General features: G+C 41.4%; 1 protein-coding gene across 2 annotated transcripts; it reads right to left on the reverse strand.

The window, feature by feature from the left end:
• Nucleotides 1-12,919: 12,919 nt before the first annotated feature.
• On the reverse strand, nucleotides 12,920-101,991 carry prickle2b (prickle homolog 2b). 2 transcript variants are annotated; one of them, XM_044349105.1, is made up of 9 exons: nucleotides 101,787-101,991; nucleotides 100,462-100,547; nucleotides 27,029-27,212; nucleotides 21,973-22,086; nucleotides 20,500-20,637; nucleotides 18,056-18,259; nucleotides 17,234-17,420; nucleotides 14,619-15,509; nucleotides 12,920-14,501 (listed from the first exon to the last, which is right to left on the reverse strand). In XM_044349105.1, the coding sequence occupies exons 1-9, from the start codon at nucleotides 101,826-101,828 to the stop codon at nucleotides 13,555-13,557; spliced, it is 2,793 nt and encodes a 930-aa protein (XP_044205040.1). In that variant the 5' UTR covers nucleotides 101,829-101,991; the 3' UTR covers nucleotides 12,920-13,554. The 2 variants fall into 2 exon arrangements, with proteins under 2 accessions (XP_044205040.1, XP_044205041.1); XM_044349106.1 differs by lacking the exons at nucleotides 100,462-100,547; nucleotides 101,787-101,991 and adding an exon at nucleotides 33,546-34,046.
• Nucleotides 101,992-105,394: the final 3,403 nt, after the last annotated feature.

Below are 105,394 nucleotides of genomic sequence, written 5' to 3' on the forward strand. Positions count from 1 at the left end.
TCCATAGGGTTTAATATGACATTGGTCCACCCTTTGCAACTATAACAGCTTCAACCCTTCTGGGAAGGCTTTCCACAGGGTTTAGGAGTGTGTTTATGGGAATTTTTGACCATTCTTCCAGAAGCGCATTTGTGAGGTCACACTCTGATGTTGGAAGAGAAGGCCTGGCTCTCAGTCTCCGCTCTAATTCATCCCAAAGGTGTTCTATCGGGTTGAGGTCAGGACTCTGTGCAAGCCAGTCAAGTTCATCCACACCAAACTCTCTCATCCATGTCTTTATGGACCTTGCTTTGTGCACTGGTGCACAGTCATGTTGGAACAGGAAGGGGCCATCCCCACACTGTTCCCACAAAGTTGGGAGCATGGAATTGTCCAAAATCTCTTGGTATGCTGAAGTATTCAGAGTTCCTTTCACTGGAACTAAGGGGCCAAGCCCAGCTCCTGAAAAACAACCCCACACCATAATCCCCCCTCCACCAAACTTTACACTTGGCACAGTGCAGTCAGACAAGTACCGTTCTCCTGGCAACCGCCAAACCCAGACTTGTCCATCAGATCGCTAGATGGTGAAGTGCGATTTGTCACTCCAGAGAATGCGTCTCCACTGCTCTAGAGTCCAGTGACGGTGTGCTTTACACCACTGCATCTGACGTTTGCATTGCACTTGGTGATGTATGGCTTGGATGCAGCTGCTCGGCCATGGAAACCCATTCCATGAAGCTCTCTATGCACTGTTCTTGAGCTAATCTGAAGGCCACATGAAGTTTGGAGGTCTGTAGCGATTGACTCTGCAGAAATGTGGTGACCTCTGCGCACTATGCGCATCCGCTGACCTCGCTCTGTCATTTTACGTGGCCTACCACTTCGTGGCTTAGTTGCTGTCATTCCCAATAGCTTCCACTTTGTTATAATATCACTGACAGTTGACTGTGAAATATTTAGGAGCGAGGAAATTTCCCGACTGGACTTGTTGCACAAGTGGCATCCTATCACAGTATCCCACTGGAATTCACTGAGCTCCTGAGAGCGACCCATTCTTTCACAAATGTTTGTAGAAACAGTCTGCATGCCTTGGTGCTTGATTTTATACACCTGTGGCCATGGAAGTGATTGGAACACCTGATTTCAATTATTTGGATGGGTGAGTGAATACTTTTGGCAATATAGTGTATATCCCAAAAGGACGAGCGCCAGACGACTCTGATTCTCCTTTGTTGTCAGATTAAAACTCATACTATACAGAACATGTAACTAATATCATCCAATAACATCTAATTACTCAGTATTCAGGTAACAGCAGAGATAAGATAATAAAATGACAATATACATCCATGGAATGACTAAATGCTCCATTTACTTAATAACTTTCTGTTTAAATATAGTGTGGAAGTATCATATTTGAATTTTGTCTGAGTAATTTACATTTAAATGTACATTCAAATGTGTAATGATGTTGACTATTCATACAGTAGAGATAATTGTAACAAGATGCTGGAGCTCATCACAGAAGTCCTTCAGTCTTTAGTCTGTCATCCTCTGTAATATCTGACACTACTGTAGATAGAAAAAAAGGATAAACAGACTCATCATCTACTTTTAAAGAGCAGAGTGGAAGAATTGTCATTACATATTCATGAAAAAAGTTGACAGTTTTGTTCAGTTTGACTTTCTTTTGCACCTCAACGAAAGTTAATTAGTGCTTTAAACATAATTTTACTCAATTTTATTAATATTTCTGTAATTATTCCTCCTGTAAACAGAAAGCAACCAGTTCTTGATCATTAGAGAGTCATTGCATCTGTGCTGACATGTAGGTTACCCATACCTGACACACATTTAACTGCACCTGCAGCTGCAATGTGTTTGTCACTAAGAGGTCAGCAGTTTCCCTCCTTCAGTCTTCCAGCAATAAATCATCCACTGCTCCCTTTTGCCCCTTGTAGCTGTGTTGTCTGGTCTTTGACCAATGCAGGGTATGAAATAAAAAAAGTTCCACTACACCACTCTTACCATGCTATCACCATTCATTTCTCTTTCTTTGTCTCTCCCAGGGCTTGTTGATTGAGCTCACAGTGAGCTGGCAATTTATTTTCGTTGGAGGTCTATGGGGACATGTTGGCAACCTTGGTGTTAATCACTGACACACTCACACTGAAGCTCAACTGTTTTTTCTTTACTCTTAGAATCTGTCATATTGTTAAAGTGAAACACTTTTGCTGAACTGATGCCACTGCAGCAGGAAGTGACAGTGGGATAATGCCAAACTACTACTTCTGCTTCTGCTACTGGTTTACTGGAACTGGTTGCTATTGTAACAGTGGCACAAGTGGAAAAGAGTCAGAAAATGTCTGTAATGTCAGTAATGTCTGAAGTTTGCGAACATTAGCTACTGGTCATACCAGACCTATAGGCTGTAGGAGCAAAGTATTGAGTATTGAATTGAGTATCGGTGCATTTTATTGCTTCTGAATTCAACATTTCATTTGTAAGAGGAATAATGTGCTATTTGTTCTCTCAATAGTTACAGAGTCTAGCTTTAAAGTAGGCAGTGTCTCTGATGCATGTACACCTTAAAGCCAGACTATGTAACTTTTACAGAACAGCTACTGCTGTAGCTACAACAGTAATGGGATCATGCTAAATACAAAACTAGCATTTAACTAAAATGCTTAGCTATTGTAACAGTATTGCAAGCAGAGACGAATCATAAAATCAACAAACCAACTCAGTAACATCTATTATACAGCAATATCTATCTAAAGTTTGCTAATGTTTGTCACTGTTAGCTACTGTTAGACCAGAACAAGTAAGGCTGTGGCAGCAAAAGCCCTGAGTATAGGGCTGCAACTAATGACTATTTTCAATATTGATTAATCAATTAGTTGTTTGATCTATAAAATGTCAGAAAATGGTGAAACATGTCGATCACTGTTTCCCAAAGCCCAAAATGGCGTTCTCAGATGTCTTGTTTTGTCCCGACCAACAGTCCACAATCAAAGATATTCCGTTTACTGTCATAGAGGACTAATCAAACCAGAAAATACTGAAATTTGAGAAACTGGAATCAGAGAATTTAGACATTTCTTTAAAAAAAAATTGACTCCAAGCGATTCATTGATTATCCAAAATAGTTGCCAATTAATTTAATAGTTGATAACTAATCAATTAATTGACTAATTATTGCAGCTCTGCCTGACTGTATTGAATTGAGCAATGGTGTGTTTAATTACTTATGAATTCAAAATTTCATTTGCAAGACGAATTTTGTTTTGTTTTTTTTTTGTCTCAGAAGGCAGTGTCTGTGTTTATATTGTACCTCCAACTTTTGCTGCGTGCCAGTCTTCTTTGCTTACGTTGTGTCAGCACATTTATTGTATATTTATGTGGTCTTTGCAAGTACACTTGAAGTCAGAATTGCCAAGTGGACATTTTCCACCTCCGGAAAATTTTCAACACTTTTTGTGCTTTCCTCTTATGTTATCCTGTAGTCTCTTGTCTTTTCAGCATCATTAGTGTGAGTTCTGCTAAGTCCTAGGCTCCTTGCCTCCAGTTGGCTCTTTCAGTAGCTCATTGGCTATAATGATATATATTTGAAGGTCTCTCCTGCCTTATCACTAGCCAACAGCTGCCAGCAACCACAGGGTCTTCATTAGCCGCTGAACACACTCTGCCCACAGTTCAGCACTCCGGGGATGCGAGCTGTGATTGACAGGATCTTGGCTGGGCTGATCTTCCTGTACTGATGTCCTGCTGTGCCTTGTTATCACTGAAGGAGGATTAACTGGAGGATTAATTGGATTGAACGGTTTACTCTTGCAGACCTGGCTAGTCTCTGCATCCATTCTGTGTTGTTTTATAGGTGCCAAAATACAAAATAATGGCACAGATGATAAACAAAAGTAAAAAATAAATTGATTTTGGTCCAAGACAATCACAATTAAACATAAAAGCACTCAGGTTTATTATATTATATATATTATATTAGGTATATTATACATGTATCTGGGTCTCAGTGGCCTCAGTTTGCTGACACAGCTGTAATGGCTGACTTACATCAACAGATGGCGATGTTCATCTTCTGCAGAGATGCACTAGGACAGCAAACACTGATCAAGCCCTCACAGCATGCACTCACAAAACAATAACTGTAGCCCATAGCAACCATGACAAATTAATTTAAATTGGTGCTCTCACAGGTCCAGGCTCATGCATACTTTTACCTCAATGTATACTGATAAGGAGAGGCTGAAAGAGGCTGATCTAAAGTAAGAGTAGCTATAATTTCTATTTTAACATTTAATAGGTTTTACCTTACATTTTGTGGCCTGTTTAAACTCTGTAATTTCTTGCTTCTGGCACTACACAGGGAAATTATGTCTTTGCTACACACGACATACTGAGCAGAGTTTGCTTGACTTTTGTTACCGTAAAAATGCTACTTTTAGCATCTCCACACCAAGCACCAGTACCTGAAAATGATATTTAAGTAGTTTACCATTCACAAATGTAGACACCCTATCCAGCCTCTCAACATTTTATCTATATATTATTTGATAATTTGTATCTAATTGAAAAACCAACATTAGAAGACTGTGTCCTGGGTCATACCTTGAAAACAGGATTTTACATTGTCTAAAGGTATTTCTAGGCCTTTCATATCTTTCACTAAGACTCTGACAAAAAGTAAAATCCTCCTCCAGTGGTGCATGCATAGCAAAGAAAAGGTGAAACGAGGGCCATTATTCTTCTGTCTCTCCGCCTGGCAACACTGAGCTCACAAGCAGCGCTGCAAATCAGAGAGGAGTGAACATGGTTGGATGTATTACAGATTAAATGAGTCACTGTTTCACAAGTCTCAAGTTGTACATTGGTCTACTTGGATGATTTCTGGACATGCAATAACTGTGCTGATTTCTCCAGTGACCAGGCCTACACACGCTGCTCTGTGTATGCCATGTGAATATGATTAATAAATGAAATGATGTCAGTTAGAGAAAAGACTGCTCAAAAATTCCACCTGATTAAATTGTCCATTGTGTCTGAAAATTATGTCTGAGTGGTAGAGAATGAGTAGCAGATGCCAGGAGAATTATCAGGTCATACTGACACTACTCAGTGGCCTTAGCGAAGGCTTGTGCAACTTGAGTCTATACCATCGAAACCATTCCTGCAGTTATATGTAACAAAGCAATTGGGCTGTTTATTTATTTGTACATCAGGTTTCTACACAGCTACAGGGCAGTCATGACTATTGTACTGTCCTCATAATAAACCGTTACAATAAACAATACACATACTGTAGTTAAAACATGCGGCAGCCTTATATTCAGCCTGAATGGCCCTTTTGTTGCCACTCTATTTGAATCACTTGACAACATTTGAGATGTGGGCAGTGTTTCAGACATCTGCCACCAGGCTACACATTCGGAGGTTGATTTAACAAGTGAAATGCATTGTGATAAGCCTACGGGGAGAGGCCCCCCACTGTGGTCTCATCCTGCAGGAGCCTAGGGGCTGGAGTTGGGTCATCAGGTAGAATTTGACTCACCTGCTCTGACTGCCTGTAAGAGGTTATTTTCTCTTTTACTTAGTAAAATAAACTTTTTTAATTACAACTCATTACCGTCATTACATTCATTACAGTCATTACAGTCTAATAAAAGGTGACCCTTATTCTGGTAAAATGACTCATTACTAAATATAACAAGCAGTAGCTAAAGACCATTGTTTGTAAAAATATAACTACTATTGAAGATATGATCATCCTAAAATACTGAATAATACATTTAATAAAGGTCCCCCTCCACTCAAAAATGTGTTTTTCTTCTTTTTTCTTCACTTGGATGTTTGAACTTCATTGTGCAGTAATTGTTGAATATTTGTATATTCATAGATTTTCAATGGGGGAGAAGAAGTAGATGCAATTTTAAGAAATTTTAATTATGTAATTGACCTTTTTCGTGGAAAAACCATGCTAGATACAAATGATTAGTACAAGAACAGTATTTTAATGTCTTAAATCATCTTTAAATACAGAAACATCACACATTGTTTTTTTTATATATTCCACCCATAACTTTTTTCAAACACCTGTAGTCTACTACAACTACAATTGCAAATGTTATAAGATAAATTAGATAAAAAATGTCCCATTTGTCTCTATTTAAATCTCAGTATAATGGTGATTTGTCAGTCTCGGGGAGTCTTGGAAAAATACAGCGCTGTAAAGTCAACATCACAGACCTCGTCTGTCTCATTTACAGCTGGAGGAATAATCAGTCCATCCATCATCTCTGCTAAACAGACAGAGAGAAAGAGAGAGAGAGAGAGAGAGAGATACATACATAGGGGTAAAGTTATTTAACATAAATCTGTTGATCCTTTGTCCTAATGCTATGTCAGCTTTCATGCTAATAACACATGCTGAACTGGGTGGGGGGCAGAAAAAGAGAGAAAAGAAAGAAAAAGGCAGGAAATAAGTGAATACACACAACAGACAGTTAAGTGATTGAATAGGAAACACTGAAACAAATCAAATGAATGCTGTCCTGCATTAAATGTAACTAGCTGTGGTGATTTCATACAGGTGGCACACATATGGGACCCCTCCTGGGACCTGAGCTTGTTAATGAGTCACAGCAAGGAGGGGCGGAGTGGGCTGATATCATGAACCAGACGGAGCCCTCTGGCAGCGCAGCATCGAGGTACCCATCATGCCACTTTCCATTATGGCAAGGTGCCCCTGAGGGCCGTTGGGTCTGCGGATTAACCCAAACCTGGCAGCATTTTATGGTACCACATGTCAGACAGAGCAAACACTAAAAATTAATTGTTATTATTTTCTGTCACAATCAGGCCTAATGAGGGCCCCCATAGAGACTTATTATAAGCTCTAATTAATGGTACAGAGTGTGTGTCATAACTCATATTTATTTGATTATTATTAAACTTAGCAAAATGTCAAGTCCATTGAAGTGGGGATTAGTTTGAGAAGTGAAGTTGAGTCGGATATAAAATGTTGACCGTTCACAGTAGAGGCCAAAGGTCATACTTAAGTGGGTGAGAATGCATTTTGAGATTAGAGGGTTTAGTTGAGGTCTACAAGTCTAATACTGTGCTTGACTACTTATTTCACTGTTCTTTTTTTGTTGCAGTCATTTGGGAGTTGCTTGAATATGAACAGCAGGGAACTTGTTGGAAATAATTACATTTGGGTCTGCTATGCAGGTTGTCTGTTGCAAAGTAGGACGTCAAAGCAGGAGGAGAAAGGAGAGGAGAGGAGAGGAGAGGAGAGGAGAGGAAAGGAGAGGAGAGGAGAGGCAGATGGACAGCACGGTGTAACTGTCACACAATATTAACACATCCACTTCAAGAGAGGAGTGAGCCTCTCACACAGGACAGTGTAACTTAATTGCTAAAACAGAGGGGGTTCTGTGAGTGGGCGATCCAGGAGGAAAATCCCCTGCTGCCCTCATGACCCTATGTGCAATGGGTGGGACTTTCTGGTACATTACTAAATTGGTTTGAATCCTACTTAAAGGACAGGGACTACTTTGTGTCTATAGGTAATTACACATCTGAGCAGACAAAAAGGACATGTGGAGTTCCCCAAGGCTCCATTCTGGGGCCTCTTCTGTTCAACATCTACATGCTTCCACTGGCTCAGTTTGTGAAAAACAACAAAATATGTTACTATAATTATGCAGATGACACACAACTTTACATACCTAAATCACCAGAGGTTCACTGCAAGCACTGAGTAAGTGCATTGAGCAAATCAATGATTGGATGTGCCAGAATCTTTTTCAATTAAACAAAAACAAATCTGAAGTAAATGTTTTTGGAGCTGAGGAAGAACAATTAAAAGTAACCAATGAGCTTCAATCAGTAATGTTAAAAACCACAAACCAAGGCAGAAATCTTAGTGTAGTCATGGACTCAGACCTGAATTTCAACAGCCACATTAAGACAATTACAAAGTCAGCCTATTATCGCCTGAAGAATATATCAAGAATTAAAGGACTTATGTCTCAGCAGGATTTGGAAAAACTTGTCCATGCATTTATCTTCAGTCGACTCAACTACTGTAACAGTGTCTTTACAGGTCTCCCTGAAAAATCGATCAGACAGCTGCAGCTGATTCAGAATGCTGTGTCTCGAGTCCTCACTAAGACTAAGAAAGTGGATCATATCACTCCAGTTCTCAGATCTTTACAGTGGCTTCCTGTCTGTCAAAAAAATATATTTTAAAATACCACTGGTTGTTTACAAAGCACTGAATGGTTTAGAGCCAAAATACATTTCTGATCTGCTCCTACATTATGAACCATCCAGACCTCTCAGGTTGTCTGGGACAGGTCTGCTTTCTGTACCCGGAGTCAAAACTAAACCTGGAGAAGCAGTGTTCATTTTTTATGCTCCACATATCTGGAACAAACTTCCAGAAAACTGCAGGTCTGCTGCAACTCTGAAGGCCTTTGTGTTTGCTGCTTCCTTTTGTTAAATCAAATTTGAGGCTTTTAATTAATATCTTACACTACACTGTAACTTTTACTTTCCTGTTTTATCTGTCTTATTCTATTTTACCTTATTTTTATTTTTCATTCAACTCTTTTAATTGTATTTAAATGTCTTTTTAGATTGGGTTATGTTGCGTTCACATTTTGTCTTGATGCCTTTTATGTTTTATGTAAAGCACTTTGAATCACCTTGTTGAAATGTGCTATACAAATAAACTTGCCTTGCCTTGTGAGCCATATGGAGCGAATGTCCCTGACATATCTGGACATAGTGTCAGAATACAGAATCACACCTTAGGGAAGATAAAAAGATTCACAAACGCTGATAATGATTTTTTCCCCCAAAAAATTCTAAATTTGAAAAATGGCTGCATTTAACCTTTAGATGTTTAATCTCTATTCACCTTGACAAAGGGATTTTCATTAAACATCAGATTGCAGTGCAGGTTGGGTAAAACTGTGATAGCTGTGTTTTGGTGCATTCTTGCCGTTGTAATTGAACACACATGATGAGGCTGAAGGAGGGGAGACTGCTGGTAAGGCCTCAGTCAGTCCTGTCATGCGTCTCCTATTCACCAGTCCAGTCTGTGTGTCTGTGTGTGTGTGGAGGGAGAATTTGTGTGTACTTGCGTGCCTATGAGAGCAAGCTGCTTGTGTGTCTATGTGTGCGATAACACACCATTGGCATTCTTCATTTGTAAATAATTGAATCCGGCTATTTTAGTTTGCTCAGAGCGCAGCTGTAATTTGCAGCCGTTCTGCTCTTAAGGACCGGTAATTATGGCTTTTAGAGTCTCCCAAAACAACTCAAACAGCTTCAACTCATGACAGCTGTGCATCTGGGCCTTCACACACACAGCCACACACACACAAACACATGTGTGGCTGTTAATTAAACTGGTACATTTTCCAACTGAAGTGGATTTTAATACACAGGTAATACTGAATCCCACTTGGTAAAAATTGGCACTCAGATGGAAAGATTTATGTGAATTGTGTCACACAGTGTCTGTATTTGAGGGGGATTAAAGATGCAGCAAGGTAAAACGATAAGTAGATAACATTTTGTATGCATATCAGATCATTGTAACACTAACAAGCAAGGTTTGACTGAACCTTAAGTCCCCCTGCATTCAAAACGGAGTTTTGGTTATTGTTACTTCACTTGTTTTGATTACACTGTGCAGAATGATGTATGTGCAGAGTTTGACACTAGAAAGCTGTTTTCACATTCAAAGATGGAAAGTTTCTGTGTGCTCACCTTAAATCTGAGTTAAAGGCGGGTAACTACGAGCATGATTCGTGACATCACAATTAGTTTGGAGCCAATCATAGTCCAGTATGCAACTTACACAAGTGTGATGTAGAAACTTAAAACCTCATGCACTAAGAATGGACTTTTCAGTGAAGTGAGAGACATCTGGTATCCAGCAGAGCAATATTTGCTTATTCATATATTCAGGATTTTTAAATTAGGGGGAAGGAGGATGCGTCATTTTAAGGATTTTAACGAGGTATTTGAACTTTTTTGTGGAAAAAAATTCAAAGCAGAGTATTTTTATATATCTTAAAACATGTCTGGAGGAGATCTTTAAGGAGGACCTCTGTCTATTTTCACATTGTCACCTGATTTACTTGTTGTTTATCCAGCACAGACTCATACCTCAGAGTTAATGAAAGCATGGGCGTCATTTCTCCAGACACTGGCTACTCTGTCAGGCCTTAATAAACCAGACTGCAGTAAATGTAATTCAATGGAGGATTACTGTGGGAGGAAAAAATAGACATAAACAAAATTAGCTAAGATTCCTCAACCTGTTTATGTAATATAACAACCTGCAGTGCAGTGTTGTCACATGCACACATTTTGTTCCATGTTATGATATTAGTTAAAGAAAAGCTAAAAGTCTAGTTTTGTTTTCTTGGATACTGAATTATCCTCCAAAATGCTTTGTCACTAGTCTAAACAGAAAGCTGCTTTCCCAGAATAAGAATCTGAGGACATAGTTAAAATCAACCTACAGGGAATAACACTGAACTGTGTTTCCACACAACAGTAGTCTCTCATTGTACAGAGCTCCATTACAAATCTCACTAGTTATTTAAAGTGTAATTACTGGTAACCTTTGTAAATTAAATTCTAATTAAAATATGTTTGTTTACATTTTAGACAGCTCTTATGTTTTATATAAATACACTATTTTACAAGTTTACCAACTTTTTATTACACAATTGTCAGTATAAATGAGGCACATTATATTTTGGACTGGCAGAGAGGAATAAAGAGAAGAGAAGGCACAAGTTGAAAAGATGTATGTTTTCATGTTTTTCCTCTCAAAGGTTACACACTGGAAAATGTTCAAGTCAAAGAATGAATGATATATGGTTTGCTTTACTTTCACTGAATCAAACAAGGTGTTTGACACTTGGTGGATTATCTCTTATTGGAATGAGCAGTGTCATTTTGGGTGGGGAATTTTAAATTTGGACAGAAAAGTAGCTTTCTATCATTAATGGCCCATGATTAGGAAACAATAAAACCTCTTTTTCTATTGACAATGTCAGTAGACTGTTAGCTCTTTGTGCTGCAAGTTAATCCTGACAGTACCTAAACACTCGTGGATCTCATTTACTTGCAGTCAGAGCATGGCTGACAATACGATTGTCACAACTGGAAGCATCCACGCGAACTCAAGGATTATCCCCTCGCCATCCGTTACCTTGAATATGGCATAGTCCAGGAAGCATATGGCTGCAATCTGTGGCACCCCTCACTGTATGGCCTCCATTTGCTTTTAATTAAACACATGGAGAAGCCACACACACACACTGGGATAAGTCTTGGCAAGTGACTAATAAAGAAACAAACCGATATAGGCTATGTTAATGTTGATGTAAGAACAATAATAGGCGCATTACTGAGGACGGAGGCTGGTGTGTGTTTTATTGTATGTCTCATTACACTCGGAGATGATGATTACAGTGAGACACATCCCAACTTTCAGCTGATGTGACTAGCATTGTGCAGCAGTTGCAGTTTGAAGACTTGCTAACAGCAGGGGAAATCCACATTTACAGACCAAGTCATCAGCAGTCTGACATAATGTATCTCACATGTTTATGCAGCTGGTTTTACCCTATCATGGCTGACTAAATGAGGACTCTTTTCCTACCCGTCTGGGAGCTATCCGAGCGTCCCAGAGTAAACATGAAAACTGGAGCACACGCCTTGGAAGTTGAGGTTAGGTGAAATAAACTTACTAATGTGCCAATCATGTCAACAGCATTAGCGCTTCAACGCCTCTAATCAAGAGATTGGCGTTCACACACCTTGCTCCAAACATATGTGTGTGTGTGTGGATTAGGGGGGCTAGTGGCAGTAATCCCCTGACCACATGGACGTCAGAGTCAATCCAATTTACAGTATGACACTTCTTAACGCGTACAGATACAACCTGTTATACTGTACATGCCAATAAATGTATGCCAATCTTAGTGGCTACTAGCTAGTGAAAACTAACAATTTATAAAATTGGGTTGCACCATTAAAACTTGAGGAACATGTAAATCGGATGCTGGGAAACATCTGTAACGCCATGAAATGCGATCAAAATCAACTGTAAACAGGAAGTCACTTCAGATTTAATAGTATTCTTACAGTTCAGAAAGAGTAGAAAATATCTGATCATGCTAATATTATTAGCATATTTCGTAATTTGAGATATATTGAGTTGTTTTTGTGAAATTTAAATTAAAAACTTCCTCACTTTAAATTGTTTGTTACACACCATTTTTAATCAAGTGTCAACTATATCTTCCTCCTTTACCCTTCACTCTAAATGGGAAATGGGAAGCTAATATTAGCTTTGTCAGTTGGTTCAGTTAGCTACATAACAGTTATACCTGGCAGTTACAAGTTGTAAATACTAAGTAATATTAAGTAACAACTAATCTCTACATAAGAACTCATTTGTGTTGTGCAACTCACTGTAATTTAGTGATACATAAATCTCCACTGAAGTTATAACTAGGCTAAGGGTGAACCTACTGATTGCGGGTGCAACTGGCCTCAGATTTTAATACCTAAAGCCCTGGACCCAATTGTCAGCAGTTCCTGACTTTTAAGGGCTGATACAATAAACCAGAGGTTCACTGAAGCACTTTATGTCTTCAGGATAACTGAGCCATATAGGTTTGAATGTGACTGCACTCATTACCATACAAGTATACAGTATATTAACAATCCAGTGGAGGGTAACTCTCTAATCAACCTCTACAACACATTATCATTCATTTATGCATTAAACAGATGGAGTAGGTGACTGTTATGCACACTTGTACAGACCAGACATATGTGTTGTCATTCTCTAGAGAGAAACACCAGCTGTCAGTCAAATCACTCACTGAAATACTCCTTTATTCCAAATGCAGGACCAGGTCAGCCAAATAAAACATGCATAAGTTGTTTTTGTCATTTTCTATCTCTACATTATAGATATTTAATACATAAATGATTCTATCCATACAAAATATAAAAATATGTGCTGCCTCATTTACAACCATATTTACACTGACTTCCTTAACTTAAGTGAAATTATTAATTCATTTATCTATGTACATACTATGAACTGAATACAATAGTACAGTATATCCTATATCTAAATCACATTGCATGAAAAAGCTACTGTACCAAACCGACTACCTTGCACACTTGTTTGCTGCATGGAAGTGATGATAAAAAAATTGCACATCAGCTTTTGATAAATGTTGTGACTTGATACAACTGCGCATGTAACTGTTGTAGCCTTAATACTCAGGAGATATTCCGAAACATTAAAATGAACAAACATGCAAACACTGGTGCTTTTTCACTGTTTACCGACTGTAATTCATCACTGACTTTCAATTACATGATATTCAACACTCAACAACACTGAATAAATGGACTGGGTGTTTGTTTTTTTGTTCCAGGTGGAGGATGTTAGTGTACACAAGCTGGACAATGAGTCATTTCTTTTTATCAGATGTCAGGATGTTAGGAAATAATGCAGTTCTTGCTTTTTCTGCGTTTGCGAGTATGTAACTGCCCACTACGGTTGGGTCCTCCCATCCCTGTGTTGTACTTATGGACAAGCTCCTGGTTGCTGAGGTAGCGCAGCTGGATGGGTCTGGGGATTGGCTCACCCAGAAAGTAACCTTCATCCTCTGATTCGGAGGATGAAGAGCAGGTGGAGCACCAGTCATCATCATCATAATCATCCCAGGAGTACTGGTTCAAGCCTGTGCGCCGGCTAGCCCCGGGGTTTTGAAGCGTCAGATCTGAAGTGGTCCTGGGGCACTGCCTGAAGAGTTGGGGCTGGTATCTTCCTCCTCCTCCTCCTACTCCAAACTGATCCCTGGCGCTCCTTGGTGGAGGGAAACGGTCGTAATCCTCACAGACACGCAGCTGTGGTCTTTCTTGAGGTCTCGCCCTCCGCTCTGCCACTAAGTGGAGAGCGTTTTCTGAACGAGAACGCCGTGATCTCCGAGAGCGGTGGTGGTGGCGGCGCCTCTGGGGAGTCTCCTCCTGTGCATCTACCCGGATACTCGCTCCCCTTCCGCCTACTCCTCCTACACCACCTCCCACCCTGCGCTCACTAATGGGTGGCAGACGGGCGGCATTGGCGCTGCTCACCAAACTAACTCTATCCTCCTCCTGGAAGGTGAAGCCAGGCGGTAAATGAGTCATGCCCATACCCACACCCATGCCAGAGGGGTCGCAGTACTGCACCTGGTACTGGGAGGACCTGGGGGGATCCATTTCCATGTAGGGCTGATTGGCTGTGAGGCTGTGAAGAGACTCAGAGCTACGAAACTGCACAGAGGAGTTGAGGGTTCCCATGTTGCTTTTCTCTGACACATTCATTCCAGAGTCTTTGCTCAGGTCTGGCATGGAGAAACGAGAAAGGTGCTCCTGACGCTTTCCTCCATCAGCTGAGTTGCCTGTAAGGAAATAGAGTTGAATTAAGGTCAACTTCACCTTTTATTGATTGAATCCCACTGTTGCTAGAGAAAACATCTTAAAAAAATAAGAGGTCTGATGACTTCTACTATACCCACCTGTGGTGTTGGACAGGGCAAGGGACTCCATGGATCCTCTTGGGGTCTGCTCTAGAGGGGTCAGTTGCTCAGTGAAGTTAAGTGCATTGATGGGGTTCCTGCTTCTTGCAACCTGGGTTGGTGCTGGAGGCCCTGCATCTCTTTCCCGGTCCCTCTGGAAGCCATGCAGACTGATCGAGCGCTTGTCTGAGGAGAAGCCGTTGTTGTGCTGAGAGCAATGAGACACCTCGGTGAAGCTCTTCTGGGTCCTCAGCTTGGGTGGATAGTACTCCTCTGGACCTGGCTGTTGGAACCATGTTTCATTCAGAGAATGGCCCTTCATAGCTGAGACGGGTGGTCTCTTTAAACCTCCGTTCTCCTTGATCCTGTGATCCTGCTGTTGATTGTTCTGTCCAGTGCAGGCGGGGTTATAAGAAGTCCTGACATTGCACTGACTGAGGAGCTGAAGAGGGGTGGGGTTGGCAATTGGGTCTGTTTGGGATTCATAATTGTAACCATCACCTGCTTGCTTTTGATTCTGCCAGGCAGGTGGCTCACGAGTTAAACTGGGGGTTTGGCTGGAGAGACTCAGAAGATCCATTTGTAAAGACAGTGGGTCCACCTCCCCTGAAAATCTCTCTGTCTGCACTCCACCCCCTCCTCCACCACTCTTTCCTGCCTTGGAGCTGCGTCTGGACTCTCTGGTTGAGCGAGCGCTTTGGAAGGCAGAGTCAGAGGAGTCTGAGCCATTGGGCTCCTCCCCCAGACTGCAGGAGCGGGAGCAGAAAATTTGACCCTGCTTGGGCAGGAAGGGACGACCCAGCAGGGAGTGTTTACAGCGGGCGCAGCAAAAGCAGTCCTCTGTGGCATGCCAGTGCTGCCCATCATACGTCATCTGGCCTTGGTCAATGCCTGCAAGAAAGATAAACAGCACATTAATCCACAGGGTTTACGTAAAATGACAGATTGTGGGACTCGTATAAATGTACAATTAAAATACAAAACACCATGTCTTTATCAAAGAGCTTGAAATTAAAAATTTTAATGTCCTTATTAAAAATGCAGTTTTAAGTGAAAATAGAAGCATATTACAAGTTGCTTGTTGAGTGAAAAAACAGAGTTAGAATCTGTAACTTAACTGCACTTGAGGGAAAACTCTTTATGGAACTGGTCCAGCACTGAATAAACATATTGCATTTTGAGCGTGTTTGCAGTTGTCACAGAGGGAAAGAAAACCAGCTACAGTGGAAACTGCTTACAGTGATCACAGTTACAGTGATCCACTGATTATAAGGATCAAAAAGCTTGGGACAGAATCATTCTTATACAAATGCTGTTATATACAAATAATTTGCTTATACTAACCAACTGATCTGCTTACAGTATTCATTTTGGGTCTTTTCACACATGACAACACATGGAAAAAAAATGTAAAACTACAATAATTACATATTTTTTTACTTTACTTAACGGCTGTGGCACTATTGCCTCGTGTGCACATTGAAATCATAATGGGAAAAAAAGTAATTTCCTCTAAATGAAGAAAACAGTCTCCTCAAAGCTTATGACAATAAAAGGGATGAAAGAAATCTAAGGAAAGCATCACCACTCTCTTCATCTGTTCTGCCGCCGGGGAAAAGAAGGAACTTGTCATTGGCAAAAGTCAGAACCCCCACTGCGTTTGAAACAGCTGTTCTGTATTTTGAAACAGTCAATAAAATTCAGTAAATAGCAAAGCTGTCTATTTCATTACTTTATATTCATGTAGGCTAATAAATATACAAATATCAATTAGATGGTAATCTGCATGAGAAATAAAGAAAAAGAAAAAAAATGTGTGATCAATTTGACCCGGACAGACGTGATCACTGTAAGTGGTTTCCACTGTATTTGGTAATGGCTGCCATCTGGTTCGAGCTTGTTTTCTGATGGTTTCAATTTATAATCAGTTGTGTTTTTTAGCCAAATACTTTTCTATATCCTGTTTGACAAATAATTACAAAGCAAATTTGTTGAACGGTATGTGCCAAAATCACACCTGGGTATCCTGCTGGGACACAAACACACACGCACATTTCTTAACAGGAGGTGGCATAGGGCCAAGAGGTGCTAATATGAAGCTTTCCTGCTGAAAAATATCCCAGTATCTCAGTGAGTTTGCCTATTTAACACTATAGTGTTCTCGGGTTGTGAGATGATTACATTTGTATTTAACTGACACTTGGTGCATGTGTCTGTGATAAAAAACAGATCCATGTCTTTGCCCCAGGTTAGTTTCACGCTGCGCATATATACTATACATATTTCTGTACTCTGTAAGCTAAGTCATCTCTGTGGTCCTTTGCTATTTTGCCTTAAATGCATGACCACAGATGACATCATTCAGTGATAAATTGCTAAAACCAGGCCACATCCTTTCTACTGTAACTCTTTCTCCTTTGTGTTACTCATTATTAAAAATGAGGTCACTCTTTCATCCTCCTTAAAAAAAATCAGCCCAATCCCCTTTCACTTTTTTTCCCCATCCATGTATCTAGCATTATCATATCATTTTTTGTGATTCCTTTGCGAAACCTGCTGGTGATTAATGCAGTTTATATTAACAGTGGCAGATGCGGGGTAGCAGTGCAGCATACCAATATGTTCCCCACAGGAGTCACAGTACTCGGCGTAGAGGGACTCGAAGCAGGAGCAGCAGTAAGGCCGTCCCTCCTTCATGATGTAGCGCTGGCCCCCCAGCACCGTCTCGCACTCGAAACAGCAGAAGTGCTTCATGTGCCAGTGACGCCCCTCTGCCTCGGTGCACTCATCCGCCAAGATGATCTAAGAAGGGAAAGATAAGAAAGAATATCGTTTATCACTGGTCCATGGAAGTAAAACCTCAGATAGGTTATTACTGTGTGCTGAATGACAGGACAAAGGCTCGGGTCGCCCTCCCTCCCCCTCCATACGCACCACTTTCTCCTCTGCAGCTTAGTACTCTTAGATCATCCTCTTTGTCGCTGAATTGTGTAGGAGGCTAATGTGTGTGGGGAGTTGGAGAAATCTAGATAGTGCATTTACTTTTAATTACACTGATGTTAAAACACAGGGGTGCTTTTTAAGCACTAACAGCGTCCTTGTCCCCATTAAGAGAGAGAGAGACTAAGTCAGTGTAAATGGCTGGGAGCTCAAGATATTGAGGGCTGACCCCATTAGACTGGAAAAAAACCTTGCATGTGTTTAACTGTGACAGTGTGTGTTGGCCAGCAAAGCCTGTGAGCATCATATGACAGCAGTTTGGTGTGTATGTAGGCATGCATATGTGCTGAATGCGGGCGTGTAAATACTTTATAAATAGCTCTACAGACTCCGTCGCGCATTACTGGCACAGTATGTTCAAGCAGGTGATATTTGTATCTGTTAACACATGATCATCCATGTGCAGGCATGAGTGTGCGCATGTGACAGGCGTCTACCTCATCGCAGGCAGTGCAGCGCGGCTTCAGTCTCTCAGCGTGGTGCCGGCCGCAGTAGATCTTCCCGTCCTGGTAAAAGTAGATGAGATCCACCAGGAGTTCATTGCACATGCTGCACACGAAGCAGGCAGGGTGCCAACACACGCCATGACCAGCCCGGGACGCAAACACAGCAATGTCGCCACCATTTATCTGGCCTCCACACTGTAAGGAGATGGAAGAAGAGAATTTTTGAGACACCAAAAAATATCACTATGTAGATACCGTAAACTCAGGGTATTGGGCGATACCAAGTACCAACTGGATACCATGTAACATGAGACTGTACATCATATTAAAAATAAGTGGAGATGCTCACACACCAACATTTTTTAAAGCTTGTGCAATATCTAGAAAGTTAATCATGAGGTGTTACTACTATTTCTTTATAACAGTGACTACGAAACTAAATTATTTCAAGTCATGTGACGTCCACCAGCCAAGAATGACTTATCCCTCGACAGTTAGTAAAGAGGAAACAGCTGTAAAACATCCGATATAGTTTTTTTTCCTGAGTGTCACAAACACTCCAAAATGATTGATTCTATTATTACAAATTTGATCCATTGGGGGCATTTATATGTGTGGGGGGGCAGCCAGCTGGGGATATAGAGCTGAAACTATTATTCAATTAATCAATTAGTTTATTGACACAAGTTTAATTTGCAACACTTAAGTTAAGTGATTGATCATTTAAGTAATTTTTCAAGCAAAAACTTCCTGGTTCCAGCTTCTTAAAATGTGAGGATGCATGAAGGTGAGTGCACTCGGTGAGGAATGTTCATTGGAATGAATAGAGCACCACAGAAACACAGTATCCAGTTTTCTTAGTGCATCCATGGTTCAAAGGTCCCATGAAACAGTATCATTACTTGTGGATGTGATGGAATTCCTGTTAAATCAAGCAGTTGGTGCGGAGCATTAGACAGTGAGGGTTAGTCAGTTAATCAGTTATAGAGAACAAATTGGTGATTTGATAAGAAGGGCAGAGAGGTAAGAATTTTTTAGTTACAGCTGGTAGTGCAGCATAAGGCCACCACTGATGCACACATTTCCAAGAAGTTTCAAGCGCACATTTCCTGAGATCTTTAATGAGGTCAGTAATGGTGCAGATAACGATCCAGTGTATCAGATTGATGCAGAGCTATCTGTAACACAGTTTTGCATGAACACTAAATTGAGAGCACAAGGGTGTGTTTATGTGTGTGGCACAGGAAGGAAAGCTAAGACAGACAGGGGAAGTTGAACGGCTGCTGGAGGACATTGGCGGGGCAAAGGGGAGGAATAAAAATGGAGAGATATATGGGAGGATAAAAAGGAGAGTGAGATCAGCACGGAGGTGCAAAGGCAGAGAAGGCGGAGAGATAAATGACAGGGAGTGCTAAGGAGAAGGGGGGAAAGGTCAGGTAGGCAAAGTAGATTTAGAGGGGTGGGAAGATGGAGACAGAGGGAGAGTTACAATCAGGTTATCTAACTAGCACACAGGCTATTGCTGCAAGGAGGCTAAAGAGGGGGGCAGCGGGGTGGGGAATTCAATCAATACACAGTCTCTCAACAATCTGCTCCTTCACGTGTGTGTGTGTGTCTGTGTGTGTTTGTGTGTGTGCGCTGTGGCTGTCTCCTGAGCGAACATGAAACACAAGCTGTAAAGCAGCTATACACCTGGGGCACCAACACAACAGAGAGCAGCTCCACTTGCTGTACACAATAACAAATGGCTAGCGGATGCTGAAGTGCGCTAGTTTGTTGTTAAAAGAAGACTCTCCATTGCACTCTGTAGTCCTATAAGGCCATTACAAGAGTACAAGTAGACAAAACATTAATATTTGATGGGACACTGGGCAGTGATGGAAGATATAGGGCCGTTTTAAACTGTTACTCAGTTCTCTGAGGCATTATATAAAGCTATGTTTAAAGACAAAGGACTACCGGGATTGTTTGAGTGTGACAGCTCATATGGCAGCAGGAAGAATGAGACATGACACACATAAAGAGACAAAGACACAAACACACCAACTCAAGACCCTATAAAAAGCAAGACTTCCATAACGCATTGAGGCGAGATTGACAAGGTCACTACCATGTTATAAAAGCAGACGACTGTTGCATCTCTGCCCTTTTATATGTCAAGATAAAGCACCTCTCATACATCATAACAAAAGCCTGAAATGCCAGCAGGCTGTTGAGTATGTCTGTCCCACGATTCATTGCTTTCATTCCACTAGCCACATGACACGTCTCTGATCTTGTCACACTTAATTCACTCTTGTCACGAGACGCGACACTGAAATGACATTTAGTAGAGAAATGACAGGCCATTCTCAGATCATCTTTGATCTTGTTATATCTCCTTCCTGTTGGGGAAACCATGCAAAAATGATGTTTTTGATGTTCTTGTTAGCTACCTGCTCACAGATCGCCCCCGTCATTGTCACAGGGAATGGCCGGACGTTGCCTCGGCCCAGGTTTTCTCGTTTCCGTTGGTTACTGAAGAGCTTCAGTTCTCGCTTCTCCTCATCGTCCAGACTGTTACAGTAGCGTACCTGAACACACACACACACGTAAAATCACATGAAAAGACCAAAATCAACAATGCATTAGTCTATCTCTGAATACTTTGATGACTTCCCTACCCTCTTTGTGGCTCTAAGACCCAAGTACATTTGTTCATTCTGAAGACAAAATCTTTAAAAATGACGTCACCAATATATAGTTTCAGTTTAAAAACATTTTTAATACTTCTTTAACACAGCTGGGCACTGTAGTTTTTAGCAAACATTACTCAAACAAGAATAAATAGTTTATTTGTTGGGGACAATTTCATCCAGAATGGTGTATGTTGTATCAACTCAAGATAAACTACAGTACCCATGTTCATGAAGGAACATGTCACCCAGTGTTTTTAAAGCTAGGGCTGGTGATGTATTTTAGAAGCATTTTTTGTTATATTTGTTGAAATTCTTTGTATATCCCAACAGCAACCAATAAATCAAATGACAATAAAAAGAAAAAAATCCAGTATCTGTAGCTGGCGCAGGCCTGTAATAATTCTACCTGCTGGTCAACCTACATACTGCCTACCTGTGCGCACTCTACCTGTGCAAGTTTGGAGCCCAGGTGAGTGCTGGGATACCGACGGATAGGAAGTGACGGGACTGCATGAATTGCAGAAGGAGAGAAGAAAAAGACGGAAATCTCAACAGAAAGCAGAATGAAAAGCAACATGCGATCATCGTACTGTTGCCTGTAGTGTGGGGAAAAACTGAGCAGCGTACAAGACTTCAGTGGAAGTGAACTCAGCTCCCAGAAGTGATATCACTCGAATTCAAGCAAGGAGATGGGACACTCATTACTTTTGTGGCATACTTCAAACCGTTAGAGAAGTGGTCCTGTTTACCGTTTACGTGCATATGCCCGTGCTCGTCTGGTGGGAGGGGCTTAGGACAGAGAGGAAAGGGGGGAGAGCTGCAGGGGAAGAGCTTTATTTTCAAATTCTGGCTTTTTTTTTTTTTTTGCCTTTTCCAGAACACTACCTACCCCGGCTTTAACTGTCAAATGAATTCCCTGCTAAATAAAACAACCCAAACCTTAACCCTAAAGGCTGCTTCTCAGTGATAGTACAATCATACTAATATCTTAATCGTGGAAATGCTTCATTGATGTAAAAAAAAACTTCAATAGACAGTTACACACGCATAAACACTTCACTATCTCATTCCCGCCCATTAAGAAGACAGACTCCATTTTTCTTGTGTGTCTCCTCCCTGCTCCCCTCTTATCTCTGTATTGCCCTCAAGGAGGGGAGGAAGAGAGAGATAGATGGGTGGATAGATGGATGGATGAAGGTGATGGGGGAGGGGGGAAGTTTGGACTCTCACCTCATTGTCGTGGGGCGGTAGCTGATGGAGCAGCTGTTTGATGCGGTATTTCTCTCCTGGGCTGTTCACATAGGGCACCTTGTCCTCAGGCAGGGAGCTGTAGTACTGATGAACCTGACAAAGAGAAAAGGGGATGTATTAGGAGCTTAAACACACCTGTAATATGCGAAGTAGATTGCATATTATTGCTGCTAATAATTATCGTTTAATCACTCAATCATTATTTTGATTTATTAATTAACATTTTTGTCTATAAAATATCAGAAAATAAGGATAAATGTCCATCAAGAGTTCTCCAAGTCCAAGATATCACCTTCTAATTTTTTTTTTTGTCTGTTCAACAGTGGAATAACCAAAAGGGATAATGATATTAGAAAAACTGCAAATGCTCAAATTGAAGAAAGTGGCATTTTTATCTGATAAATTAAACAACATGATTAACTGATTATTAAAAATGTCCGATTAACCATCTCAGTACTAAATGGTTCAACCTTACCAAGACAAAATTAACAAGATCAAAAAGCGGGAGTGACCAACACACATACATTCACACACACACACACACTTAAAATCACTTTGATTTATGGCCCACCAGTGGAGACTTAATGGAACCTCACCTCTCCATCTCTGCACATCGACATGGGAATGTATTACTGACCTGTCAAATGTGCACACACTCTTGCACACGTACACACACAAGGGCAAACAAGTGATTAACACATATGCATGTAGCAGTGTGTGTGCATGCCAATGCGTGCGACAGCAGGATTAATACTAATCTGGCCATTCCAAATTACTCGGACATTCTTTACATTAAAGAGGCAGACAATGAATCTCTGTGTTATTTATTGCAGTCTTTCTATTGCACTGTAACAGGGGGCCGGGGTATAACAGAGGTCAGGCAGTCAGTGGGTGGGTGGGTGTGGGGGGGTGAGAGGGGGGTTGGGGTGGGGTGGTGGGGGGGGGGGGAGCATGAAAGCCATGGGATTTTAAAGGGAGATTTGAAGACAAAGGTCAAATAAAGAGAAGGGGAGGTGTGGAGAGAAAAATAAAGACAGAATGAAAATGTTCACAGACAGAGAGAGAGTGCAAGTAATAGTAAAGAGAACGAGAAAAATGTGATGAGATGAACAAAAAAAGAAAGATTGGGAGATAAAGCAAAGACTTGGAATGTAAAGAGAGAAAACATGATCGATACCTGCTGACTGGGTCACAGCAATCTTAATAACATATCTGTCTGTTGAATGGATCTACTGACTAGAGGCCATCAGCTTTGTCCTTGGCAGCAACACACAGTCTGTCACACAGATTAACTTGAACAATGCATTATGCATTGACTTAAAAACAACATCTACACAACCAATGCTTTTTTACAACATCCAAAATCATACCTCTTGAACAAATGTCTCATATCTCAAAGTTTAATTGTCCTGCAGTTGTAGCGTCACATTCTGTATCAAGGGCAGCGTGGAGTCTGTATTTCCTTTAAGTAGCCTTATACAAGCATGTTTATTGTTGTGTTGAATTTATAGCAGGAGCCTCTTGTTGTAAGTGTAACCTAATTCCTTCTGCTCTGCTTTTGTTGGCTTCTACCAGTGTTGGCGAGGGACACAGGATCTGTGTCCAGCAGCACGGCTCAGGACGCCCGGAGGGGATCTAGGAATTGTCCATGAAAGACTGACTGTGGTCAAGCACAGATAAATCACACAGCTCCTATATGCACATAAGGAAAACACACACACATGCTACCAGATGCACACACACACCCACACACCTAATGATAAATTACAAAACACGCTTCCAACCACAACAGGGTTACAATCTGGAGGTGAAAGGCACATTGCCCTGAGGAAAAATAAGGACGGATACGCACACGCATGCACACACGCAGAACATAATGGACACATGATTGCAGCAAGAGCCAGGAGGAGCAGCTTGTGATAATAACTGTAATCGAAAGCAGGCGAAACTAAAGACAGGGCAGAATTTGGAACTGTACTGAAAGGAGTGTTTTTAAAAGCTGAAGCAAATGGTAGGACTTTGCAAACTGAGTGACAAGAGTGATCGCTTCACACAGCTGGTTTCTATTGCTCTTGATGGCCAGACAGCCAGAGGAAAATACACCACCAGGCACCAGTCCTGACATTCTCTCAACAAGCCACTTTACAGTGGTTAGTGGACACAGATATTATATTGTTGAGAAAACACTGGTAGCCAAAGCCAAACATGGTGGGAAAGATGGTGTTTTCATAGTGGAGGGAGCAGATTTAATGGCTGTGTTTTCATTCTCTGTCCATCTTTGCTGAGATGCACAAAAGGCCTGAAATGGGTTAATTTAGCATGAAATACAAGCTTCTTTTCAACTACAGGTGCCATATTAAGAAGAGACTACAGCCATGCTAGCGGTGAGGTTGTGCTTAGGCACTGTGGCGCTTTGAGCTTAATGCTAACATCATCATGCTAGCATGCTCACAAAAACAATGCTAACATGCTGGTGTTAAGCATATAATGTTTACAACTGTCATTAGTATCCATCCAATAGTAGTTGAGACATCACTCAAAACTACAAATGTCAACCTGCTGGTGATGCAAGAGCAACAATTAGGATTCATCCTCTGGGGACCATGGATATCTGTACAAAATCTAGTGTTGATCCATCAAATAGTTCTTGACCAAAGTGGTGGACTGGCCAACTGACATTTCCGTTCCTTGAATCATGATGCTAGCATGGATATAAATATGTCGTGATTTTCAACCTAAAAGTGCTCAGTGTGTCTCACAATCTCTTTTTATAGCTTTATCATCTAACTCTCATTCACAGCTACTGGTTGTAATCAGGTCCAGTCAGTGGCTGACAGGCTTTTATAGTCTTTAAACTCTGATTGGTATGGCTCTAATTGTCCTAAGATCCATTCTGGAACAGCTCAAACTATCCTCAGGTATCTTTCAGACTGGGTCTTTGTTGTTTGAAAGTTAATTTATTCATATCTGAGCTGCGGGACCATTTGAGAAACTGGAAAGACCTCCTGCTTGCATGAATAACCCTGAACTGAATTTCTATTCAAATATTGCATATATGAGTGGTTTGAAAAAGCATACTTCATGTTCAACTGCAAATTAAAATCAGATCCTGGTAGATGCTGAGCAGAGTCTGCACATTACACTGTAGCTACGTGATGGTTGAAAAAACAAACAAAAAAACACCAGTTACAGGCCACTGCTGAGTAACATTCTTGGCCTTGACAAGCTGCGACTTGGCAACATCTAAGAATTTTATTTGAGAGGGATGGAGAGCTGAGAGCGAGGGGAGACAGTGGGAGAGAGAATATTGGCAGGCTCTCCTGCACACTGCAGCTCAATAACATCTCCAACACACTCAATAATGAAAGATGTCTGTATGTCAGCAATACGTTAGTGAAACGCAGTTGAGGTTGAGACAATCCCTTACTTTTTGTAAACATGTTGGATGAAATCCACAGACACACACACACACACACACACACACACACACACACATATACATAGGAATTTAAGAGTTCCAACTAAGTGCTGATGTTTCTGACTTATCCCTCATAATCCCTCAGATATATCTGATTGAATGATGCATTTCTGGTCTGAAATCTCTCTACAGAGTGGTGACTTTACACCACTGCCGGCTAAATAGTAGACTCATACAGAACATCGCCTCCCTAGGGGAAACCTAAACCCACCGTTTAGATCCTGGAGATTAGCTTTGTGTTCACCATCTCCCTCGCTTATCACTCTATCTCTACCTCATGTGGAGGAAGTGCTGGGCGATGAAAAGTCCCACATCAGGCATACTTCTGCTCCTCTATGAGACGTCACACAATATGTTTCCACAGCCTGAATGACTTGGATAGAATTGAATTGCTAAGGACACCTCATGAAACTTGATAGACTCAGTTGTCACGTGGGTTGTTATAAATGCTCCTAATTGTCACAATTTTTCCACCACTTCTGATTGTTTGACTTAATAATTAAAAGCCAAGAACAGCAATAAATCAGGTATTTTCAGGGTGGTTTAGCGTTGTGCTGTTGTGATGAAGCACAGCCCATTTTCCATAATAGCCTGACTGCTCCTGAGGTCATATCGCCACTAGACGAGAAGCTAATTGACTTCAGGGTTAGATGTGTGACCCTGGAGGGAGATGAAAAATAGCTGTGCTCCATCCTCAGAGGTGAAAACAGGGGGCTGTGCCAACATTGTATTGACCAGTTCATTGCTCTCAGCTCATCAACAAAATGAAACCTGCTTCTATAAACACTTCTATTGTCCTACAAAACTGGATACCCCCCCAAATGTGCACACCAACGACTCAATGGAGTATTGTAAAAGAGGATTTTCTTGGATGTGCACAGGCCCATTTAATATGTTTGTGTATTACACAAGCTTAGCTGAACCGCTATGAGGGCAATGAAACCTACTGTAAACATGTTTGCAGGCAGAATGAACTGGAGATTAATTTGACTGCAGGAGCAACATAATCCTTGTTATCCATTAGCCCGCAGAAGGCAAAGTCAGCGTAACTGGTGAGCTATCATATGGGGAGATGCAGGTCTAATGGACCTGCAAAAATACAATTCGTAAAAATGATTTATATCAGAAAATGTCTGACCAAGGAACAAGTAAACAGAACTAGGAATCGGACCAGGCTTTCCTGCCAGCTTTCAGTACTTGGCAGTTTTTGATACTCACTGCTATGGAAACGTTTTGGTCGGTACTCAAAAAGTATTAAGATTTCATAACCAGCCTTAGTAAAGTGTAAATGCAACATGATCTGTGTCTGAGAGACCTGAATTGCAGATTCACTCTGTTCTTCACACTTAATCTGGAAACTACAAACACCTGGCAGAAACTGCATAAAGCTGCAAGCTGAAAAGCCTAAGTCTGAGGCCCAGTAAAAGAAGTTTAATCATTTTTCTCTTGTTTAGCCATTGTTCAGCCATTTAATGCACTTTTGGAGAACATTCTAGAGATACTACTAACGTGAATGGAAACTTTTGACTCGTGTCGTCCAATGTGAGTGTGATGTACCTGCTCAGGTTTGAGCCCTGGTGGTACCCAGGCGTACTCCTCCAGGGCACAGCCGGAGTCGTCGTCTGAGGTAGAGTTCCTCTGGAAGTCATACATCAGCTTGGTGACCGTCTTCTCCATTTCTACAGGCATGGCTGTCACTGCATGCTCCTCACGACGACACTTACAGTGCACACAGATCTTCCTACCATGGATGAACAGAGACAAATAACAGCCATTAGGATGATAGACAACAAAGAACATCTGCAGTGCCAACAACATAAGTAGACTACAATGTTGCCCAACAGGCACATATTAATGAAAGATTGAAGAGAATAAGAGTGCCTGATCACAAATAAGGACCCTTTAAATAAATCTGTTCAAAACTGTGATTTGTGGTTTGACAGGTCATAATATTTCAGAATCCACACCATTAGGGTGAAAACAAACACTCAGTCTAATAAATCATTGTGTAAATAGAACTACATCTAGGGTGATAGGGTTTAGAAACAGGATGTCATGCCGCAGTTGCTGTTTGGGCCATTAATCACAGAAAATACAAACAACCCATATTGCTTTTTTCAAAGGAAACCACCTGTGAAAAAAGTAAAATATCATCCAACCTACTTAGTTGATGGCATAGTAAAGCCCAACTGAAAATTCTTTAAAACCCTTGACTTTTGCTCAAAACCAGATGGGGCCTCTACCCATAAGGGATGTGAACTCTACATAGTTCAAAGGTCAAGGCTTCCCACTGCACTTCTCACAGTATAATGTGAGTGTCACAAATACAATGCTCAACAATCCTCTGAGGTATCAAGAACAAGGATATAATCACAAACAGGCTATGGAAATTAGCAGAATCCAGCCAGTGACAGTGATGGAAAGCAGTACTGTACAAACAACCCAACACACACACTTCTCTATGTACAAGGTTAGCATGAAACATTAGCAGATGCTAAGCCAGGACAGTGCTCCACTCTCATTAGTCAAGCGGACCCACCCAGCTGTAAAATGGAAAGTATCAATGTTTGAGTTTCCAAAGAAAAGATGGTTGGGAGTGTTTGTCACTGACACTCCTCCTCCCCCCTGCTCTTTCATCTCCAGGCCTGTCCAGAGAGTCATAAAGACAGTTGTTATATTTCATAGACTCAAACAACTATTCTGCAGTGTTGTTTTAAGAAATAATGGGATTAACAGCCAAGAATGACTCCTTGGAGAATGACAGAAGCTGTGAGACATCTCACAAAAAGCAGAGCAGGATGTGGGTTAAATACCTCAGTGCATGGATTAAAATAAAAATATATTCCACCTTCACTAGCTCATGATGATGGGGAGGAGACACTGCATACCAGCTCCACCAGAACTGACGGGACTACTTGTGCAACACACGCCTAGTTACAAAAATTCAGAGATGCACGACCAAGCGCTGCAACAGTTTGCGGAGCCTTCGCGCTTGACGTGAAAGATGCATTGATGTAATTTTTGGTGCACGCACACTCGTCTTGGAGACACTGCGTTGAGCATAAACCTAGCTTAAGCCCCCACACGAAGGGGAAACTCTTCTGGGTGGCCAGAAGGTTGCATCCCACTAACCCTTGCTGCCCCTCAGGCGGCCAAAACAGAGAGACAATCCCATTACCTTCCCAGATGGACGCCTGCCTGTCTGACAGACAGCCCTATGGAGGAGCTTAAGCACACTCAGGACACTGTTTGACAGACTGACAGCTTGGTTGGCTGAGGATCTGCTAGTGTAAAGTGCTTGGAGTGAAGACAACACCATGTGGAGAGCTGGCCGAGCCTTACCTTGTCTCTTGTTCAAAAGAGCACTTGTTGTCCAAGGTTTAGTCTTGGTTAACAAAGCACTTCAGTGTATTTGGCTTAGCACTGATGGATTTTGATGATAGAGTGGACACTGGAAATACTTGGAAACATCTTGTAGCAGTCTAAATAAACATCCCACTGACATGCCTCAACTGGTCATATGACATGTAATCCTTAAAAAGAAAACATACAAATATATAGGTCTAAAGTTGGATGAAATCTCCATCACCACTTGAGATTCCTTACCATCCACCAAAACCCTAACAGCCTATTACTGTCAGCTCAATCTTTCAACATTGCCATGAGCAGAAAGGCAGACCTCTGCAACTTCTGCTGTCATGGTGTCAAACTGACTCCACAGACATTAGCAAACCACATGAAGTGGCCAGATATGACTTCCATGAATATTGACGGATATGATAAATGGAGCCATGATACAGCTCAGACAGACAAAGTCGTCAAGTAGCTGTCAAGCACGCTGAGTGTTAGGAGGGGGTTTGGAAAATCCCTGTCCCAGTGGTATAATGCTATAGCCAGGGGCAACACAGCTCGGCTCATTACAGCCCAGCATCTTCACCATTATTACTAATTTAACGCTGATTAACTGGTTCACACACACACACACACACACACACACACACACACACACACACACAAATCACATGTATCTACAAGAACACACTTGCTGCTTGGATAGAAGAATGAGAATGATGAGTCAGAGTGCAAAATGATGGCACCAAAAAAGATTAAGCACATATGTACACTTCTCTCGCTCTTCTGACATGCTGCCAGGTGTTTGGCAGTTATTTCTGCCTTGGGGTGAGGAGGGGCTCTTGGAGATAAGAGCATACAAATAGCCAGAAGGAGCAGAGTGGACCTGAAGGAAAGCATTTCACACTGCATTCTTCTGAGAGGACACATCACAACCTCACACTTTGCCTCCAAGTTTAACTCCACAGAGACTGTAACAGGCGGAGAAGCTTGCAACCTTTACAGCAATGCACCTCTCCAAACCCACTCTCCAAATCCAGATGTGTGATGACCTTTCCCAAGTGATTCACCTCACAAACATCTGATCTCCCTACATCAGTGCTGGCAGAGATACTGTAAGTCTACAGGGGCCTGTTGCTCCTTCCCTCCCCTTCTATCCTCATGATTTACAACACGCTTCATGCACATGCCTGGGATTTCCCCTCCACTGAAACTAAATCCCCGAGCTTCCCCTTGTAATCTACATGATTTCAATTACGAGAGATTTGGGGACTATGGTAATACAAGTCAAGTACATCACAGACGCCTCATAAATGACTGCGAGGTAAAGCACAGGAAGTAAAGAGGCTTGTTTTCTCTTGTGATTGAACTTTTACATCCCCGGGGAGATGTAAATGCTGACTTATCATTGGCCAGTTGGAGTGTGAGGTTTGTTCAAGACCTGGGGGGTATGTTGTTAGATAGTAATCCCTGTGACCATGTTATCAGTGGGCAATCATTCACCGTTTCGGGTTAATTATCATCGTCCCGTTCCTCTAGATTAGTCCTGTAACCCAGGTAACTGGTTGTTTTAATACGTAACTAGTGTCTGATAGGCCCTCTGACAGTCTTTGGCCAAACAACAGACAGTAGTTTGGCCAAACAAGTTGTCTTAAAACATGGATGAAATCTTTGTAAATGTGCTTCAAAGCAGAAATATTAATAAAACCAATCAATTTTATTGATTAAAGATAACAGTCAGGGAGCTATCAAAAAGTAAACTTATAGAAATCATCTTTTCCTCAGAGAGAAAGGATTAGGGGTAGGGTAGGGTTAGAATAAGAAGACTATTCAACACGAGCTTTAGAAAAACATTTGATTCAACTTTATTCAGGAGCCAGTAGTAGAAGTACAGCCTTGGAGGGTTTTGAAGCAGAAGTCTAATTCCACATTCATTCCTGAGCAACTCCCAAAACCGCTGCAGCTTTTCCATGGCATCACTCTAGATGGTCAGATTAAAATCCCATCTTTAAATGACAGCTCTGCACAAAAGCGGAAGACGGATGACAAGAGAGGAGAGCACAGAGGACAGAACAGCTGGGTGTACACTGCAGCCAAGTCTTTTTTTCTTGCCTCTGCTTTTGTTTTCTTTGGAAGAAGTGGGGGAGAGGAGGACAGACTCTTTTCTCTTTAATGTCCTTTTCACTTGGTGGATGCAACGTTTCCGTTCAGTGTTTTGAAGCTGTTTTGGGAATTTTCAGGGGCTTTAATGAACAGCTCTGTTTTCACAAATTACCAAAGTACAGGAATACAAAGTCCCTGGGCTCCATGTTGACTTCAGAGCCATTAGGATTTAATCACAGTTAAACATGACTGGAGGTGTTCCCGACAAGAATCAGGCTCGACAAAGACGTTTTCCATTAGCGGCCAATTAGCAAGAACCAGATGCAACGTGTTCCAGAGGACAGAGATTAGGCCTGCATTCACCTGTCATAACAAATTATAGACAGCCAAAGTCTTGTCCTTGTTTCAGTCTAGCCTCTGGTCCACTAGCCTTGACCAGCTATTGGTTATTCTACTCTAAAAAGCATATAAATGCCTTTGAATTTTAACCAAACTATTAACAATATTTCACAAGCATTCAACAATGACAGCTCCCTTGAGTTTTGTAAAGGGGGACTCCACCAATTTCACACACAAAAATAACCATGATGATGTCATCTGGGTTACCTCAGATTGGGTTTGTGACTTTTTTAAAAATTTTTTTAAAGAAAGCCTGTGTCACTAACTGGAGGCAGTGGGATCTAGGCAGGGGGATCTAATGATACTGACTTGTATTATGGGAAATGTAGGATCCAGTGTTTTTGGAGTTTGACCCATATTGAGGACAAACTGTTGCTTCAAGTTTGACCATTCTTTTATTAACATGTCTCTTGCAAGTCATCTAGACTTTATAGAAGTGCATCACTAAATTGCTGGAGTAATGTAATAGTGCCCTTTACACTCAACCATTGTTAGCATTTTTGTTGCCCAATACAGCAGATAGCCATTTAATGTAGAAAACAGACAAAAGCTAGTGGAACAAGAGCTAACCGAAGACAATACAACAATATAATGCAACCAGTAACTGGTGAGTGCAGGTAGGTAAACATACACCAAATGAGTATACACACATGCACATAGATGTACACACATATAAACATAGACTCATGAGGACAAAAACTCCATCTGTATTCAACAGTCACAGCATTTATAACTAAGAAGAATTTATAGATCTGCAAGAGACAGAGCTTTTTTCTTCTCTCTGCTCCAGTGAGGTAATTGAAAAAGCTCTGAGTATCATAATTTCCCCTTCTCTCTTTCTAAGAATTAAACTGTACAAGATTTTTGTGGCAAGTGGGAAGGAGAGAGAATTTTACTTAACATCAAACTGGGACGCTTTTCAACCAGAGATACACTATACTTGAGGCTGGATCACATTACTTATTCATTCAGCACTGACTTGTTCCACAAAGTGACACTACTTTGGATGGGAACAGAGGGAGTCATGGAAGGGACGAGCTTCCAGCACAACCTCACACTGCAGACTTCAGACCATACTTAAGACTCTGGTAACTGATATGCTGCCAGATCAATAGCTAATATACTAACCAGCAACATTTATTGAAAGACTACATGTAGCTTATGAAACATTTCAGAAGAAAACATCAAAGCAAATCCAATCCGGCCCCTCTAGGACTTGTATTGGAATATTATTCTGGATTTTGTTGGACTGTGTCAGTGGGAAAAAGCAGTAACCAATACAGCACTGACATTTTTCCAGAGGCAGTTGTGCATGTCAGAAATAACGGTGGTCTGTCAGTTCAGTTAATGTGTCTTCTGCGGAGGCCAATGATACTGCAGCCAGCTGCTGGAGTCACATCATTCATTATTCCCCCGTCAGTCCATTCATGTGCTAATCCACTGACCCTTTACACTGCTAAAAAAGTAGCCATCTGAACGGGTCAATTAGCCTGTGTTGAGTCTTGTAATGTTCTCCTTAAAACAACTGCCACGAAGCCAAGAGTATGCCACTTGTTTCCAAACTCCTACAAATAACCAGCCGAATTTTATCTGGACGGACTCAACTAATGACAACACAATGAGACTTAACTGGCGGAGCATATTGAAACAAGCTTATTTGGAGGAAATAAATAAATACATAAATACAAATAGGATTTTTTTTTCTCAGAAGAGAGTTTATTTACGAAGCAATGTGAAATCCATATGGCACAGAGGCTGCACAACAAAGACTTTCTGGCTAGAAAGCGCACAGTAGCCTGACCATTGCGCTCCAGGGGGTGGGGTGGGGGATATAAACCAGCGTCCATAGAGGGAGATAGCTACAGCACAAGTCCAACAATCCCGCATCTGGGTGTTAAATCTTTATCCAAATAACACCCCGTTTTAGGTCATGAATGGGTGAAGTGTCTGTACAGGGATACAACTTGATTAAATCTCGGAGAAAGCAAAAACTCAGTTAAAAAAACAACTCAGTGACCTTTTAATTAGACAACGGCAACTCAGTGGACTGGATTAAAGCCCGTTGAACGTGCTTTAAAATTCAGTCCAATGAGTTTGAGTCTTTTAGCAGATTTGTGACACACTTCTCTCCTTCCATTACGCACTTAAAGCCACGAAATGGATCATTGGTCGCGCCATCTAAACAGCTCCAAAACAACAGAAAACACGATCCGCTGCTTACCTTCTTACAAACTGCGGCGGAGGGAAGCCATAGCCCTGACCTCGGTGCTGGTTGCGGTGCTGGAGGTTTTAAAACACGTCTTCCTCATTGCAGAAATTGTCACACCACTCCAACGCCGCAGCTTTGCCACGAAAACACCCCGCTCTCAGCCGCTGCGTGGTGTCTGCACCCCTCCACTACATCTATCCCCTGCGTTTAAAAGCCTTTTGTCAACCCCCTGCCCTCTCCGCAAACACATTCAGGAGTTCTGCAAACGAGGAGAAAGCGTAAACGAAGAGCCAACTTTAAGTGCGTAAAAACAAATCCCCTTTTCGCAGCAAGCCACAGATCCAAACCAGAGCGCAGATCCCGCCGAAATGTTTTCAATCCCAACGAATAAAACAGAGATCTCCTTTGGTAGTGAGGTCAAACACGGCTGCCGAGTCTGAGAGAGAATCCGTGCGGACTTTCGGTGCGTAAAGACACGGAGCGCTACAGCTTCTCCGCTCGCTGACCGACCCACTGAATAACAGCGCTTTAATCCTTACCCTGTGTCAAGCCAGTATAAATAACATCATCATCATTTCCGGTTTAAACCTTCACAATAAAGGCAGCAATGTCAGAAGCTTGTTATTTTTGTTTATATTGCATTCTAAAAAAGTATTGTGATATATTTTCTATACAATTACCACACACACATAATTACACGTTCTGTCTTATGTCAAATTATATATATAAATACATTTCTGAGAAAATATTAATTATATTTTTAAATAAACACATTAAAAGAAAGAATTCTGTCCAGAACTATCTGTGAATGAATTTAGAGTTTGTTGCAAAAGATGTTGCAAACCCCTTCTGCTAAGGAAGACCCTGACATGTGGTTGAAAGCTCTGGAAAAAGCTATTTGGACCATGAGATTTTTTTTCAAAAGGTTAACAATGAACTTTTATGATCAACTATAAATAAATCTGCAGCTAGAAAGTGGATCTTGAGTTATTTGTTTAACTGATTTTTGTCAGATTTATTTTTATTGAATATCCTACTTAACCATAAAAATCCACATAAAATTCTTTATAGGCCTAATGGTAATTTAAAAAGCAATGTCTGTTCACTCTGAAAACATCAGCTTTAACTAATGTTATACTCTAAATAGTGCAAAAATTCCCACAGGCTACACAATCAGATCACTATCACTGAGCGTTAGAGGACCATGCCAGTGATCTTGCATGTTTTATCACATTTATTTCAAGTCATTAAATATTTCACATGTATATGATCTTTACAACCCATTTTGCGTAATATATTTCTAAAGCTTTTGTTTGAAGGCACAGTTGCTTACTTCCTTTCTTATTCTGGGCCTTCTCTGGTTGAATTGACACACACGCGGAGGGAGAGAGAGCGACCCCTCTCTTCTCTCCTCCCCGCATACTAATATCCCGGGGTGATGTCAGCAAGTCAGCGTCCCAACACTGGTGTAATTAGCAGCGCGAATGACTGGTGCTCTGGCAAGATTTGCATGTGAATTAAACCATTTCCCTGAATCAACTGGCTGGGGGGGGGGGGGGGGGAAGAAGAGACAGAGAGAGGGAGAGGAGGGGAGAGGGGAGCCCTAGGGTGCTGACCTGCATGGGGAAACGGAGAGGTGAGCCCCTGTAAACAAAACAGTGCTGTTTGAATGGACATAAGCTGGAGAAAAGACAAAAGGCTTACAGACCGATGAAAATCCACTGAATGAAAAACAAATGTAAAGCCAATTTAACTAAAACCATTTTCCAAGTCAGTGAGCGTTTATAGGCTGATTTGTTATTTGCTAAAGATTAATGAACAATGGAGCTTACAATCACTTGACTCTAATCTTTGTAATACACTTTTATTTTTAAGTTATTACAAGTACAAAAGACTTCCCCCGACAATACTGCTGACCAAAACACAGTCAGATATGAGGAAAATGTCAATTAAATCAAGGGACTGATGTTGATACGATCAACTCGTGGAGTCAGTTAGCTCAGCCATTAGCGACAACATAAACAACACAATTGTTCCCTAACTGATTACCACCATCTCAGCTATTTTGGTTCCTTCTTAATCTCTCAAACACTTGCTTGGCAATAAGCTCTATAATGCTATCTCGCCTCTCTTGTTCCTACAATGAGTGGTAGGAGTATTGAACAACGTCCCACTGCCGCTCCTCATCTGCTTATTTTGTGTAACGCACAATGTGTCAAGAAACAGGGAAAACATCCAAAGCCGGAAAAAAATAAGTTCTCTGGCAATCAAAGCTTAACAGATTTGTGGCAGATTTCAAAAGGCAACTTGGAGGACAGATAGAATGAAAGTGGGTTAGAGAATAATTAAATCAAGATTTGTGTATGTTTTTCCCAAAGTGCACTGCTGCTGCCTGTTGGCCAAACACAGGTTAAAAAAAAGAGATGCGGAAAGGAAAATAAAAAAGCTTGCTTTGAAATAATGTCTGCAAAGCTGCATGAGGAAGAATTTTTTGCTGCTGCTGCTGAAAACAGCCGGCAGCTCTGAACGACCTCCTAAGTTTTTGAGGACAGTGCTGCAGTCTCTTTTCTCCTTTCAGGAACTGTTCCTTTGGCTTCCCTTGAGTCAGACTAAAGCTCTGCTTTTCTTTTTAGTGAAAGCTTTCTTTCTGCCCTGGATTCTCCTCTCACACGTGGCGGGGCAACTCTCGCTAAGTCTCATACATAGGAACGTAATCGCGGCCTCTTTACAAACACAAGAATATCAATTGCAGCTCAGGCTCTACTTACGGGCTATCCACAGGATTTTACAAGGAGCCCTAAGTGACAGTGTCCTCGGCCTGCAGCAACCACAGAATGGGTAAACTGGTTCAGGGCCAGCCATTTCCCCCAAAAAATCATTCCCTTTTCCCCAATAAACTGTTCCCTGACCTACAGTGAGCTGTTTTAAATGCCACAAGAGGACTGAATAAAAGCATAGAGGCCAGCTTGGGGGACATACCACAGATAGCATTGCCTACATGGACTCTTGGCATGCACAGAGAGCCTCTGCTTGGTAATTTTAGACAGTGAGCTAAACAGGTTTACTCCCTTCCGAAGCATGCATAAGCATATTGAGGCTTTTGTCTCTACCAACGCACAGGATGAGCGATATTGTAAATACATGTTCCCCCAGGGGCTGAGAGCCCATCTGAAGTATGCAAAAAGTTGTACTGCCTCAAAGGATCTTATCCTCCAAGAACATTATTCACGTCTTACCAGGGAAGGAACTGATTTATATACAGTCTGATATGGTCAGAAAAACACTCCTGATAAATCAATGCCTTTATCTCGATTTGAGATGTAGCCAACATCTCAACATGGCCTCCACATCTTTATTTCTCATCTGCTTTTTTAGGAACGCCAGTCTCCTCTCCTTTCATGTGGCAAATGCTGATGGCTATCACTCTAGAGTCAACACACAAGGCAGCTGGGACCAACCCCAACAGCTGATAGCCAAGACATGTTGGGAGGGAGGGAGACTACTTCCTCTTCCATATATATTTTCTTGCCACTGCTGGAAAGGGTTTCTCAAGCAAATTTCAGATTACTCAAAGTATTCACACTGCCCAAAATCTGGTTCCCTGACTGGCTGCCCAACTGTGTTCCAGACCCTTAAACTTACTGGTGGCGGCCATGATGTTGGGGGCAGGGTAATGTTGTCACACCATGTAAACCATATAACATTCCTCAGCAACCAGATCTGTGCTGGGCAATTGAGAAGGGTGTTGAGCAGCAAGGGTTTGAGGTTTGAGTGGAACAGAAGTGACCAAAACTAAGGCCCTCTGGTATTCTAATGGTTAAGGTGCTTAACTGCAAAGTTCCTGGTTCGATTTCAGCGGGGGGAGCTTTATTCATGTCATATACCCATCTCTTTTCCTTCTTTTTCTGTCTGCCTCTTTACTATCTGCTTCTCAATAAAGGCAAAAATGTAAGACAAATAATCTTGAAAAACGACCAAAATTGTTGTCATTATTGTTCCGTAAAAAGATCTGAAGTAAAGTTTGTAAGTAAAATGCCTATAGATAGGCAAAGATTAGTTCACCAGAACCACAAAGCAAATTGGCAACAAGTTGAAAATTAACTTAAAAAAGACAACAGGAAGTATTAAGTGTCAGTATGCTTAAAACGCTCACATCCAGGTTCAAAGAAGAGGAATCACCAGACAGTATACAGGGTCACTGGTTTTCTCAGGAGAAGCCTGACATTCAGTGAGAGGGGGGCTTTTTGGGGTTGGATGGTGTCATTTTGAAAACACACTACCACCATGACCTACAATAACAGTTCTTTGGCTGAACTACTTTGCCCAGAAAGCAGATTTAGTGTGACATAAGACTGGGGGCTCACTATGGGTCCTCTACTCAAGCGCCCCTCTGTACCCATGTTCCCAGCAGATAAGTGGCCATTATTCATCCCGTGTTGAACATTAACTGGATTAATTCTGCATGAGTTGAAGGGTGAAATAGTATTTGTCCAAAGGGAGGGAAATGGCAAGGAAATGAGGAGAGTAGCCAGCTTGGCTGAAATTCTAATTAGCTTGGGGGTTCGTTAGCACACAAACTCGACTCTTGCTGCAGAGGCCTTGCTGATTCAGAGGCCTGGGTAAGCCATTAAGCCACAGAGGGGAAAATAGAGGGAGACAGTGAGGAAGAAAAAGAGAGAGAGAAAGAGTATGGACACTTGGTCTCACGCATAAAGGCCCAGGGCAAGGAGGTGACCTTGTGGAGTGACTCCTCAAGGGGACTGGAGCTATTTCTGCCCCTCCTGGCCCACTTACACAAGGGCTCTTCAGCACAGAGGAAAAACACACTCCTAGCCCTCCACCTCCGTCTATCCATCAGACCATCCATCTCCACTGCAGACAGCGCTCTCCAGGGCGACGCAGTTCAATTTCCAGCTTGCTGTGCCCAACAACGGCGGTTTGTCAATGAGCTTTTCTCTGCCGTACTGTACATGTGGATTCTGATTCAAAACATAACTAGGTCATGAGGTAGTTTAAAAAAAGGAAGAGGGAGGAAGAGTTGTAGTAAAGAAATACTGTAGTGGATGCAGTGGGATATGAGGAATGGCAAATAAGAGACAATGAAAAATGAGTTTAGATGTTATTATTCCTGTGTCTGTGCCTGAGAACTAAAGAGACATTTGCAAGATGAGATCTAGCTTTTTGAGTGCTCAACCTACCCATCTGTCCTGAAAATGATTAAAAAATGTTGTGAAGTAATATACAAAATCTCTCATTTATCTCCAAGCAACACATAAAGCCACAGCAGCTCTGAGACAGAATGATCCTGTGGCTCCATGAATGAACCACCCACCTCCTAACTTCCCACACTCAGCACCCTGCAGCCATTTTTCTGACTCAACTCTCTCATTCAGCCTCCACTGATGTTCCTCTTCCTCACCTTGTCATCATGACCCAGATGAGTGGCGTGGGTGACAATGCTAATTTGCTGACTCTCCCTCTCAGTCTCTGTCAGTGCAGGTTTTTGTTTCATTCACTTCACTATAAGTTTCTGTCAGTTAAATCTCTTTCTGGTGCTATTTCTAACAAATCACCTTGCAGCCCTCGCCCGCAGCCACAATCACATGCCAACTGACCAGATGTTCCATCGTTAATAATGAATATTAGCATACTCATTAGTTGGACCACAATTGTGGGGTAGCAGCCACAGTCTTGATATATGATCTTATTCTCAAGGCTGCATAAAGCCATGCCAACACAAAAGCCTTTATGTGGAGTTTGAGGCTTTGTACGCAGTGTTCTTTAGAAAGATGCCGGGTAAAACCAATATATCCAGTTGGGGGGAGAAAGTGCAACAAAAGCAACACATGTTGAATGTGTATTTGGCTGGTAAGCCTCTGGAGCAAGCCTGAATATCTAAAATAGTCAGTGTTTGCAAAAAATATTCTATGCCTAGGTGGTTGTCTGCACTCCACTTTCTCGAGAGCTCTCCTGTAATGGTTTAAGCTCAAACTTTTAGTTAAATAAACTCCAACGCTCAGCCATGCCAGGTTTAAATATTTAGCTTTAGAGGAGTTGTGGGTAGAGCAGTGACAGACGGGATCAGTCCATCAAACAGAGTTTGGCCTGAGGGCGTTTGATCCACTCTACTAGAAAAATGTACATGAACACAGGGCTGTGCCTATGTAAAACTACACCATGAGTTTGGTTTGCAATTTGTTATCAACACAATTCAGCTGGATGGAAGAAAGAGATTCTTTCAGCACGCCAACTGGACGTCTGAGTTTTCCCATCATGAAACCAGCCAGTGTTTATGTGTGTGGCTTTGGGTAAAGTAATAAATGACAACAAAAATACTTAAACATGAGTCGTGATAGTCAAGTGGAAATATACAGTCAGGTTTAATTTGATCTATTTATACTGTACCTACAGACTAACTACAGGCAGCAGCAGCATGTTTGTGGTGGGAGGAGCAGCGCTGGCATTGTTCAAAGCTTTCTAGCCTTTCTATGAAGAGCATCTAATTAGCGACTGAAGTTGAAGGACGATTTTGCTTCACATTGATGACACTCGCACACAAACAGACTGATCTGTGGCCACAGGCATACAAGACACACAGAGTCTGGTAAGCGAATCAGTAATGGGGATGGGGAGGGTGTAGATATGGGGCCTAAATGAACCACATCCTGACTCTTCAGAGACATTGGAAAATATCGAAACATAACCTGTGCATTTTCTTTTAACACCTGTAGCGTTCTGATGCATTAAAAAAATCTGATCACTCTTAAGTCCCTGAAATCTTGGTTTCAAATCTTTCTTTATAACATGAAATATTTGTGACTAAATAATCAACAACCATAGTTAAAGTTGACATTCTTAGATATTATTTATTAAGATTTCGCTCAAAAAACTTGTTTCATCAGGACTGTGAGGGTGTGGTTTGATCAGATTTGATTGACATAGTGGTCTGGCAACATACAGTAAGCAATCAATACAACTTCATCATCATATTGATTCAAATGTTGCTAAATCTTGATTGATGCGTTGAAGTTTGTGACATCACCTTTTCACAACTGAGCCCTGCCCACTTCACACCAGTGAAAAGATCTCAGTCACATACAAAACACATACGGTCTCTCTCGTGAAAAAAAATCTGTCATGACATTGTGTGTTCATGTAGGATACCATCACAGAAGAAGCAGATTGAGAAAATATGGTTATATTTATATGTCAGGGCCTTTAAATTTTCATTACTTTATTAAAATGACATTTTTCTGGAGCCTTTGTGTCCTCTAAGGTGATATTGCAGCCAACTGAGACACACACAGACAGAAAAACTCAAATGTATTCAAGACTATGTGGATCCGGTGGTAGATGGTAGCAGGTTGTCGCTTTCCTTCTAGTTCAAATTGCCACCTGTCACCCCAATAATCCAGCTAAGAGTGTTTGAATAGTTATTATCTCATTGCGTTTATATACATCAGGGTACCGGAGAAAGGAAGTAAATGCACTGTGTGACAAGAAAGAGATAATCTCTGGATGAGGTCATGTCATTGTCTAAATGATGAACAGATGAATCTGAAAAAATACATAAGGAGATTAAACTCAATCTGATTTCAGACTAAGCAAGTCACTTAAACTAATAGACTGGTAAAACCACAGAAAACATATTCTGAAAGCCTACGAAGATTCTTCAACAGTCTGTTTTCATCCAATGGCAGTGTTTCATTTAGAAATGATTCTTCCCAAACAGGTTTAAGCTATTTAATTTGCCCCTTATTGCATCTTGTTACACTGTTTACCCTAACAAAGGGGGATGGAGGCTGAGCAGATCTCTCTCACACACACACACACACTAAACACACCATGTCCACATCAATAAGGCCACTGCTGCCCTTTCTCTATAGGGTCTTGAGGGTCTGTGGAGGTTATGGATTGGAGGAGAAATTGCCATTTCCAGGACGTGACAGACTTGCGGCGTGGGCCGATAAAGATGGTGAACCCAGGGCTTTATTGACTGATCGCTGCTGAGAGCTGAGACTGTAGGCAGCAAACACACACAAAGACAGACACGAATGAGAAGGCACAGGAGGAGGAATGAGTCACGTTGAGCGATCCACACCCACTGCCATCACACTTACACAAAATCCCATTTAACGATTTTTATCAAATCAAGGTCAAACTTTCAGAGTGAACACATCTCTGAGGAAATACAGACCGTCAATCCATCACTTCTCATGCCTTTTAAAGATGCACTGTAGGCTTGTTTTGAATACCAAGTCTAAGCAAACTTATTCACAAGGTAGTGCCATAGAAGTCTCTATCCATCTCTAGCCTTTTCTTCTCCCACTTTATTCCCCACTTACTGCTGCTCCCCTACGTTCCCTTTTTAAAGCATGGCCCATTAGGAAGCAGTGAAAGAGAGCAGTGCCCTGAGAGAAACTAAATCACTCCGGCCCACTGCTGTTTACACCAGACCCGGCCCGCTGCTTGAGCCGCTGTTTATTTGAACTGTGAACCACCGTGCGAGGTGTGTGTGAAAGAAAAAGTGTAAGCGTGTGTGTGTGTGTAAGAGAAAGAGAGAGCATGTGTACTGCAGAACCGGGGAGGGGAGGGGATGGGGGGGAGAGGTTCCACACAAAACCCAGTGTCTCGCCCTCCGATTTCTTTCACACCTCTCTTAACACCCTTTTCACAGCGTATTCATTTGCCCCGCGGGCTCCTGGCGCTCCTCAAGTTCTCCAGGCCACAGACAGGCCTCTGTGTAGCCCGGTTGGAGCTGTACCACTCAGGCATAGGGATTCTGAAAACAGACCTCTTACACCCCCCATGGTGCTCCAGACACAATAATGTCCTTCTCCTGACCCACATATGACATCACAGCCTGGTTCTCACACATTCACATATGCTCACACACACAATCAGACAGAAAACATCCAGCCACTCTTGCTAAAAAGCACACGCACAAGCAAGAACGCATGCAAATGAATGCTTGGTTCTGTATTGATGGACATTACCAATCAAAGCAGGCTCTAAGGTGATGCACACACACACACACACCTTGGGGGAACAGTAAAGTTAGTGTGGGATCAGTTAAAACTGTCCAAGGCAGGAGTATAGGATAAGAAGACCTGAGCATCAATGAAGCCACTGTTTAAAAAGTGCAGACTGACTGGAAGAACGAAGAGGAATATGAAAAGCTGCCAAGTATTCAGACACGAGAACAAGGACACACACTGAGGAGGCACACACATACACACACGAAATAAGAACACAAATATACCAACACACATGCACAGAAAGCTGGGCTTATCTAATTGCTGGGTGAATGTACTGAAAGACTGTATTTACTTATTGGTAGTATTTTTTTTCTAGGAGACTAGCTGTTGCTCTTTTAGTTCCATTTATGTGCGGGTGGTAATGAATTAGCAGCACAGGCGTCACTGGTCATAAACACGCCATTCATTCTTATGATCACATCATCAAACTGACAATAAAGATGATGTAACATCAGTTTTTTGTGGGGCACGGACATTTAAAAGACCACAGGAGAAGAGAAGAAAAGTAGCAGCCAAAGTTTGAGTTAAAAGGATGACAAATAATCATGAGTGTCAATTCCCTTAAGAATATTCACAACAGCTCAGGAATGAGCCAAAGGCCTTTTAAATCACTGACTTTTGCTTATTTCATGGAAAAAAATACTGCAGTTGCTCCCTGAAGCATGGAACAGCTAATCTATGTGTATCGTTCTTCTCGCCTCTGTTGCTGGACTCCACATGTGTTGCTGGCAGCGGCTGCACATAAACAAACTTTTCAGCCAGACAGAAACATACAGAGAGATAGTGCAAACACATGCTCACGCACAGGGCAGGAGGGCAGACGTGTGCCAAAAAGCATGTGTACAGGCTTGCACACACAACCATGCAAAAAAAACCCATCAGTGTCTTTACAAGCTACTGTTCTCTAAAAATTCATGCCCATCAGCAATAGTTAGCATGACGGAGAGTGACATACTAATCTGTGAAAAGGCACTGTCGATATCCGCCATGTCTAATCACATCACAGCACTGCAGCTCAAGTATGTTTGCTGCTTGTTCTGGCTCCCCTCTGGTATCTGGGGCAGCGTACCAGCGAGCAGAGTAAACTCTGGACAGGAAAGGCTGCTCTGTGTGTGTTTGAGAGTGTCAGTGTGTGTGTGTGTATATGCATGCCAAGACTGTGCCAGCCACAAGACTGATGCTGGCGTCAGAATGAATCACATACAGTCTGCTATTCCTTCCCTGCAGCACACCAAGAGGGTAGCTGGGAGAAAAGAGAGCGAGAGAAAGAGAGATCATAAAAACAGATCATAAAAAGCAACATCAATGGGTGATAGACCAAGCAAGAGAGGGAAACATAAAAAGGGAGTGTGAAAAACAGGAGGGCTTATGAGACAAAGGTTGAGAGGGAAACACAATGAGGAAGAAAAAACACACACACACGACAGGGAGGGAGACCACATGGTATCACCAAGCTCATCCATCTGCAGCCAAGCTACATGCCAATACATTCAATCATTCTTTGGATATGACCTATGGATTTGTCTAGTCGTTGGTTCACCCTCCATTATATGCAAACCTTCTGATGGCATATGAGAAGGACCTTGATTAGACAGATTTTCTACCGGTCTGATCCATCACACTCCCACACAAGGCTGCTACAATAGCATCAACCAATAAATGGGTAAGATACTTTCTGCAGTCCTTTCAACCATGCACCCATTTGTGTTAATCTGATGGCAATTTAACACGTTGATCTCATGTCTGAATAAGCTCCTGAATCATTTTTACATAAAAGTCACAACAGCAATCTCACAAGGTCAAACCTTTCGTGTCACTTTCAACACAACACAAGTCTGAAGTAACTGCCGTCCCATTATAGGGACAAGTATATAGCATGGACTTATGCCACATACCACAGCGTTTATAGCTTAAGCTAGTTTGCTGGTTTCGTCCCTAGATGGGGTTTTAAAATATATAAAACTCAACAGTTAAATACATATGAAACTGCACAGGACTCGACAATACATTACAACACAAAACTCAGCAAGTACATACAAAGCAGCACGAAAGACAAACATACCATAAAAGTTTCATAAAACAACAAGCACCAGATTACTCATGACTGATCCCTCTTTAAGAGCTGTTTTCAGTTTGAGTTTAAAATGTTCCCAGTCATGATCCATTTTGAGTTCTGTGGGTAAAGAGTTCCACATGTTGATCCCCCGAACAGAAAAAGCTGTCTGTCCAAATGAGGATTTACGAAAGGGCTCCTTACAATCCCCAGTAGACGCGCCTCGTGTTACTGAGCCAGAAGCCCTGAGAGGTACCACCAGGTCACTGAGCATCTGGGAAGCCTGGTAATTAAGTCATTTATAGATGAGTTTAAGGTTAGCAAATTTAAAAAAATTATCAAAACTTAACATATTTTAACTTTTTTTTTAATTTAAAGGCTGCAGCAGCACAAGGTAAAGCATAAAGCAAGAGAGTGTGCCTATTTGCCTTTTGAGATCAATTAATACAGATAGCTCAAAGACCTACTGTGACTTGAGCTGCAACAATTAGTCTATTGACAGAAAATTAATCACCAACTATTTTGATTATCAATTCATCATTTTGAGTCATTTTTAAGAAAAAATGCCAAAATTCTGTGGCTCCATCTTCTCAAATGTGAATATTTTCTGGCTTCTTTGGTTTTCTATGATAACTAACTGAATATCTTTGGGTTGCGGACTGTTGATCAGAACAAAACAAGACATTTTAGGTTGCATCTTTAGCTTTGGGTAACAATTGGCATTTCTGACATTTTATAGACCAAACAACTAAATGACGATTAATCAAGGAAATAACCAACAGATTAATTGATAAGGAAAAATTATTGTTAGTTGCAGCCCTAATTGTGACTGATTAGTGTAGTATGTTCCCAGCTGGCTAGCATATAGAGGTTAGCCCATCAGCTACAGTGCCTCACTAGCCAGCCTTGTGAGTAGTCCCTACGCCACCAAGCTTCAAGCACTGCTTATTTCACAAGGATGCATGGACGAACATGCAATCAGCCACCTTCTGGTGTGACCAGTTCTTATTCAAACTGAGTCTTCAGTCAATATGGCCAATAGTAGGCTTCCAGCCTCAAAGCCGCCCCCTTTGCTCAGAGACCTAGCAAAAAACCTGGCATTGATATCTATTGATCATGAGCTACTTTGCATTTAGCAGCTGTAACTGACCCTGCTTGTCCATCTGATCCTCCAAAGTCCAGAGATCTGACCAGCAGTGAAATCTATTGATTACACATAAAAACAACAGTATTTCAACTGATCCTATTGGGACGGACTTTAATTTTCTCAAACAATATCTGATCAATGCACAGCAGGGTTCAGTGAGAATAATCACCAGCTTTCCCTGGATCTTAATTGGAAAATGAATAGATACATAGACATAAACAATAGGTTATAAAAATGTCTCCCATGTTGGGAAGCGGATATGAGAGAGCACAATTTTTGATGACATAGCACAGATCTCGGTGTGCAGACAGCACGGCCTGAACAACACATGAACTCCAAGCATCTGGGACACATTTAGCACCCATGTGCAATGTATTACATATTTCTGGAAACAAAGCCACGCTCGAGTCTGTAATCTGTTGATGGGAATTTATTCCGTTGTTCATGGTTTGGTTTGTTGTGACTTCAGTGTGGTAAGCAAGGTTTTTCTGAGGAAGGCTGACAAAGAATGACTGAGAGGTAAGGGAGGAGGAATGAAGCAGATGCTGAATAAATAAAATATAGGAGAGTCAGCCAAAAGATTACAAATCAACTAAGCAACAAACAATCCAACGAAGTCAGTGTAGCTCCTCCACTGCCAGGCTTTTCACACTCCCAGAATTCTTAGCTATAAATTACTATTTTAGAGCAGAGGGGTGAAATTCATCACCCTCCTGGTCGGCAGGCTGGGTAAACTTTAGAGATCCTGTGTCGGCCTGGAAACTCTGATCATCAACTTGAAGAGTCCTGGCTAACTTGGCAGTGATGTGGCTGCCACCTGCAGCACTGCAATGACCTTCAACAGGAAGAGGACAACAAGAGTTTAAAGCACTAGAAGATAAACAGTGCTTGCAGTTTTACAGGGGTTATGTGTCGGACTATTCCTTGGCCAGACAGAGACAGGCTAGCTGCTTCCTCCTGCTTCAAGTCTTTATGTTAAGCTAAGCTATTGTCTCCTGGCTCCAGTGTCATATGTACTGTACAGACATGAGAGTGGTATCAATCTTCTCATCTAACTTTCGGCAAGAATGCAAATACGTGTGTTTTGCAAAATGTCAAACTATCCCTTTAATTAAAAAAAAACATTATACTGCACAGTAATGATAGCATTCATTTACTCATTCATCTACCCTTAAGCTCTAATACTACTACGATATGATCTTATTTTTCCATTACGCCACCAAAATTGGAGATCGTATCCACCCTTCAAATTTGAACCTTAGGATAACTTTCCCTTGCTTGCTCTGCTTCATGAATAATCACAAAGGCTATATAAAATTGAAGGCCAATGTTTTTGAAGTTCTTACTGAATAAATTCCAAGCAGAGGACATACTTTTTATACATTTTTGGTGCCATTTTTCCACCTATGCTTGGTAAGTGAGAAGACAGTGAGTGCCTTTGAAAATAGTGGGATGTGACTTGGAGAATTCAAACATTTTTTGCTGAAGCTGCATCAGTCATTCATTACACTTCTCTGAGTATACTGAATATATTACCATTCAATGCTGTTAATAATGAGCAAAAACAGCATGAATCCAAAAGTGCTTGGATCTTCCGCTGACCCAAAGCCATTATAAAACCTAATAGGCAGCACACAAACCAACAAAGAACAAAAACATGGCTTTAATAAACCTAGTTAACATGAAACTTTAAAACGGCCCGCCCAGCCCCCGTCTAAACCTCAGCGCAAACCTCAGTCAGCCTCTGTTTAGAATCTGCACCCTATCGTAGCTCGCTACTGTGTCCAATGGCTTTCTAGGCAGAACGCTAACCAGCCAGGCGGTGGTGAGGCTACTGGCCAAGCAGCCACTTGTTAGGTCTGTGGGGTTAGACAACCACATCTGGTCTGCCTGCACCCACTTAGAGCCCCACCATGGTCTACTGTTCAGCCAAACCTCAGAGGTCAAGGACACAACCAGCGAGTGGGTGTGTTTTCAGTGCATGTGTCTATGTGTATATACTCCTCACCCTCCCATACATCCTACAGAAATGGTAAATGGATGTAAATATGAAGCAGTTGTGCTCTACCCTAAATAAGTATAAACTATTCATTTAAATGCCAGATTAAAGATTGCCTCCTCTTTTTTTTCTTTTTAGAGGGACCTGAATTTATTTGGGCTGAGTTGAGGCAAAAGGTGAATAAAGAGTGGCCCGAAGGCACCAATGCAGAATGGGATCAAAATAACTGAAAGTATTCATGAAGGTGAGATATTGCGAATTCTGGCCTTGAGCTTTTTCCCCCCTAAGCGCTTCGTCACAATGCAAATGCCACCACCTGACATCATAAATCTGATGTAATGAAAGACGCCAGCAAGCAACAGCTTCATCTGACACACTCAGATGTGAAAATTATAATAAAAAGCCCATCTGTCTGATATCTGTCATAAAACCTGCAGCTTAAATCTGATGCTGGCACTGATCAGAGCTGATGGTAATTACTGTGTGTAGTCATGTCTGTGTTCAAGTGATTCATCCGTTATCTGGCTCTGGATGACACTAGCATAGTTACAGTAAGAGCATGACGATTGCGTCATGATGGTGACAAAGACAGGACGTACCACTGTGTTTCTGTCACCATCAGACTTTAAGCCTCTGTTCTCTGAAAGAGTCTAGCAAAGACTGACACACTTTAAGACATACTTGAACATGATGTGGAATACAAATTCGCATATGCTTTTATTTACTTATGTCTAACTGTAACCAAGTAAAACTAGACCCAGGTGCCAACAAACATCAATCTTAGAGCAACTTTGGAATGACAATTTAGTTTCACATAAAAGAAAGCAAAATGATATTTTCAAAAGATTTCATACTTATTTTTTTTTGTTTTCCAAAAACTTTCTGTTCTCATTACCACCTGCAATTTAATTTTTGCAGTTTGTGAGTGTTTTAGTATGCATTCTTATGTTTATTTACATGTTGTCACTTTTCCAGTGTAAACACACTACTGTACATACTGGAACCAATAAATCGTCCTGGCCAATGTTAGCTTATTGCAGGTATAACAATAATAAGAATAAGAATAAGAATAAGAAGAAGAATAAGAAGAAGAAGAAGAAGAAGAGCTTTATTTATATAGCACTTTTCAAAACACAGCTACAAAGTGCTTTACAATAAAAACAGAACACATTTAAAGTGCAAAAACAAACTAAAAGCCATAAAAACTAAACACACATAGAGCAAAATGAACTAAAATGCCATAATATATAATGAAATCACTGAAAAGCAATTTTAAACAAGTGGGGTTTTAACAGTGATTTAAAAGATGAGACAGTTAGGAGCCCTGACTGCAAAGGCTCTATCCACTTTATGTATCAATCTGGAGCTTGGAACATCAAGACGCAACGTATTCGATGATCTCAGAGAGCGGGTAGGGACATAGGGCAATAAGAGATCTGATAGATAGCCTGGGGCATGGCCTCTCAGGGCTTTGTAAGTAATCAATAAAATGTTAAAATCTATTCTTAAGCAATGGGTAGCCAGTGTAGGGAAGCCAGGATCGGTGAAATGTGATCGTTTCCGAGACTGAGTTAAAATCCTGGCAGCAGAGTTTTGGATGAGCTGGAGGCAGGAAAAGGATTTTTTTCTGATGCCAGAGAGCAGGGAGTTAAAGTAGTCCAGTCGACTGGTTATGAAAGTGTGAATGATAGTTTCCAGATTTTTGGCAGAAAGAAATGGTCTAATCCTTGAAATGTTTCTGAGATGATAAAGACACCAAGATTGACACCAAGATTTCTGCAATGTGAGTTATTGAATGAAATAATGAACCAAGACTTTTTTTGGTTGTTTTCACTATCTTGATTTACGACTAATATTTCTGTCTTATCAGCATTTAGCTGCAGGAAATTTGATCCTCGATGTATATGTCATCTGATGGGTAACAAAAAATTGCATTTCAGAGATGCCAAAGATTTGTTTGTGGTCATTAAGAAACAGTGTTACCATAGAGGGCTGGATATACTCCAGTAAAAACACAGCAGACATGGACACATGTCTGTTTTTACTGAATTAAGTGTCTGCATATAAAGATGTCTTCAAACGATTGTTGTCATGTACAGTCCATGGCATCATAAATCTTGGGCTGAATGAGGATGGTCTATATGGACTGTCTCAGACCCTCATAGGCAAATATGGCCATAATTTGAACTTTGCATAGTTTGTCCACCAAAGATCACCAGCTAGTATATTTTTCAACTTAAAATGTCCTGCACCATACATATCTTGGTCACAATTATTTTAAAAAAAACATGTATCTATCCATATCGATGTAATTGGAGAAACAGGGGGAGAAATGCAGCCTCAAATAATCTAGTATCAGTCTGCCACCACCAAAAATAATATCACTACTGCAGATGTGAGTGTGTTTGTTTGAACAATCAGCAGTCTACTGTACTCTGTGACAATGGTGCAGTACATTTGGCTACTAATCAGCACATGCGGTATCTGAACGGCACTGCACTGGCATGTTAGTCAAATGTTGCTATGTTCACCTCACCTGAGCTTGGCTGAAAGAGACAACACAGGAACAAACTGCACAGAACAGCAGGCTATAGGCCAGGAATGTTGTGTGAAATAAAAGGATATTTTTAGAATGACAGAGATGCAGTGACCAGAATTGGACTCTGTCACTGCACAGATTGTGAACAATTAAGCCGAGAAGCAGGTGGTCGCTAATGTGTCATATCTAAACAGACATAAAATCTGGCATTGGAAGATACATAAGCAAAGTATGGCACAAGCTATTTTGTGCCAAAAAATGGTGGCACTGAAGACAATGCTTCAACAAGCAGTAGTTAAGGATGTGTTTGTCACAGCAGGGTATCAGATGGCAATAATGTCAATTCTGGTTTCTGTTTTTGACTTTGAAGTGAGAAGCTTGTCTGATGTAAAAAAGCTCCAGGTGGTTACATCGTTGATTAGTGTGGAAACTGACAGATTTGGGTTAAATAAGATGCTTGGAGGAGAAATGTATGCCAGAAGAGAGCATTTGCATCTTTGTGCCTGCAGGTACACGTGAGGGAAATGGCCTCGGTGTGATTGTGTGTGGATTTGTGAGAACTGCAAGGGGAGCGAGAGATGGAGAGCACAATTGAGATAAATAAAGGACACGACTGAGAAGCAGAGATTCACATTCACCATTGCACCCATTGCACCATCTCAATGTCTTTCTTTACACAAAACCACCCGCCTGCCACACAGCAGCACACATGTACACACACACACACACACACACACGGATAAACATGTATGGAGACAGAGGAAGGGAGGTTATAATCGCTCACAAATGGAGGCCACAAAACACTCCAGCAGCTCCAATGAAAGAAGCGACAAGTGTACTTTCAATAAATCGACTTCTGGCCAAACATGAGGGCTGTGTTCCGTGGGAGTCTCAACCAGTATGTCGTGTTTGTTCCTTGCAACATCGACTTTCTCTGCAGGAGCCGTGTAGCCCGCCGCAATACTCCTCCAATGACTTGGGGACAGATAAGTGACAGATTCAATGAGCAACAGTACACATGATTGTATTGTATGTGTGTGTGTGTATGGAGGAGGGGAGGAACTTGTGCCACATACCAGAGCATCTAACTTTATTATACATGATTAATTAATAGCCTGACTCTGTTTCCTATTATCTGTATGCTTATGTGTGGGGGTCTTCAGCCACATGCTGCGCTGTGCGGGGGGTGCGGTTTGCTCCGATTACATCAGAGCCGGGGCCACAAGGGATAATTTTAATGACCAAAAAACAAAATCTCCCATGATGCCATATCGCCTGCAGAGACAACTACTACCAGATAAACAAGCTATACAATAGAAAGAAGCAGAAAACACACATTTTCCACATAAGCACAAACAGATTCATATTTTGAAGTCAAAGACACACATCCAGAAGTGTCTCCTTCTGTTTTGTAGGAGTGGGATGTAGTGTGTGTGTGCCTGTGTGTGTATGAAGATAGTGTAGGGGGGGTTATCCAAAAGCAACAAGTTGGAGGTCATTGTCCAGCTTCAAAGGAGTCACCCAACCCCTCTGTCTTTACGTGCTGTTTTACGATGCAGAGGCAGACAGGAACCGCAGAGTTTCTGGCGTAGCGTATGTGTGTGTTTCATCAGGAGCAGGCACCGTCTTGGATGGAGGGATGGATGGATGGAGGGAGGGGATGGAAGGGGGATGGGCAGAGGAGGAGGGGAAACCAAACTTTTCCCCCTAACTAACATTGACCCGGAGCAAACAGTGGAGCCCTTTTTGACTTCTGAGTGGGGGGCTGGGGGTTAAAGGCAGTGACCGCTTTTACACCTCGATGTCACCAGCATTCGCAAGAGTGTGTGTTTGTGTTTGAGGTGCTGAGGTGCAACTATAAGAGCTTTGCAACTGTGAGAAAATGCAGACGGAGAGCAAGGGAAGAGGAAGGGATGGAGACGCAACATTTTGAGCCTTATTTAAAAAGTCGCACAGTTTTGTCACACGGCAGTGGGCGTATGAAGATAAGAGCCTACCAAAGCAAGGGACTGGGGCTATCTAATCTGCAGTGTGGGCTTTGTTAGAGACTGTGGGAACATTCAGGGGTGGTCTGAAAATCTTTGCTTTTCTGGAAAGTCAAATCTGCTGTCTGAGACTTAATAATGGGGCTCAAAATGCAGCACTGAGGGCTACAGGTCATTAATAGGCTAGGATGCTGCGTTACTAATTCATATACAGAAATGCCTCTGAAAATGCACACGCGCACACACACACACACACACACACAAACAATATGTCCGTACTAAATTCCAGCACAAAATAGCAGAAACAGTATTTTATAGCATGCATACTATGAATATATTAATTAATTAGTTTAGTCATTCATTCATATATGTAAACACACAAACACACAACCAATGTGTACAGACCAAACACCACCACATGGCAAACACAATGACCCGGCCCTCCACACACACAAACACACAAACACACGCACACACACACACACATAAAAAGGCATCCAAAAACTCTCCCCTAAACACTAGCGATGACTTCAGTAGTTTATGTGTGCATCTTTGTGTCTCTAAATAAGCATTCACATGTTCATTGTCTGCTTGTATGTCTGTGTGTGTGTGTGTGTGTGTGTGTGTGTGTGTGTGTGTGTGCGTGTAACTGTGCTGTGTCTCGCAGGATCGCAGCAAGGTCTGCACTAAGCATTTATGAGCTAATTAAGGTCTGGCCAGGACTGGAAAGCTGGTGATAAGGCCTGTCTCCGGCCCTCTCATTAATGTTACACGCTCCGCTGGGGTTACACACACACACACACACACAAACACACAAACACACGCACACACACACAGACATAGGAAAAGTCTGTCCTCCAAAACAACAGTGGCAGCACTATTCACTCATAATTAAGCAGGATTCCAGACTGATTTCTCAGATTTTGCCATTTGGGAGCCTGACTGGGAATTCTTAATAAGTGAGAGAAACTGGAAGAGGAAATAAGTAAAGGAAGCGATAGTGTTGCGTTCAAGGCTAAACTTATACCACTAGAGTGACGGCCAAATTCAGTTAAATGTATTAATTACTTTCACCAGACTTGCATTCATACACACACACGATCACCTTCCCACAACTGCACCCACAAGCCTCTTTCTCCGTCTCTCTTTCTGTCAGGCTCTCCTCGAAGCTTGATCATTTCCACTCTTCATCTCATTCTTCTGCTCGACATTCCTTTGTATGTGATCACCACTGATGTTTATCTCTCACTCGGTTTGCTCCCTCCTCCTGCTTCAACAAATCAAACAAAACCCAACATACAAACTCTCCTTGTAAAAGAGACATGACAAAACCTCAACAATCCACTGTGACAGCAGCAGAGGGTATGTTTATGCATGTGTGTTTGTTCTGTGGCATTCCTTTTTGTATAGATTAGGCAAAACACAGCGGGAGTAGACATGGATCACAGACTGCCAGGAGTTGATCCCTAAACCATTAGTGGGTAAATTATAAAAGACAGCAAGAAAGAAGAGAAATTTTGAAGATGAAGGAATGTGGCAGGAAAAATCAGCTTGCAGCAGTGGAGGAGAAACAAGTTACAGAGAACTGCATGTAGGCTGAGTTGCTGGAAAGATGACTTGTTTGGAACAAGACCAATCTACAGGATGTCTGACTGTATGAAGCTGAGCCAAAACACACACACACATACACACACACAGGCAACACTCCAGTGACCTCCACCACCCTGAACATGATAAGCCAGGCCACGCTCTACTTCTGACTGTGTGTGTGTTTGTGTTTATTTGTGTGTGTTACAGAGAAACAAAAAGTGTGAAAGGAAATACACAAACCAGAAGTGCGTGCAGTCGTGTATTTCAGAATGCATTTGTGCCTGTGTGCACATTACATACTATTCATGCCTTGTATGTTATATTATGCAGGAAAGAAGCTCCTTCAGATGAACAGGCCACAGCGGAGCAGCAGCTGCAGAGTATGGACCAGCAGAGAGAAGACTCCAGTCTACTGCTGCCCTGCTTATAATCAGGTCTACTCAACAAAGCCATGACTTGAAACAATAATCTATAGACATTTCAGCAGTTTTAGCAATCTCTACTGGCAATTATTGTAACATTTACTTTATCCTTTTACATCTGCTGTTTCAGAGACGGCATCAGCATTTTCATTTACACTTAGCCACATATGTGTACAGTTGCCTATGTATATATTTTTTATTTTTACTTAGCCACATATATGCTTCCCTGTTTCAATCTGTCTTGATTTTACCAAGCAACAAATCAAGGTCAGCCCCAGTCCGGCCCAGAGGTTGCGGATGATGCACCTGAAGCTGTTTGGTACCAGCAAAAAAACATCAGAAGAAGAGTAACTTGTGCACTTCAGCTGTTTAGTTAACAGTTTAGTTAGCAAGCTATCAGCTATCCATAAGCTAGCAAACACAAGGATGAATCATATTTTTGAACTACAAGCGAGACTCCACAGGCTCTCACCTAAACAGATCAGTCGGTGGCTGCACTGATCAGGGATCAGATAACGCTACAGCTCAGTGCACTTTCGGTATGATCTTGTGTTTAAATCACTGGAGACATTTTTTCCTTTCACTTCAGTGAAACAGAGAGAACACTGGCTAATATCAGTATAACTTCAGCTGCTGCTATTACAAGGGACAGACCCTGTAGAGGCTACCTCCACAGATTTCTTAGTCACGTAGTTACACCAATCATGAGCCACATCTAGGACACACACTGTTGAGGCCTTTAATTCCAACATGGGGACAGAATTATCTTTCAAGTGACAAACTACATACTGCTCTGTGACATACTGTCTGCCCACAGTGCACACTAAATATGGTTAAATATAATATACATACTGCAATTTGCCTTAGAACATGGGCACAGAAATAGTGAGAGATACTGTGGATAGTTATACACAGACAAAGAGAGTAAGAGAGAGATCCATCGCCCCTGTCCTACTTTCCACTACGTCTCTCTCTCTCTCTCTCTCTCTCTCTCTCTCTCTCTCTCTCTCTCTCTCTCTCTCTCTCTCTCTCTCTCTCTCTCTCTCTCTCTCTCTCTCTCTCTCTCTCCTCTCTCTCTCTCTCTCTCTCTCCCTCTCTCTCTCTCTCTCTCTCTCTCCCTCTCCCTCTCCCTCTCCCTCTCACAGATCCAGTCTTTTGGGACGAATCAGTGAAAAACAGCCTGTCAGCAAAGTTCAGGCTATACACCCAGTGCTGTTTCCTCCTAATTCAAAGCTTCCCCTCTGCAACACTAGAAATAGAGGGTAGCAAAAATCCATTTTCCATTGCAGATAATGATTCACAGGACTTGCAAGGCTGGAATGCTTTAACAGCGAAGGTTACAAAACTGGTCATTTACGAAAGAATCATTTGTAATTCATGGATCAATAATATCAAACAGTAGTTAAAACAGAAGTTAGTTTTCTATAGAAAGGTGTTAAAGAGATGTTTGAGGGGTGAATGTTTGGTTTCGGCCATCTGACAGAAAGATGCAGACGTTGCACAATCTAGGAGGCAGGCAACCACACGCAACAACACCGGTGGAAAAAGACACTTTCAGATTCCTCTGAAGTGAATTTTAGGAGAAGATCTACACTACAGGCGATTGCGGCTGATATGCACTATTTTTCACCTCTAAAAACAACATCCTGCTTTGTTTCTGGGTGGGCTTTGCTGATACAGAACACAGAAGAAGAAAAAATGGGACACACATGTAGTACAATGACTCTGTAATCTTGCTGTTACTGTTTGCTGTGTGTTTCATGTGCAAATATCTGGGTATGATGCAAGGAGCTCTTCATTTTTTTAATGTCTTTATACAGTTCACACAAATCCACACACACTCAGGTCATACAGACATTCTTTACTCTTGGTCCCTTCCACTCTAGTGTTTTTTTAGGAGAGCTGTATGGTTGTGGTTTGGCCTCTGCACTGTTGGATGACATCTCGGCCAGCCAGATGTCTGCACGTCAGAGGATGAGTCAAGATTTGCTTTGGAACTTATTGGCTTGAAGTTGAAGTTTCGTGCCTATGGCAGAAAAAAATGTAGAAACAAATGCATTCATGGTAAGTGTCTGCTAATCTGTTTTAGTGTTGAGCGCTGAGCGTGCAGACACATGTATAGACATATGCAAGGGGGGAGGGGAAGAATATTTACTGCTAGCCATTGTCTTCTCTGCAAACTGAAGATGTATTGTCTGTGCGCTGGTGACAAACTGGCAGGCTGAGATTTCGGTGACAGCGGTGGAAACCACAGGACAGCAGGACTTGTTTACTGCAGAGGAGGAATTTACCGTTTGTCTTAACTTCCATCACTCGGTGTGTGTGTGTGTGCGTGTGTGTGTGGACAACCACAGCGTCTTGAGTATTACCAGCCTGTCATACTGAACAATAGGTTGTTTTACAAAACCCACACTGCACACTCCAGAAACAGAATGTAGGTAGAAATGTGTTTCTTAGTGTGTGTGTATGTGTGTGTGTGTGCGTGATGGGTATACAGTGGGTGGTAGCAAGAGACAGATCATTTGTCATTAGTTCCTGTGTGTAAATTTGTGTGAGCTTTGCAATGCAGGAGCTTGTCACAGACTCCTTGTGTGTGCGCACGCATGTGTGTAGATCATCCAAACTTCCCTCTGTGTGTGTGTGTGTTCTCCTTGGCATGATTGAGCGAGTCCCGCGGCCGTGCCAAGGCTGCGGTTATTCTCCAGCCAGAGGCAGAAGCAGAGGAGCACAGATACTTCATTATGGGCTCATTCATCACCCCTGGGACAGCTTGGCACCGCTCTCCATCCCCCTGCTTCTCCTCCCACCTCCCTCTAACTTCGTCCCTCATTCCTCTCTACTTACAGCTGCACAGGTCCCTCACTCAGCATCTCCTCTTCCTCTTTCACCTCATCCCCCTCCTTCAGCGCACATTTACATCTCTCTACCTCCCCTTCTTCTTTCCTCTGGTCAGATACTTCCTCTCTTGCTCTGCTCGCTTGCTTTGCTTCAGTATTTTTGTGCTCTAACTTTACTTACCTTTGTCTAACCTTCACTCTATCCCCTTTTTCTCTTTTTTAATTAACTGTCTCTAATCCTCCATGTCCCGCTGTCTTGACCCATCCTCCCCAGCTTTCATTAACGCCCTTCTCTCCCTCTTCTCTCCCTCTTCCCATAAATGGTTCATTTTTCATTCCTATTACTCCTCCTGCTCCTCCTATAACTGATCTGTGGCCTGTATTAACTCAGTTTTGGCCCTCACTGCCCTCTCGTCTGCTCTCACTAGGCATTGCATGCAAGTGGGGAGATGACTGGAGATCCATGGATGCATAATGGCGTGTATGTATGTGTGTGTGTGTGTGTGTGTGTGTGTGTGTGTGTGTGTGTGTTAAAGTGATAAATCTTGAGATTTTCATGAAATAAAATACTATTATGGTCTGCATTTTGTCTGCAATAGCCATTCAATGTATTTATGTTCAGTAATTCCTGTGCTGGATTGCTTACCAAAGCACAGGGGATTCACAGAAAATGATGCACCCATTTAATTCAGCACAGTTTTATCTCAATGATAAGAGCTTCATTTTAAACTCTCTTAACACCATGTTAGAGCTGTATTAAGTTACTGCTAATGCAAACCAAACATTTTCTGCAGCTGCTTTACATCAAAACATTCAACTGGTGAAACTCTATTTTTTTTTTTTTTTTTTGTTAATGTAAAGCAGCCACAAGAAACACAATGTATTTGTACTTGGAGTCTTGTCACAGTGAGAAAAAATAGTTGCAACATGTAACTCCCCCTAAAACAGACATTAGAACATTTTTACATTTTTGTTTGTGTACAAATTAAACAAACAAGATACAATGTGTTAATTAATGAGCTTCAGTGGTGTTGTCAGGGGAATTTTTCAACTTTCTAGAGAGGCAGGCTAGCTGCTTTCAGTCTTCATGGTAAGCAAAGCTAATTGCTTCCTGGCCCTATATATATATATATATATATATACATAACACACAAACATAAGTGGTAGCAAGCTTCTCACCAAACTCTCTGAAAGAAAGCAAAAAAAGCATATTTCCCAGAATGTCGAACTATTCCTTTAAGAGTTATTTGGATGCCTTAGGATTATATCATTAACACCTGGGAGGGCTTCAATCTTTTTCCAGGCATTAAAAGCAAAGAGCAACCTACAGCACAGAATCTGGTGCTTGGCCCTTGTCAGTGCTTTTCCTAACCCCCTGAATGTACACTATGTGTGTGTGTGTGTGTGCGTGCACGCATGTGTCTGTGTGTTTGGACCACACGAGTGAGGAGCCCTACCTGCTGTCCCATATGGTTGGCATTCAGCCTAATTAAAGCTTTTGTTGCCCCACAAACTCGGTATATTACCATAAGTGCTCCCCGAAGTCCTGTATTTATGGCAACTTGGCATTATAAACAAGGATAAAAGGAGAGCAGAGACAAGTCTGATTTCTCTGCACGTCGCCATAGAGACAGAGGAAAAGCTCCCAGGCAACACAGCAGCTAACCAGCGATGCCAGCTTACATGCCCACGTTATGACCGTAAATACTGCCACTGTCATGTTAAGTGGTTTGATTTCACCTTTAATCATCTTTTAGTCAAGACTTCTGGTCATTTTATAAGATTGAAACCCACATTTAAATGCATTCATATCACAACAAATCATTACGATATTTGAATAGAACCAAATCAAGGGTTTTTTAGAGGATTAACTGATGTGCCTCTACCTATCTTGCGCTTGCCATCAATGACACTGATCAAGCTGACAGTTATATAGTGTACACAGCACTCCTCTCTAGCCTTCTCCACTCTCTATGCTTATCCCACATAGCAGTCATACCTCTGGGACTAGCTCAGGGTGACCCGAGCAGTAGACATATGACACTGAAACATTAACACATGACCCTGAGCTTGCTGGCTGAGGTCAATGCAGAGAAGCCACCCTCACACAGCCTGAATAATGACCATCCTACACTAGACGTACCAGGTGAGAACCACAAATGAAGATTGAAAGCTCAGTGAATTGGCAAACCTAGAGGAACTGCCATCAACCCGGCTAGTGGCATGAAAAACATTGCTCTTGCTGTAATTCAGTTCATAATTATCCTCCATCAGGACTTTAATGAACTGTGTGAGAGCTGGCACTTCCTCTGCTCGCAGTGAAACCAAAAATAGCTCTGTTTTGTGTGGCGCATGCAGCAGATGGATCAAAAACAAAGAATTTCCACTGCCAAATTTTCCACCCTGAAACTTTTCCACAGACAGAGGTGGCGTGTTGGGGCTCTGTGTTCCTGACCAAACATAATGGAAAACATGGGAGGTGTGGAACAAAATCAAATTATCTTTACACCGTGGCTCAGCTGTGCATCTCATTTCCTTATTAACCCTCGCAGGAGATCTAAGGCCACTCCGCAACCAATGAAACTCCAATCCATCTCTTCGTGTGTAATGAGCGCTACAGGACTTGGAGGCAGCGCCTCAGCTAAATGAACACTACTCAGGCACTTTCACCGCAATGTCAAGAGATGGTGAAAGTAGATAGGTGAGGAACAACATCTGGAGCCTCTTTGATCCCTGATGACTCTACGTGGGAGAGAAAAGGGATGAGAAAAAAAAAGGAAAGACAGGCCGAGTCTGAACATATTTCTCTCTTTGTGCATGTGTGTTATCAAACACAGAAATGACTCGAGTGACGAGACCATCCGCAGTTGAAAATACAGCATAAGGCAAAAACTCATTTCCTCCCTTGTCAGCAGAAAAGTTCAAGCAGAAAAAGTTCAACTAGGGGATACAGAGGGCCCCAACTTTTCACCCAGTCACCCCACGATGACTGCATCCCTAAAAACTGCTGCTGTAAGACCTTTTTAAAATGTTTCAATACTGTGTTTACAAAAAAAATGTTTGCGAACCTTGAACAGAGCACTATTGTTGCATCCAGGTCTGAGCATGACAATGACTTGATTTCCATGAGATTTTTATGGTGATAGACTTAATCTTTGTAACCTAATCAAGGTTTGAGGCAGTAAACAGCAAGAAAATGAGAAAAGCGGGTGAGGTTGTGGCTGGAATCGTAGGAAATGGAGAATGCTCTTCTGGCTAACTTAACTGACAGCATTTTGACATGAGATTCTGCTACAGTGAGGCGTGTTGTTAAGATGCGTGGTTTGGCTGACATACGACAAGAGGGTCACATTCTTTGTAGAGACGCCCCCTCACTCACTCCTTCTACAGTTTCACTCTTATTTCATTTTCACTTCCTCCTCATCTTACCAGTCTTTTATGGTTTCATGGATTCCATCATGGTCCATTTTTTCTTTCTCTGACCCGATTCCTCTTATTCCCAAGCCACTCTATATCTGTCTCCCTGCCTCTCCATCTTCCTCTGTCACACTCCTCCCCCCTAATCACTCCCATCACTCTCTTGTGAAGGGGGGGTGGTAGGGAAGCAGGCTCTTATGTTTGATTGACAGGTCCTGAGTGCAGACACGTCCCTGTGGCCGACCTTATCACTGGCCAAGCTTGGCAGAGTTGAGTGGCAGCCTGTTTTTTCTGGCTGCACTTTTTTGCCTCTGGTAGTCTCCAGAGCTCTGTCTATGTATGTGTGTGTGTGTGTGTGTGTGTGTGTGCGTGTGCGTGTGCATTCAGACACATCTGAGACCAGGCCAGTCGGATAAAATGTCTAAGTACACAGCGGACTATAATTGCAATCTGTTGTCTAATTCAAATTAGGCTGGTACTGATTCATCTTTCTAATTGAAATGACCTTCGAATGTCATTCAGTGACTTCAGAGGCTGAAAAAGCTTTTGTGTCAGTGTGAGCCCCCCCATGGAGTCTATCATAACTGTGACACAACCCAGTTACCCAGTTTCTCTGCTATTTCATTCAAGTTTCATTGTAACCGGTCTGATTCCTCAGACAGCCAGCTAGAGAGTGCACCTCTGGCTAAAACTCATGTCCCAAGACTGATGTTGTCTGGCATTATATGGAGATAAAGTACAGATCCAGTACTGTCCCATGATCCATAGGTAGAGACAGTAATGATGCAACAAAAAAGAAGGGAAGAGGAGGAGAAGACACAGATAAACTATGCAAAGGAGCTCGTTTTTCATCTCTTCCCTTCAAAGCCATCAGCCAAATTGCCCTACATTCGTATAATAAATACAATCTTGTCCGCTGTCAAATTATAGCTCAATTTTTGGAGGAACAAAGGCTTGGTAATTGAAATCTACTTTCTCTTTAAAAAGGCTCCTTGCACTAGGCTAAATTGCCAGGTGATGACATCTCTATCTGAGTATGTGAGGAATATTGTGGGAGGTGAAAATTCACAGCTAAAACATGAAGCCTTATAAAGTTGAATCTTCACAATAACAGATCCTGGATTGTTGGTCACTTAACATATCTGATACTGATCAAAGAAAGAGGAGGAAAAAATGGTGCAACAGCGATAGTGCTGTGGTAAAAGGTTTCTGGAGCTAAAGCAATGAGACAAACAGAAATGAGTGGCATGATTATAGCCTTTTTAGAGATTCAGATGATGAAACATCATTAGGATTAAGATCAATGGGACTGATCAATGCAGATCTAAGTTGACACGCCACTGTGAGCCAGCTCCTTGACATCGATTGCTTCGCAGCACACAAATGCAGGCAGTAAGTCTGGCAGCGGGGAGAAGGATGGGGGTGGGTGGAGGAGAGCACTCGCTTACCAAATCAATTGCCACACTCACCTCCTGAGGAGCAACTAAAGATCCACTTGCAGAATCTAATTCATTCATCCCTCTGTTTTCCACCCCCCCCTCTCCCCTCTCCCCGACTCCTAATGTTCACCTTCCTTCTGCTTTAGTGAGCTCAGCAGATTTTAGTCTGTCTTTAGTCCGGAGAAACTTTGAAGTGGGGGATGTTTGTCTTGAGGTCTGGAAGGAAGTGGTAGTAGGATGAGAGGACCGGTCGTTCCACAACTGTCAACAAAACCATTTCATCTAGTAATTCCACTGATAATATGATATTCCAACACACAGAAAAATACACAATATGTTTCCTAGCAACACATTTAGACAGTCTAAATTAGTCAACGCAGAGGCCGTTTTTTTGTAGGTGTTGTCGCTGTGGGTGGGTCCTTGCAGTCCAGGTGCAGAGAAACTACGAGCAGCATGTGGCGCAGGAAGAGCATGGAGCTGCAGCACAAAATCCAAGCCTCTTTTTTCCCCCCTCCCCTTGTTAGTCTTTTACCAGCCTCTCACACAAGGGTGCCATCAACAGAGCTGGCAGCATGTCTGTGTGGAATGCACTCTGGCAATTTACGGACACACTCACGCGGTCAATAAAGACTGCTGAGCCAGCGCTGGATCTCGCACATGTAAACTGTTCTTAAACTTGTCACATCTGACATGATTTGAGGCAGAACATGCACCGGAGACCCACCAATACTGTCTGGTAGATGTGTATGTGATTAAACTTGCAGAACTGACATATATAGGCATGCGTTAAGACAGTCACACAAACACACAGACCCAAGCACACCCCCTGACACAGGCAGACCCAAACACATATAGAGTCTGGCAGACAATAGTCTGGACGCTGCCTGGATCTGACAGCCTAATATAGGTGTCCGGGTTAAAAATAAAAAGGGGAAGGCATGTTGCACAGCTGTGAGATGCAGGGAGATTTGTGTGCTGTCAGCCCACTTAAATCACAACAGCTGAGATGACAAGGTGTTGCTTCTCAACTGCATTTTCCTCTTCTCCCTTCTGTCTTTCACTTGCTTTTTTATTCCCCTGTCCTTCTAACTCAGTCCATCACTCCATCCACTTTCAGCCATTTTCATCCTCTCCCTTTCTCTCCTGACACACATTTTCTCACTTCCATCTTTTTTTTCCTCCCCTTGTCTAAAGATAAAGCCACCCACTCTTGACAACTATGTTGGCAGCCCAACAAAGCAGCACCCAAGGGAACGGAAAGACAAGATGTGAGTGACGCTTTTACTCAGTCGTCACTAGTCAGTCGTAATTCACTGTAAAAATCACAGAGACGCATTTGCACACTAACTTGCAGGCACAGTCACTTGAAATTATGCTCACACTTGTGAAATGACACAGATACAGGCAGACATAAAACACACGTGCTCTATATATTGCCGAAATCGTCATGGTATGCATGCCCTCCCAAAATTAAAACATTCCATAATGTCTAAATTGTCAAGATAAGTCAACAGCGTCCTTAAGAAAACTAACCAATGACTGGGGCGATATATCCAGACCGAAGGTGTCAAAATGCTGAATTTACACCACCCAGGGGAAAAATCTTGACACCCTGCCAAAGACAACTCTTCTCCACCAATCAGTTCCTCAGAAGCCAGCATGAACAAATCAGCAGCTGAATGAAAAGGATGAAAATGTTTAAAAGTTACTCACCGCTTCCCGCTTCCCCCCTGGCTGTGCTGGGAATGAGGCGGAGGGGGGAAGAAACACACTAAACGACAAGAGGATCTCGGGTGGGGGGGGGGGGGGGGGGGGGGGGGGGGGGGGGGGGCAGAGAGAGCAGCAGCAGTGCGGCAGCCTGGAGCAAACACTTTCAACGGCTTTCCTTAATTGAAAAAGTCTGTTTTCATCTCTCTCAGATCAGTGAGTGCAGAGGAGAGGAGAGGGAATAGAAATGATTGCCATGAGCTGAGGTGATGAGGAGGGGAAGAGTGATCCTGCTTGCAGATGGGCAGCAGGGTGAGAGCGGTGAGTGTGAGCAAAAGACCAAGAGGAAGTGAAGGAACGACAGAGTTTTTCAACAGACGAATGCAATCAGGGGTGACCACCAAGCTGGTTGCTGAGAGGGCAAACAGCCCACAACATTAACCCCTCCCACCGCCTGCCAACAGCAGTCAGCGTTTTTTCCTAAGCCCCTTCCCCTCTTGCACTTAGCCCATAAATGTTCTGGTAACTTTCTGTGCTGACATCACGTGGAAAAAGGAAGCAAAGTTGACTTTCCACGTAAGAAGTTTTGCGACAATTTGCAGAAAAAAGTGTGTGAACGTCACTTCCACAAATCTTAAACCAAGATTCTAATGTAAAAAAAAAGCAGTAACATTGCTGGGTAGAGCATGAAAACAGCTAAGACATTATTAAATAGGATGTTTTCTTGGTGAGAGCAGGCAATCACAAGATGTGTGAGAGAAGATTCCTGATTGTGGGAAAGTCAAACATCCAAGACTTGAGTTTGTTGAGTTCTGTGATCTGTCATACAGAGGACTAATATCTACTGAGACCAGTAGAAATTTTGCCTTTTGACTGTTTCTTTAGAAGTAGGCATTCCTTCAAAAAACTTTAATTCCTTTGAAGTAATGGTTGAACATTTGGGGAAATATGCTTGTTCACTTTCTTACAGAGTTAGACGTGAAGATACCGCTGTCATGTCTGTGCGCTAAGTATGAAGATAGAGCTGGGAGACAGTTTATATTATATATATACAGACACACACACACACATTATATATATATATATATATATATATATATATATATATATATATATATATATATATATATATATATATATATATATATATATATATATATATATATATATATATATATATATATATATATATATATATATATATATATATATATATATATATATATATATATATACATACACTAGTCGCCAAACAGCACTGGATTCACAAATAAAGTTGTGGAGAAAAACAATCCAGAATACAAATAATAAGCAAATGCGGTTGCTTTTGTAGAGACGAATTTAGCCAGAAATTACTCTGGCTAACTTCCTGGTTTTTTTAATGTATGTGGTACCACATGAATGCATCAGACTGGTAGACTTTGGCAGTAGTATTATTGTGCAAAAACAGCGCACAGCAGCTCAGTATTTAAGCCTGAAGGCATGAATATTATAGTTAAAGTATCCTGCATGTATGAGCAAAAACTGTGTTTCACTGAATTGAATTTCAATGCAAATTAGGTGTCTTCAGCTGTACACTGACTGAAAATCAAGTTCAGTACTAGTGTAGTATTCCCTCTACTGCAGTCAATCAGTCTGTTCTCCGTCCTGTGAATCCACAGGGGCAGCAGTCTATGGAAACATCTGCTAGAGCACTTCTGAAAGCCCTCCTCTGTAAAAGCTGGGCTAATGTACATTCAGTGAGCAGCGGATAACTTAAATCAGCCCAAGTCGACTGCGACCTTGTAATGGGTCTGTGGATGCCAAATTCTAAACTAACCATAGCCCAAAATGGCCGACTCTGAAGGGAGGTTTCCCCCGATCCCTCCATGCCAGTCATATGTCAAATAAATACAGGAAGAGGAACAGTGAGGGAGAGAGTGAACACAGGAAAGGGCGATCTATCTCTTCGCAGTCCGAGGTTGAGGTTTCTGGCACTGTCAGCAACTGTGAAGTGGGCAGAATGTCATTGCTTCTTCTGTGGTGCTCTCACTGTGCACCTACTGTTCTCAGGAGAGTGGGATAGCCAGACACACAGCTGTAAATCTAGAGGGATTTATGGAGAACAAGCAGAGCTGCAGCCGAGAGAGGAGGCTCCTGTTCACACCTGACAACAAAGACGTGTTGTTTCTGCTGAGTATATGCACAGGTACATAACATTTACATATGCTTGCAAGCACACACACACACACACACAAAAACAAGACAAAGAGACTCAGACACAAAGAATTCCTCCCCATAAACATGCACTTATGTCCGCACAATGCCAGAGTCGCCAGCCTTAATAACACACAATTTTCACAACATTTATGTAGATTAAATCAGTTACAGGCAACAAGCCACAATGTCTCGTGTTTCTTGTCCTGCTACTATGGAAACTGAACTGCCGCAGCTCACATCACTCAAATCCGATACAAAAGTCTACCATCATGCTAAAAATATGCTGAGAATCACCCTGCTGTGGCAGGGACAATTGGTCCCATTTGTACAGAAGAAAATAGCAGAAATGACCAAGAAAACGGCCCCACCTGACTGCATGCAAGAGTTATCTAGCGACAAAAAAGTCCTCACACCTCAATTTTCCTAATGACCAACCTAATGCTTTCAAAAAAATGAGACCATTTGTCACTGTTAAAAAACAGACATGCGTGAAGAGGGCCTGAGGTGCGTCCAGGAGGAGAGAAGGAAAAAAAAAAACACCCCCTTGTCCCTCCATCCTCACACAGACAGGATAAGTCATGGACTCATCTTCTTCTTCCCTTCAAGAACAAATGAAGTTATAAATCAATCCCACGGTCCCACAGAGAGAGGGAAGACAGGGCCAGAGGCACACAGAAAGCATAGCTGAGGTGCCCAAAAAACACTGCAACAACAAAAGCTGATTGTTTTAGGAAAGATGCCTCCGGCACAGTTAGTAGACAACTGATTCTGCATACACAAATCTACATATCTGCTGTGCATTTATTCACCATGATGTATTGAAGAGCTTTATTACATTACAATGATTCCAACATCATGGTAGAAAAACACGTCAACAATTTCTAACTTGGAGAACACACACACACACACCACACACACACACACACACACACACACAGCGAGGTGCAGAGCTTCAATGCAACAATGACAAACCTACAGAAAATCATGATCCATTTCTGCAGCTCCATCCAGCTCTATGAAGCTTTTTGACCATCTTTTAGCTCATTGTTTTGTTTTTTATGACCTGCAACTTTTAATGTTTGATTCACTCTCACTGCTCTGAAAATGTCGTTTCCAGACACAAGCGGGCAGCTATTTTCAGTCAAAAAGCTCTGATAAATCCACTGAACGTAACCTGCCCAACACCAAACAACAGACAGATGAAGTTAGTGACTAGCCAAGAAAATGTGTTCTCTCTCATTTGCATGCAAATATACACAGCAGGTTGCTGTAAAATCTAATGAGGTCTAAATCTGCCTTATGTGTTGTTGCTGAGTTATTGTGTGCATGTGAATGTGTCTACAATCTGACACCACTATGATGGGATAAGGTTATCATGAAGAGACAAAAAGACAGTGCAGCTGTCAGAATAGCAAAATGAACCATTACAATCACTATATACAGTAGATTTGCGTTTCATTTCAACAGTCAGAATGATGTACAGACCTTTTTGATGACATCTATGCTATTGTAGAGAAAAGAGGAAAAGTGGTACAAAAATGATCAGTTGCCATGCCTACCTGTGGGACTCAGTCTGTCTTGGTAGACTTACTTAGAGACAAAGAATGAGACGACTATACAGAAAGTAGTTGTCATACAAAGAGAGCTGCAGCAATTTCAGTCACTTGTGAGGTCATTGTGTAATGATGAAAATGGGCTTTGGCTAATTACAGACAGAAAGGAGAATGAGGGAATCAAAATGATTGTCTGCCTGTAAGAGGAACACTCCCTTCCCAAAAATCCTCAGATAGAAATGGATTCTCTTACATTAGAAATAAAGACAACCTTGCAACAAGGAAAACATTTAAACCACGGCGAGGCTTCCATCCGAAATGTCTGCTTCATGAAATCAATGAAGTCTGCATGTGCGTCGTCTAGACACTCTCCAAGGCCACGCTTATCACATGTAGCCACAAAAAGTCCTGGAATTTGTCTTGTGACCTGGGATGTCCATACAACTCACCAGTGAACTCATCATCTCATGGTTTCTGGCTGTCAGTTTGCTCGGCTTATTAGCTTGGCTGCGTTTCTCTCTCAGACAACGTGATGGGTGATGAGAGCTCGCGGCGAGGCCGAAGACCACGAGCTGAGCTTCGGCCAAGAACGATGCAGAAAGAGAAAAAAAGCCGAAGGGGGGTAGAAAAAAAAAAAAAGAAGAGAGACAGATTGAAATATTTGTGCTTATGTTTGAAGGAGAATAAAAGCAAAGAGTGGTGTGAGGAGGGAGAGAGGAAAATAAATGGACTGTGCGGCTGGGAGAGAAGTCAAGAGACTGAAATAGAGAGGGATGAGAAGAAGGAGTTTGCACCCGTTCTTCTCTTCTCTCTGGCCTGGCAGTCAGCCTTTTGGCAGGACCTATGGTATCCATTGCATATGGGTAACCCTGTAGACACACAAAAGAAGCAAAGCTAAAGCAACACTGCAAACTTTCAGGGGATTTTCGAGGCAGGGTGCTTTTTTCATGAAAACAAAGTCTGAAGCATTGCACCGCAGCTAACCAAGAAGCCAAGATTGGCCGTTATTAGACAGAATAATTTTCACAGCTGTTTCCGATCTGTTTGTGCTTCACGTGGACCGTGAAGAGGGGAGAGGAATGGAAAAGTAAGGAAATGTAAGGAAAGGAGGAGAGAAAGAGACAGGAGGGATGAAAGAGAAGAGATGCTGTCTGTCACTTTGATAATAATCCAATAGCCAATCACTATTTAACTCCACATATACACACAAGAGTCCTCCAGGAGTTAACAACGTCCATAGTGAGCTCTTGAGGGCCAATCCTACTACTTAGAGAGAGGCTTGGATTTCACAATTCCCAGCTGTTTCACTTGCACAAGTAAAGCCCATGAAAATTCCTTTTTACAATAAGCAGGCATCGCTGTGGATACACAAACACACACACACAAATTGACACACACACACACACATAATGGAGAATGTGCTCAAGACAGTGGGACATCAAGCCATTAAGTTCATGAGAGGTCTTGTTTCCTCTCCATCTTTTAATCCCTTCCTCTCTCCTTTCGTCTCATTTTTCAATCTGTTCCTTTCTCATTCTCTCAATGGATTTTAAATCTCTGAGGAATAGTGGACACACACACACACACACTTTCATAGTCTCCCCAGTTAGACACTGTGTCATTATTAACTGTCCAATCCACCTCCAGCAAAGTACACACAAGTTAATAACCTGCGCATGGTCGGCGCTGTCAGTCAAACCAAACAGAAAGACAGAACATTAGAATAAGGCAAACACCAGCTGTCAGTTTGATGATAAAGACTTGCTGTAATACGTTTAGTAGAATTATCTTTTTTTTTTTTATTAGGTATGGAGAGAGCAAGAGGTGAATGTAGAGAACTTATCTGCAGCAGCTACAATAAGGAACAAGTGAATACAGATTTCCGGTTAACATATTTTAAAACACACTTTTCAGGAAGTGCAAGGGGACACAACAAGAAATACATTTTTCCATTTATACCATTTAACAAAAAATGAGAGATGAAAAAGGGAAAAAAAACGTGTTTGGTTGCTCTCTTTTGCTTGCGACTGAAACACTCATTCTTCTAATTTTCTACTATAGGAGTAACTGTAAGTCAAAGACAATCTGGCCTGTTAGCATAAGCAGTAATAACTACTAATGCTTCAGTGGACAAGACTAAAGGCATCAGTATGCTTCAACAGAAATGTTTATTGGATGGTCAAACAGCATTTGAAACACCCTCCCCACACACCTTTCAGACATCAGAGTTGGGAGGGGCTGCGTCCGCCAATTTTTCTAACTCTCCGAAACCAACAGTCCAGCGTGGAGGTGAGAAAGTATGCAGGGTTTGACCTTCTCCCATCTCACTAGATCTTTTAGAGCATAATCTGGCACAAGGAGTCTACAGTCATGCTAGCTCTTCTGTTAGGCTGTAGATAGGCACAGCGGTGCTTTGAGATAAATGCTTATGTCAACAAAAAAATCAGGGGATCAACAGTCATTATGATTCATTGTTTGAGAACCATGGATGTCTGTACAAATTTTAATGGTAATCCATCAAGTAGATGTTAACATATTTCTGTCTGGACCAAAGTTGTGGCCCAAGTGAAACCTTTAAAGCTCCTTTTAGCCCGTTTTAAGAAGACTGTCTGTACTAAAGCAACTGCCAAATGAATCAGATTCTGGTCAGGGTCATTGCATCATCAACCATCTAAAACTCCTCAGCGGGAGTCCTGAAGACACACACACAATCTCCCACATATAAACACACACACTCATATGTGCACACACTTAGCTGAGTAATCAACCACTGGCTGTGATAGCAGACAGTCTATCATTTCATGTTGGGCATTAAACACACCATCTCATCACTGACAGAGAGGGACTAAGACAGTATGCATTGAAACTCACACACCCACACACATTCAAACCCTAACTGGGCCATGTCTGATGAAGGCCATGACCTGAGTGAACCCTGACCTGTTTGGATTATCTATGTGAGGGGTCACGTTTCTGTGTGTGTGTGCATGCATGCGCATGTGTGTCATAGTGACGCACACACATAGTCACCTCTTTCTGAATAATGCCTGAGTGATGTAAGCATCTCTCAGTAAAACTGTAATGCATGAGGTCTAAACAGATTTTTTTCCAATTTCTCCATAAAAGAGTTGCATTTGTGTCATCTGCAAACAGTGTGTTCATCTGTGTAAGGTTGTGTGTGTGTGTGTACAGCTGTGGTTCGGCGTGGGCGAGATGCTGCCTTTGTTTATCACCACAGCCTCATTGATGAACTGTGGCTGAAAGCTTCATGCCATGCAAATCCTAACAACGAGAACTCTCCCTCCTCAGTCCTGGGAGGGAGAAAAATGGGTGGAAATGTCCTTCAATAACGAGTTCCAAGTGTAACACTTTAAAGCTAAATCTCTCACAATACACCCAACACATGCTTTACTCTACAGTTTCATTAAAAAATCATCTCCTCCCTTTCTCATGTGCCCAAACAAACATGATCATAAATGGAGAGCAAGGCGGAGTTGCACAAAAGATCCCACAAAATGGAAGCCCTCCCTTTGTGGTGACTGTGGCTTCACAATATGGGATTGCTGGAGTGTTTCCAAAACAGGCGCGTGGCCCCTGTTCTGACAACAGCTGAGGCCCCGCGCCCCCCCAACACCACCACCAACCCACCATGCACACATACTCACAAACACACACAAGGTCTCCCGGGACCAGCTCTGTGTGACACAGTGACACAATCAATCAGTGGATATTGCTTCTATTGACAGTCCCCAGAAGAGTCTCCTTCTGTTTGATGATCTCTGTCTCTCCTTGTTTTTGTCCTTCTATCTTTCTTTTTACTTTGCTCTTTGGTCTTCGGTTCCTTCATCCTTCTTGCAATCTTTTCGAGACCTTTGAGTCCGTATCCATTTTCTTTTCACTCTTTCATCCTGAACTTCTCTCTCTGTCACCACCATCCACTCTGCAAACCCTTCTTTCTTTTTCATTTCCGCTGCCATTTGAAGAAAACACCAAACACAACCACACAGAGGAGCACACACACACAAACCTACAAGAACAATTCATTGATCCTTGCCCCTAACACAATCAGACAACACAAAATGATTTCTTCCTTTGGAGGGTAAGAATGAAGGGATGGGGAGGGGAGTCACACCACAAGGGCTCATGCATATTTCATATCTACTATGATACACTTTCGGGTCCATGCATAATGCAGACACTGTTTAAGGATGAGCGTTGGGGGCAGGGGGGAATTTAAGTTTGGGAAATGAAATGGAAAATGAGATGGCATCAGCTAACGGCCCATCACTCCATAATTTGAACGCATTGTGTCTGCACACAAACACCTGACATCCTGACTCAAAGTTTACCTCCAAGCCATTCATCAGAACAAAGAGTAGATGGTCGACTGATCTGAACTGATTCTTATATTGTAATCTGAAGGAGACTTCACATATGGTGTACAAGATGTTAACTGGATCATATGTATTCAGTGGAAAATGGGCAAATGTCAATGATTCCTGTTGTGGAGCAACAACAAAATCTGCAGCTTTTGTGTAGAAGTTGTTAGCTGTAGCATTTTCTATTTGATTAAAACCATGATATCGGTGGCTCTAGGGATGGCAATGATGGTCAGTTGATCGGTCCACTTTGGTCCAGACTGAAATATCTCAAAAACTATTGGACAGATTAAAATTTTGTAAAGACATTCATGGTACCCAGAGGATGAATCCTACATTTCCTCTAGCGCCACCAGCAGGTCAACATTTTACTTTATCAACTTAACTTTGGTTTATGACCAAATACTTACAAGACTAAAGACAATGTCCATCAGACTCAGCTGTACTTTGTGCTTATTGCTGATTAGCAAATGTTAGCATCCTAACAGTAAGATGGTGATCATGCTAAACAATGCCTGCTATATCACTGTGTTAGCTTTATCATTGTAAGTAGCCTATGTTAGCATGCTGACTTTAGCATTTAGCTCAAGGCACCGCTGTGCCTAAGTACAGCCTCACAGCAGTTAATTGTAGCCTCAAGTCTTGTTAAAGGATAATTCTGGTTTATTTCAACTTTGGTCTTAATAGGCCATCATTCCTAAGTCAGAAGGGCAAGAAACACAAGCCCCAATGTTATCTTAATTTGTGCTGAAGCAAAAGGCAAACAGCTAACTCATGTGGTTAAACTGTTAACTTGTTAACAAAGTGTATGATCATCTGTCTGCATGTTTCTTGCCTGCTGGACTTCATTGCAACAATGTCACTGTGCCAGATCTCAACTGTTAGTGCGTATAATGTTATCATACCTGACAGAAATGATAACCAAAAACAACAAAAATAAGACCAAAGTTGTAATAAAATGGATATCCTTTAGTAGAGAGAGATGAAGCACTGCAGAAAAACAGAGAAAATATCAAATTCCCTTAGAAGTGGCTAATGCTCTTCTTCCCAGAATTCTCCTTATGTGTGAAATCCAGTTCCAGTTAACCAGATGTCCTACATCAGCCTCTCTGTGAGGAAGCCAAGTCACTTGTCCCATCAGCAATGCTTTAAAGGCATATGGTCTGAACATCCTCTCTATTCTGACATTCAACAGAAGACTATAAGTAAAAAGGGGTCAATCTCTTCATAGTAAAAGGAGGAAATCTCTTTACTGGCTTTAACAGAAAGTCACTAAAGTGTCTAATTCCTCTCTATTTTATCAGTGAGATGTAAACGTAGTCAGGAAACAGAGTCAAAGTGGATACTGAAGGAAGACAAGAGTTTAAGACGGTCTATCACTCAGATGGAAACAAGGCAATAAGCTTTCTGGCAGCAGGCTGGCAGTTTAACGAGGCTTGATGTTGGCCTTCCTCTTTCTTTATAGCCTCACTTTCCCAACATTTCTCAATGAGGGATTCTCTCACTCTCCCTGTTTCCATATTTCTTTGGCTTCCTCCTTCCATTTCTATTGCTCTTTGTTCTCTCTTTCTGCGTGATCCGCTTTTTTGAGTGATTTCTAGTTATTTCTCTTTGAATCCAAACCTCCTTCTTCCTCCCTCTCTACAGCCCCATCCTTCAATCCAGATGCACAACGCATGGAGAAAATACCGGAGATGCGTTTCCATGCGCCACTAGGGATGTCCACAATCCAATTCCAGTCAAACAGATGTCATATATCAGCCTCTCTCTCTGAGGAAGCCACGCTAAGAGACAGAAAGGGAGGGAGGGAGAGGGGAGGAACAAAGGAATGATCAGGGAGTCTTTTGAAAGGCAGCAGGCAGCTCAAAGTCAGACCCCACATGCTACAATATAAGCACACACACAAACAGTAGGATTGTAACAATGGTGAGGATGTGGTTACCACACCATTAAGCAACCTCCCTACTACCTGTATATCATCTTCTTCTTACACACCACTACTTTTCCTCCCCTTCATCCCTCCCACTGTCTCCAGACTTTCTCAGGAAGACAATAAAGAACGTAATTTGCAGTGAACTTACCTACTTTTCCATTGAGAGACTACACATTGTGCTTTTGCTTTCAGGCTAAAAGGCACCATAAAGGTTGTCAGATGGGCTCATTATGATTAGTTGGTGCTGAGCAGAAGCCATGAGTCACAATGGAGGGAGGGGGTTGGCTGGCTATAGACTGTGGTTAGATAGATAGATAGCTAGATAAATGGACATATAAATGACCCTCATACATGTGGTGTTAACATGCATCTCGGTAAATTAGATTCTAATTAGATAGTGGAGAAATGCATTAAATCCAGCTATAAATTAATTCAAGAAACTCCCATGATCAGATTATCCAAGCATACTTGAGAAGCAGTCAGGGGTATATTTGCCAATATTAGAAATTAAGTGTTTTCTTAAAATGTCACACTGTGCTAAATTCATAAACAAGACTAAATGAGGCATAAAAACAAGCCTCAGCTAGTCTACAGCTACAGAGCTGCTCTCTGAGGCTGTATTTAAGCACAGCGTGGCTTTGACCTAAATGCCAACATCAATATGCTAACATGCTAATGTTTAGCAGATATAATTTTACCATGTTCACCATTTTGGTTTATGTTAGCACGTTTGCTAATTAGCATTGATGTAAAGATATTGTTCAGCCAAGGTTGATTTTAAAATCATTAGTTTTGCAAGTATTGGAAAAATTACAAATTTTACCTGATGATGGCACCACATTTATTTCAGTCGAATCGAAGTGGTGGACCGACCAACACTGACATCCCAAGAGCCACGCCATGGATGTATTAAGGAGAACTGGATACCACATTCAAAGATGGCGCCCTTTCATCATTAAACGTTGCTTAGTGGAGCATGAAGCTTATGGGCTTCCTCACACTTCCACTTTTTGGGCCCATGCCATGCGTACTAGAGTCCTTCTTCAGCACGTCTGAGACTTCTACTGGACCATGCGGCTCTTTTAGACTTTCCAAATGTTACTGGACCGAATGAATCAAATTACGATAGTGACATGAATCATTTTGCGGGGGTTGTGATGTTCATACAAAATTATTCACTGTTTTCCAGCCGCTCCTTTTGCAATGATTGTGTTTGAGAAAAATGCTTTTTGGGCCAGAGAGCATCACATGAAGGACCCGCAACTTGTAATTACACGGTTCAGCCATTATGTCAAATTGGCTTCACATCTCGGCGCTGTTCCTGGAGGCTTGAGCCACGCCATATGGATGGCTAAAAAGGTCTCACACATCAGACCAAAAGAGATGAAATAAAAAATATGATCAAGTAACCCAAGGATGTGAACAACACCCAATCATCCACATTAGCAATGTAATAATGACTCAAATTTCAGCCATGCATATGCGGCCAGAGGCTCCGGTTTCCTCCCACAGTCCAGTGACATGCAAGGAGGAGGGGAAATGGAAAATATTATTTTTTTCTCTGAGTATATGTGTTTTTCTGTCTGTGTTGCTACATAATGCATGCTTCAACAGGCTCCACTCCTCAAATAACCTGAACAGCAATACAGATAACGAATGGATGAATGTAAACATAATTCAAGTACAATAGTTCAAGACCAAATCTGGATATGATGGATGAATAATGGATGGACTGAGTGTGACTTGTGTTATAAATCTAAGATCTTGCGGTAAATGAACTCAGATTAATTCTGAACATTACCTTGACAACCCACTGGGCTCAAAATGTACTGTACATGACATAAGAAGATAATTACAAAATGTAGAAATAAAAGACATCAATTATGCAGTCATGTCACATTATTGTGCACTCAATGACCAACGTCCGTATATTGGAATATCATGAAAAATAGATTATGTCACTGAATGTGACATCTAACAAATCAACATTCATAAACAGCTAAATGTAGCATAGTCTGACCTGTCAGCAAAAAACTGTATCACTTCACATGAAATTCAACTCTGAGCTGATATTCTTATCTGAAATGAACATCAGGACTTTGACTGGCAGCTAGGTAGGCCAAGAGGAGAGGAGAGTTTTGGTGTCTGTCAAAGTATAACAGTGATTATAATTCCTCCCGTTCTCGCTACCCCTCCCTCACATTCAGTGTCCCTCTGTTTCTTTCCATCCACCCTTTTATCCTCCCTTCCTTGCCTCTCTTTCTCCCTTTCTCACTGTCTCTGTGCTGGTGTCCTATATGTGTCCAGGCTTTGCTGTTCATGATTCAGGGCTTCTATCTGCCTAAGACGATTCCCTTGTGGTGCCATGAAGCAAGACAGAGAGGGGAGGGGAGAAAAAATCTCATTAAAAAAGGGATCATCTGCTGTCAACTACTGGCCCGGCCCCAGACAAGCTCGGACACAGAGAAAATACAAATGGCCAGAAAGACCCACCAGTATGGAGTGCTGCTATGCTGCACACTGCTTTGTGTCAGGTGTATATTGGATGGTCCAGTTTATTAAAGAACAAAGACTAGAAACCCTCAAAACAATGGAACATATGAAAATCTGGAAGTAACTGCCATCAATGTTTTCTGTTAATATGCACCAAAATACATTGGGGACAGTCAGAAAAATGAAATGAGATGCGTGAGAACAAAGGATTTGAATGAACACTGGTCACTGAACACTTTACTCTAAAACTCTATGGATCAGAAAATGAAAGACGGAAAAAGTGTTTTTAATTCTGTGGAAAGCAGTGAAGCTTGTGCAAATTAATTGCTTGATTTGAGGCACTGGTAGAAATTGGATACTTTATTAGATCTCACATGGAGCTGCATATAAACAGAAGAAAGAGATGAGAGGAGAGCAGTAATTGTATTAGGGCTGCAACTAGCTATTTTCATTATTGATTAATCTATCAATTACGTTTTAGTTAAAAAAAAAAAATCAAAGCTATTAAATTTGCAATGGTAAGAAATGAAGGAAAGCACGCTAATACTGCACACTTATTCAGGTCTTCTGTGGCTCTGGAGGAGCTTTCCCAAGTTTGAAAAAAATAACCCTGATGATTATCTTGACCTGGTTTTGAGACTTTGAATTCTTCTATCTTATTCATCGTAGTTGAATTTACTATTTCCTTAAATTTAATCAAATTAGTTAAATGTAATTATCTAATCTAATTACATTTTTATTTAATTAAATATCATTATTTAATTAAATTTAATGTATTTAAATTCAAGTAACTTAATTTAATTTATTAATTCAAGTACTTATTTTCATTAAATGTAATACATTTAATCTCTTATTCAATTTAATTACTTAAATTTAATTCTATATAACTTAGTTAATTTAACTGTATTTAGCTCATTTGAATTTAAATTAAATTATATCAATCCATTAAATTATTTTATTCTATTTAAGTAAGATCAATAGATTCAAATTCAATGCAATGTTATGTAATATAATTAATAATTTAATTAAATTATTTTTATTTGATTTGATTCAATTATTTAATGTATTAACTTTTGATTAAGTTAACACCTTTTAATTATTTATTTATCTAAATCAAATTGAATTGATTAATCTAAAATTGTATCATTTCATTTTTAATTCATTTCGATTCATTACATTTTCAAATTTTTAATCTAACTTAATCTAATATAATCCAAATGAAGTTCCTTTCCACACTCATATGGACTGAATATTGATCACTGTAGACATAGTGAGTAGATTCATTAGAAACATGATGTCATCCTCCGCCCTTCTCTTAGTCCAGGAGTTCTCTCAGTTCTTTGGTAAAAGTTGCTCTCAGCTGATTTGTGAATGGCTCTTAAGGGGAAACTTATCATAGGAACTTTTAGCACCATTTGGGAGGATTCCTTATAGTAAAATAAAACACAATGTGAATATACCAGGATCCTGGAACTGGCAGACCTGTATAGAACGCAGCAATTAAAGTTATTAATTACACCTGTGTTATTCTGTTATTGACGATGAGTTTCGATAACTTTCTGTCAGTCAGTTAACTGTTTCAGCAAAAATTAAAGTGACTTCATCACAGCACTGAGTAAGAGCTTTTTCAGTAGATTAGATACAACAGATCAATTATTTAGTCTTAAAGATGTTTACTGTCTTGTTTAATTTCAGTTATCTCACACTCTCTTTCCCTCAGTCACTATTCACACAGTCTGAACTCTTCACTTTACAGCTCGTACCTCTACACATGAAAATAAAATGCCTTTGATCATTTACTGATTGTAAAGTCAGACTATAAAAAATGAACTCTAATTATATATTTTCTGCCAAGTCTTGCATTTCTCCTCTTTTTTCCTCTTTCTGCATGCTAGTATTGTAGAAGAAAGAGCCTCTTCAAACCAAAAATAATCTTCAAAATCCGCCTTGCTGCCCTATTTTCTAAATGATACTATCCACACCACTTGCATTGCAAATTTTCACCTGAAAAAGGTTGCCTCATCCCAAAAAAAAATATTCCTTTCTGAAATTCAGCACTCATTAACTGAAATTAAAGTGAGGTTTCCTTTTGCACTACAAAGGTTGGAAACATGAGGATGTAAATCAATGCAAAAGTGCAAACAGGAGATCAAGAGAGAAAGAGAGGGAAAGAGAAAGAGGAAGAGGGACTTCAAAGTGTTGCTGCATGGAAAAATAATCATTCCTTCTGGTGGTGCAACAGGTCACCATTTTTGTGTACAAAGACCACCTGGAAACCCAGCGGATATCCTCACACACAGACACACTTTTTCCTCACTGTCTTATTCCCTCTCCCTCCCTCTCCTTTCTTGTGGAAAGTAGCAACTCTCGAGAGTTTACCCCGCTGAAATTCCCTGCCTCTGCATCTTCTCAAACTCGTCCAGTGATGATGTGACCTCTCCTCCCCGGTGTCTCCCAGTCAAGCCTCATTTCCCATACATCAAAACCCCACCCCTGTGAGCTGTTCTGGTCAGACAAACCAGCGCTCCTGTGAGGTGGTTTAATTCGAGTCGACGTTCTAATAAAGCCAGAACACTCTATGGGTTTGGCAGAGTGCAGGCATCCACAGAAACCCCAGCTGGTTTCCCACCTACAACTCTTGATTCCACCCTTCTTTAACCAGGAAACTGTACAATGTTCAGAGCTCCAGACAGGCCCGCATAGCAGATGAATCTCGTGCGGCTGGTTAAATCCAATCTAGCAGATTAATGCTAGTTAATGAGGACAGCAAACCTTCCCACCTTCCCTTAGAAACTGCAGTATAACAGGCAGATGTAGAGCGCATGTCACACAGTTTATATTAGCAGCTTGGAAGAAGTTATCTTGTGAGGCAGCTGGATTTGCAAGATCACGACATCTTGTCAGGCCTCAAATTTTGTGCTTGTGTCTGAACCGCCGGTGGTTCTGACCAATTAGTGTCCTATGAGGATTCTCATAGGACATTCAAAATCAGGCTGTCTTGCAAGGTAAAATGGTAAAAGATAGTGATAGACAGATGGTTCATCCAATCACCTGCCAAGAATTTTTTTAAGGTGCCTGCCCTTTTCCAGACAGTTGCCAAGGACAACTTCTCAGATGGTTTGTTTCACAGAACCATCTGAGAAGAAGAAGGTTATGGAAGAAGAGAAATGGAATCAAGGTCAGGCAGGTTTGGCTGTGTGTGTGTGTATGTGTGTGTGTGTGTGTGTGTGTGTGTGTGTGTGTGTGTGTGTGTGTGCGCACACGCTGCATCAGTGTGCATGGAACATTAGCCAATATGTATGTCTGTGCATGTGTGTGTATGCACCATATGGAGAATAAATTAGACACCACACAAATCACTGAGAAGTCTGGTGTGTTGAGCAGGACTGGCCTTGGATGCTTCTCCAGCTGTGGGATTTGAATAATGCTGAGAGGAACTGTCCATACCTGCCAGAGACTGTAGTGCTATTGTGTCAAGGCAGGATGTTCTGTATAGTGTTTCTGAAGTGGGAAGGAATACGTGTTCACTTTCACCTCGCCTTCAACTTCTTAAGTGAAATACAGTCACAACAAGGGCTGAAAAAGTGCACGGCTATCCACATTTGCTTCTTCCAAATGTTTCATGCCAGATGTGTCCTCTCATTGAGAAAGTTTATTAAATATTTCTTAAGAGCACATAAAGGAAAAGAGAAGCTGTCAACATCCTACACAGCAGCTCAGGACAGGACCTCATATTATGCCCGCCTCCACACTTCCACAACTCTGTTTCAACCTTTTTCCATTAAGGAGCTAAGAGACTGCCTCCCAAAAGGAATAAATTGATGCTGTCGCAATTGAAACCTATTTCAGGACAAAAATTGCTGTGAAATGGGATGACTCATGCCACAAAGACCGTCAGAAATATCACTGGGAATAGTTGAAGAACAAGCTGTTGTGACGCAGAGAGCAGAAAGAGAGAACGACAGCATCAGAGTGGGTGTAAAAATACACCAGCTTGCCTTGAAGTGAAGAAATGATATTTTTTTCTGCATGACGACAGGGGAGAGAATAAACATGGCTCATTGAGGCTTTTGACCTCAGTCTATATAAAAACATCTGAATATAAAATAAAAGAGTCTGGTGAAGGCTTTTCAAATTAATGGCTCTGATTATCCATTGACTGGACCCAGGGTCTGATTGCTCTTAATAAGCAGACCGAGTAGACAATATGGAAATGTTACCAACTCTGGACTCCTAATAATCAGGTTAGCTTGCCGTGGTTAATCATCTGGGAAAAGTCAAGGTCATGTTGAAACCTAGAACACAGAAAAAAAGTGTTTTCAGAGGTTCTGTGTTGTGTGCCAAGAGGTGTTTGTGTGATTTATTGTCCATTACTGGATCACACTGCACTGCAGCTTTTCTAACTAAATAATCTATATACAAACTCCAAATAAACAGCTGTGCCTGCTCTAAATAAAGAACGAAACTACTGCCGGTGAATCAATTGTTAGCCTTCCTATAAAAAAAAAGTCATATTGAGCTCTGGTACTGGTCTGGTTTATAAGCAGTTTTGAGGTGTGGTCATGTTATCAATGATCTTTCTGGGAATATGAAGATATAATCTTGTGATATATATATATATATATATTAACATACTCATGTTTTATGTATACACAGATGGGTGACATATTTAAGGAAAAAGTAACCACACCACAAGCTGCCAGAACAACTTCAAAGCTTTTTGGCACAGATTCCACAAGTCTCTGAACTCTGCTGGAGAGATGAAAACTGTTCTTACAGAATATATTTTTTGGTTTTTTGATGATGGTGGTGGAGAGAGCTTTCTAAGGCTGGTACCACTTTCTGATAAGGCAAAAGATTTTATAAGCTGTAATTAATGGATTTATTAACGGTTATTAAATGATTGATTGATGATGCTTTATAAATAAGTTATAAAGCAATAACTTTTTGGTTTGCCAGGTTTGTGGAAAATCCTCCTCCAGCATTAAATTAGCTTTGTCTGTCTAGCTTAATGCATTAGGGGAGACCCCTGCAATGGACTGTTCAGCCACCCAGCAGCCTCTCTTTCAGTTTGTATGTTATAATCAGATACAATACACCACAATTACAGAGCTGCTAATGTGTACACCATTACAGACTCCTCCTGTTGATCAAGCTTGTTTATGTTCCACAAATGCACTTGTTTAAGTTCACTAAGTTTTAAAAAGTGGATTTTTCCCCACCCTCAGGTTTGAACATAAATAAATGGACCACAAAAAAGTTGTGAGCCTAAAACAACACATGACCAGACAGCCAACAAAAGAAATCTTAAGCAAGTAGGAGTTGGCTGTTTTCCCTTTCAATAAACTTAGATGAAACCATGAGGAGCAATTCATCTCTCAGTGTCAGTTGTTCATTACTTTTCCATACTGTTTTTCAGATTCATGTGCTGAATTTCAATCAGCTTCCTGAATTGTAATGACTTAGATAGTATCCCTTCATCACTGAATGAATGCATTCTGAAATATGATCATGACAGATGGCCATTTAGCAAGTGAACCCATAAACTACCCACCCTCTCTGCCAGGCTAACCTCTGGACTGAAATAAGTCCCACATGTGCACCTTTGGCAGGAGCATGACCCTATTAACCCTAAACAAGGTCTATGCTGGGCCTTGCTAATGACACCCCCCTACCCTCACCCTCTCTCCCTCCCTTGTCTGGTCCATGATGGCTGACTGACAGCCATGGTGTGCACACACAAACAAACACAGCACATTACTGGGCACGGGCACACACCACACACAAACAGAACCTGCAGAGGCTGGTTGTTGTGTCGATAAGGAGGAGGTCAAATAACAGATGGCAGCCAGAGGATCAGTGCAACTCTGTCACACTCAACTTCTGGTTAAACAGACACACTCATGAAGTCATACACTGGTAAGTTACAGCTGCGTTATGGAAATCATCATTAATTATACTTTCTAATATTGTTTAGTTTCCACACCCATGCATGATGTCATATTTCCACTCACTAACAAACTTACAGATGTTTTAACTGAATAACAAATTGGGGAAAAAACATTTTTGCTTTACAAATTATGTTTTAGGCCTCTCGCATGAAACAATGTAAGAAAGGAACCTCATTCTTTGTTTAAACTGCAACTCAGAAACATATGCAACCTGCAACAAGGGGCCATGAGTAAACATTGCTTTGTTTTGATGGGTCACAAGCAAAAAAGGTTCCACACAGTGGCCTACCTGATCTCCAGCCATTAAACCATTTTGTGCATATGCAAACAGGTGGTTTGTAATCAGCTACCAGCCACTGTCAGAAGTCTTTATACTTTCGTGTTATCAAATACAAATATTTGACACAGAGACAAAATGAAAGGAGGCAAATAAAGAGAGAGAAATAAGACAGTGAGGGGGGCAAAATTAAAGTTACAGTAGTTATTAAAAAAAAAATGAATAGCCTAATCAGATAACAGACAATTGTTGACAAATGTTAAATTCCCCACTGTGTGATCAAATGTTATCTTCAAGTTAGAGACCAGATAAGAAAATAAGGGAGTTTCCATCCACTTGTTTTATGTGCAGCTTGAACCTCACCCCGAAAGCCTAATTATGGCAGTTATTTACTGATCTAAGGTGGAAAAAGCTGGAAAAAAAGATATGCAACACACAGTGATAGATCTGTCTCTGTTTCTTCTTCTTCTTATCACATTTCTGGCACTGCTTGCACAGCATCAGTGTACTGCTGCCTCACACCATCACATGTCTCAACTCCACTGGGAAGCTCAACAAAACATAAAACAAAAACTGACATGTATGAAAACCTCCATAAATGTGGACAGAGAAAACAAACTCAAAAAGTCATCTGTATACATGTCACATCAGGTCTGACTGACTGGTGGTAACATACAGATACTATCAGCCCTCACACAATGAAGAAAGATCCAGATATTAAATTAAATTAAATTTATCAGAGGCACAAAGCCTTCAGGGAAAGAGAGATGATTTGACAGATGTTCCAATCAGTCGCTCCAACCTAGGTATTGCACAACTGCAAAGGGTTATGACAAGAAAGCTGAGCACTATAAAAACAAGCCGGTGTGGCAATGCTGTGGCAGTTACAATAAAAACACAATTTACACAGTTATGAAACCGACACTTTCAAGCAACAACGGGGTCAGAAGCTCCAATACGACACAAGTGATACTCGACATGAGCGTGTGTAGGCATTGATGCTTCCTCTCAGTTGTGCAACACCAACTATAAACTTTGTAGGCCAAGCATACTCATGCTCCAGAAGCTCTGCCAAATTCAATGAGTGCTCACATAAGAATGCTCATAATGCTCACCATTATGATTCTGCCCCTTTTGAGGAGGAATTTCTGGTTCATCACCGACAGACTTCTCAGGATTAGACGTCTACATGTGCAGCTGTATGCATGAGTAAGGCTCTCTCCCTGTCTCTAGGTCTCTCAGGCAGCTGGCAGAGCACAGATTCTCACTCTCTCTCTCTCTCTCTCACACACACACATAGACACACACATTATTTTTTTTTATGACTTTCTCCCTGTTATAACCTGCTGGAGCTCATAGGTGTCAACTAACCAAAATCCAATTGCATCAGGCGGGCAGTGATGCAAGAGCAAATTACTTCTGAGTGTGTGTGTGTGTGTGTGCGTGCGTGTGTGTCTTGCGTACGTCCATTGTGTTTGGGAAGCAGACCCATCCACTCCCTTCTGTTGTCCCACATCATTAATCAGAGCAGAGAGAAGATAGTGACTCTGCTAATAATATGCACCACTAGCTCTCAGGCTGACCCAATCAGGTCAAAGACAACGTCCTGCTATTTGACACATATAGAAAAAGATGATATTTAGAGACAAATAGCAAATATGTTATTTCAGATACACAACTGTTGCTATTAGACAAATACAAACTTAATCATCTGCTTTTGAATGTTTTATTTCCTACTTCATTGTTCACACTTATGTTCATAATTTTTTTCAAGTATATCGAGTAGTCTTTGCAGATGTAGTTTTTAAAGGATAAGGCTTATTCAATAATTTTGTTATCGTGAATCACAACAACAACAACAACAAAAAACCCCAAACCAACAATGTGTTAGTACTTCTCTCAGTACTTTCTAACTACCCCAGCTTGTCTTTAAAACAGTTCACAAATATTTTCATTTTCATTCATTTTAAAAAAAGAAGAAGAATTTCCTAATACTGTAGCTTTTAGCAAACATCACTAAAAACACTATTAAATAGTGAATTTTATGGGGACTGCTTTCAGCCATGGAGTATGCATTTGGTGTATTTACAGCAACATAACAGTGTATGTGGGATACACTCGAAATAAACTACCGTGCCCATGTTCATGGTAATAAGGCAACATGTAACCCAGTGTAATTACGTAGCTCATTGATGTGTTTTTTATGTATGTGTTTTAGTGGGGGTAATGAGCAGTGGAATCTTGTCGTCACGGAGAGGTGGCAGGCAACCAGCAACCTTTTGAGAGAGCCAAGCTATATTTCCCATTTTACTCATAGTACTAACTGGCTGCTGATTGTAGCTTCATCCTGAACGGACAGATATGGTAATGGTATCGATCTTCTCATCTAACTCAGAAGAAGCTCAGCAAGAAAGTCAATAAACATATTTCCCAAAATGTTGAAGTCTATGGCACATAGGAACCAGCTATCATCAGAGTTTGACAACACAGGCAATACTGTAGCCTCCTTTTTTCAAGGGATTTGTTGACAATAAGAAAAATATAAAAACTATTCTCTAATATTGTTTCTTTTATCATTACATTTGTACAGAATGACTAGATAGCAGAATTACCGCGACTCACAATAAGTATCAAATTATACAAATTAACTGTCACACACTCAGAGTTTGGACAGAAACTTCAGCAGTGAGCTGGCTGCCGCCAACACCAGCCAGAGCAAGAGTGTAACAAACACAACAGCATACTAATCAGTGCTGGCACACACACACACACACACACACACACACACACACACACACACACACACACACACACACACAAAAGGAAAAAAAATCCACAAACAACAGATAACAACGCATCGACCCATCAACCATTCTCCTTCTGCTCAAGATTCATTATTCAGGGACTCGCTGTACAGCTTGTCTGAGTTGGAGTATCTGCAATTCAAGCAGGCCAGAGGTGGAGCTGGGACTCGCTGAGAAGCTCCCCTCAGCCTGTCTACCCTACCTTCAACAGCACCTTCACACACACTGAGACGTGACCAGCTTACCTAGAGAGAGAAAGAGACAGAGAGGTAAAACAATAATGAAATAGCTCAATTAAAATTTAATCAACTTGACAATACAAAAGAATAAAGAACTCTCAAGTGCATCTATGTGTTTCTGAATCAATGTGCATGCACGTCATGCTTTACAATCACCACACAAACACCAGAGGGAGGAACCTCAAGTAGTGACTGATAGAGATGATTTTTTTTGGCCAGACTTGATAAACAAAGGTCACGATGCAGAGAACAACAAGGTCAGTCTGTTATGTCAGGATAAACAATACTCCATTTATATGACACAGGTGTTTGGAGACCTGCCGCTATCCGTCACATCATGCACTGTAGTCAGTTTGGAACATGAGATTGGATATTTGGGCTGAACCATTTGAGCACCATCTGACAATGAGACACAAACTGTGGCACACTTTCTGGCTCAGGTGTCAAGCTATTAAATATTGCAGGTTTAAACTCTGCTGAGGCCGTTCTTCGTCTGCCGCAAAGCACGAGCAGGCACGAGCAGTGTACACAAACACACACGCATCCACACACACACACACACACACACACACACACACACACAGGTGTGCGTGCTCTTGCGTGGGCTAAACCTGCCTCAGGACATCCAGAGAATTAAACAATGAGTCTGCTGCATTTTGCACCTGCTGTGACACACACACATTGACGGACGCAGGCCTATACCTGTCACCTCCCACATGTCAAGCACACACACACACACCGTATCCCACCTGTGGGAGGAAGCTAATATCAATTTAGGAAGCAGAGGGTCATAAACACAAACACACACGTATTATGTCAACAATTCTGGCTTCATTGTCATTACAAGTCATTTACTCTCATGTGTCAATCACAGACAAGAGGCTCAACCTGACTGGCCAGATCGGAAAATAATTAGGGCATCATTGCACACGGCCATGACAGATGAGGATCAAACGCCGGCTTAAAAAAAGGGAAAAGAAGAAAATGGCCTTAAAACACATTAGAAGATTTAAACAAACAAACAAAGCCAAGAGTCTCATAAGCCAACCAGATGGGAGTTAAATAGCACCATAAAAATTAAAAAAAAAAAACACAGGTCTGAATTCTGGCAGTGTGAGCTCTGTGTTCCCACATGACAGGAGACAGGACTTTCCATACACTGTGGGTTATCCAATCTGTCTTCCTCCTGTTTCATCATCAGAGCTGCAGGCAAACAATTTACATTTCACTCCAAATATGCTTGCATGGCGTTCATTATATGTCAATTACTCTCTGCACAGCAAGGACATTAAAGGAGGCTGTAATGAGGAAGAAGAGGTTTGGTTTAAACAGATAAATAAATAAACACATAGATAAATAAAAGGGCAGACGGGGAACGGTCTCGTCAGAATCAAACGAGTAACAAATTACACCCCAAGACCACTTATAAATAGTGAAGTCTTTGATCTCCACACCAAATGAGCAATTCCGTCTGTGGGGGGAAATGATGAGAGTGTGTGTGTGTGTGTGTGTGTGTGTGTGTGTGTGTGTGTGTGTGTGTGTGTGTGTGTGTGTGTGTGTGTGTATGCCCCAGGCCACTCTATTTTACAGAAAGGGTTGAAATGAGACAAAGCTCACTGTTAAAGAATGCTGCAATAGACACTGCAGATCACTAGACTCACTGACTAAGCAAGTCCAGTCAGCTTTACTGGCCTAAACTGCTGACTCTATTAGGGCAAATGGGGACTGATGATACACCAGTGGAAAGAACATCATGGCCGCATTAACCTGTTAGGCGGGCCTAAGGCACACATTTGTTGCCGGGCCCCTACTGAGCCCCCCTCACACAGCTGCAGCCCTCTGTGTATTGTGTATGTACCCTCTTGCAGGGAACACAGTAGACAACATGGGAGCTTCATTATGTGCCCAAAAGAAAAACAACCAGACTGTCAGTTAGCTTGAGGCAATCTGATTGAGCTGACCTTTATTTAAGCATCATGTGAGCAGAGTACAATCCAAAATAATTAAAACAAACATTTTGAAACAGGGCTCCTGCTAGACAAGCCTAAAGAATTAGGTAATAATGCAGTTAGTTAACACTGTCGTATAAATTCCTACTCAAATTTGGAATAAATTCAATATACATGGAACTTATTGACAAGCAATTAACCTGATTGTTCACTTTCTCAAACTGGTAACCCAGCCTTTTTTAAAGTTTTTAGCTGAAAGGATAACTGCACAGCATGTTTGCTCTTGCCTACATTTAAACATATGCTGCAATCTTTGCAGAATGGGAAGAACTGGAAAACATCCCATTATTCTGGGATGATTTTGATGTATCAACTGATGATATTTATTTTAATATTGAAGAGTAAGCCTTCGGACAGAATGCAAATTAAACACTCATTCGTATACACGCATATTTAGTGCAATATTAATCCTCAGATAATAATCAATCGATAATAAACAACATCATCAAATGTTTTAAGGTTGAGTCACAGTTCTGCTATACCTGCAGGCCAAAAGATAAAGGGGTTGACTTTTGTGGGAATTTGTATATCTTGTCTGAGGCTTGTGGAAGCTACCACGAACCATCAGGCCTGTCTGTCTGTGCTCTGGTTGGTCCGAGATGAGCTCTGTGGTGTGGGAAAACCCCAGGGCAGAGGATTAGACGGGAGAAAAGGGGATTTGCTGGTTAAAAGCTGACCTCTGACATGCATACAACAGCCTTTTGAATCAACAGATCAACTCATTCTGTTTTCTGCCCCTGGACGTTGCTGTCACACTGTCACTTAACTGAAGTCACATTCACTGTCATGGCTGAACAGGATAAAACAGGCTTGTATGTGGATCCGTTACGTGACAGAAGACTGATGGGACAGTTGTCTGCCTGGGACACTGCCGAGAGCATAGAAAGTCCAGACCAATGAGTGATCAGTCAGGCTGTTCATGTGAATCATCTTCTGATAAAACTGGTGCAAGTCAAAGGTGAAACTGCAGGCTCTCATTTTGATTTCATTTCCAGGTGCTCGTTTGACGTTTTCAGCTCCAACCGACTAGGCCATACATGTTTCCAGTGTTGGGTAACATAATCATAGTCAAAGCTAATTTGAGCTCTTCCAAAAATCAAATTCAAGAATTGGAGCAGTCTGTCTGCTAGCTGCAACTACAAGGGTATCAGGTTGAGAAATAAATCACAGAGGGGGGTTTACAATGAAAAGCTACCTTGCTGGTGAGTTACTCTGCTCTCTGGTTTCACGAGATTTTCAAACTTTGCAAATGGAAGGCATACCTCCACAGTTCAAGCACTCTTGGGACTAGGCTACTTAGTGAAGAATGAATCAGGAATACATACATATACATATCTAAGCAATGCACTCCCCAAAAATCTGGTGGTTTTGATTCTTTTGATGCGTGTGTCTGTTTTATGTTTCACAGGAGGAAGTTAATCAACTGCCACTGCCAAAAATGAAAGCTATTTGGTATCTAGCAAAGCAGCAGATTCTCCTGCTGATTAGAACATCTATTTGGCTGAAGTAAAAAATTAATTCATCTGTAAGGGAAACAAATGAGCGCTATGTTTGGAACTGATAACTTAACATACCTTAGACAACTATAAAATCCAGTTATGGACTGGGTTTCAATTTCAATAATGTAGTTTTTTTTTTCTTGGACTGAAGCAACTGAATGCTGATCTCTTGATACGCCACATAATTAAAAAAAGAAAAAACAACAAGCGTGTAATGTTTTCCACAAAGTTGTATTCTTAGCGGGGTTCAAAAAGCTTGTGAAAGAGCATTCAGATCATGGAACTCTAAACATTATATTGAACCACAACCAATAACAACCACAAAAACAATGCAATTTTTATTCTCTGTGGGTACTATGTCTATACAGTGCAGCATTTAGCTTCTCTGTGTTATTGACCACAAGGAGAGAGACAAACACTCTGACGTCAAGTGAGCAACACCAACCTCTTTGTTTCTGGTTGTCTTTCTCCCCAATGTATTTAGAGTCTCTCTATACTTATTTACTCTGCTTGCGCCTATTGTCATACTGATAATGCAGTACTTGTCTGGACTGTTGTCAAGGCAGCAGCAAACTTACAGCACACTCATCTCCTTGGCAACAGGTCAACCTGCATAAATAAACTTGGCCAGATGAGAGATAAAGAAAGACAGCGGAGAGAGCGAGATAGAAGATGAGTGCTACATTCAAATATGCAGAGCTCTAAGTAGTTAAACTGCAGCAACAGAGCCACTATTTTGCACAATGAGAGTGATGATGGCTTCAATCTGATCACTGACGTTACTCTGTCAGGTGTCTGCCTCACTGGCTCCGATTTCCACCCATCTTAATCCAAATGACTCAGTGTCTATGACTGTGTAGTGCCCACGCTGTCTCTTTGCAGCACACAGGCCTTAAAAGTATATGTTCTCATGTCTGAACCAGCTACAGCTTGCACTATGTAACTATTATGCTGTGTTTAAATTCAACCTGGCCCCTGCGTCACATGTAATCTATCTATCCATCTGTCTCCCTACAGTTCATTTGTCCTCACTCTGAACTCTATAGCAAGTAATACTATTAAAAGTTTAGGGAATGCAAAAAGTAGAGTTAGACTGATAAATCTGCTGGGCCAATATATTGATATTGTATCGAAGGTTAAGAGTTGTGATCACCATGTTGCTTTTTGAGACAGTACTTAGGAACAGCGATGCTTTGAGCTAAATGCTAACATCAGTATGCTAACAAGCGCTCAATGGCCACGCTTACATGCCGATGTTTAGCAGGTACTGTATGTTTACCACGTTAACCATCTCTTAGGTTAGTGTGTTAGCATGCTAACATTTTCTATTTAGCACTAAACACAATACAGCTGTGGCTGAAGGGTATTGGTCATAAACTATTGGACAAATTATAATGGTGACCTGATGATGGTGCTAGATGAAAAGTTAGGGGATCATCCAATGTATTGCAGTTTATCTTGAGGAGGGCATGAGTGTCTGTACATAATTTGGAGATCAATCCAAAAGTTGTTGAGACATTTCTCTCAAAATCACAAACTTAATGGTGCTACAGGGAAAGTTAGTTGATCACCAGGGTTCACCCTCTGGGTACCACGGATATCTGAACAAAATTTAATGGCAGTCCATCCAGTAGTTGTTGAGATATTTCATCTGACTGATCAACAGACTGACATTGCCACCCCGATGTCATGCCACTAGTGGCTTAAAAATGCAAGGGATCCTCATCAAACTGTGTAACTATATACAAAAAATAATATGTCGATTAATATAATGTATATAAATATCATACACTATATATATTATTAAACTCTCAAATACTGATACTGTATCGGTCTCAAAAATACAGTATTCAATGGGCTAGAGCAAAAGCCATAAAGGAGCAAAATTGCAGCATATTTATCCAGGAAAACACTCCAACACCACACCCAGTACATCCACAATCATTACAGTGAATAGTAGTCTCCTTGTCTTCTCCCTGATTTGTGTGTGCGCTGACCCAACGTCTCAGTGAAGCAGTATGTTACCTCAGGCCTCTGTCAGAGGAAGCTGGCCATGCCTCAGAGCCTTTTCTCATCTCCTGCTTCCTGCTCCCCTCCTCCATTCTCTCTGCACCCAGATCAGTTGATAGATACCTGTACAGCTTGGCACTGAGAGCCGGCCTACTCTCTCATCCATGAAACACAGGCTTCTCTTAAGAGCCTCTCCGCTATTAATACTCACACACACACACACACACACACAAACACACGCACACGTGTATATACAGACACATGGGCTGAAGAAAAAGCAAAATAGTCAATAGAGACAAGAGTGTCAGTGAACCAGTTGAAGAGAAGCAGAACAGCATCACAGCTCATCCAGCCTATTACATTCAGCTTTGACTCATCCAGAACTGTGAACAGAACCAAGACGACACTTCGCCCACTCCTCAGATGACAACAAATCGCAGACGGAGGCAGACAGGAAGAAGGAGAACAAGCAAGAAACAGAGAGGGTGAGTAATAGGAACATTCAAGGGTCAAAGCGTCACGAATGGCTGTGAATTAAAAGGGTCCAAATGACAAACATGCAATTTTACACAAACGAAATTCAATATGCACAAGTTGCACATGCTTAAGAAATTGTATCAGTTTGGTCTTTTCAAAATGAGACCTCAAAATGCTCAATCAATACAGAAAATAAGCCTTGTGTTTTCTCCTCAGTGCTCTTTGATGGAGTGGCTGTCTGGGCTCTTTCTTTAATATTAGACAGCAACAGTCAATTCTCTTAGGGTCAATATGCTACTTAAGCTAACCAATAATCAGTGTGCGAGCTGAATCAATAAACCAATCAAACACTTTAACAGTGCAGAGTCATCAGGCTCCTTGTTCACAGTTTGGACAAATGAGGCTTTGCTTCCTACGGGATTTGGGGTCTGTAATGAAAATAGGGTACGTTGTTAATGTAATGGGGAAGTCAATGAGAGACTGTCAGCGTCTCTATAATTTATGAGGTTACCCTAATAAACAAAGTGATGTTCTGCGTCCAGTGTCGTACATGTCTGAGCAGGACCAGCTCATTTTCATAATAGGACATTCCAGATTATGTATCAGGATGACAACTTGGATAAAACACTACTTTGCAGTTGTGCAATGCTGACCTCTATTGGTTATTAGTGATCTTAGACATAAAACAGGGCAGCCTTTTTCCAAAATCACTAGCACTGAGAAAGTCTTCCAAACACACAAAATCCATCCAGGACTGCGTGTTCAAACCTCGCTGTTGGCTCTGATCAAGGATTTTCTCTTCCACACACGCACACCTCCGGATGGGAACAGGTGGCTGGACAGAGAGAGCGAGGGGGATAAAACAAGAGGAGAGATTCAAAGAGGTCTTTGAAGTGGTGCACTGCTTAAACCTCACTGCACCGGGCTGGCAGTCTTTAAACGGGATGGATGAGGAGATGCATGGATGGATGGGTGGATGCAGGGAAGAAGCAAGTACATACAGCAGTATGAATGAATGTGTACAGATTTATGAGAGGGCAAAGGAAAGAGGAATTAATAGATAAATAGTGGTGTGTTAGAATAATTTCTTCAACAGGCTCATCTTCTCTGCACCCATCCATCTAGTGCTGAAATGTTTAATCCATTGGTCAATTGATGGAGAATCGTCAACTATTTTGATAATTGATCAATCATTTAAGTCATTTATTGCTGATTCAATTTGCTTTTTGTCTCAAAACAAGCCAATTCAAGACATAAAATTGGGCTCTGGGATATTGTGACAAGCTTATTTCTTTACTATTTTCTGACTAGACTAAACGATTAGTCAATAGATTAATCAGTATTGAAAATGAATATTAGTTCCATCTCTATACCAAGCTGGTAAAGGTACAAAATTGATATTATACAAACATGGAAAATCTCTAGAGCCAGGCCAAATTCAGTCGTTCATACAACCTTTAAGAAAACCAGACTCTGATGTGAGAGAAGCTTTAATAATGAAATGACAAATTTTTTCAACTCAAGTATTTTCAAATGGCCTGATATTTAGATCAGCAAGTAGCTGTTCATACTACTGAAAGCTTGTGTACCTTCTGGGAGATCTTAGGGCTTACACAGCAGGATCTGAATGAGAATGAAGGTGAGCAGGTGTGTGTGTGTGTGTCTGTTCTAATGTAGTGAAAACTGCTATGGAGCAGTAATAATATGTGTGAGTGTGACAGCAATGGAAAGAAAAGTGGTGGAGTGAGTGTGTGTGTATTATCATTGCTTGCAAGATATGCTTTAAATAACATAAATTAACATCTGAACTATACAATTAATCAAAGATACGACTCTGTTCAAAGCAGAAACAAAGAAGAACATTCATTTGCAGCTCCAGAGAGTGTTGATATCAGTTAGCTGAAGTCAAAATCTCCAGACTCCACCAGTCAAAATGCAAGAAGCAATTTAAAGGAGCAATGGTTAGGATGACATGAATTAACTCTCTTATTGGGGTGGGCGTGTTGGAATTGTAGGCCTGTGCACAGTAAATGCTAACTTGCTGTGCTTATGACATCAGTGAGCCTGCATCCTTTTATTCCCGGTGACAGTTCAAAGGCAGCTTAGCACGCTAAGCCTTCATTAAGGCATGGATCAGCACCAGGGCAAAAATCGGGGTGAATTAGCATCGCCAGTGCACAAGTCAAGGGGAATTACAGAGGTTTCCTGGAGCTAGAAGTTGTACATGGCTACAACCATGTTATGCTTATTTACAGTAACAGCAGATCACATCACAGTTGTGCAAAAAAGATGATTTAAATTTAGATGGAGAGACTTTTTACACCTAATATCAGTTAGGCTATGCTGAATACTTTTTTGATACACTTATGTCTGCAATATTCCCGTTCCCATCGCTGATGGTGATTTGTAAGGTAGCACAACAATCCATCTCATCCATTAGGTGGGTGGAACAACACTGCTTTTTACACTGTGAACCTCTTTCTGTCTCTACTTCATCCCCTCATTCATGATGACTGACATGTACAATGACAGTTACACAAGCAGAAAACCACATAAATATGATTTTGATGGCATTGTAATGACCTGCATAACAATATGTATGAGTTCATTTTTGAAAAGCTGTTTGAATGGTTTTGAAGAAGTGAGATATAGCAGACTGATTTCATAAGAAGACAGTAAAAGATAGCAATAATGATAATAATAATAAATACCCCTCCCTGTTAAGTTTATCTCATGCATGAGCCTATATATATAACAGCATATTAAACACACACCCATACACACACATACCATCTTCTGTGAGAGACTTAAAAGGATTTTCTGATGCCTATCGCTCTTAATTCAAATGCATGAGCACCTGTTAGTGATGACCTTGATAAGAGAGGCAGGGAAAATACTCTAGATGTGGATCAGAGTAAAGCTACTGGCTTTAATGCAGGAGCTACCAGAGAGCATTACACAAACTTACACAGCTGTCCTATATTATAAAGCATTATAAAGATGATGGGAAAGGGAATGTGATGGGTTTGATTAAATAACATTGAATTATTCCATACTGTTGAAGTACAAAGATACACTTTGTGCAGATTAAGGATATGTTGTATTTTTTTACTGATTATGGATTGTACTACGGATTTTTACTATATGGTGTATGATGTACAGATTCAGTATTATGGTTTATACATTAATATATTTCAAAAGCTTAAATGTCTCATAGGAAATGTGCCAATGGCTTTGTTGTCACCTCAGAACAAAAAGGTGGATCGTTGTGTATGCCTGTATTGATTGATTGATTTATTCACTTATTTACTTACTCACTCATTTAACATTTCTTCTTCATTTTTTTTAATATTCACATACCCACTAGTGATTGCTTAGCTTTCATTATCTTAGATGCCACAGCTGTCACAGTTTTGACCTTGGCCCTGGGAAGAGTCAGCTACCCTTGTTGACAAAAGTGACTACTGGACTTCTGGCTTCTAAGCTGGACTTGTTTGCCTCCTGCTGGTCAGTTTAGTGCACTTCACAACCAGAGAGGAAAACAGCTAAGCACTGAACAATAGAGCTCCCTTGAAATAGCTTGTGAGAGCATCTTACTTTCTTAAATTTGACATAGCAGTTTTCATCTGATTTTTTTTAAAGTTGTTAGCACACAAGATGCCAGGAGAGGAGTTAAAATGAGACGAGATCAATTAAAAGTGTTAATCTATGTCAATGGGATATCAATCAGGGAGAGAAAGGCTGATTGAGAAGGTTTGCTATAATATGGGAAGTTGCTTATAAGATAAGAATATTTTTCATTTCACGTAAAAAAAATAAGAACTCCTTCTTTCATGATGCTTCACTGGAAGTGTCATCTGCTATCTACAAATAAGTCATCTACAAACCAAATAAGACAAAATACAAAATATGATAAGCAACTACAAAGATGATGCAGCTAAAAAGAACATAACTGCCACAGTCCAAATGACAAGTATAATTACAGCACTCAGTGGACACATTGATCTTTGAATGGCTCAGCTTGAATGGTACTAAAAAAAGAGTCACAGTGGTGAGGATCAGTCCATATGGAGTCATACTGTTTCTTCCACAGACAAGCAAGACAAATAAAAAGAAAATGGAGCTATATTCTGTTGACTGAACAGCAGCATTGCAGTCTGTTGTTACCATGACGCTGAGAATATACACAGGCATATACTTCAGTCAATAAACCTTTATTATGCTGCAATCTGGAGTGCTTAAGCAGTCAAACTTGTGGGGCAATGCTAATGATACAGGAGCTCCAGAAAGTTTCAAAAGCAATAACAAGCACAGAGCACTATAGAGCAACCCGACACTTTTCAGGGTTTTCTGTTACATCCACAACCCACCTGGTGGATGAGATGACACTACCTGCTGTTGTGCATTATAGCTCACTGCTTACACATCCATCTCTCTTTTACACATGACGTTGACACCATTGTTCTGTTGAGGAATGCTCCACATAAACCCACATATGCCCCTTCTAAACACAGTCTCACACATGCATGCTCTCTTTGTCTCTGGCTCCAGAGGTGACATATGAGCATAATTTGTATAATAAGCAGACAAGAGGGATCATTTCCTTTCTCCATATAGAGTCTACAAATAAAAAGCCATCCAATAAACCATCCACAACAAACACAATTCCACTCTATCACACCAAATCAAACAGAGGCAGAGGAGGTGTAAAATAATCAGACAGCAAAGCGATAAATTGGGTTGGTATCAAAGCTCGGGCTTGAAAACTGCATACATTCAGAATATCTAATGAAATCATATCTAGGAATCACAGAGTACTTTCTTGCCAGGGGCATTGAAACACTGTGTGCATTCAAAATTACAAATGTGTCGAGATTGTGTGCCTGCTTCCAACAAATGTTCCGATAACTGTGCTCATTACTAAAACTCCAGCCAATCTTAACCAACATTGAGAGAGGAAATGAGTGCTGAGATTCAGCTGTGGTCATTTTCTCTATCTGTGACCTCTGTGTGTTTTTCTGTGTCACATCAGCCTGGCTGTTGAATTTTGATGCCGGGATTTCATTGGAATTCAGCAGCTGACCGACAGGCCCCCTAACATCACAGTCGGCTGCACACGCAGACCATCCTCGTTTCCGTGACCGCCATGCAAAAAAAATCATTACCGTCAAATCAAATGCGGTGTCTTCTGTCTTTACCTCGGTAATGTGCTATGATCAATAGAATGAGATGGGCGGAAAACAAGGAGACATGGCAGACAGAAAGAAAGGAGCTAGAAACAATGGGCTGGACAAGTTCAGTCTAACACTGTCTGAGAACTCAAGGGTCAAACTATGATTTATACTGTATCAGGGCTCCACAGCTCTCTGGGTCAGTCATACATCACATGACCCCGCAGCCCTGTCAAAAGATAACCCCTTCAAAATCAATCAGCTCTAAATGACAAAGACAAAACACACCATTTACACAATAAAAAGCCCCGCTTAACAAGTCATTTGCCTCCTGACCCACATGAGTGTTACCATGCACCACAGATGTTGCTGCTTTCTGCGACAAAACAAGCCACAGGAGAAAGAAAAAGAGCAGGCCAGGGAGTGTTTTCGTGCCTTTACTGATGGAAACTATCAAGTGAGAAGTCTTACCATCTCCATGCCAATACACACACGCAGCTTTAGTGATAAATCTGCTAAGTTTCCATTGTGTGGCACTGACCACCAATGGCTTCTTCTTTCTCTCAAACTGAGTCTTCTTTTTCTGCACCGAAATAGCCAGAGCCCATTCATATGCCTGGGCACCCTGACAGTTTTATTTGCCAGGCCGTCTTGTTAACACAGTGAATAGTGGGGCCGGCCTGTGTTATGCAGATCACACTGGGTTACCGAGGGGACAGACGTCAGCAAGCCATTCAGGGCCGGGTTAAAACTCAACTTCAATCCCTCTTGTTCTTCTGCAGCCATCCTCCATTGCCCTGCTCTTCTCTCCTCCTCCTCACCACCGCTTTTAGCCAGCTAAAGTTTCAACTAAGGCCCTGCTGTATACAAGGACAGGCTTTGTCCAGCGCCAGTCAGCTCTAGCAAACATACCACCTGAAGTTTTAATGTTGTGCTGCTGGCTGGAGGAAATGAAGGAATCGCAAATGGCAAGATCTCATGGTTTAAATCCTCCTTTGTAAAATGATTCATGAGCTGACCTAACCCTTAGCAACAGTTCAAGTGTAACCTTTTAAGCGTACATTAGGCACAACACACTAGCATCGTGCAGAAGAGAGTCATGTGATCTGGCTGATCAGATGGCACATTCACACTCAGGGCTCATGTTAATAAGTCTGGTAATGAGTCTCATTAGCACAAGAAAAATCAATCAAGCCAAAGGCAAGCATTAATAATTCAGAAGGAGCATGTTGTGCAAGGAGAATCTACTCCTGCTTCTAACCTGCCCAGAGCAGTCGACTCAGCTTACTGAGTTACACATGCAGGCACACTCATACACAAGCAGCCAGGTAACAGTAACTCCTCTCATCTGTCCTTTTTCTACCTTTTTTGTGAAACAACTTCCACCACCTTATCCTGGGAGATCTTAAGGGATGCTGAGACAAGAACAGTGTCCTGTCCACCATGCCTGTAAAGAAGCCAGTCCGTGCTAGGTGCACTTCCAAAGGGGGGTAGCCAATGGGCATCTATCCAGATGCATGAACCGTGAACTGGCTCCTGTCAAAGAAGCAGCAGTTCAATGGTAAACTTCTACCACACAGAATGAGGCTGGATACCCTGCAAAATTCTCCTTATTTCAGTCGCTTGTTTCTGCAATCAAATTCTTTTGGTAACTAGGAAAGATTTGTGTAATCAAGCTTTTTTGGATGTTGAAGTTTGCAGACACGGGCTGTTGGGTTTAACACTCGCATCTGAGTCAAATAAAATCCACAGTGCATTCTTGAGGGTAATGTTTCGGTAGGCCCGGGTGATTCTAAATATGCAACACTAGACTGGCTCCTCTCTTGACACTGAATGGGAAATGCCTCAACACACTCAGTCAACCTACTACAACAGACCAGTCTGAGACGACCCCAGGAGCTCAGGGCAGTAGAACCATAGTGCCATATATAGAGGTTGTATGGAACGGGAAAAACAGTGCCTGTACTGTATTCTCATTCATTGAATATTTAGAGGATTGTCAATATTTCAGTGAATTCTGAGACATACATATGTTAAAAGTGTAGAGTATGGTAGGAGGACGGTGTAGCGTAGCCTAGCACCATTCACTGTTCATTCTCTGAGAGCTCAACTCTCCTGGCTGTCCTCTGAGTCAAACAACAAATGTCTATGAATGCATGAACTACACGTCAGAGAAAACTGGGAACTCTGCTCTGAAACTAATAAAATTCAGAAAACTTCTTTTTTGGTTTGTTTTAAACTATTATTTTACTCATGTGAACTGAGCAAAAGGCAAATGGCACATATTCTATTTAATCAGAAAATACACTTTGTGCACACCTGCACCCTCCATCTCCCCATCTCTAACCTTCAGGGTCATTTTAAGTCCAGCACATCCCAAAACACACCATTACTACCATACCTTGCCAAATTAACATGAAAACACATCAGGAAGGAAATTCTTTGTGGAACTGACAAGTTTTCTTCTCAGGAACAAAGACTTGTTGGAGCTATAAAACAGCCTTTTGCCTCCTGCGCACACAAAGTCGAGCTCCTGAAGTCTGTGTCCACTGACAACGTTTTATTCCAGTTTGCTGGAGGGGAAAAAGTTGACTTTTTATTGTGGGACTGCAAAGACAGGCAATTAAAGACAGCATTCCTGAGCCTGCTGTTGCCTCTGTAATAGTTTACTTTACAGCAAAGGAGGCTGGATGGTCTTTACGGTCCAGACCCTCCCCTTCTATTGTGGATTCCTATTAGAGGAGAAAATTCCTGACAAATCCATTCCAATAAGGACTATGGTGACTCCACCAGGGTGTGATTTATTCAGTGCAAGGTGTAAAGAAATCAAAACTGAATAAAAATACTACCGTAAATTTTTTTCAGACTGCTCAGCTTTGTTGAGATTATAATTTTGGACCACTGCTTCCCAACTAATCCTCATTGGATCACGTCAAGCGGCTCATTGTTTTGCATGATCACCATGTAGGAATGTGTAATCAGTACATAATGTCCCTTGGGGCTTTTGTTATTTTTACAAACTGTGCTTGAGCAGCCACTAAACAGTAAAAAGAGACACTAGTATAGCTCACAACATCTCCTTTAAGTCAGTGTGATTGGTGATTATAAGAGTCAGCTGAGAGTGGTCAACATCACTATGTGATGCTTTGTGTATTGTGTTCCAAAAACAGAGTCGCACACTCTATTAGTCACACTCTTTCACACACTAACCCAAACCACCTGCACTTCATAGCAGGATCACATCTTTTTACAGTATACAGTACACACAGCATGACTAAATGAATGTCCTTCCTGCTGCATGAATGGTCTCTACAGTAAAAACTATTATCTTAGGGCACACAGGGGCAGAACAATCCTTTCTCACAGTAGTATGCATGGCTGATTCCATTCAGAGTACCAGGCATCTGTGAGGGTTTACCTGAATGCTTCTCTACTTAAATAAGAAACCCTAGAGTTGTTTTTTGTACTATGTATGCCACAATGCAGGATGGGTGCTTTTTCAAATTGTGAGTGTTTCAGTGGCTTTATCAGATGGTCACGTGTCACTAAAGATGGGGCAGCAAAGAATTCATGATTTTGACTCTCATTGTGAATTAATTCTGTGATGGATGCTTCAGTTTAGTGCAAGACAGACCGCAAGAGTGGTTAGATATCAAGTGAACTTCTATCTGTAGTGTGGATACATCTGCATCTCAGAGAGGAAACCTTCTGTGTGGGCATTAATGTCATTTTGGTTCATGAAGTGAAGCGATGCTGTATACCTCCATTTATGCAGGGAAAAGCCAGGACACTGCTCTCCACAGGTGATACACGGCTGTCCTCTCTGTGGCTCATCCACAGGGTTCAGCTTGGGGAGACACAGGGACAGTAGATGATGGGTCACAGCTTGAACCAGTAGATACAGTATTCTGTCCCTTTAGACAACAACATTACCAGACAACCTGAGACTCTGAATGTCAGTTTGTCATTGGCTAACTGTTGGTTTTTTTCAGCGGGTAACTCAAGTTACTTCTGTAGCCCTTAAAGGATAAAGTTCACAATTTTTCAAGTCTGTCCTAAAACAATAGTCAGGTGCCCATATGAACATTGACACGTCATGTTTTTCTTGCTGTAATCACTCCACCTGTTCACACTGACCATTAAGAGATCCCTTTATGATGCGCTTTCAATGTAAGTGATGGGGGACAAAATCCACAGTCCTCCTTCCGTGAAAAAACGTATTTAAAAGTTTATTTGACACTAATATGAGGCTTCAGCTCTCCAAATGAGTCAAATCAAGTAGATATCTTTAAATGTTTCAGTCTTTTCAGTCCCTCTTTTTGTTATGATCCTTCCACTGCAGCTGAACAGGAAAACACCGTCCATCAAGACACAAAGATGGAAAGACTGTAACTGTAGAATATAACCACTTTATTTGACGACGAGATGATGAGATGGCGGAAGCCTCATATTATCGACAGATACAGATAATGGTCATTGTGAACAGGAGGAACAATTACTGTGAGCAAAGCCTGTTTCAGTGTCCATATGGGCACCTGACTATTGTATTAAGACAGACTTGAAAAATTGTGAACTTATCCTTTAAACTCGTTTGGAGTCAAAACCAGATGACATTATAATGTTCCAATTCAACACATGTTTTAAATGAAGTTACGACTCATGTAAGCTGCAATAATTACAGATAATTTGTTAATTATAAAATAAACAGATCTGGTAAAACATTTTGGCTCTTGATCAGGTAACAAGGATGTGTGTTTACAGAAGTCATCACATATATTCAATAAAACCACTGATTTAAACAGGAAAACATGTCTGTGCTGTTAATGAGGCTTATGCCAGTGCTTTATCTTTACTGAGCAGATGTAACTTGATGCCCTTAGCAACGGGACAGGGAAGAAACCACACACACACACACACACACACACACACACACACACACACACACACACACACACACACACACACAAAAACTTCACATGACCAGAAAAGTCACATGCATATTTTTTAATTAAAGCGCAAAAGCATATGGGGATATACGCTATGGAAAACATAAAATCTACAGTATAACTTTGTCTTGCCTACCTACCGATCTGCTGGAATCTCTCCTCTTGGAGCTGCGACTGAACATGACAGGTTGATCCCAGAACAGTGAACGTACAGTCTGCTACCACCGAGACAAAAGGCGCACAGGGGGGGAAACTGGAGATCAGTGCGCACTTGTTAAAAAAAAACCGCTCAAGTCTTTTCCAAACGCTCAGAGCTCTGGCTGCAGTACGAGTCCCATTAACCTCGTTCATTAATGAATGGAGCTGCGATGTTCCGGGTGGCAGCTCCACCCTGTTTCCGCACAGCCAATCGAGGACCAGTGAAAATTCTTTCCAAAAAGAAAAGGACAAACTATCATCAGACTTGGATAAATTCCAGTTATGCAGTGCTAAATAACAGTGTGGATGAGTTCTGACGTCCAGTCTGAGAATATCTCAAGGCAAATAACAGACCCTGTAATCACCGAGAAAATAAATGTTTTTTGTATTCTCCTTCAAAACATCTTCCCTTTATATAACTTGCACCACTTTCCTATTACTCACTATAAATTGTCAAAACTTTCAGATGCAAAGGTGAATGCATTGACTCAGGGACAACAGAGTATTCTTTCCTCTTGTTCCCACTCACAGCTTCATTCCATCACTATCCTACACTCTCTCTTTCTCCCTGCACATCTTGTAATTCACATTTTTACAGAAAAGATTAATTCGTGACTTCTAGTCATCTTACAAGAATACATCTGCCATGTGCCCCACGGGGCGTTTTTCTCTTCTCTGTGGTCTGACAGTGTTGACTCTCTTCAGCAAGTGCCTATTTATCACCAGAGAGAAAAGGCTTTTGAGCATCACCAGCACAGGCTCAGGGCGCTCTGACTCAAGAGGCACTCTTCACCAAGATGTGCTTATACTATATTATTATTTCTAGACACACATTTTGCTCAAGGCTCTATTCTATTATGCAGCCCTGTCAGCCTCTCAAAACTTCAGGAATGAACAAATAGTGTGGGATGTTCTTGGATTTCATCTTCCACCCATTCCACAAAGACTTGCTGAAATATTTATTGTATTTTCAGCCAAGAACGAGGGTCAATTAAAGGTTGAAATCAGAAATTCAGTCCAAAATTCATGTTAGCATAATGACCATGGATACTGGAGTAGTCCATTTACAGAAAGTCAGGTAATAGTGTGCATGTGAATGGTTTTCACTGCATTATGATTCATTAGATAGTTAACAAAAGAACCTCACCACAAGTTCTGGAGCTTTCGAGCAAATCACACAATCTCAACTTTTAAACCAACATGTGCTAGAAGTGCTCAGAAAATTTTTTTACTATATTAACATTTACAATTCCTTGACAGCTGGGAAGAGTTCATCTACTGAGTAAGATCATGTGATAAGACTGAAAGCTCCAGATCAGCTACTGATTGGACCTCGTAGTGCGATCTTGTCAACAACTGTCTCCAAGATCAAGAATGAACTCAGTAAATTCAGTTTCTTAGGGTGATAAACCTTGTTAGTTACACTAATGTATTGTGGCACCCAATAATAATTGGGCATCTAGTATCTATCAGATATCTGTGTCACTTTATTTACACCATTTGTTGTGTAAATGATGCGTCAGGTGTGTATGAAACCCCGCCAAAATAAAACTGATTCTAATGCAAAACACTGATGTGATCCTATTTCAATACATACAAATATTTTTTCACGTAATTTTTATCCTGCTTTTTGGCCTTTATTGATACTTTTCCTTTAAAAAAAACCCATCTGCAAACACTGACATTATTATGTAGTAGTTGTAGTGGCCTGCTAATTGTAGTAGTCTACATTAACAAAACACAAACCACAAAACACATGAATGTAGACTTCTACACTCAAAAACTTGTGTCAACCAGTCCAACCAAAGTTCAATGAAAGTGTGTCTGAATACAGTTTTTTCTGATGTTTTTTCTCTGCTCTGAAAGAGCATTTCACTTTGTTCTTTCATTTCCCATCACTTGTCTGGAGTGAGAAAAACAGAGAGACAGCAGTGCAGGTGTTGCTGGGTCAAAACAAAATCATTCTGCACTGAATTGAATCAAGCGAGACTGCGAGAAGATCTTTTATTTTGTTTCAAGGACAGGCTGGCAACCTTGAGACACTTAGGTGCACCAGTGGATAAAGGAAAACAAACATCCTTGTTACACAGCAGCAATCTGGAGTCAAATGATGGCAGTGAGATAGAAAAAGAGAGGAATGCACACACACGTATACAGCACCCATCCCCTTTCCATACTCAGATCCACACATACTGTATCTGGGCATCCAAATTATTTGTGTGTGTGTGTGTGTGCACGCAGGCCTGAGGCTTACTCACTACTAAGCCTGAGTTCAAAGTCATCCCAGATTACCTTGAGGAATGATGATAATGATGGTAGTGGGAGCTGACCCTTGGGACTCAGGACTTTAAAACTCCCCTCATTAAGTCTTAAGTTAAGAGTCTAAACACTGTTGGCAGAATCGAAAACTGTTTCCGTGCTGTTTCCAGGAGCAATGCAAAAACTCAAGAAAAGCTCCTTTTTTGGTCGTACAGTTGACAGGGTGCGTTGAGTGTTAGTGTGGTGCTATCGTGTACGTCAGTTTAACAAAGTAGAGACTAACAGGCTCTCATAAAAGCTTGCTCCAGTATTTCTGATACTGGGCATTTTGCCTCGCATAATCAAATATCTTGCCAGTGAACTTTAGACCCGCAGAAGTCTGTCAGGGTTGATTTGGGTTCAGTGAGCAGCTACTTGCAAGGTGCTGGACGCGACATTCAGAAGTGTTGGGAATGCCTAGTACAGCCTGAAGCCCACAGCAGCTTAGGCCACTGGTCTAATCCTTGTGGGAAAGTCTCAGGAATAGGAACGTAGTCGCAAGAATGTAGAGATTTGTGGTATTCATCACAAATATTCACACAGGAAAAATCTGATATCCCCTGCATCAGTTTGCTGAGCTATTGTTTGGAACACTAGTGTCAAGTATTCCCTGTTTTCTGTCCCCATCCACCCCTCCCTGTCTCTTCCACACACTTGTACACACACACACACACACACACTTTCATCACCCCCAATGACATTTACAAACAACAGCACCTTTAAAATCAGCCAGCAAACCCAGCTTCAGCAGCCTTTTCTCTGTCCTTTTCTTGTTCTTCAGACAGCAATAAAAATATGATTGTTTCTACTATAGGAACCCACATCTGTGTGATCTTAGAGCCCACTGCGAGGTGGAGGTGGGTTGTAGATCACTGTAAAGGACCCAGGAGACAAGAGGTAAAACTACAGGCCCAGGAAGAATACCAACAAGGGCGCTGCTTTGGTGGTATTTGGTGGAGTTAACAACATATATTTATACTCAATAAAACTCAGTGAAAACTCAAATGCAAAGAGTTAGAGAAAACAAGTTTTTGCACAAATGATAAAAGCATAGATCAATATATGAAGATGAATAATACATGCTTAGATCAGTTAATTAATGCAACAGTCATCTGAAAATCTTAGGACACTTACCTCTAAGGTGTCATGAGTAGCTGTCCGGCCTACATACATGTGCTGATGGCAGATATCAAAACAAAACACACCTCTGTGAGGGCTCCACGGAGATGGAGATGCTCAGCAATCCACACCA

Source organism: Thunnus albacares, chromosome 4 (assembly GCF_914725855.1).
Source record: "Thunnus albacares chromosome 4, fThuAlb1.1, whole genome shotgun sequence".
In the NCBI taxonomy this organism is placed as follows: Eukaryota; Metazoa; Chordata; class Actinopteri; order Scombriformes; family Scombridae; genus Thunnus; species Thunnus albacares.

What these genes read in the sequence shown, in the direction of transcription:
- prickle2b (XM_044349105.1), bottom strand. Translation starts at nt 101,828, where the DNA reads ATGTTCAGTCGCAGCTCCAAGAGGAGAGATTCCAGCAGATCG. An exon ending in TACCGCCCCACGACAATGAG is followed by an intron (nt 20,638 to 21,972) that starts GTGAGAGTCCAA and finishes GTGTGTGTTCAG; the next exon opens with GTACGCTACTGTAACAGTCT. An exon ending in CTCCTGTGGGGAACATATTG is followed by an intron (nt 15,510 to 17,233) that starts GTATGCTGCACT and finishes TCTTTCTTGCAG; the next exon opens with GCATTGACCAAGGCCAGATG.